General features: G+C 39.4%; 5 protein-coding genes and 1 long non-coding RNA gene across 6 annotated transcripts; 1 reads left to right on the top strand and 5 right to left on the bottom strand.

The window, feature by feature from the left end:
* Positions 1–16,795: 16,795 nt before the first annotated feature.
* Positions 16,796–25,531, top strand: EIF4E2 (eukaryotic translation initiation factor 4E family member 2). Its single transcript, XM_053459649.1, has 7 exons — positions 16,796–16,914; positions 17,663–17,777; positions 18,655–18,786; positions 19,272–19,376; positions 20,667–20,819; positions 21,102–21,238; positions 24,893–25,531. Exons 1-7 carry the CDS (start codon positions 16,895–16,897, stop codon positions 24,930–24,932), a joined length of 702 nt encoding a protein of 233 aa, XP_053315624.1. The 5' UTR covers positions 16,796–16,894; the 3' UTR covers positions 24,933–25,531.
* Positions 25,532–26,217: 686 nt separating this feature from the next.
* Positions 26,218–29,440, bottom strand: LOC128484341 (uncharacterized). Its single transcript, XR_008351145.1, has 3 exons — positions 29,289–29,440; positions 27,666–27,724; positions 26,218–26,727 (listed from the first exon to the last, which is right to left on the bottom strand). It is a non-coding gene; the product is annotated as an uncharacterized LOC128484341 (long non-coding RNA).
* A 7,923-nt stretch (positions 29,441–37,363) lies between these two features.
* Positions 37,364–49,197, bottom strand: CHRNG (cholinergic receptor nicotinic gamma subunit). Its single transcript, XM_053459561.1, has 12 exons — positions 49,060–49,197; positions 47,395–47,534; positions 46,670–46,714; positions 44,547–44,656; positions 44,314–44,469; positions 42,198–42,295; positions 40,895–41,095; positions 40,203–40,317; positions 39,707–39,821; positions 39,340–39,550; positions 38,784–38,917; positions 37,364–37,941 (listed from the first exon to the last, which is right to left on the bottom strand). The coding sequence occupies exons 1-12, from the start codon at positions 49,097–49,099 to the stop codon at positions 37,759–37,761; spliced, it is 1,548 nt and encodes a 515-aa protein (XP_053315536.1). The 5' UTR covers positions 49,100–49,197; the 3' UTR covers positions 37,364–37,758.
* Positions 49,198–53,173: 3,976 nt separating this feature from the next.
* LOC128483215 (acetylcholine receptor subunit delta-like) lies at positions 53,174–65,985 on the bottom strand. Its single transcript, XM_053459323.1, has 12 exons — positions 65,874–65,985; positions 64,234–64,379; positions 62,542–62,586; positions 62,010–62,119; positions 61,340–61,495; positions 60,793–60,908; positions 60,190–60,390; positions 59,694–59,805; positions 59,142–59,256; positions 58,234–58,444; positions 57,642–57,760; positions 53,174–54,077 (listed from the first exon to the last, which is right to left on the bottom strand). The coding sequence occupies exons 1-12, from the start codon at positions 65,923–65,925 to the stop codon at positions 53,895–53,897; spliced, it is 1,566 nt and encodes a 521-aa protein (XP_053315298.1). The 5' UTR covers positions 65,926–65,985; the 3' UTR covers positions 53,174–53,894.
* Positions 65,986–72,362: 6,377 nt separating this feature from the next.
* On the bottom strand, positions 72,363–86,282 carry LOC128484049 (acetylcholine receptor subunit delta-like). The gene is made up of 12 exons (XM_053460366.1): positions 86,237–86,282; positions 84,433–84,578; positions 79,846–79,890; positions 79,289–79,398; positions 78,524–78,679; positions 77,549–77,664; positions 76,697–76,897; positions 76,191–76,302; positions 75,697–75,811; positions 74,854–75,064; positions 74,262–74,380; positions 72,363–72,758 (listed from the first exon to the last, which is right to left on the bottom strand). Exons 1-12 carry the CDS (start codon positions 86,280–86,282, stop codon positions 72,576–72,578), a joined length of 1,560 nt encoding a protein of 519 aa, XP_053316341.1. The 3' UTR covers positions 72,363–72,575.
* A 3,164-nt stretch (positions 86,283–89,446) lies between these two features.
* On the bottom strand, positions 89,447–112,201 carry PRSS56 (serine protease 56). The gene is made up of 17 exons (XM_053459796.1): positions 111,682–112,201; positions 99,630–99,791; positions 97,761–97,961; positions 97,402–97,455; positions 96,667–96,856; positions 95,490–95,598; positions 94,863–95,022; positions 94,387–94,529; positions 94,050–94,209; positions 93,241–93,420; positions 92,674–92,835; positions 92,102–92,192; positions 91,808–91,961; positions 91,435–91,552; positions 90,958–91,029; positions 90,373–90,479; positions 89,447–89,751 (listed from the first exon to the last, which is right to left on the bottom strand). Exons 1-17 carry the CDS (start codon positions 111,779–111,781, stop codon positions 89,578–89,580), a joined length of 2,337 nt encoding a protein of 778 aa, XP_053315771.1. The 5' UTR covers positions 111,782–112,201; the 3' UTR covers positions 89,447–89,577.
* Positions 112,202–123,938: the final 11,737 nt, after the last annotated feature.

Below are 123,938 nucleotides of genomic sequence, written 5' to 3'. Positions count from 1 at the left end.
TGCTAGAGAATTAGTTCTAAAACACTTTTCTAGTGCTTTGCTCACACAGCCCCCTCTCCATGGCCCGCATCTTACCTTGCTTCATTTGCGCTGTCAATGCAACCTGCTGCAGGGTAACGTAATGAGTGTTATGTGGCCACGCTGGGAACCTTGGTTACCGGAGGCAATACAAGCAGCCAGATTACTATGTTGGAGCAACCTTCGGCTGTTATGGCTGCTGGAATCTGATCCGCCAATGCCAGAATACTATGATGGAGCATATCTGGTCGATGTGGCTGGCGGGAACAGCGGGAGGATGTGCCAGGATTCTGTTCTAGCCTTCAGAATTGCTGCATCAGGTTCCAGCATAGTGTTTCCAGCTATCAGAGTTGCCAGAATATGCTCCGTCATAGTATTCCGGCAGCAATAACAGCCAGAGGATGTTTTGGCGTAGTATTCCCGCAGCACTAACAGCCAGAGGATGCTCCAGCACAGCATTCCGACAGCAATAACAGCCAGAGGATGTTCCAGCATAGTATTCAGGCAGCAATAACAGCCAGAGGATGCTCCAGCATAGTATTCAGGCAGCAATAACAGCCAGAGGATGCCCCGACATAGTATTCCGGTAGCAATAACAGCCAGAGGATGCCCCAAAATTGTATTCAGGCAGCAATAACATCCAGAGGATGCTCCAGCATGTAATCTGGCAGCAATAACAGCCAGAGGATGCTCCAGTATAGTATGCTGGCAGCAATAACAGCCAGAAGATGCTCCCTATTTAAAGTATATTTTGTGTTAATTTATCTATTATCTATACCTAATTATACAGGTGCTGTATATTTTTGTGAGATGTTGTTTGTATATATGCCCTCACCTCTTTACACTTGGCAGCTTAAACTAGACTTGTGCATTCGTCTTCGGGCGAACATGGAAACGAACACGAAGAGTGCGTTTTCGTGTTCGTTCCGAAGACACGCCGAAGAGAAGACGGCGGCGGTAAAACGTAGGCGAAGACGAAGACACACCACGAAGATCTGGCTCATCCCTGTGTAGTATTCAACCGTTTCAACGTGGAGACGCCTGGATTCTGCTTTGGGTTTCATTAGAAACTTTTCATGAAACTCTCTCTGGAGTAGACTGGTGGTAAATATATCAGACGACCAAACACATCTCCTGCACAGAAAATAAATGGGGAAAGGGGCACGCGTATTTGGGAGTTTTTTTGCAGAATCCCCACATTCATTTGAAAAGGGGACACATGATAACCTCTCAGCTATCATATGCATTAATGTACATATCATGGCTGGAGTGTCCTTTTATATATCTCCAACTCACAATACCGAGATTAGTAATGGTGCAGTTCCACATATAAAAGGCCCTGATCTCTCTCGTGTTGTGCAAATAAACATTAGCAGATGTAATTTTATCATTACCTCTGAAGCTTAAATCAGAAGAAAGCAACACAACGTTTTCAGCTTCATATGCAACAACTTATAAGTTGCTTTTTTGTCACAAACATTAAACATTTCCTAAAAAAGAAAAAATGACGCTAGTAAAGAATTATTTCCGGAATGATTTGGATAGTCAGTAGTACTAGAAATTTGCATTTAGTTATGCATCAGATTTAATATAGACTGGAGTCAAGCTATCAGACAGTTTCAAATCAGTGGTCATGCCATCAGACGCTTTTTCTTTAGATTAGCAAAAGGTGCCTTAGACCTGGAAATGTGATAATAATCATATAATGTTACAATTTTAGTGGATTTTGCAGAGTTCTCACACAAATATATCTCCCTGCAAAATTAGATACGTTTATTAAACAAATTAAAGGTAAATATCCGCTCATATCTAGCAAATTACCTTTTATAACATTTCTGCATATATTACAAAATTCCACCGTTGGACCAACACATTTACACTGCACATATCTCACACACACACCCCTATATAATATCTTACAATATGGTGCATTTTTACTGTGGAATTTTAAAGATATAGCACCCCAAATAGCAGTGCAGTACTTGATAAATGTCACATTTCAACATTCTACATGGGGTTAAAAAAAAAATCCCCCCATTGGACCAATACAGTTACACTGCACATATCTCAAACACAACCCCCTCTATTATTTCTGAGAATATGGTGCATTTTTACTGTGGAAATTTAAAGCTATAGTGCCCCAAGTATCAGCCCGGTAGAAAGCAACCGTAATTTTTCAACATTCTACATGGGGTTGAAAAAAATTCCCCCATTGGACCAATACAGTTACACTGCAGATATCTCAAACACATGCCCCTCTATTGTTTCTGAGAATATGGTGCATTTTTACTGTGGAAATTTAAAGCTATAGCGCCCCAAATATTAGCCCAATACATAGCAAATGGGATTTTTCTAAAATCTACAGAGGGTTAAAAAAAATTCCTCCATTGGACCAATTCAGTTACAGTGCAAGTATCTCAAACACACCATTCTCTATTATTTCTGAGAATATGGTGCATTTTTACTGTGGAAATTTAAAGTTATAGCGCCCCAAATATTAGCCCAATACATAGCAAATGGGATTTTTCAAAAATCTACAGGGGTTAAAAAAAATTCCCCCATTGGACCAATACAGTTACACTGCAGATATCTCAAACACATGCCCCTCTATTATTTCTGAGAATATGGTGCATTTTTACTGTGGAAATTTAAAGCTATAGGGCCCCAAATATCATCCCAGTAGACAGCAACTGGCATTTTTCAGCATTCTACAGAGGGTTAAAAAAAAATTCCCCATTGGACCAATACAGTTACACTGCAGATATCTCAAACACATGCCCCTCTATTATTTCTGAGAAAATGGTGCATTTTTACTGTGGAAATTTAAAGCTATAGCGCCCCAAATATTAGCCCAATTCATAGCAAACGGGATTTTTCAAAAATCTACAGTGGGTTAAAAAAAATTCCTCTATTGGACCAATTCAGTTACACTGCAGATTTCTCAAAGACATGTCCCTCTATTATTTCTGAGAATATGGTGCATTTTTACTGTGGAAATTTAAAGCTATAGCACCCCAAATATCAGCCCAGTAGACAGCAACTGCCATTTTTCAACATTCTACAGAGGGTTAAAAAAAATTTCCCCATTGGACCAATATATTTACACTGCACATATCTCAAGCGCACCCCCTTCTATTATTTCTGAGAATATGGTGCATTTTTACTGTGAAAATTTAAAGCTATGGCGCCCCAAATATCATCCCAGTGGACAGCAACCGTCATTTTTCAACATTCTACAGGGGTTTGAAAAAAATTCCCCCATTGAACCAATACAGTTACACTGCAGATATCTCAAACAAGTGCCCCTCTATTATTTCTGAGAATATGGTGCATTTTTACTGTGGAAATTTAAAGCTATAGGGCCCCAAATATCATCCCAGTAGACAGCAACTGGCATTTTTCAGCATTCTACAGAGGGTTAAAAAAAAATTCCCCATTGGACCAATACAGTTACACTGCAGATATCTCAAACACATGCCCCTCTATTATTTCTGAGAAAATGGTGCATTTTTACAGTGGAAATTTAAAGCTATAGCGCCCCAAATATTAGCCCAATTCATAGCAAATGGGATTTTTCAAAAATCTACAGAGGGTTAAAAAAAATTCCTCTATTGGACCAATTCAGTTACAGTGCAAGTATCTCAAACACACCATCCTCTATTATTTCTGAGGATATGGTGCATTTTTACTGTGGAAATTTAAAGCTATAGTGCCCCAAATATTAGCCCAATACATAGCAAATGGGATTTTTTAAAAATCTACAGGGGTTAAAAAAAATTCCCCCATTGGACCAATACACTTACACTGCAGATTTCTCAAAGACATGTCCCTCTATTATTTCTGAGAATATGGTGCATTTTTACTGTGGAAATTTAAAGCTATAGCACCCCAAATATCAGCCCAGTAGACAGCAACTGGCATTTTTCAACACTCTACAGAGGGTTAAAACAAATTCCCCCATTGGACCAATATATTTACACTGCACATATCTCAAGCACACCCCCTTCTATAATTTCTGAGAATATGGTGCATTTTTACTTTGAAAATGTAAAGCTATAGCGCCCCAAATATCTGCCCAGTATACAGCAACCGTCATTTTTCAACATTCTACAGGGGTTTGAAAAAAATTCCCCCATTGAACCAATACAGTTACACTGCAGATATCTCAAACAAGTGCCCCTCTATTATTTCTGAGAATATGGTGCATTTTTACTGTGAAAATTTAAAGCTATAGCGCCCCAAATATTAGCCCAATACATAGCAAATGGGATTTTTCAAAAATCTACAGGGGTTAAAAAAAATTCCCCCATTGGACCAATATATTTACACTGCACATATCTCAAGCACACCCCCTTCTATTATTTCTGAGAATATGGTGCATTTTTACTGTGGAAATTTAAAGCTATAGCGCCCCAAATATCATCCCAGTAGACAGCAACTGGCATTTTTCAGCATTCTACAGAGGGTTAAAAAAAATTCCCCATTGGACCAATACAGTTACACTGCAGATATCTCAAACACATGCCCCTCTATTATTTCTGAGAATTTGGTGCATTTTTACTGTGGAAATTGAAAGCTATAGCGCCCCAAATATTAGCCCAATTCATAGCAAATGAGATTTTTCAAAAATCTACAGAGGGTTAAAGAAAATTCCTCTATTGGACCAATTCAGTTACAGTGCAAGTATCTCAAACACACCATTCTCTATTATTTCTGAGGATATGGTGCATTTTTACTGTGGAAATTTAAAGCTATAGCGACCCAAATATTAGCCCAATACATAGCAAATGGGATTTTTTAAAAATCTACAGGGGTTAAAAAAAATTCCCCCATTGGACCAATATATTTACACTGCACATATCTCAAGCACACCCCGTTCTCTTATTTCTGAGAATATGGTGCATTTTTACTTTGAAAATTTCAAGCTATAGCACCCCAAATATCAGCCCAGTAGACAGCAACTGCCATTTTTCAACATTCTACAGGGGTTTGAAAAAAATTCCCCCATTGGACCAATACAGTTACACTGCAGATATCTCAAACAAATGCCCCTCTATTATTTCTGAGTATATGGTGCATTTTTACTGTGGAAATTTAAAGCTATAGTGCCCCAAATATTAGCCCAATACATAGCAACCGTCATTTTTCAACATTCTACAGGGGTTAAAAAAAATTCCCCCATTGGACCAATATATTTACACTGCACATATCTCAAGCACACCCCCTTCTATTATTTCTGAGAATATGGTGCATTTTTACTGTGGAAATTTAAAGCTATAGCGCCCCAAATATCATCCCAGTAGACAGCAACTGGCATTTTTCAGCATTCTACAGAGGGTTAAAAAAAATTCCCCCATTGGACCAATACAGTTACACTGCAGACATCTCAAACACATGTCCCTCTATTATTTCTGAGAATATGGTGCATTTTTACTGTGGAAATTTAAAGCTATAGCTCCCCAAATATCAGCCCAGTAGACAGTAACTGACATTTTTCAACATTCTACAGGGGGTTAAAAAAAATTCCCTATTGGACCAATACAGTTACACTGCAGATATCTCAAACACATGCCCTTCTATTATTTCTGAGAATATGGTGCATTTTTACTGTGGACATTTAAAGCTATAGCGCCCCAAATATCAGCCCAGTAGACAGCAATTGCCATTTTTCAACATTCTACAGGGGGTTAAAAAAAAAATTCCCCATTGGCCCAATACAGTTACACTGCAGATATCTCAAACACATGCCCCTCTATTATTTCTGAGAATATGGTGCATTTTTACTGTGGAAATTTAAAGCTATAGCACCCCAAATATCAGCCCAGTAGACAGCAATTGCCATTTTTCAACATTCTACAGGGGGTTAAAAAAAAAATTCCCCATTGGCCCAATACAGTTACACTGCAGATATCTCAAACACATGCCCCTCTATTATTTCTGAGAATATGGTGCATTTTTACTGTGGAAATTTAAAGCTATAGGGCCCCAAATATCAGCCCAGCAGACAGCAACTGACATTTTTCAACATTCTACAGGGGTAGAAAAAAATTCTCCCATTGAACCAAAACAGTTACACTGCAGATATCTCAAACACATGCCCTTCTATTATTTCCGAGAATATGGTGCATTTTTACTGTGGAAATTTAAAGCTACAGTGCCCCAAATATCAGCCCAATACATAGCAAAAGGGATTTTTCAACATTCTACAGAGGGTTAAAAAAAATTCCTCCATTGGACCAATTCAGTTACAGTGCAAGTATCTCAAACACACCATTCTCTATTATTTCTGAGAGTATGGTGCATTTTTACTGTGGAAATATAAAGCTATAGCGCCCCAAATATCAGCCCAGTAGACAGTAACTGCCATTTTTCAACATTCTACAGGGGTTTAAAAAAAAATTCCCCATTGGACCAATACAGTTACACTGCAGATATCTCAAACTCATGCCCCTCTACTATTTCTGAGAATATGGTGCATTTTTACTGTGGAAATTTAAAGCTATAGCTCCCCAAATATCAGCCCAGTCGACAGCAACTGCCATTTTTCAACATTCTACAGGGGGTTAAAAAAAAATTCCCCATTGGACCAATACAGTTACACTGCAGATATCTCAAACACATGCCCCTCTATTATTTCTGAGAATATGGTGCATTTTTACTGTGGAAATTTAAAGCTATAGCGCCCCAAATATTAGCCCAATTCATAGCAAATGGGATTTTTCGAAAATCTACAGAGGGTTGAAAAAAATTCCTCCATTGGACCAATTCAGTTACAGTGCAAGTATCTCAAACACACCATTCTCTATTATTTCTGAGAATATGGTGCATTTTTACTGTGGAAATTTAAAGCTATAGAGCCCCAAATATCATCCCAGTAGACAGCAACTGGCATTTTTCAGCATTCTACGGAGGGTTAAAAAAAATTCCCCCATTGGACCAATACAGTTACACTGCAGATATCTCAAACACATGCCCCTCTATTATTTCTGAGAATATGGTGCATTTTTACTGTGGAAATTTAAAGCTATAGCACCCCAAATATCGGCCCAGTAGACAGTAACTGCCATTTTTCAACATACTACAGAGGGTTAAAAAAATTCCTCCATTGGACCAATTCAGTTACAGTGCAAATATCTCAAACACACCATCCTCTATTATTTCTGAGAATATGGTGCATTTTTACTGTGGAAATTTAAAGCTATAGCGCCCCAAATATCATCCCAATACATAGCAAATGGGATTTTTCAGCATTCTACAGAGGGTTAAAAAAAATTCCTCCATTGGACCAATTCAGTTACAGTGCAAGTATCTCAAACACACCATTCTCTATTATTTCTGAGAATATGGTGCATTTTTACTGTGGAAATTTAAAGCTACAGTGCCCCAAATATCAGCCCAATACATAGCAAATGGGATTTTTCAACATTCTACAGAGGGTAAAAAAAAATCCTCCATTGGACCAATTCAGTTACAGTGCAAGTATCTCAAACACACCATCCTCTATGATTTCTGAGAATATGGTGCATTTTTACTGTGAAAATTTAAAGCTATGGCGCCCCAAATATCATCCTAGTGGACAGCTAATGGGATTTTTCAACATTCTACAGAGGGTTAAAAAAAATTCCCCCATTGTACCAATACAGTTACACTGCAGATATCTCAAACACATGCCCTTCTATTATTTCTGAGAATATGGTGCATTTTTATTGTGGAAATATAAAGCTATAGTGTAATTTAGTTATAAATATAAAGGTCCTGGTATATGTCACTGTCAAACAACCACCCAATATGTGTTCAGCAACATCTCCTGAGTATGGTGATACCCCACATGTATAGGTTTGTCAGATTGTTTGGCTGGCAAAAGGCTACTTTTGGGACATGCGTAATTCAGGTAGTCATTTGGTCATTCTGCCTCTATATCCTCTTTGGATCATCTTTGAAGCAGACTACTTCAATTTACCCCATCAAACCATATATTTTTGAAAACTAGACACCACAAAGTATTTCAAATGCTGGTATTTTAACCCTTTTATGCATGAGATTCTACCACCTAAATCGGCTTATACTGGGAAATTATGTATACGCCACACGCATGATGGCCGCAGAGGAAGTAACGTAACGACAATTTGAATATTTGGCGGGACATCTCTAATTGGCGCAAAACTCCTGTGCCTATTTAAGAGACTCTCAAACATACAGCCATTGCCTTCTGATGGTCGTGCCTATCTTGGTAGTGCCTATCTCAGTACGCGTTCCAGTTGTTTTCCTGTTATTGATCCGGCTTATCCCACGACGTTCCTGTTCTCCGGTATCCTGACCTCGGCTTATCCCACGAGGTTCCTGTTCTCCGGTATCCTGACCTCGGCTCTCTGGACCATCCCTTACCAGTCCTACCTGACTTCGATGTCTCCTTTCTACGCTGTGTTGTGACAGAGGGAATGCCATATTTATATGTGCCATATATTTCAATATTCACTTGTGTTTAAATAAATGTCACTAGTTTTGCATAAAAGAATATAAAAATATTTATATTATTTAACCCATTAACGACCTTTGCCGGTTCAGGACCGTCACGGAAAGACGGTCACTTAACGACCTTTGACGGTCCACCTCCTAAACTTCAATGGTGTCGCCAGAATGCCTCGATCAGGAGGCATTCAGGTTCACCAAACACTTACCCTGGGATGGACCGCCGCTGCCGGTGATCTTCACCATCAGCAAGATGGCGACCGTCCTGAAAAAAAAACAAATAAAGACGAAAAGTTCGCTAGATGGTCTCCAGACCCTCTAGAGAACTCTGGCTCCACTTGCAGGTTGAATACAGGTACTGCACTCAACCATGCAAGTCAATGGAGCCCAGCTTTCTAATCACAATGTGATAAGTAAAATATTTTTTTTTAAAAAAAGGAAAATAAAAGCTTAAAAAAAATGTGCTAACATTTAAAAATAATTATGCAGTGATGTCACCAGAGGAACCATCCAGTACCAGCAAAATGTGTAAAAAAAATAAATAAAAAAAATAAAAAAAAATAAAAAGTTTATTATTTTGAGCAAGTCCTAAAATCTCAACATACAAAGAGTTAAAATAAAAGCACTTCAAATAACCAAGGGGTGTCTAATTTAATAAAAAATGGCTTGATGGGGTAAATTGGAGTGGCCTGTCTCAAAGATAGGGCGTAGGTACAGACTGACCAAAATAGAGAAAAAAAGCGCACTTCCCAAATGTGGGATTTTAAATCTCAAACAACCCGACAAACCCATGCATGTGGGGTATCACTGCACTCGGGAGATGTTGCTGAACACACATTGGGGGGTTGTTCGATAGTGACGCATACCAGGAGCTATGAATTCATTCCTGAAGTACAATTTGTGTGGAAAAAAATACAAAATTATATTTTGGGAAAGACAGGTGGTAGAATCTCATGCATAAAAGGATTAAAATACCAGCATTTGAAATACTTTGTGGTGTCTAGTTTTCAAAAATATATGGTTTGATGGGGTAAATTGAAGTAGTCTGCTTCAAAGATGATCCAAAGAGGATATAGAGGCAGAATGACCAAATGACTACCTGAATTACGCATGTCCCAAAAGTAGCCTTTTGCCAGCCAAACAATCTGACAAACCTATACATGTGGGGTATCACCATACTCAGGAGATGTTGCTGAACACATATTGGGGGGTTGTTTGACAGTGACATATACCAGGACCTTTATATTTATAACTAAATTACACTATAGCTTTATATTTTCACAGTAAAAATGCACCATATTCTCAGAAATAATAGAAGGGCATGTGTTTGAGATATCTGCAGTGTAACTGTATTGGTACAATGGGGGAATTTTTTTTAACCCTCTGTAGAATGTTGAAAAATCCCATTAGCTGTCCACTGGGATGATATTTGGGGCGCCATAGCTTTAAATTTTCACAGTAAAAATGCACCATATTCTCAGAAATCATAGAGGATGGTGTGTTTGAGATACTTGCACTGTAACTGAATTGGTCCAATGGAGGATTTTTTTTTTACCCTCTGTAGAATGTTGAAAAATCCCATTTGCTATGTATTGGGATGATATTTGGGGCACTGTAGCTTTAAATTTCCACAGTAAAAATGCACCATATTATCAGAAATAATAGAGGGGCATGTGTTTGAGATATCTGCAGTGTAACTGTATTGCTCCAATGGGGGAATTTTTTTAACCCTCTGTAGACTGCTGAAAAATGCCAGTTGCTGTCTACTGGGATGATATTTGGGGCGCTATAGCTTTAAATTTCCACAGTAAAAATGCACCATATTCTCAGAAATAATAGAGAATGGTGTGTTTGAGATACTTGCACTGTAACTGAATTGGTCCAATGGAGGAATTTTTTTTAACCCTCTGTAGAATGTTGAAAAATCCCTTTTGCTATGTATTGGGCTGATATTTGTGGCACTGTAGCTTTAAATTTCCACAGTAAAAATGCACCATATTCTCGGAAATAATAGAAGGGCATGTGTTTGAGATATCTGCAGTGTAACTGTTTTGGTCCAATGGGAGAATTTTTTTCTACCCCTGTAGAATGTTGAAAAATGTCAGTTGCTGTCTGCTGGGCTGATATTTGGGGCCCTATAGCTTTAAATTTCCACAGTAAAAATGCACCATACTCTCAGAAATAATAGAGGGGCATGTGTTTGAGATATCTGCAGTGTAACTGTATTGGTCCAATGGGGGAATTTTTTTTAACCCTCCGTAGAATGCTGAAAAATTCCAGTGGCTGTCTACTGGGATGATATTTGGGGCGCTATAGCTTTAAATTTCCACAGTAAAAATGCACCATATTCTCAGAAATAATAGAGGATGGTGTGTTTGAGATATTTGCACTGTAACTGAATTGGTCCAATGGAGGAATTTTTTTAACCCTCTGTAGTATGTTGAAAAATGGCAGTTACTGTCTACTGGGCTGATATTTGGGGCACTATAGCTTTAAATTTCCACAGTAAAAATGCACCATATTCTCAGAAATAATAGAGGGGCATGTGTTTGAGATATCTGCAGTGTAACTGTATTGGTCCAATGGGGAATTTTTTTTTAACCCCTTGTAGAATGTTGAAAAATGGCAGTTACTGTCTACTGGTCCGATATTTGGGGTGCTATAGCTTTAAATTTCCACAGTAAAAATGCACCATATTCTCAGAAATAATAGAGGGGCATGTGTTTGAGATATCTGCAGTGTAACTGTATTGGTCCAATGGGGATTTTTTTTAACCCCCTGTAGAATTTTGAAAAATGGCAGTTGCTGTCTACTGGGCTGATATTTGGGGCGCTATAGCTTTAAATTTCTACAGTAAAAATGCACCATATTCACAGAAATAATAGAGGGGTATGTGTTTGAGATATCTGCAGTGTAACTGTATTGGTCCAATGGGGGAATTTTTTTTAACCCTCCGTACAATGCTGAAAAATGCCAGTTGCTGTCTACTGGGATGATATTTGGGGCGCTATAGCTTTAAATTTCCAAAGTAAAAATGCACCATATTCTCAGAAATAATAGAGGATGGTGTGTTTGAGATATTTGCACTGTAACTGAATTGGTCCAATGGAGGAATTTTTTTTTAACCCTCTGTAGAATGTTGAAAAATGGCAGTTACTGTCTACTGGGCTGAAATTTGGGGTGCTATAGCTTTAAATTTCCACAGTAAAAATGCACCATATTCTCAGAAATAATAGAGGGGCATGTGTTTGAGATATCTGCAGTGTAACTGTATTGGTCCAATGGGGGAATTTTTTTTAACCCTCTGTAGAATGCTGAAAAATGCCAGTTGCTGTCTACTGGGATGATATTTGGGGTGCTATAGCTTTAAATTTCCACAGTAAAAATGCACCATATTCTCGGAAATAATAGAGAATGATGTGTTTGAGATACTTGCACTGTAACACTGCAGATATCTCCAATGGAGGAATTTTTTTTAACCCTCTGTAGATTTTTGAACAATCCCATTTGCTATGAATTGGGCTAATATTTGGGGCGCTATAGCTTTAAATTTCCAAAGTAAAAATGCACCATATTCTCAATGGGGAATTTTTTTTTAACCCCCTGTAGAATGTTGAAAAATGGCAATTGCTGGCTACTGGGCTGATATTTGGGGCGCTATAGCTTTAAATTTCCACAGTGAAAATGCACCATATTCTCAGAAATAATAGAGGGGCATGTGTTTGAGATATCTGCAGTGTAACTGTATTGGTCCAATGGGGAATTTTTTTTTAACCCCCTGTAGAATGTTGAAAAATGTCAGTAACTGTCTACTGGGCTGATATTTGGGGAGCTATAGCTTTAAATTTCCACAGTAAAAATGCACCATATTCTCAGAAATAATAGAGGGGCATGTGTTTGAGATATCTGCAGTGTAACTGTATTGGTCCAATGGGGAATTTGATTTTAACCCTCTGTAGAATGCTGAAAAATGCCAGTTGCTGTCTACTGGGATGATATTTGGGGCGCTATAGCTTTAAATTTCCACAGTAAAAATGCACCATATTCTCAGAAATAATAGAGGGGCATGTGTTTGAGATATCTGCAGTGTAACTGTATTGGTCCAATGGGGAATTTTTTTAACCCCCCTGTAGAATGTTGAAATATGTCAGTTACTGTCTACTGGGCTGATATTTGGGGAGCTATAGCTTTAAATTTCCACAGTAAAAATGCACCATATTCTCAGAAATAATAGAGGGGCATGTGTTTGAGATGTCTGCAGTGTAACTGTATTGGTCCAATGGGGGAATTTTTTTTAACCCTCTGTAGAATGCTGAAAAATGCCAGTTGCTGTCTACTGGGATGATATTTGGGGCGCTATAGCTTTAAATTTCCACAGTAAAAATGCACCATATCCTCAGAAATAATAGAGGATGGTGTGTTTGAGATACTTGCACTGTAACTGAATTGGTCCAATGGAGGAATTTTTTTTAACCCTCTGTAGATTTTTGAAAAATCTAATTTGCTATGAATTGGGCTAATATTTGGGGCGCTATAGCTTTCAATTTCCACAGTAAAAATGCACCATATTCTCAGAAATAATATAGGGGCATGTGTTTGAGATATCTGCAGTGTAACTGTATTGGTCCAATGGGGACATTTTTTTTAACCCTCTGTAGAATGCTGAAAAATGCCAGTTGCTGTCTACTGGGATGATATTTGGGGCGCTATAGCTTAAAATTTCCACAGTAAAAATGCACCATATTCTCAGAAATAATAGAAGGGGGTGTGCTTGAGATATGTGCAGTGTAAATATATTGGTCCAATGGGGGAATTTTTTTTTAACCCCTGTAGATTTTTGAAAAATCCCATTTGCTGTGTATTGGGCTAATATTTGGGGCGCTATAGCTTTAAATTTCCACAGTAAAAAGGCACCATATTCTCAGAAATAATAGAGGGGCACTTGTTTGAGATATCTGCAGTGTAACTGTATTGGTCCAATGGGGGAATTTTTTTCAAACCCCTGTAGAATGTTGAAAAATGACGGTTGCTGTCTACTGGGCAGATATTTGGGGTGCTATAGCTTTAAATTTTCACAGTAAAAATGCACCATATTCTCAGAAATAATAAAAGGGGATGTGCTTGAGATATGTGCAGTGTAAATATATTGGTCCAATGGGGGAATTTTTTTTAACCCTCTGTAGAGTGTTGAAAAATGCCAGTTGCTGTCTACTGGGCTGATATTTGGGGTGCTATAGCTTTAAATTTCCACAGTAAAAATGCACCATATTCTCAGAAATAATAGAGGGACATGTCTTTGAGAAATCTGCAGTGTAACTGTATTGGTCCAATGGGGGAATTTGTTTTAACCCCTGCAGATTTTTAAAAAATCCCATTTGCTATGTATTGGGCTAATATTTGGGGCGCTATAGCTTTAAATTTCCACAGTAAAAATGCACCATATCCTCAGAAATAATAGAGGATGGTGTGTTTGAGATACTTTCACTGTAACTGAATTGGTCCAATGGAGGAATTTTTTTTAACCCTCTGTAGATTTTTGAAAAATCCCATTTGCTATGAATTGGGCTAATATTTGGGGCGCTATAGCTTTAAATTTCCACAGTAAAAATGCACCATATTCTCAAAAATAATAGAGGGGCATGTGTTTGAGATATCTGCAGTGTAACTGTATTGGGCCAATGGGGAATTTTTTTTTAACCCCCTGTAGAATGTTGAAAAATGGCAATTGCTGGCTACTGGGCTGATATTTGGGGCGCTATAGCTTTAAATTTCCACAGTAAAAATGCACCATATTCTCAGAAATAGTAGAGGGGCATGTGTTTGAGATATCTGCAGTGTAACTGTATTGGTCCAATGGGGAATTTTTTTTTAACCCCCTGTAGAATGTTGAAAAATGTCAGTAACTGTCTACTGGGCTGATATTTGGGGAGCTATAGCTTTAAATTTCCACAGTAAAAATGCACCATATTCTCAGAAATAATAGAGGGGAATGTGTTTGAGATGTCTGCAGTGTAACTGTATTGGTCCAATGGGGGAATTTTTTTTAACCCTCTGTAGAATGCTGAAAAATGCCAGTTGCTGTCTACTGGGATGATATTTGTGGCGCTATAGCTTTAAATTTCCACAGTAAAAATGCACCATATTCTCAGAAATAATAGAAGGGGGTGTGCTTGAGATATGTGCAGTGTAAATATTTTGGTCCAATGGGGGAATTTTTTTTAACCCTATGTAGAATGTTGAAAAATGGCAGTTGCTGTCTACTGGGCTGATATTTGGGGTGCTATAGCTTTAAATTTCCAAAGTAAAAATGCACCATATTCTCAGAAATAATAGAGGGGCATGTCTTTGAGAAATCTGCAGTGTAACTGTATTGGTCCAATGGGGGAATTTTTTTTAACCCCTGTAAATTTTTAAAAAATCCCACTTGCTATGTATTGGGCTAATATTTGGGGCGCTATAGCTTTAAATTTCCAAAGTAAAAATGCACCATATCCTCAGAAATAATAGAGGATGGTGTGTTTGAGATACTTGCACTGTAACTGAATTGGTCCAATGGAGGAATTTTTTTTAACCCTCTGTAGATTTTTGAAAAATCCCATTTGCTATGAATTGGGCTAATATTTGGGGCGCTATAGCTTTAAATTTCCACAGTAAAAATGCACCATATTCTCAGAAATAATAGAGGGGCATGTGTTTGAGATATCTGCAGTGTAACTGTATTGGTCCAATGGGGAATTTTTTTTAACCCTCTGTAGAATGTTGAAAAATGGCAGTTGATGTCTACTGGGCTGATATTTGGGGCGCTATAGCTTTAAATTTCCACAGTAAAAATGCACCATATTCTCAAAAATAATAGAGGGGCATGTGTTTGAGATATCTGCAGTGTAACTGTATTGGTCCAATGGGGGAATTTTTTTTAACCCTCTGTAGAATGCTGAGAAATGCCAGTTGCTGTCTACTGGGATGATATTTGGGGTGCTATAGCTTTAAATTTCCACAGTAAAAATGCACCATATTCTCAGAAATAATAGAGAATGGTGTGTTTGAGATACTTGCACTGTAACTGAATTGGTCCAATGGAGGAATTTTTTTTAACCCTCTGTAGATTTTAGAAAAATCCCATTTGCTATGTATTGGGCTAATATTTAGGGCGCTATAGCTTTAAATTTCCACAGTAAAAATGCACCATATTCTCAAAAATAATAGAGGGGCATGTGTTTGAGATATCTGCAGTGTAACTGTATTGGTCCAATGGGGGAATTTTTTTCAACCCCATGTAGAATGTTGAAAAATTACGGTTGCTGTCTACCGGGCTGATACTTGGGGCACTATAGCTTTAAATTTCCACAGTAAAAATGCACCATATTCTCAGAAATAATAGAGGGGGTTGTGTTTGAGATATGTGCAGTGTAACTGTATTGGTCCAATGGGGGGATTTTTTTTTTAACCCCATGTAGAATGTTGAAATATGACATTTATCAAGTACTGCACTGCTATTTGGGGTGCTATATCTTTAAATTTCCACAGTAAAAATGCACAATATTGTAAGATATTATATAGGGGTGTGTGTGTGAGATATGTGCAGTGTAAATGTGTTGGTCCAACGGTGGAATTTTGTAATATATGCAGAAATGTTATAAAAGGTAATTTGCTAGATATGAGCGGATATTTACCTTTAATTTGTTTAATAAACGTATCTAATTTTGCAGGGAGATATATTTGTGTGAGAACTCTGCAAAATCCACTAAAAAATGTAACATTATATGATTATTATCACATTTCCAGGTCTAAGGCACCTTTTGCTAATCTAAAGAAAAAGCGTCTGATGGCATGACCACTGATTTGAAACTGTCTGATAGCTTGACTCCAGTTAATATAGGAGGTTGGACAGCACTTTCAACATGTTATTAAAAGGCTAAGCAACGGCAGAAGGCGTTTGAAAGTAATGTTGATAAGTTCAATGCTTACGATTAATTTAAATTACTACATATTTCCCAAGTGTCCTTCTCTGATGCCTCCTCTTTCTTGGGGCTGATGATTTTTGCTGTAAGTGATATAGATAGATAGATTATACATTATAATTATTGGACCATAGGAAGTGCTGAGAAGTGCATTACTAGACCGTAACAAATGTATTGGCGCATTTAAGCATTCGTTTAGTTCTTCTGATCCTATTATTATGATCCTATTTGAAACTGCATACGCCCGCTCATCGCAGCTGGGAACAAACACCACCATTTTCACACTTTCAATTGCAGGAAATATCGGGCGCGCAACACAGTAATCGGTCCGGCTAGGAACTTGTTCTTCGTACAAATGGTTCCGCCCTCTAACAGGAAGAGGCCGCTGAGATACGTGATAATGTTGTAGCGGGATCGGAAGTGGACAGAAGTAGAGCGGAGCGACGATGAACAACAAATTCGATGCGTGAGTTGTCCGAGTGTTGGCGTCTGGTGGCTTTGGCAATGATAACAGGAAAAATGACAGACCTTGTTATAACTGGGACGCGGCCATATATTGAGAGCGAAAAACATGGGGCTGTTACCAGCATGATAATGACCTTTACTGAAATGTTCCCAATTAATAGGAATTTTGCAGGACGTGGCTCTGTGTAGTGTAACCATTAACATCACCCTATAATAATGGGCCTTCCAGGGCAGAACATAGAAAGTAAGTTTATGACAACAGGTTGACAGACTGGTATGACTGGCACACGGTGGGTTAGAACCACCCTTACGGTTATCAGAATGATTAATATTTGTTAGTGCGACACACAGATTGATAGATGGAAATCATCACTGTCAAGGAAATGTTATCAAGAATAATGAATGCTTTTGCACTGGAGAACATCCTATCGTTGCATTATACAGCCTGGGCGGTTTTCCTTGAAATTAGGCTTTAAAAAAAATAAATAAGAATAGAGATTGTGATGCATTTTTAATGAAATTCATGTTTCTAAATAATTCCAAATATTTTCATTTCTCTGCATGTTGATTGCCTGCCTGTTGCATCCTGTTTTTTTTTTTTTTTACATTATATATATTTGGGTGTGTAATAGAAATTAAATAAGCGGGTATTAATTATATTGGGGGCATCAAAGATTGACATACAGGTTTGATAGTTTGTAGCCAACGTTTAACCAGTAATTGTTGTTACTGTTTTTCTTCTTCCGCAGTTTGAAAGATGATGATAGTGGAGATCATGATCAAAATGAGGAGAATGGCACACAGAAAGACGGTGAGAAGGAAAAGAATGACAAGGACAAGACCCAGGCATCCTCAAGGAAAAAGGTGCGACCGACATACTGCTATCTTTTTTTTTTTTTTTTTTTTTTTTTTATAACAACACTAATTATTATTATTTGTTTTATATAGCGCCATCAAATTCCATAGTGCTGTACAATGGGTAGGCAGGACATAACAAGTAGTGTGTAACATAACAAATTGATTTACAGAGACAACAGGTGAGGACAAATAAAACTTGTTAACCTTTTTGTGAATTATATGAGATCGGAATCCTTTTGACGGATGTATATGTTGAGAAATTTTTGAAGGCACAAGAAGAGTTTGTAAATCCTGTTTAGGTGAAAAACCTCCATACAAGATTCTTGAAATTGTGTCTGTTACTCTAAGCAGGGTGAATTTGAAAATCATTTGATTAGTGGGATCCTGAAGTCCTCAGTAGTAGATTTGCCTGTTAAATTCCAGAATCCGTTTTACCACTGCTGCCTAATTGTATGGAATACTTTTCTGCATTTTCTAGACGCACCCATTTTACTTTTAAATAAAATACTGTAGAGATTGTAACGAATGTAGCAGGAATTATGTGTTTTGCTTACTTCTGTTTTTAATGTTTGTTTATTCAAATAGTTGTTGCATTTGTCATTATTATGGTTTGGTGTGGACAAAGTAGTCACATATTGTGTGTTTCCTCTTTTCTAATATCATAAGAACATTTAGTAACATATCCTTTAATCAGAAGAAAAACGATACGCTGATTTGCAGCCCAGTGGAAAAAGTCTGGGATCTCAGACAGCCTGTGCTCTTCATGTTTTACTAAAGATATTTTTTTCATATACTTAACAGTGGCTGGGAAAACACTCTGCTGTATGAAAATGTACTGCCCGGCTAGAGGTCTTTTATACCATTTATGTTTTCTTCTTCTCAGACTGTTCCAGGTCCAGCTGAGCACCCATTGCAGTACAACTACACATTCTGGTACTCCCGTAGAACGCCCGGCAGGCCAACCAGCTCCCAAAGTTATGAACAGAACATTAAACAGATTGGTACCTTTGCCTCAGTGAGTTATATGATCTTTTATTTCTCTTTATGCATGGTATTACATAGACACTGTTTTTGACAGTCGTGCCAAACTACACCGTGGACTAGAATCATATTCACATAGCTTTTTTTTTGTTGCTTTCTATACATTACTAGGGGATAATGGATGAATCAAATGCATTGTCTAACCCCCCCCTTAACAGGAAGGGCTGCTACTATGTTCGCTGTCTTCAATTAGACTTGGTACACACGTGCTAGGTCACATCAGTACATTTAAGTAAAGACATTTTTTATAATAGTGTTTTTATTACATGTGCGTTTCTAACTTTTGTCCCTTTAAATGGAATATTTAATAATCACACCTTTTAATAAATATCAATTCTATTAAGGTTATTTTATCTATTTTGAGGAATAGAGAACTCAGTGGTACATATGGCTTTCCTAAGTGTGCTTGTAACAGAATTATGTTAGGTAACCAGTCAATGCTTGTAAATTCTGTCATAGGTGGAACAATTTTGGCGGTTCTACAGCCACATGGTACGTCCTGGGGACCTAACCGGGCACAGCGACTTTCACCTCTTCAAGGAAGGGATCAAACCGATGTGGGAGGTGAGGAGCGCCTCAGGGCAGGACAAGGAAGAATGGGCTTTCGTGGCAATACTGCGCAGTATGAAATAGCATCTGCTTAAGCAGGTTGTTTAAGGAAATGCATCAGAAGATATTATTAAGAACCTGTATTATTAAAACCATACGTCCATTTTAAACCAGTTCATTAAGAGTAAATATTCCTAATAAGAAGTTTGCACATACAATATGCCTGTAAACTATATATTACACATTAATGAGAATATCATGTATATTTGTAATCCTTTAGCGGTGTTTGGCAGAAACATATTTGTCATTGAAGTTCTTATCAGTGCTGGGTATTGTTATGCCAGGGGTTTATCTATTAATCATGAACAGGGTGTCTACAATCTGAAGAGTGTTAGGAATAACTATGTCTTGTTTTATTCTTCTTGCTTGTGGTCCCCTGAGCTGAGCTAATTATGAGAGCTGTCCATTTATTAGCTGTGTGACCCTACTGAGTTTTGCCCAGGTTTTAAATCTACATGACAGCTGGGTTGGCGCTTCTCCATCCCTTAATTATCAATTTGACCAACTTGTGGTTTGGTGAATACACTTCATACTAAGTCCAGAGGTTACTTTCTGGTGCCCATTCCTGCAGGCCGATCGACAGGCAATATAATTAGAAAACAAATTGTGCTATGTCCTACCACAGATATATGCTGTCTACTGGCTCTGTAGACATTGGGCAGCCGATTATAAAGCTACCTCTTAAATATTGTTTTGTACAATACTGCTTTTTTACTTTTGCCTGCGTAGAATACAGTGGCATATGGGGCAACAGCTACATAACCTTTTTCCCTATGTTGAACACACCTTCCTTCTTATCACCCCTCATAAGGCTGCTGGAACCATACCAATAGGAGGCATTATGCTGATGCAGGTATACTGATAGCATTTATCACCAGATTTGTTGGATGTTTTTATAATCGCCAAACAAAACCGTGTAATGTATTCAAATTATGAAGCAAAATGGCAAACGTAGGGGCAACCAGCAGAAGCACTCCATTGGTACACCACTTTGCAGTGTAATTATTACATATATGACTCAGTTTGTTATAAAATGTAGGTTTGGGAAACTACTTAGCCCCACTTCATCCACTTGTCATATTGATCTTGTTATCCCCTTTTAAACCATCTATTTTTGAAACCAGTTGTATCAAATATTACAGGATGTCACCATGATCTGTGCCATCCTTCACATTTGCTTTTCCTTCCCTCTGTCACATTGATCTGTGTCTTCATTTGTATTTGCTTTTGCTTCCCTATGCATAGGATGATGCAAATAAGAATGGGGGAAAGTGGATAATCCGGCTGCGTAAAGGCTTGGCATCCCGGTGCTGGGAAAACCTGATCTTGGCCATGTTAGGAGAGCAGTTCATGGTTGGGGAAGAGATTTGTGGGGCAGTTGTCTCTGTACGTTTCCAGGTGAGAACGGACACACAACAGAACAAATCCATTCACAAAGATTAAGTCCATTCCAGTGGAACATTTAAGCAAAATATTTTTCTTTTCTATGTTCAACTACTAGGTATTTTTACTTAACCTTGCTTAGAGTTAGATTATCCTAGACTAGCAAATGTAAATTAACATCCGGTACATACTTTGGTCTCACATTAAACCTGTATACGTATTCAGCCATGGTAATACTGCATTCTGGCGAGTGTATTAAAGGGTGATGCTCGTAACATTGATTTATTCAATTTGTAGGAGGACATCATTTCTATCTGGAACAAAACTGCAAGCGACCAAGCAACTACAGCCAGGATCCGTGATACCCTGCGCAGGGTCCTGAACTTGCCTCCAAACACTGTCATGGAGTATAAAACACACACTGACAGTATCAAGTACGTACAGCAAAGCTCGCATTTCTGAGTATACCGAATAAAATGAAGTCCTATACTAGAAGAAAACTGAATAAAGGGTTTGTTTCCTGGGCGTAGTCCAAAGGAACAGACACCACAGTGGTCAATTTCCATTGAATGAGAAATAACACACTAGAGGTCTCTAGGTATGGCTTGTAAAACTGGATGCATTTTAAGAGGTAAATTACAATTTCATTTTTTTCTGATCCAAATAGTTGCCCCGAGTATTATTATCTTAAATGTAAGTAATATACTGCCTCGACTTAAAGAGCAGTATTGTCCTATTAACAAATTTTAGCAAATTCTGGTTTAGTGATTTCTCTCTGTGTGAGGAAGTATACATTCTGTTATTGGGTCATAGCATTGATTACTATGAAGATACGTTTCACAGTTTGCATCAGAGTAACATTTTATATGTAATCCGCATTGTCCCCTTTACTTACATTAGCATTCTGGGTCACTTCATAAAACATAAGGATGACATTAAAATAGGTTCCATTCTTTCTAAATATCCATATTTGTTTTTCCTTTCAGTATGTTATTATGCAAAGGTGCCTAGTCATATGTAAAGTATTGCTATATTCCAAAAAAGGGTGTTGCCGTCCACTTTCGCAGAAATAAAGGTCACCAATTTACTTTGCTTTTGTAACTATTAAAATATTGTCTCTTTTTAAGTATTTTCTGAAAGCACATATCTTGTCAATGTATATGGCTGTGGCAGTGGATATCAGATTACTGTTATTATGGATATAAGAGTGAAATTAACAAGTTTATTTTTGGCATTTAAATTTATGGGGTCTGCATTCCCCTCTGGTATTTAACAAGTTAAACCAATTAAAGATTATTTTTACTTCAGTGAACAGGTAACAAAATAAGGCTGCTTCAGCTAAATAAATTCTCTGTCAATCAGAGAAAGACATAAGACATGTCCACCACAGTTGTTGCTTGGGAGGCCAACCACATCATCTGCTTAAATTTCACATAACAAAAGAGCAAGGTCAAAGCTTCTATTAAACACTACCTGCAAATGACTAGACTGGTTTAGGATGACTATGGATTAAAGGGACATTGAGCTGCTAATTCCCAAATATATATAGTAAAACAGGATAAGTTTGGTGAACCAGTTGTCCGTATTCCACAACTTATATTTAACATTGCCTCTAATGCATGTGAATTGCAAACAAGATTTTCCCTTTTTCAAAGAATGTCAGACCAGTATTAAAATTGTGGAATATGGACAACTGGTTCACCAGCAAACTTATCCGGTTTTACCATATATATTTGAGAATTTGTAGCTCAATGTCCTTTTAATCCATGACACCTTAGTCATTTGCAGGAAAACTAAGCACACTACAGTGGGAAACGCACATTAAATGGAACATCATCCCATCAGAATTTGTAGAGGCTAATACTGTGATGGAATTTAACCCCTTCATTCCTCTATAGATGTACATCCACAAAAGTTGCAACAAGATTACCCTTAGGATGTCTGCTACACGGGAGATCAGGCTATGTCTATTGACAGCCTAGACTCCCCCCCCCTTTCCACAGAAGACAGCATCGTGTGTAACAGCATGAGCACCCGTGCACTGTTACTTAAGGGCATTCCCTTCCGGTAGGAGCTCTTTGGAGGAGAGGCGAGATCCAGCAGGGTCTAAAATAGATGGAGATACCCTAAAAGGATTGCTGTCCATGTTGCACTAACAATAAAAGAAAGTGCTGACATCCAATTACCTAGCACCCTTTTCACTAACCCCCTTAACCCTATAGGTTACTATGTAAGGGATATATGTGGCCCTCTAGAACATATGTGTGAGGTCTGTAACCAGAGGATGTTGCCGAACATAAATTGATTTATTGTACATCAGTAGCACTTCCTTTTTTTATTTTAGAATAGGCTTTTTAACATAGCAGCAGTGACAATTATTATGTTTTGTGTGTTTCTATGGTTTCAAATAAAAGCCCTATTTTTCCTGAAAAAGCATGTATAATTTGTGTGGGTACATCAAACATGGAAAAGGGGAATCTTGACTAAACCAAAATATCGGGGCAAATCGGGCAGAAAGAGTAGCTGTTGGGCAGAAAAATGGCACAGACACACTGTTTGGGGTACAAAGATGGCACTGGTAAGTTGTCTGAGGGACAAAGATGGCACTGGTATTTTCGGGGCCAGATATGGTACTGACAAGCTGTTTGATGGCAAAGCTTGCACGGTGGGAAGTGGGTGTCATGTTACTTGGGGGGGCATGCATACATACATACATACATGCATACATACATACATACTTGTATTTACCTGTTAAAAACTGGTGGAGAAATTTTTCATTTTAGTGATAAGCAGGCCATAAGTAAAGATACCAATTTCTATTTTATTTTTTTTGCTATTAGAACCTGACATTTTATTTGAGCGTGTGAAATTTCAAATCTGTGTACTGTGGAAAGTTTTAGTCTTAAGATGAATATAAGAGCCAGACAAAAAACTACTTTAGGGCCCCTATCATCAGTGCGGTGGGCAGAATCAACATCCACGTGAAGTCTTTTGAGAAGACCTTCTCATTTGGACAGGTTTACAAACAACTAGATTGTCAAATCCATTGCTTTATCTGCAGGTCTTCAAGGACCATTAAGGTTGCAGAACTATTCTGCACTCCGCTCGCATCTGGTAAACCACACAAAACTCTTCAGGTTTCCCCACTGAATCACACACTGAAATCCATGCTGACGCAGCATGTGGCTCAAAAGTTGCCCAGAGTTTAAGCCCCTTTTCATTCTTAAAGGAGTGTAACATTGACAGAATGCATGCTGCCGTAGGTAGATAAGTGTGCAAAGGGATCGCATCCAGTGCTCAAAGCACATCAGAATATTTTGTGAACCTTTAACATGACAAAGTGAGGAATACAAGTTAGTACAGCAGAGGGCATGTTTCAAGAGCTAATCGTAAAGTAAAACCTGAAGTTTGGCTACCTAATTACCAACTTGCAACAGGCTTGACAATGTGAATGAATGTATCTGTTGGCAAGTAGTACAGTAAACGTTTAAATCAATCCTAAATTCACACACAATTCTGTAGCAAAGGTTTTTCAATCATAGCTTTGAAGTGATTAAGTTTACACCACCATATTGAAATTTCATATACAGAATGGTCATGTTACTTTTGCGCTGGCTCAGTTCTTAGTACATACCTAATCAGGACACCCACCCCAAGATTTACATTCTTTTTTATCACAAAATCCAAATAATATGAGTTTGGTTTTTTGTGTTTTTGTTTGTCTTTTTGGCTGCGCAGGGCCTGGGAAGAATTTCATGGCCTGGTGAACAACAGCGGCCGCTAATTGAATTCTCCCTGCACCCAGCGGTAGGGCCTTATTTTAATTCTTACTTATAGACCAATATGTTGTTTTTTGGCATTATGGCAGAGATAAAGTACTGCTATCTATATCCGTAGAGTAGCAACACAATACAAGAATTTTTTTTTTCCTTCTGTCAGCGAAACAATCAGTTCCGACCACTTCCTCTAGTGTATGTTCCCCTGGTATACAGATTCCATCAGTTTAAACCTTTGCTTGATGCATCGTTGCGGCCATGACATATAATATTAAAGGCTTAACCTGTTCAATATTCTTCTTTTGTTTACAGGGACAAAACAAGTTTCCGAAACACAAAAATTACATTGTGAAAACGCGGAGCCGTTGCCGATACCATTGCCCCTTCTTACACCAGACATTGTTTTGTGTGTGCTGAATTTAGACCACTAACCCCCTTCCCTGTCAGAGGGCCCAGCAATCCGGGGTGAAGGCTTTAAGTTAACAGGCATCTATTCATTTTTCTTATTCTGCAACGTCAGTCTTTGCTCCAAGAACTGTCCTCCTAAAGCTGCTGCCATGGTGATGAAATTAAGTACCAAATCTTTACTTTTGGTAAACCATTTTATTTGCGTTTTATTTTGTTTAGGGATGGAAAGGTATTAGCATTCATTTTTTTCCCCCCACTCCGGCACTAATGGAGGTAAGTGCTTATTTTTCCAAACAAGCTAACCTTTCCTCCCAAAACTTGCCTTGTCATTTTTCTTCAGCACTTTGTTAGTTTCCTTTCATGTTTTACGTAAAGGATTTTGTGTATAATGAATATACTCTCGTTACCTGACCCATTACTGAGGCATATCAGTATTATTCTAAAGGTTGATGTATAAAGCAAAAAAAAAAGTGGCTGCTGACGCGTGGAACTGTCAATTTCTACCTAAGCTTCATTATTAAATTATTGGGTCTCTCTTTTTTTTATTGTTGTGATATCTTTATCTGAGGAAGACAACAAACTGGACTCAGATTTACTAAACTCACAATCTATCATAGATATTTATTGTATGTACCCATATATTTGTTTTTTTCACCCAAATTATATTCACCCTTCTTATATAGCACACTGAAATTAAATTGGTCATATTTTGACATCCCTTAAAGGGACACTGGAGGGAGTTATCCCACAAATTTTGTATTACTAGTATCAGATTAAGAATAAATTATCATTATTATTATCTTTTATTTATATAGTGCCAACAATTTACGCAGCGCTTCTTACAGTACATATGTTCAAGGGGTATGACAAGACGGGAATTGACAGACTAAGACAAACCGATACATTAGATGGAGAGAGCCCTGCTCGCAAGTTTACAATCTTGAGGGAATACATATTTTAAAACCATTTTAGTTTTTCAGCCAGCATTCTTATTAGCCATTTGTATGTGTTCTGGCTGTGTTATCAAGTAGACCAAACACCCTGACTCTTTATTATTCTGCCTGTGGTAAAGAACCCAGCCAGTCACTTTGACTAAAGAAAGTCGACGGACGACTAGCATTGCCATAAAGAATAAGCTCACCGTAGTGCCTGAGCAGGAAAAGTCACCCAAAATGTCACATGACGACAATGGTACACTCCAGGTCTGCAGATAAAGGAAGTTTATTACTAACGAAAATTTATATCAAATCAGGTTTTTGTCAATGCAAACTTGCATTACTGTTTATAACACTATAAGGAGAACCTCCCCATATGATGTCCTGTCAACTTCTACTACATTGTTATACTACTAAATGGTTCTTATATAATTTCAGTTTGGAAATATAAGTAAGCGTTAAATGGAATGCTTTCGTCATTATCAGCGACATTACTAGTTAATGCACAATTTTTATGTTCTAGTTAGCTTAATAGGATCGGCAAAGTTCATCTCTTGTAATGTGTTTGTAGAAAATAATGGGGGGGGGTTTCTTCCCCTCCTCAAACAGTTATTTTTGGGGTCCGAATACCACCACTTTATGGCTTGTTATATACATGTACAAAGTAACACTAAGTTGTCTCACTAAGGTCAGAGACTTCCATCATATAAGGAAATACTGTAGATGAACTCTTTTGCAAGCAGTTAACACAAGTCTTTCTTCTCAGGCACATATTTCTCAGCTCATCTCAAAGAACATGTAGTTCTGTAATGGAAAGATGCAAAAATGTTCATTTTTGTTTATGCAAATTTTTCCATCTGCTTTGTAGTTCCCACCTGCAGATTAGCACATTTTTCTATTTAAAGGACTTGGATCTGGTGTTTTCTTATTATAGAACACAAGATTGTGTACATCATATAAATGTATTTGTTATCTCTCACAATACTAAGGTATTTATGAAATTAGTTTTGTGGCGTTATTAATGGTGTTGAAGCACAGATTTTTTTAGGGAAAGGCTCAAGATCAGTTAATTAGAGGGAATTTTATAACTCAGCTTGACTGACAGGAACAAACCTGTGTCAGCAAGAGCAATCTTTGCAAACTGTGTAATGTTCATGAGATGTTTAAAATGGTTGTGAGGTAAAAGTCAAAGGGGTGTATTTATTAATCCATAAATTTACCAGAACGTAGCTCTAGGGATTTACTAAAACAAAATAATGTATGTCAAGGGGTGGAGTTTAATTCCCCAAATATTTCTTGTTACAAGACTGAACTCTGTGCAACACATGGGAAGCACACGATGCCTGTGTTGCTATGAGATTTTGACAACTTGCCTTTCTATTGTGCTCTCTTGGGTCAGAGGGAGACTGGGATCCTGGTGGTTTTTCCCTATAAGAAGGGCCTAGATATGCTTTTAGATCTGCCACTGAGTATCCAGATATGGAGACAATCATATTATGGTTATTGTCTTTGCAACTTAGCTCTTACTACATAGACCTCATTAAGTGTGGTTGAAACTGGCTGTGGATTTGTGTTCCGGACCTTTTAGGGGTTTAGCAAGCACAAATAGTGCCCAAATAAAGATCAGTATTAAAGAACAGCACCAAAACAGCTTGAAAGCCCTGATATTTTTTTTTCTTTTTTTTTTTTTCCCAAGCCCTGATATTTAAGGGTTACTTACCAAAAGATTAAAGGTTACTTACCAGTAAAAATGTAGCAGCCAAAAGAAGAGCCTTTTCTGGTGGAGTGAGTGAGACCAAGACTGAAAACAAGAGAACACAGCTAATTTCAGCTGAGTATTATGACAAAAAGACCACCTGTTTCACCCTTCAGGATATTTCTCTATTTTATATCCTAGATGTTAACTGTGATCATGTGTGGCGCTGTAGATGCCTCCAAACACAAATTCTTTCTGTTAGATGACTATTTTGGGATATGTGTTTCTTGTCACACCAAACCAGTGCTCTTCCCGCAAATATAGTAAAAATGCAAATAAGGCAGACAAGAAGTTATGAAGCAAATTATGAAAGTGGATGCAGTTTAATTAAGATACTTAATTAATTTGTGTTGTAAAACATGTGCAATCTGACTCTTCAAAAGTGTCCTTCAATAAGAAAACTAACCTAAAGGTTACTGTTGCAAAACGTTATCTTGCCTTAAGTGCATTGGACCCAATCCCCAATTTACTAAAAACAATACACTGACCAATAAAAACATATGACATTGGTATAAAGTAAGCATGGTGTAATCTGCAATAAGTGGGACCTCCCTAGAGGTAGCGCAGACATAAATAATGTATTAATGATGCAAGTAATTGCAAATACAAAATATTACCAAAGCACATGTAAACATGTACTTTTTGTCTATTCTCCCTTCCTTCGTAAACATATTTCTTCTCACTTTCCTCTTGGAATCCCTCTGCAGTCCGCATCTCTCCTTTCCTTCTACTATCAATTCTCACACCTTTCTCTACTTTCATCAGACCTTCTCCGCTTGTAACCAAATTAGGGTAAAGGGAACTTATCCCCACAAATATCAATGCCATATTTCATTGGTGTGTATCCTCCTATTATGCTCAGGCATACAATCCAACCCTAGCTGCTATATGCCAACCTGCTTCTGTCCCCACACTTTTCATACAAACACAAACAGCAATGGTTCTGACTTCAGACAAGTCTACTGTAACCCCAATACTTCCCAATGTTTTGATCATTTTGGGTAACTTAAACGTGCCTATTGATGATCCATCCTCCTCTGCTGCTGCTAAATTATCCCCCACCTCTTCATTTACCTACCTGGTGTGCCTCCCGCCTTTGCACATTCTCTCAGTTCTCTTTTTTTGTTAACCTTCAACTTTGCCATACTTTCCACCCCACCCCCCCTTGTAATATCATGTCTGGATTATTGCTCCTACTAACTGGTCTCACTCCACTGGCTCCCTATACACTGCAGAATTAAGTTTAAACTCCCAACCCTGGCCTATAGAGCCCTTAATAACTCTATACCCCCTATATATCTATATTCGTATGTGCGACTAAACTCCCCACCACTCTCATCGTTCCTCCAATGGCTTGCATCTCTACCATTATTGCCTTTTCCCACTTTCTTATTCAGAATTTTACACCTGCTATATCGTGTTAGTAATAATCCATCACTAGGCTAAAGTGTTTTTAGACTACTGCTTTTACATTGGCTAAATGTACTTAATTTTGACATAAGCTTTTCACTTGCATTATTGCATATAACCTTCATGTACATATATTGAAGCAAGGGAAATTGAGAGAGAGAGAGAGAGTGAAGCAAAGAATACTTGAATAAAGACTTACAGTCTAGGCCAAAAAACTCATGGTCCATGTTATAATCTTCGTTAAACCCTGGCCAACGTTTCCAAATGATTGCAATATTTTGTCCATCTAGTGATGTTACCTGCAAAAGCTAGGACATTTGAGAAACCTGCAATATAAGTCAAGGTGCTGTATAAAATGCATGAAATTGGGAAGAAATATTGACACTTCTATTGTATTTTTTCTTCTCTGAATTCAACACAGAACATACAACATACCAACTAAAGTGAAAATTAAAAATGATTTCTTAAAACTAGTATGGAGACCCGTTAAATATGCCAAGATTATTTCTTTTTAATGTTCTGCATGATATGTTACGATTTATGAAAACTGGGCCCTTCTATTAGTGCAACATGCATTTCTGTTGGAACTCAGGACCTGTTTCTTGCCTACTACCTGGAACTCTTGATCAGAGTGACAGCGAGTTGCACTCCATGACCCTTGTATCTTCATCAACCTTCTTCCTTCTGAGCTGTGCACTGTAAGATATGGACTGAACAAGCTCCACCTGGAGAAGCAGGATGGAGAAAGAGAGATCACAATATCAAATGCCATAACCCCATGCAACAAGCTTTTTTTTAACAGCTTAATAAATTATTTTTCTCTTATATGCACTGTTCATAATGAAGAAAAATATAACGTAATCCACAGTGTTACAATAAGTACATAGGCACCTGTATAGGATGATGTATCTTCATCCTATTTAACATAAGTGATTATGGATCATATATATAATAAAGACCTAAATTTGAGCAATGGCTGTAATCTTATCACCATAGCAACCAATGAAATGTTTCTTCTCATTGAATGATTCCATTGGTTGTTATGGTGATAAGACCACTGCAGCACAATCGCTTTTTATACAAATCCTCTATGTATCTTGTCTGTTAACTAGCATTACGCAGTGACTTGTTATTACCTCTGTTGCACTGACCCAATGAGACTGTTGTGATGGGAGAAGACTTTGATGGACATTAGGCAACAACCCATGCAGCACACATCCATTCTATATGGTCTGCAAAACCTCAGTACTTCTGCTCTGCTCTGGTCACATAGGTGAAGACAGCAGGAGCGAGCTGGTCCACACAGGTGAAGGCACAAACAACTGGTATCTAATTTAAAGGAGGGGAATACAGGCCATCAAAAACTGACCCAGTCAATATCCATCAACATACTCATGAAATGGGCTGTATTAAATAGCTGGAAAGAAAGCCATTGTAAATAATTAAATGGAAATAGAGATAATAAAAGTGATGCATTTTATCACATTAAAGAATCAAGGCCAATAGTTATCTGCTTTTATATGGGTGAGGAATGGGCGCTATTGTGTGTACAATGCACACAAAGTGGTGAAAAGTATAAAATGGTTATATAATATAAACTTCAGCGGAGAGATTAAGAAGACAAAATCCCGGGTCTAAACAGAGGTACATTTGTTTTTCACATTGTAATTAAATTGCTTTACAGAATGGCCTTTTCACATTATAAAAGGCTCAAGATTTAATAATTTAACTACAGATAAAGGCTCATTTACCTTCGGTAGCCACAAGTAGTTGCTTGGCTGCATGAGTGGATATGATGTAGAATCTCTCTGGGTGGCAGCTCAGACCTAAAATAGAAACAGATTCCTCATAGACTCAGAAGATGTTAGTTAAATCCAACTCACTCAGAAATGAAGAGATATATAACACTGATTTCTATATGGAGCATATACATCAAATACATTTCAAATTTGTATATGTGTATTTCAAGACTGTAGAATGAAACAAGATATAAACTGACGGCTAAAGTCAGAATCACGATTCTTCCGTCCCAACAGCCTTGTTTACTGTTAATACAGAACCATTCTATCGAGTCCCCCGTAACCTCTGCAGGGATGCAATTATTTTCATTTAGTTTAATTGTTGATGAATTTTTGAAGGATTATTGGGTTTGTGGATTTAGCTGAAGGCTGGATTAACAATAAAAAATACTATGTAGTCCTAGTGAGTTTTCCAAATATATTCTGAAACGTTACCATAGTAGGCAAGCGGGTTTTGCTTAAAGTAAGCCAGATCTGTTCATAATTTGTTCAGGGTCTAGTATGAGTTTTCATTCGAGTTTATATCGAGTATTTGATTTTGAAGGCAACTGAGAACCAAGTGAGTTTTTCCAATAAAGATAATGTCACCTACCAGAATGAGTAACATTAACATAGCTATTTTATCAAAGCAATAAACACAACTCTGGAAAAAAGGTGGCAAATTGGTAAGAGGGAAATACGCAAGAAAAAACTAAAGAAGAAGCAGAAATTAGAGGATTATATTGAGGCTGCTGTTGGGGGCCTTTGTGAATCATCATCATTTTAGATGTTCAGTGTATTTGGGGTGAAATTAGCCGACTGTATTCTCATGTGGCCTCTAGTGGTATAGTTGCTATTGATACTGGTGTTTGGAGATAACAGAGATGATGTTTGTAAAGCAATTTAAACCAGCTTCTTTTCACTGAAACAGATGATTAACTCAATGGTAGTGTTGCCACCGATCAAAGACATCACATGACAGCTAATCCCTTTAATTTTTTATGGTGGCCCACTTGCTATCGTATATATTCGAACATTTACCCCCTCAAGTTAACTGCTGTTCTTGCCATTTAACATACTTAATGCTGACTCAGCGAGTGTTTTGGGAGGGACTAAAGAGTGAAAAAACTTGGGACTACTAAGGACCTGTTCAACTGCAGCTCTGAAGCTGCAGTTTTTCATGAAAGTGAGAGATTTTTTGTAGGCTTAAAGAATGCATATTAAAGTACTTACAAGGTGCATATTTATTCTGCACTGACCACAAAGGGCTAAGTGTTATAAGTGGATATTGAGCTAATAATACTCTACAAAGAAATACAATACAGTAGATCAAAACACACTCATCACTTAGTTATAGCCTCTAACATAACTAAATATATTCTAATTAATCGCTTTCATGTATATTTTGTTTTGGAGATTTAGTTAAAAGGCAAAGAACCATACTCCCTCATGGGTTATGAGTTTCTCATTGTGGCATGACCAATATTATTTAACCATTTTCCTGTACTAAGGTTCTTTTACTGCTTCTTACCCACTCCTTGGAAGGCTAGGCAATCAGCAATATCAGTTAAGATATCTTTTATCTATTAATTATTTTAATCTGTAAATATAGTTACATGGCCTTATAGTGTGTATGTAACTGTAAAATGTAGAATTAAGGGATGGTGACAGTCCTACTCCCACAGAAATATTTAATATGTGGTCAAAGAATTGCAGTATTTGTCCACTAGGGTGCAGTCATGAGCCACATATTTTTGGTAGGGACTGTTCTCTTATGTATGTATTGTTGAAATTATGACAATGTTCTTGGTTTCATTGTATGCACCTTGGGCCCTGGTTTTACAACCCAGTAAATTGATCTAGTATTCACACATGAATTACTGGGCTGGAAAGACATGCATAAGTTACATGAAGTGGATTTTCATAATTTCCCCTAATACTTTTCGGTGCATACAAATGGCTGTATAAATTATCCTGCTCAGCAAGATTACTACATGGAATGAAATCCAAGGAACGTAACAATGTAAGTAGTAATGAGTAGTAATCTAAAGGGTACTTCACACTTTATATAAGGGCTAACCTAGTAAGGAGCATTAAAAAAAACAGCCCAACATGTGTTTCGCCAATGGCTTCTTAAGGGTCTGAACCAGAGGGAGAAAAGGTCTGCAGTATTTAGGGCTTGAAGAACCTTAATCAGGTTGTCTGATTGATTGTTAATTGTGAAACAAGGGTGTGTATGTTGCAGCCAATGGAATCTGCATGGATACCATTGTAAGCTCATTTCAGATGCCATCCTTACCTCTTGTTTCAGTAAGTCGAAATTGTTATTTACTTCTTGATATGCCCTTACCTTGGAACTCTATGGCTCCAGCGGGCTGCGAGCAGGAAGTCCCACTGACGTTGCGGAGGGTCCCGCTGATGTAGCAGGTGTTCCTGCTGATATAATTGGGTGTTTCCGCTGATGTCACGGGACACGCCGCTGTTTAAGGGGGAAGTGGATCATGTTTGAACGCCCGGAGTTTTCCGGTGGAGAAGCTGAGAATCTGTGCTTCTCCCAGAGTCTCCGGGCAAAATCTGGAGAGTTCCCAGGAATGGTTATGTCCTGTTTACTCATTGTACAGTGCTGTGGAATATGATGGTGCTATATAAAACAATAAATAATAATAATTCCGAAACAAAGAGACCTGCTCGACCATGATATAGTTTATCCAAGCCTTATAAACTGCAAACCTTTTAACTCACACAATTTAAATACAGATATACATAGCCCCCCTCACATGTCTACACACATTATCTCTCGTATAAAAGCAAGCCCACTCACATTCACTCACATTCACCCTCACACATTTGATTTTAAACGGTCACATAGACAGAATCCATGGAAAAATTAGTAGTGTGGTGATCAGTGTGTGACTGACCTAATATACTCAGTAAATACTTCTTACCAGTCCACACATTTCACAAACTGCTCACTGCTTCCAGCTTAACTCTCATGCACTATTCAGAACACTTATTGCATCTTGAACACTTTTTTATTCCTGGACATAACATTGACCTGAATAAATCCAGGAGAGGGCTTTGCTTACACAGGGACAAGTGAGAGGATGCACAGTGAGAGCTGCAATGGTAATGCACATCCATGGACCGGTCAGAGGAAATCAGATGACAAAAGTGGGGCAGTGGGCCAATTATTAAAGATAGTGCCCCAAAATCCGAACTGTGACGCAAAAACATGCTAAAAAAAGAAGTGTTCCCTACTGATTTTAAGAAGAGTGCTTACTCGTCACTGACTGACTTTTTTCAGGAGAAAGAATGCGTATTAAAATACTTAAAAAGTATCCTAATATACATTGTTTGAAGATCCTGTCTGGGACAGTGGAGTGTCCTTTGAAGCCACATCACATCATATCATATGATGATAAAATGCAAAAACAAAACCCATATTTTTTCTAATTTTACTTTCCAATTTCTCTATATGACATTCTGCACTAGTTATAGATTCATTTAGAAAGTGTGTCCCCTTGTTCTAAAAGCCACCTGACAAGATCAATGTTTTTGTTTGAAGAGGCTTGGACAAATGAGTTGACTGACTAAAAAGACATACAATACATTCCACTTTTTATTCTTAGGTAATCATATGCATCCAAGTTTTAGATTTAGTCTTTACCAATTAGCAATCCCAATGTTAAGACCACTTTGCACCAGAATCACTTCTTATACACAACCCCCAACTGTTATACAACTTGTCTTACCTTGTGGATTGGCTTTGGAGGTTATGCAGAACTGCTGAGCACCATCCAAGATCTGTAAACTGGAAAAGATTGGTTCATCTAACTCTTCGACGGCTGTTAACATTCTAGATAACTTAAATTCAGGCTCTTTAAGTCTTCCATGAAAACCTTTACCAGAGGAGGAGGTTGCAGCCATAACATGATCACATACTTTTCTCACATTACTTGTTGTGTTACTGGGTGTTTGATCCTTGGGGTTTTCATTTGTTTCTTCTGTATTTTGTTGAATAATATAATTGTTGTCTTCTTGAGATATCTGTACAGGCAGAACCTCCAGACACCTGCAGACCGTCTTCTTTTCTGTAGGAACTCTAGAGAGACTTTCAATATGTTTCTCTCTCCTAAGGTATCCGAATGGAGATGGTTGTGAACTAGTCACTGACATCTTAAAAGTCAAATGGCTTAAAGTAATGTTTTTAAGAATAATCTAAATATACCAAAGTTACTACACTCTGGTCTAATGCTAAAGTGCTTGCCTTCCTCGCTTCTCGTCTTCTTCTTGTCTACCCCACCTGCTGCTGTTGCCATCGAAACCAACCGGATACTCTTTATAATGCATCTCTGCAAGGACAATTTTGCCCTGTCATGACAAGAGATGAAGTCAACATGAAAGTAGAGACAACAACATTCTTGGAGGGATTACAGGAAATAAAATGGGAAGGCCATGGACATTCTTAACTCACAGCAACTATCTGCCAGACACACTATTTCAACAGCAGATTATCCCACGACACAATGCAGTCAATTTCATTGTGTTAGTATGGCCCAATTATACATAAGAGTATGTGTTTTTATAAGCAGTGGCCTCACTCTCCAGTATCTTTAATTCAGATTATTAAGTGTCCAGTTCTGCTCTATAAAAACCACCCTGTGTCCCCACTTAGCCTCAGTTCAGATGAGGGGAATGGTATGTTTAAGTGTTAAATAGGAAGATAGCAAGAGTGGGTAGAAGTGATCACTAGAGCCAGTTGTGGTTGACACGGTGATGAATTGAACCAAATTACATCAGTCAGCTCATTTCATCTGATGCTATCCTCTGAAACCAAGGACAATGGCCTTATTGAGTTCATGTCAGAAGCAGTTCTGGGAAATGGGCTGTTTATTTGATGCCACAATTTCTACTCTGAACTCCAATAGCATAAAATAAAAAGGAGCCCAATGCAGTATTTACTTTGACTAAGACACGGGACAGAGCAAGGCTGTGTTTACCAGATGACAACATGACAGGTTGAAAAGTTTACTCAAGGATCAGTGTCTTACTGGAAATGGGGAAGAATACAATTTCTTGTAGTTTGTTTGTGTGTGATGTAAAAAAAGTGTAACTATGACAACAGTAATGCAATTGCAGCATAATAAGCATCTGCACATATGTATAAATAATTTAATTACCAGCTCTACCAAAACAAACAAAGTTACCCAATTATTCTTCATAGTTTTTAGATTATTATATGGGTTTAATCCAGTTGTATGGTAATTCTGAAGTGGTTTTCACTGTGGGAATAATAAAGTAAATGGTATACCTCTTTTTTATCCTGATATATAAATCCTAGTTAGATGCTGCTATGCATATAACATGAGCACTGAAGCAACACTTAGGGGATTATTCACCAAAAACACAGTTATTTATACACCCCCTCTTTTGTGTCTCATATATGTAACAAACCCTTTTAGCTGAGGGCGCAGCTCCTAAGCAATGTTCAGGAACACCAATTTGCAGCAAACTGTGTTCTTTATTTGTAAGTATGCAAATGATAAAAACCAAATGATAAAATAAAATCCTTGCTCCTAATTGAAGCCCTCTCTGGCTATACTTTGCTGGCCCAGACTGAGCAGCCTAACTACTGACTTCACTTCCCTGCCAGACCCAGCTAAGACAGACTATGGAACACTCCCCACCCCAGACAGATCCAAGCAGGTTTGCCATACTTGGCTCAGGGATCTTCTTCAGGGCCTCTCCTTAACCTGAGAGCATGTGGGAACTTCCTCTTCACACAACAGTTCTCTGATTGTCAGTACCTGTCAGTGCCTGATGCAGGGTTCATTAAGGTTCTGCACTAGATCCTGTAAACCCAGCTTGGGCATCTAGTCTGCTACAATACTGGAATTGGAGCATGGGCCCACCCTGCTCTCCAAACGCTCCACTCCAGGGACCAATACATATAATTTGAACATGATCTGTGCATAAAAACACAACAAGACACCTCCCTAGGACAGCACCACAGTGGTAATCTGGAAGGGATTTTAGGCAAGGTTTGCTGCATGTTCAACCAAGTTTCAAATAGACCTGTTCCAATTATTGTACCCCTTTTAATAAATCAATAATTGGCTGGATCACTGTGGCTCTCAAAGAAGAAACTTTGTTTTTGTTCGATACAGTTGAACAGTTTAGTTAGTAGACAGTATAGTGACACTGGAAGTAAGGTGTGTGCGGTGGAGTCTAGGTAAACCACCCTGAAAAATGCACATGAGAGTGTGGTGTTTTTTCCATTTCCCCTTGATTGATTATTGTTTTGAAGTTGTATGAAATTACTATACAAAGGGCTATTAAATGTCTGCATGTAATACCCAACCTGGTTTGAGACAACATACTATACAGTAAAAGCATACAGTGAGTTTCAAGTCTTCATAAATACATTTCAGGTGGTGCCAATGTACATTAAATACAAAATGTATTTAACAAAATGAGGCATTTTAGTGCATATCAATATTTATGTATCTGTGTTTATTAGACAATTACCACTTAAGAGTACACAGAACCAAATATATCCAAGTCTCTCTACATTTCTTCTGTCAACCACAGAGCCATTAAAAGTGTCACACAAACTGTAGTGTTACTCCAGTGTTGACTAATCAGTTGTAAGTATAAATTGGATTACTGATCATAATCTCAATCACCATCAATGTACATGAAGCTCACATCTTCTCTAACAAGCTCATTGGTACACTTATTTTGGACTCCATGCAGCTTGCTGAACTGTAGAATTTATGGGAACCAGCCCGAAGGACTTAAAATCTTGAGCAACTGCCAGTTAACCATAAGTAGAGGTAGAAATATTCTCATTATGCATGTCCAGCGGCCCAACAGCATGTGTCATGCCTTTCAAGTAGATTCTGGTGTCTGTGGCAGGTACAATTTGGGGTCTCCAGGAAAAGGATGTGCAGGAGCTTGGTTAAAATGACCAGCCAGGAAAGTTCCAACAGATACCAAGATGAACAGGAAGAACATTATCAAGAAGCAGACACGGTCAATGACTCGACCTACTAGTATCCACTCTTCATTTTCCTTAAAGATAGAAACATATATTATCAGCCTTTCTGCTTATTAATCATGTAGAAGTCAAACTTTTTCAAATTCTTGATTTTGAAGATTGTGTTTTTCGGCATTGGCATTTATGTCAACTAGCCACATTAATCAACAAGAAGGCAAATAAATAACATGTGGGGTGTGGTGAATTAGGATGCTCCATGTCATGTGGAAAGATGCCAAACCATTTTTTTTAAAATAGAAATATAACTGATTTTATAACCCTTGTAAGAGTTTTATGTAAACATAAACATGTCCACAAAGACCCCAACTATTTTTACTTTACAGCATTTTTTCACACCTGCCTTAAACTCTGCACAGTACTGTATGATAGTCTCTTTGCATTAGCTGTGTGCTATTTTTATATTTAACATGTTTAAAGATACACTTTTCAACCCCTTTTTTGTTCCATATGAAGTAACACTTTTGACATATGTATTTAGGTATGACTGGAAAAGAAAACCCTTTCTCATAAAAAGGCAACATATTATTTATGTGGTTACACCAAATGAGACATCATGGATAAGGTGAAACGGTTTGTATCTTCATGTGTAAAATAGCCAGCATCCTTAGGAGGTTGAGGCCTGCTCTACCACCATCACAACTTTGCCGACTAATAATTTAGAGCTGCCCACAAATTTAAATTAGCTTCTCCTCAGTAGCTTTCAGAGAATTTTGCAAAAATAAATAAAAATTTGAGATGTATTTTCATTTAGGACGAGGCCAGAGAAAGGGTAGGATTTTTCCATTCATGAATACTTAACTGACATGGTAACATTACTGATATAAGGCGTTTAAAGCAGAAATATTAATACACTTACACTCTTAAATGTATTTTTGTCCTTCATATTCCTTGCAATATGGTTGCAAGCCTCCACAGTGGCTTGAATCTCTGGAGCAGCATGTCTTAGGTTATGAACGAGGTCATTCACTGTGCCATTTTCCATCCCTCTGCCTTAATAGAAACAAACTATTTTAGAATGTATAGGGAACTAGATAAGTGAATATGGTGTTCTGTATAATCAAATTATCCCTCTTCAAAATTGTTTTATGCCGGGTAATGTTTCATAGACCACTGTGACAAATGTTGGGAGATATTGTACCACCAATAATGACATCCAGAACATGCACTTTTACAAAGTAATGTATAGTCTTAAAGATCATTGTTGTAAAGGCAACTCTTTTGGGCTAGTTTGTATGGTTTGATGTGCTAAGTTCTAAACTGTAATACTACCAATTAAGAAGAAATGTTAAGGCTGTCTACCACTGCCTGCACACCATTCAGACTAATCTTGCTCTGTGTAACTTTCTTTATACCCACACATACTCATAGCCTTTCCCCCGCCAGGATCTTGATCTAGCATTTATAATGTATACCTATTTTTTCTAGTACAACTTTCATGAGACCATCTCGTTCTTTTTGTTTTTCGAACATTAGTTCAGTACGTGGCTTCCTCATCATATATTCATCGGCCTTCAATATGAGCCCTATAGAGCTGCTGCGACGTGTAAGTGGGGCCAAAGGTGGGACGTCATCACTTGCTCGGAGGTGCATTCTCAGAAGGCGTGGTACCTTTTTCAAGAAAAGCTACAAAAGCAGAAATGTTTCAGAAATATACAAGGCTTAAAATAAATGGGTGCAAAATCATATTATTAAAGATACAGTACATTCAGTTAAAATAAGAAAATATTTGTTCATGTAATCATCTGTTAGATTCATGATTTTGGTTCAGAGCTTTCTTACCTCTCGGACTGTGCTTGACATACTGTGAGTGTTTGGAGTCCGAAGAGAAATATTTAAAACAATAACTGCATTAACCACAATAGCTATAGTCACCACCATCAAAAATGTCAGATACCTGAAAAAAGCACTCAAAATTAGAGGGTCATTTCACAAATTTTTTGTACAGTTTGACCAAAATAAGTCTTTAAGTCTTTGTATAATATCATCATGTGGGATGTGAATGTTGTAGAGTTGCTTGGATGACCCTGATGGAACAGTGCCACACCAAAATGTATGGTCATTGTGCTTGGTACAATGAAAACTATAATTTGTAGTATTGGTATAGGGGTAAAACTATCTATTTCTTTGGCTTCCTGGTCAATCGAGTTTCTATTAGGTATTATAGGACACAATTTTGGTAACACCATTGCTATACATATTTTGGTATGTATTTAGTACTAAAATTGTAAATGTCAATATATGAATATCACATTTAACCTAGTATCCTGTAACTCACTTTATAATAAGAGGCACTGAAGTGGAGGTCTCTGGAATCTTCTGGGCGATCAGAAAGAGAAAGACAGTTTGGGCCAGAAGGATGTTAATGGATACTGTACATTTCTGCCCTCCAGCTGAAAAACGGCAAATGGAATAAAGCCAAGTTCTGAGATTAAAACCAAGCACTGCATAGAGGTGTTGCTACCCATACTTTGATGAGTCCTATAATGCTGACATTTCACCAAACAACAACTCTTGTAACTCAGCTCTTGTAATTTGTATACAAATGAATTAAGTATTATACGCAGTTAATATGCTTTCCTGGGATGCTGCATGCATAGCATGCACTGCTCCTCAGTCAATGCAATTTGAGTCCAGTAAAGCAGCAGTAAATATGTCATGCAATCTCGTTATCACATGGTGCATTTATGTCACCAAGATTTTTATTTTACAAAATATACATGGCACAAACATTTCAGAGCAAAAGCCTCTTTCTCAGCGTGTCTACCCAACACCTGTTGTAAAACATATTCACTACAAAAAGATAATACTGTGAGCACAGAAAGTTGAATGTGCTTAAAATGCTAGCAGCATTTATCATCAGCCTTACATTAAGACTACTGACACCCAACTGCAAAAATGCACCTTTTCCTATTACATGCAACGCATATGCCTATAACATTGAAAATCATGCCGGTGTGGAGATTGTACCTTTGGCTGGTAAGAAGTAAACCAGGACACTGACAAATGAGATGAGCACACAAGGAACGATTATGTTGATTACATAGAAGAGAGGCTTTCTTTGAATGATCAGGAAGAAGACAATTTCCTGATAACTTGCATCATCTGGAGTGAGGCGATGGTTTATGACTTTCTTGGCTGGGATATGCTTTATTGCCCATTCTCCATTCTCTGTGAAAGTACAGAATTGTAAGTTCGGGAAAAACACCATATCAAAAATAAGCAGAACAGGATGTTATAATCTGATGTGTAAACTGTACTGTAATGTTAATTGTAATGTATGCCCCGAGGTGGGCACCTGAATATAGAGATCCTAAAATTATTTCTAACAAAGGACTTTAAACCTCAAATAATGTACATTAGGATAATGTGGTAAAGGTAGTAGGAATGGACAGGACGTGGGAAGAGGGAAATAGCAGAACTTCACAGTAGAACTTCAGCATGTTTTTCTCAAAATGTATAATGTGGGGGATGCTTTTAATTTCAATTTCAGTTTGAATTATGCACAGTAAAGTCAAATATGTAATACAATATTTTTAAAGTAAGCTGACAGAGTAATACTCCTGAGTTTACTCAACATGGAAAACCAGTAGCAACACCACCAATATCAAGCTCTGAAAGGTTCCTACAAAATACTTGGCTTCTCCTATAGCAAGCTTCAAATACTTTATCATCCCACTCTCCAGTACGCCCAGTAAACATTATGTCTGCAGACATTATATTTCTAAACACAAAGTGTAAGCTTGTGAGCAGGGCCTCCTTTGTCTAATGTATCAGGCTGTCCCTAAGTTTGTTCAGGTCTCTCAGTGTTTCTACTCCTAGCTCTGCTTGTCTCAGGGACTTTCTAATTGATGTGGCATGTCAACCTTTATACTAAGCTACTACTCTACTGAGAAAAATTTAGATCACTGAAAAACTTATATCATATGAAAAACATCTACCTAGAAACTGTAGATAGTACATATGTATGCATTTATAATACACATAGCACAGATGGCTATTTTTGTGTAATTCTGTTCTATAAATCAACAAAACCATTTCATTTATTTCAAAGTGCCATCAAAAATATTGGATCTACGGAAAGGTGTCTGATAATATTTTTTATTATTAATATTGATGAATTTATATACTGTAGGTCTATCATATTCCACAATACTGTGTACTGAGTAAATAGCACAAGACAAGTAGTACATTACATAAAAAATTCTAATTACGAAACAAACAGTGACAAAGGCCCTGCCCAAGCATTCTAAAAGAAGCCTTACATCCTTACCTGTGAAAGCTTCAGGGTCAATGACAATCCACTCCACAGTTTCGCCATCCTGCTCTGTTAGAAGAAGTTCAATCTCATTGGCGTTATAGGTCTGTGACCTGGTAAAATATGTCAATAAATAACCAGTCAAAAGTATCGAAGGAATCGTATCATAAGGTGTACTGCAGGGCTAAAACCTGTATAGAATAAATTAACCAAGAGTCTTTAATCTTGCCCGACTATTAACGACACAAAACACAACTTTATGAAGGAAACACAATCCCTAGACTAGTCTAAGAGCAGGAAGTCTGATTTTAGAAAAACAGTTTCTAATTTGTTTATTTCGTTATGGTTTTGTGTATAGGGTACCATCGGCATAGGACATGCTTTGACAGACAACAGTCAAAGAGAATTAATAATATCTGACAATAAAGTTTAACTATTAGTGAAGTATTATTTAATTATTATTTTTATTATCTTAATGGTTCATGGCATGTATAAGAGTGTAGGGGATTCTTTAGTGGCAGATGTAGTGTATGCATTCCAAGAAGATTTTTCACTAACAATGAGCCAAATGGCTTCTAAATGGATTAACCAAAAGGGAAATTGGGCACCAGTTTGAAGCACTGCATTCCCATACTCTTTATACCTTCTTTTAACCTACATAAATAGAAACATAAATAGAAACATGGCAAATAAGAAGCCTTCTTTCCATCTAGTCTGCCCATTTTTCCCGAAACAATCAGACGATGGTCTTAGATTCAGGATAGTTCAATGCCTGTCCCATGAATGTTTACATTCCCTCACTGTATTATTAGCCTTGATCACTTCCCATAGGAGGTTGTTCCATTTACCTACCATCCTATGGGTAAAGTAAAGCTTTTACATCTATGTCGCTGACCCTCTAGTTTTAGACTAAAATTTTGCATCCTTTGAAATAAACTTTGCATCTATACCTAAAAAAATATTCAAATATTTTTATCACATCTAGCCTCTCTTTTCTATCCTCCAAGGTATGCATATTGAGATCTTTTCTGATATACCCTTTTAATAAATGAGAGCATCAGAAGAAGCAAAAATCAATCTTTTGTGTCTATAAAATGAAAAGGTTTATGAAATTATAAGAATTTTAAGAAGAGCTTAATTCTTAAAAAGACTTATTTGAGGACCAGTCTGCATTTCTAATACTTGTTTGCAATCTTATATAGCTTCCTGTTAGTCTATAAAGAAGACATTATAAAGGTCTAATCCTGTTGAGCTTGTGTTGCAGGAATGAATAATGGATAGTAAAATCAGCAGGCCCATTTACGTAGGAGAAGCTTACCAATGTTGGCCTCCTTGAAACTCTCCTGTCATGTATTTTTTGGTAAATAAATGCCAATGTATCTGCCCCTATCCTCTGGAATGCTCTCCCCTGGCTTATCCGCCTTTTTCTGTGCCTTTATTCCTTCAACAATCCCTCAAGACCCACTTCTTTAAGGATGCTTACAACATAGCACACTAACGCCCTCCCATATTCCTTTAGCTCACCTTTCCTACTCCCTCTTCTGCAAAACTTTTACTAGTGTGGCTGGTCTTTGGGCAGGGCCCTCAATGTATGTTAGATACTACTTGTTGTGTCCTGTCTACCCATTGTACAGTGCTATGGAATTTGATGGAGCTATATAAAACAATAAATAATAATAATACCTAACATCACATCTGCAGGTCAGTGGAATGTTGCACGCCAGTTCCAGTTATCGGCAAAATAACAATCAGTATTAAGAATGTTTGTTTATTTAATTTTAGGAAAGTTTCAAGACATGTATTAAAAATTCTTATCAGTTTAACATTAAATCGAATGCGTTTAAAAGGGTATTACATTCAAGACTAGAGTAGGGTATCCTGTAACTCTCCTTCTCAACCCTACCATCTGTAGGCTAACAGTAATAAAAGCTGTAGTTTAACAACAATGTTGCCAGTATTATTGCATTTTAGCTCCCTAGGAAAACAATGTCTTCTGTGCCATCCTCTGTGTGCTGTTGGCACCATATTAAGAAAGCCATGGTGGTGCCAAGGCCTGTTTTGTATATATATGATATGGCTAAGCCTGGTTCTAAACATTTTTCTGTAGTGCTGTGTGGGGAAAATAACTCACTGAAAGACCATGGAACAGTTCTGCCAGTCAAATGGGAAATAGGTGACCACAATCGGACAATAGCTTCTGTAGATAGCGGGAGGTAGCCAATACATGGAGCCATCAGGAGATACCAGGGTATTTGCGTATAGTGCAATGTCGAAGATGCCGTCCACACTACAAAAAGGACACACATGCTTAGTGCGCAACTACTTCTGAAAAGAATATGCTTGTATGATAAAAACATAACTCACTTATTTTCCAAGCCAACATCTGGAAGCCACACCATGGTTGATGGGATACGCATCATGTCAATACCGTGATAGTCTGCTGGATTCCAACTAAGACGATAATCTCTCCATTGCTAATAAAGAAATGCAAACACATCAGTCAGGACATTTCCCAATATAATCCCCAATAATATAATAGAAATTTTCACTGCAATTTCATTTATAAGCTAAAACAACTAACAAAAGAAGATAGGCCCCATGTTCATCACAGTCCTTTGAAGCTCAATAACATGGATTGTCCATGGAGTAGTTTAGAAGCTGCCATTTGTAACTGAGTGCCTGAGTGTTTATGCCACTTTACAGACCCTTCTGGTCAGTGATGATCACAAAGGGAGTCTACTCCTGCATAAGTGATCTGGTTGAAAAAACTGTGTGAGTTGACATAACCTTTTATTGCCAACACATTTTTGTAGCCCTGATTGTATTACATGCACACAAAGGATTGTTCAGGGATGTACGAGACTGGAACTTGCATTAAAAAGTGCTTTTGCGCACAACTGGCCAGGAAAGTCAGTTTTTGGCCGGCTGCATTGCTGGGCCTTTTGGTTAGGTTTGGATCCTCTGAGAACTTTATTAATGTACCTTTAGTACCACTGTTAGTGATGAATATGGCAATTTGCATTTCTGGCAACTTCCCCTTAACATACAGAGTTATTTACTGGTCTATTCTAAATAATTCAAGCTGAGACAATAAGTATGAGGATGGAAAAACACAGAAAGCTTTAGGCAAGCTAATAAATCCTTGTGTCTGGGAATCCCTTCTCAATTCTGAATAAGCTCAAAGCCCATACTCATTTCACAATTCCTATTTTTCATATTCACTAGCATCAGCACAGAGCCGGCCTTAGGTGTTCCGGCGCCCTGTGCGAACTACTCCTCTGGCGCCCCCCCTCACTACCCCCCCGTGCCTTCAAACTACCCCCCCTGCCCCTTCAAACTACCCCCCCTGCCCCTTCAAACTACCCCCCGCCCCTTCAAACTACCCCCTATGCCCCTTCAAACTACTCCCCTCTGCCCCTTCAAACTACCCCCCCTCTGCCCCTTCAAACTACCCCCCCTCTGCCCCTTCAAACTACCCCCCCCTTCTGCCCCTTCAAACTACTCCCCTCTCTGCCCCTTCAAACTACTCCCCTCTCTGCCCCTTCAAACTACCCCCCCTCTGCCCCTTCAAACTACCCCCCTCTGCCCCTTCAAACTATCCTAACCCTTCTCCTTATCCTAACTCACCTTGAGGAGTCCTGCCGGCATTTCATGTTGAGCGCCGGCACCGCGACGGAGTCACGGAGAGTAAGGGGCGTCGAGCGGTTGCTGAGAACTTCACGAGCAACCGCTCGGCGCCCCTGCCCGGGACATAAATGAAAACATTGTTGGTTTTTTTTGTTGTTGGTTTTTTTAACTTTATTTAGCATCCTCCATGTTAAATAAAGTTAAAAAAAACTTTATTTAACATGGAGGTTGTTAAATAAAGTTAAAAAAACCAACAACAAAAAAAAACAACAATGTTTTCATTTAGGTGCAGAGGGGGAGAGGGGGGGCGGCAGCAGCAGCGGCGGAGGACCCCGCGGCGGCAGCGGCGGAGGACCCCGCGGCGGCGGTGGCAGCGGCAGCGGCAGCAGCGGCGGCGGGGGAGGACCCGGCGGCGGCGGCGCCCCCTGGAGTGTGGCGCCCTGTGCGGTCGCACAGGTCGCACACCCCAAAGGCCGGCCCTGCATCAGCACCTCAGTAAGATATTACGATAAACAAAGCTAATGATGTGCTTGTACGGGTGATACTGAGCGAACATAGATTATGTTAATCCGCATGGTAGTTTAGTTATATTTTTTGCTAACCTTGAAGCAGTTTAGTAACATCTGGTAAACCCCCTTAGATTAGCCAGCAATGTAGTTTTATTTGGGGGTATCGACTGAGCTGTTAAATGGCTGTGAATACACAACTCGAAAATCCAGTCAAGATGTGAAAAAAACTAAAAAGTTCAGTGGAACAAAATTGTTTAAACTGACTGTACTGATCACAAAGCCATAATCTGACATCATTTGCAAATTTACTGCTTGCTGCCTGTTCATCTGTATTTTTAAATATATACATACCATTTCAACCCAGACATTAGTGGTCAGGGCTTCTTCTTTCTCATTCTGCAAGAGACAAAAACAGTTTACGCCACAAGATGACATTGCCTTGAGTTATCCTTAAAAAAAGCATGTAAATACGTAAAGGGATTTAACAAAGTACAGGGTGCAAGTGTATTTCAAAGGAGGAGAAACAATAGGTCATACTCTAAAGCTAGAGGGTCAGAGGCTTGTACGTAATGTAAATAAGATCTACTTTATTTACAGGCTGTTATCAGAAGTGGTGGGAAATTTAAACATTCATGGGATAGGCATAAAGCTATCCTGAATCTAAGACAATGCCATGGACTAATTAAGGTCTGTGTCTTTACAACAGGAGAAATGGGCAGAATGTTTTTATCTGCCGTTAAATTCTATGTTTCTGTGTTACGTGTAGCTTCCATGAGCTTTCCAATATTGTAATTTTCTTCACGCTGTATTTTTAATAATGGGAACCTAAGGAAATCAGTGGGAGTCAGTGTGATTCTTTAGTACCTGGTACTCCACTGAGTTAACTGCAGTGGCTAGTGTGAGCTGCTGAGTGTAGTTGCAAACATTTGTAACTATATTGTGAGTTCACAGTCAATTTAAGTTCAGAACTCAAGCCAAAACCATGGCTTACCAGCTAGTCTAAGAAGGTTAATTGTCTAAGTTTTATAGTCTAGGAAGAATTACTAAAAGTTCTTACAACATAGACAACTGCATACCAAGGAGATGAGGTTAGTGAGTGTCAGTTTCAGGCTGACACTTATAATGTCGCCATCTTGTTCTGCTGGACGTAGGTTCTTATTATAAGTCTTCATCAAATCATTTAACAGCCTTTCTTCCTCATTATGACACAAAACGGCTGAAAGGAGAATTAGAATAAAGATGAATTGGCAAACAAGATGCACCTTAGCACACCAATCAAAGTCTACTTGCCCGTACACCGTAGGAAAACATATCTGGGTTTGCTCCGGTTCTACCTACTCTTCTCAATGTAACACTTTTTTAACTAAATGCAGCATTAGCCACATCATGCTTAATTCTGATGAATGTATAGGTCATCCTAGAAATAACTTCTTAATGAAGAACAATTCTGTCTCATAGGTTTTGTCATTGTACCGCTGATCAAGTTACAATGGAGAGTCTCTTATCTAGCCAACAACTCCATTTATATCATGGAGGACTGTTCATGGCACATGTCTTCTTAAGAGGCAGAGCACTGGGGTACCAGTGGTTAAGGTGCCAGCAGGAGAGGGGGTGGCTGGGGCAATTTCAAAAGTTAGAATCAATGCTCCTCCAGCACACAACTCTATAGTTTGCTCAGAATGGTGCAGAATGCAATGTAGCATCCCACAGATTTGCACTCAACTGTTGACTATACCCATTCAGGAACCCCTTTCTGTATTAAAATGCTAGGTAAGCAAAGGGGAAAGGAAGGGACAATCGTGGACTGTTTTTAAAGGGCAACAGGACTGGCTTATTGAATAAAAATCTTTTCTGCAACCGAGGCAATATTTCAATATTGCATTGCCAATAACTTGCAGTGGAACTCTTGCTGAGCTTAGCACTCTTGTAATTACATCATAAGCATTAGCAGCAGACACCTAACATGCCAATGTCCTGTATATTTAAACAGAGCCAAACCTAGGCTTAATTACACCCTTGGTGAGAATACTCTTTAGCGCACTTAGAACTAAAGGTATCAGGTGTGGAAGGATGGCGACAAACAAAAGGATTCTTTATTAGGAAGTCTTTTGATACAGCTATAACATTAATTAAATGTGCCTTATACAGTATATGCAGTTAGCATTCTGGGATACAGTTCATGGAAGTTCAATTGTATCATTAAACGTGTTCAAAATATAGTAAACTACTTAACACATAACGTGTCTGTCAACTGAGAAATATTGTGGAATTCAACACTTTTGAGCTGCATACCAGAGTTACAACACACAGGGTATAAGGACCGTCCAAACACCAACTAATTGTCTAACCTTTGCGATAACAATAATTACCTCATGCATTTATTTAAATCTTGCCCTAATTAATTACACATTTACAATAGCTTGATGCCATTTCCCTAAAACATCTTTTTATGTCTGTATTTATTTATTACTAACCCAAATGCACAGCTGTTAGGAGAATTAACAGTAATGAATTGTTCGGCTATCTTACCTGGTTCCAGTTTTATTGATGTAGTAGCTGTGTGTTATTCTGTACAATGTATTTAATATACAAAACCAGATAAACGGAAAGCCATCCCTACTCATCATAAGTCAGTATCCAAAGCAAAAATGAAGATTGAAAAATCACCTTAATTCCCCTTACAATTTACCCGTTTCTCAAGATATTTAAATGGGGGCCAGATGTCAGTTAAGTTTACTTACCTGTGAAGCATAGAGAGACCAGCAAAGCCACTGTGCCCATGCTTCCTGCTCATGTCTTCCATGCAGAATGGTGTAAACCTTCATGTGATGCCTGGAATGGTTATTTTTGGGAACGACTAGGCCTTTGGGACACTGTCATCAGCTGTCACTGACATAGTCAGCTGTTGATACCAAAGAGGACAATGGGAAATAACAATGTCCCATATTACTTAGAAGTGGGGAATGTTTGATGAGACAAGAATGGTTGCCACTAGAGGGCTACATAGCATTGCTCATGCAGATGAGTATTAGCAATTGCTTTGCTTTTCTTTAAAAGAAAATGAAAAAGCTATATAATCTGACATAATTTAACATTTTAAAAGGGACTGTAGGAGCCCCATAAAACTAAACATAAATTCTCCAATTGTAACAATTCTAGTATAAATTGGTGATTTGTGCGCTTTCCCCCAACAAAAATTAAAATGTAGAAAATCTTACATATTGATAAATGATACAGTCATGCTTCAAAAGTTTGAATAAATATAAAAAAGAAAAGTACATAGTGTAGTAATGCAAGGCTTTAAAAACGGGTACTATTTAGTAGTGCACTAGGCAAGGTTCAGAGTTACAGTATCAGGATTCCCCGAGAAAATGAAGCTGCATCTACAGGAAAAGTGCCATAAGAGAGCCATAAAGCTAGATCTTTGGGTGTAAATATATATTTGTTAATCACTCCACCCTTAAACTGTACAGTGCTGTGAAATACGGTATGTTGGCGCTTAATACAAAAAGAATAAAAATAATAATTTTTATAAGAAGCTTGGATCTGTATTTATGACAGTGTTTATGCAGGTGTGTATCAATGTATGAGGAAATATCTCTGTATGAATGTATGTGATGTGCTTATTAACAATATCTATAAATGTGCGTGTACCCATGTACATTCATTATGCCTTTGTGCATCTATATATATCGGTATAGGCATTCAAGGACAGAAGCAGCTTCCATTGCATTGTCTAAAATGTCTTGGCATGCTGAAGGGGACATAGCAAGATCATTTTGGACAATACCATGCTTCCAACTTTGTGGGAACAGTTTGGGGAAGGCTCTTTTCTATTCCAGCATGACCGTGTCCCAGTGCACAAAGCAAGGTCCATAAAGACATGGTTGGATGAGTTTGGCATGGAAGAACTTGACTGGCCTGAATAGAGCCCTGACCTCAACCCCATCAAACACCTTTCAGATGGACTGGAACGGAGAATGCAAGCCAGGCCTTCATGTCCAACATCAGTGCCTGACTTCACTGGATGAATGGGCAAAAAAATCACACGGAAACACTGCAAAATCTTGTGGAAAGCCTTTCCAGAAGTGTGGAAGTTGTTATAGCTGCAAAGGGGGACCAATTACATATTAATGTCTATGTATTTAGAATGTCATAAAAGTCCCTGATGGTGTAATGGTGTCCATATAGTCTATATTATTTTTATAGACATAGGTATTTTAATAAGTTAACCTGTTTGGGTTCTAATGAGTCTCTTAGCTGAATTTAGATGACCCCATCCACTTAACATGCACTCTAGTGGGTTGTCTTGCTACATCACCACATGGGTTAAACTGTTGGCACATGCTATATCTTAGCAGACAGCTGAGGTCTGAAGTGTTTATCTTCACCAGCCATCTGTTGGGTGCAGACTATTACGTGTCACTCATCCATGCCGAAATTAGATTTTCTCATACTCTTGGTAAAAGCTTCCCGTTATCGGCCAGATTCCTTTATCTCTCTCACTCCTGGGTGGGGCTAGAGAGATAATTTGAGCTTTGGTGGTATTTGCCTTATAACTTTTCTATATGTCATTGTAGGTCTGGTGAATATTAATTTAAAATGTATGGTTATTATTATTATTTAAGATCAGCGTTAATAGTCCAAATTGTTTTACAATCATGTGTTGCATATTATAGATTTTTATTAAGTGTAGCTAAATAAAGTGATGTGGAACACATTGTATTTTAAACAGTGAGAAAAATGTCAATATTATACAGACTCAAATACAGATGATCATATAATTAGTTTTTTTCCTGTACCATAGCTGTTTTAGTACTGACTGAAAGTGGTTCATGGGAATCGATATCTGTACAGACCAGTTATTCACCCAAAGCATCTCTTTGTTAGAGGCAAAGGTATTTGTTATCTGGTAACACCTTAGCAGATTGCACTAATTATCCTGGCTTTTCTTTTGCTTAGTGTTGTCTGTGGTGGTTGCAATAGTAATTTCACTTTCATTGAAAGAAACTAACAAAAATACACCACATGCATAACACATGGTTGTAAGAAAACTAGATTCAATTTATTTTATAAATTACTAGCACTGGTCAAGCTGGTGAAGGTTCTAGCATGGTCATTCTTGGAGCAATAATAGGCCCGGAGATTGAATGTATACCAGCTCACAGGTTAAATGATTACACGTCTTATCAAAGTGAAAATAGGCCCACTTGCTCACTGATCATTTGTGACTTCACATAAACCATTGAGAATGGACGCTTTTAGACTATGTTTGTGGGTACCTATCACCATTCAACATTTTCCTCTTCTCACCTTTCATAACTTATGGCAGGTAGTCTATTTGGGGAAGTAGGATATCTCTATTTGCCCTTTTGTTTCTCAGGCTAATAAGTAAATACAATGCCCTGCTCCTCCATTAGACCACAAGCCTAATAATTAGTAGTATTCCATACCATTTTCTCTGAAGTAAAGTGAAACAAAATGGTCATTAGCATTGGATGTGTAATTACTGCATTATATTGTGGCAGACATTGGAAAAGCAGCCTATGAGTTCTCCAAGTGGAAGGGCTAGCATTTAACTTTCTCTGTGCCATTTCTGCACCTATTTTCCAAAAAACAAATAAAGTGATGCTCTAGTATAAAAGAAACCAATAATAAACAATAAACAATAATAAACAATAATAAATGTGCCGGTGCTGCATGTTATAAAACCAGACCTCACCGCTGATTTAGTCATACCTCCCAACATTTCAAAATGTAAAAGAGGGACCTTTTTTTTATTGCTCTAGCGGAACTCACCAATACAAGCAATTGCACTTTACAATGCCGCGCTTGCATCGCTACTTAAAACACGCTTCATTTTTGTCAGCACAGTCATGCCTACGAAAAATAATCAAGGGGGTAGTAGAAGCATTATTAAACACTCATCTACAGACACCAGACAAGCCAGAAGGCGTGTTTTTTCCTCAGAAATCTCATGGTGCTACCACAACAACAAGGGATCACATTTTGCCTCTATATCCACTTTATACATGGAACCCTTGAAAGTAATTACACACACCTGCCCATAAGTACACATATACACATACACTGCCTTTACACATACAAATTTACACGTACACTGCCCTTACACACTCACATATACACGTACACTGCCCTTACACACACCTGCCTTTACACTCACATAAACACATACACTGTCCTTATACACACCTGCCTTCCGGCTTTCTGTCTTCTACGTACAGTGTACTGTCTTGAGGGAGTCCTTATCCGAGAAGAACGTAGATCCTTCTTAAAAGGGCTATTCTATGCCCTATATCATGTAAGGGGGTGTCTTTGTATTTATATCCTCCACATTTATCTACTTACTACTATGTAGTGTTTATGTTCTGTTCTTTTTTTTATATATTTGGATCCATTTAAGTTTCTTCCAGCACGTCAAAGATTTGTTTTGTATGTATCTCACACACGTGGATTAGCCACCACACAGAGTGCGCAGTTATTTATTGTTTCTTTTCAATTACCTATTTTCCACTTATTGTGATACCTACAAACGAATGAGCAATAACCCAGAGATACACGCAAGTGACTCTTTGAACGGGCACTTCAGTCCTCGGTCCCGCATAACACTTATCAACTCAGCTCCTGGTTTGCTTCTTCTGACCAAGGTCTGTCTTTTTCCTGGCCTGTAAGAAGAGGAGGGATAAAAATGTACAATTTCACCACAGAAAAGGACCATTGGGTCCATCTAGTCTATCTGTTATCTTGATGTAAAGACTCAAACCTTAATTATTACTGGATCTCATCTTAGACTGAGCCTCTGTTAGAGACCAGGAACCAGACGGACACAAAATGTAGAATGAAAAACACCTTTATTGTAACAACAATAGCAAACAAAGCCAAATCGCGATCCAAGAGCGTATACCAGAAGACAAGCCAGGGTCAGGAACCAAACTGCCAGGTTATGCACAGGAACTCAGGAACACAGATATTGCACTTGCAGCCAGAAACAACACAAGGGCAAGGAGGAAGTGAACTTAGCTGCTTAGGTAGCCAGAAGGGGCTGGCTGTGGACAATGGGCTGAGTCACAGGAGTGTAGCCATGGCAACTCAGATAGGCTATGATTAGCATTAGCAGTGCAGCCCTGGCTGTGAGCAGGAAAGCAGCCAGACAATAACATCCTCTTCTATTCTACTTAGCTACCATCCTCTGAGTAGGATACCTTACACTAAATGGGGAATCTCAATCACTTACACCGACATTTACTTGGTTGTGCTTACTCGTAGTTTTTCTGCATAATATACTGTTTAAATGTAGTGTTACCACTCAGACACAACACATTGATCATTATGATGGTGTTTAATGGTTAAATTAAGTTGATTGTTAGAAATAATTTGACAAACATCATGTTTTTCAAGAAATATTATCTGACAACAAAGTAAAAAGAAAAAAGTTTAATGCCAAGGCCATCCCACTTTCAGGGTATGTTACTTTCCATACTGCCCAGATTCCTCTGTCCAACACCCAAACCAGAACAGACCCCAAAGTGTGTATCAGAATGACAACTAGCTGATCCTACATAAGTCTCTTGTTCTCTTCTCTGTAGTCAAACGGGTCTCCAGGAAATGGAAGTTGAGGGGCTGTATTATAAGCGCCTTCCAAAAGTATCCAAAAGGTTCCAATAATCATAACAGGGGTCACAAGGAAGAGGCACAGACGATCAACTGTTCGAGCGATACGGTACCAGTTATCCTTCTCCTAAGGGACACGGGACAGATGTGAAAGAAAAAAAAAGTCAGGGAATGTCACAAAAGAAACAGATACAATTATGACCAGTGTACATTATTAATTTCGCATAAAGCTCACTAAAATGTTGAATATGTAAACATCATACATAAATAGCGAGTCAGTAGTGTTTTGTAGCAGATTAGTCCCACAAAATAAGGAAAAATTATATACATGTAAGATTGTAAGTCGTGTCCAGAAGAGATCTCTGAGGTCTTTTTCTGTGTTGGCACAATAATACATATCAACTTCCACTAAAAACCCCATTTTAGTTTAGTTAGTTACTTTAAGCAGCTTCCCAACCTAATAATTGAAAGCAGATATATAGGTAGGTGGGTAGATATTTACGATGCCTTAACTGCTATAACAATTTATCTTCATTACTTCAAGTAAGCACAAAGATTACAAGAAATCAAAAAATCCACAAATATAATATTTGTAACTATACACAAATTCCCTCCTCGGCTTTGTAGGAGGTAATATAGGCAAAAATGTAAATAGCAAAAATGTAGTGAGCTCAAAATAAACATATAATCAAACATGCAAAGCACAAAAGATATCCAAACTGATAGATATTCAGATTCCTTGCTTGCTGAATTCTTGTTTTATTTAAATAATGAAACATACAAAACAAATTTAAGACAGTTAACCAAGAACAGCGAGGTGCTTATAGCCAGTCCTTTGGTCGCTTGGTAGCATCTCAAGTTTAAGCTCTCTTGTGCTATTACAGATAAAAAAAATCTCCATCAACATATCAGTCTGATCCTGCCCCAGTCCAGAACTGAAATGTGAAACAGATTTCACCTGCATTGGGGAACCAAAGTGGATGCCAAGAGATCCCCAATGGGTAAAATATCATACAAAACAAATTTTAGATGCTCAACCAAGAACAGACAGGATGAGACTAATATGTTGGTGGAGGTTGTTCCTCTGTAATGGCACAAGAGAGCTAAAACATGAGATGATCCCAAACGAGGATGCACCACAGGCTATGAAGTGGCTCACCGTTGTTGGTTGAGCGCCTCAAATTAGTTTTATGACATACAAAAGATTTTTCCTAAAAATACATAGCATCCAAAAATAAAACATTACATGTAAAACACTAGAAACAATGGTCTCAAAGTAAGATATTCCTGTTCCAAAGTACCCTTTTCCTGACCCTACACTGAACGTCTACTACACATATTCTAGATTTGGCTCAGCCTCACATTAAGAGTCATTTGCTGTGGCCATACACACACCTGTGTTTCCTGCACAAGTGTTCAGTTTGTCATTCTTAGGATTATCTGCGGTGACAAGAATGTCACTGCTCAGACTTGTACTAAGTGCTCTATAATTAGCTAGGGAGTGTGTTTGTGTTTGATGCACTTGTGCAATGTTCATAATAAGCTCCAGTATGAAAAGAAAGGTGTTAAAAAAGAATGTATTTCCATTTTGTCATCGCACTTTTTTTTCAGATCCGCATATATTTTGGAAAACTCTAGCTTTAGCTAGAATGTGTATCTTCCACATATCACACAGTCAGGGCCGGCCCTATAATGGGGCAGACTGGGGCAATTGCCCCAGGCGGCACTTTAGAAGGGGCGGCACTTTGCCGCCCCAAGCGCTTTTTTTTTTTTTTTTTTGAAGCGGAGGAGAGAGAGAGGGGCGCCGAGTGGTTTTCGCTTACCCGCTCGGCGCCCCTCTCTCTCTCTCTCCTCTGCGGCGAGTCTCCCTGTTCGGTCCCGGTGCCGGCTTGTAATGCAGAGCGCCGGAAGTGACGTCAATTTCCGGCGCTCAGCATTACAAGCCGGCACCGTGGCAGAGCGGGGAGACTCGCCGCAGGACTCTTTAAAGGTAAGCACCGGGGCGTCGGTGAAGTTTAAAATGCCGCCCCGCCCCCCCCGGCGTCGGCGGGGGGGGTGGCATTTTAAACTTCGCCCCAGGCGGCGTTAAGTCTTCGGCCGACCCTGTACACAGTGGTATTTCAGAATTCAGATGCATGTCAGTCACAGAGAAGGGTTGGCAAGTGGGGGGGGCACAAGAAAACTTTTCTTTGTACATTTAACTTGCAAGTCCACATATAGTCACATAGATCATTTATATTTTTTTTTATTTTAGTTGGGGCTCACTAAGCACATTGTCAGATTTTGGGCTACTAATTACCAGGTAGGATGAGTACTGCCAGATCATCTCTGTATCATTACCACCAGCACTCCACAACCCTTCTGGCGAGCAAATGTTAGAAAGGCTGGACATGCTGGGCAAAAGCAGTCAATCATCTCCTGGCACATTTAGCTTATACAAGCTACACCAACCTTAATGCACATTAGCCAGCCTTTAGCCAGCCTATTTTAACACTAACTAATCAAAACTTCTGTTGGTTGTGAATGAGTTTTAATAGTAAAAAATTACCGTATTGGCTCGAATATAGGCCGCACTTTTCCCCCCCACTTTAAGTCTTTAAAGTGGGGGTTCAGCCTATATTCGGGGTCTAGCGCCCGACGCCCGGGACATGCAGTCCCAGGCGCCGGGCAGGCAGCGGGGTTAGGATACAGATCCCCCGCAGCGGTGCAGGGGAACCCTATCCTACTCTCGGATGTGCTCAGACAGCCTCCCCTGCCAGCACTTTCCACGGGGGGGGTGCCGGCACGGGAGGTTGTCTAAGCGCATCGTGCGGACGGTCACCGGCTGACCGTCCGCACGATGCGTTTTACCTCTGCCCCCAAGACTTACCAGAGAAGACTCTCGGGTATCTTGCGGGCCGGCGGGGGACATCTACGCAATGCGCGTATACAACTTCCGGTGCCGGCACATCCGCTGAGTTCCGGCACCGGAAGTTGTATTGCGTAGATGGGCCCCGCAAGACACCCGGGAGTCTGCTCTGGTAAGTCGGGGGGGCCATAGTGGCAGCATATCTCGGGGGGGGGGACAGTGGCAGCATATCTCGGGGGGGACAGTGGCAGCATATCTCGGGGTGGGGGGAGGAGGACAGTGGCAGCATATCTCGGGGGGTGGGGGGAGGAGGACAGTGGCAGCATATCTCGGGGGGGAGACAGAGTGGCAGCATGTTTTTTTGGTGCTTTTTTAAAGAAAAAAACTTTTTCTTTAAAAAAACACCAAACTTTTAGGGTGCGGCCTATATACGGGGGCGGCCTATATCCGAGCCAATACGGTATATATTTTATAGTTACACTTTTATGGGAAAAATGTTACTGTCACAGCTCTTGGTATTACTAAATTCATTTGTCAAAACTACATATGGCTTATACTATACTGTAGTTCTTACATTCAGTGTAATTGTTTCGAGGATATTTAGTTTCAAGGTTTATGTAAAGCATGCTGAGAATTGTGACATAACATGCCAAACTAGCATTATTTAATCAATTTGATGTCCTGAAGTTCTCTACCAAATAGTTAAGATGGCTGCTTTCACTGATATTTCACTTATTTTAATATATAATCATCTTTAAATGGGACATTTACTTAGTATGATGAACTGCTTTAACAGTGGTATTTAACATACCAGTTTTTGGCAATCTGTAAGTCTATACCCACCTCATTGTAGTCATTCTTGTCTTTTATATGTTTGACAATAAAGTTAGCCCCATCAATAGCCGGTTTTATCTCTCCATAAAGTTGGTCCTGGGCATTATCTGGGCTCGTGGGATTAATTCCTGAGAAAATAAAGAGAAAATGAATTGCAAGCAGGGCCACCATCAAGGGGGTGCGCTCAGTACTGCTGACCCAGGCAAGTAAAAGAGCTCTGCTTCCCTGCTCTCTTATTGCATTGGCCCCTAACTGGCTGAAAACATCATCTAAGACAGGACGATAGGAGAAGCATGAGGTGTGCTTAAGGGAGGATTACAAGATAAGGCAATGGATGGAGCATAAGTGAAACGGTAGGATGGACATGGGGCTGGCTGATGGGAGGGACATAGAGGCCCAGGCTTTAAGTCTGTACTGGGTACTAAGATTTGTGATTGGAGCCCGGATTGCAAGGATAAGACCTAATCTGTGATAATGACTGATGATGTACTTTAGTTGGAGAAAATATATTAACATAAATACAATTTTGGTTTTACTAACACTAATGAAGATAATTGGCAATTTATTTTCCTGTATTTTGAAAGGAAGGTTTTGAACCTACGTGCAGGAGTTGTTCGGCTGGTCAGTCCATGTCTCTCTGACTGCTTCTCAAACATAAGTTCACTTCTTGATTTAACACAGAAGTATTCCTCGGCTTTCACAATGTACCCCACGGAACTGCTGCGACGCTGAAGGACCCCATTCCATGGCTCAGATTCGGGCTCCGCTGGCATAGACATGTGCAAGATCCGTGGTAGTTTGTTCAGGAAGAGCTACAGGAACATTATTACATTACAATTAAATGTATGCTAAATGTATCAAAATAGTCTCTGGAATAAAATTAAACAGCATTAAGAATGTGAAAGACATTTTCATTTGGGTTAATGTGAATAAGAATGTGCAGTCTTTATAGTTTTATATATATAAGAAAAAATGTTCCGGGAAAAGGGCCAGGAAAAAGGAGACAATTTCCATATTGACTACTCTTATTTGAAGAAACCAAGTCACCAGCTTCTTTTTTAATGTGCCATTCAACATACTGACATTTGGTTCTTTTAGTATAATATAGAGTGTAACATTTATGGAGCATTCCACCCTTGTCACCTTTTCTCTGTGTGTTTTATACTTTTATTTAGCTCACCAATTTGTATTAATAGTTTGCAAATTCTGAGAACACAAATTTCAAGATGCAATATTGCAGAACCATAAGCATGAGCCTTACCAGATACTGTCCACCTCAAGATTTTTTGGGTCATATCACACTATATTACATCATGTATATCACTGTAGATTAAATGGTATTCCATTTTAAAGGTTGAAGGTATGATAGATAAATTGCCGCCTATGAGTACAAATGTTGGACTTCACTGATTTGGTCTGCATGTGGACCCCCCTTACCAATAAAATAATATAAAATTACCGTAAACATAACATGTGTGAAATAGTAATTAGCACACTGTGTGAACTTACCTCTTTCATCTTCTCAGACATGATGTGTGTGCTTGGGGTTCTAAAGTGTATGTTCAACACAATGACACAGCTTACAACAACAATTGTCACCAACACCATGATAAACGTAAGGTACCTGAAGAGCACAAAAATACTCTGTTTATTTTACACAAAGCAGAATATATGTGTATCTAAGAGAAGTAAAGAAACTTAGGGTCGATATTAGAAAATAAGTAATGCCACTATTTTCCACCATGCCAATGGGAAGATAGTATCAAGTTCAACTATGTTATTATGAACAATTATTCAAAGTTATTATTCAAATGTCTACGTCCATCCCTGATAAAATACCATAATACTTATAGATACAGAAGTTTGGATATCTTGATTGAAATTAATTTTCAGATACATTAACATGTATATTGAAGTTGCCTTTTTTAAAGCATATATGTTAAAAAGGTGTTGAGAAAACCACAGTTAAAGTTGACACACAGAGTGTTACACAGTGTAAGGATTTTCTGGAAATGTTGATTCTTTTTGGTTTGCTCTGATGGTAAGGAACATGCGACTTACTTGCTAATTAGTGGAATGGCCAAAGACGTCTCAGGAAGACGCTGTGATATCAGCAACAGAAATACAGACTGGGCCAGCAGAACAGATATGGACAACGTCATCTTCTCCCCACCTGAACAAAATATATAATTAAATATATAATTCAATACAGTACGAAGCTCCCACAAAGCCACAAGGCCCTAGGTCAAAGTCCATTGTGGACGGGACTACTAAAAACAGGTACCAGTCAGTAGGAAACATTTGGTCTAACTAATCTCCTCAACCTTTACATGGTCCACTATCTATGGGTTAGGCATTCAAAACTGTTTGGTCCCAGTTTTGTGATTTACAATTTATTAAATTCATTAGTAAACGCCACATCCTCTTACACAAATATAAATGTTGTTTTCAGTTGCTGTGGTTCACATACCCAACAAATTCAGAGGAAAACATGTAGTTTGGTTTGATCTGGGTAATATTCGCATATATTTACATGAAGTTCCGCTTGGATACTCACTGTCGGCTGGCAGGTAGAAGACCAGGTTTGCCATAAGTGCAATAAGTACACATGGAGCTAGTATGTTTATGATGTAGAAAAGTGGTTTCCGTGCAATGATAAGGTAAAAAGTGACATCTTGGTATTTGTTGCTGTCAGGGGACACGCTCTTGTCAATATTTTTCTTGGCTGGTATGTGGACAATTTCCCACTCTCCATTCTCTGTAACGTAGAATTTAAAAATTTAATACCATCATATTGTGATACTGAGCTTATAATGACATTGATACACAATATATATATATATCTTATGGAATTAGAACCACTTTAAACAAAATACCAGGTTATATTTGAAATGTCATTTACCAGTAGGCTTTTGTTTTAGGAAAAAAAATAATAATAATGACAGAATTATCAAAAGGAGTTAGGTTTAGGGTTAGATAAGGGTCAAAAATAAAATAAAAAAATAAAAAACCTAAAAAAATTAAGAAAAAAATATAGAAAACTATATATATATATATATATAGTGGATTCTAAATCATGGCTAAAATAGCCCTTAAAGGGTTAATAACACTCGATTCAGTGCTATTTTTCCGGTACGCTCTGGCTAAACAGCTTCTTTACCTGTAAACCCAGCAGGATCGATGATGATCCATTCCACAGGAAAGGTTTTGCCTGTGGCATCGTCAGAATCTGCTCTTAGTTGAAGGTTAATCTCTTTAGCATTGTACGTCAAAGACCTGAACAGAAAATGATGTCAAACAAGTACTGTACACCCAATCACTATACACAGGGGCTATGTAGCTTAATATTATTGCACACCCTTAAAAGGGTCGACTCGTTTTTATCATCTTTCTTTAGTTAAGCATTCCCCACTAGTTCAAACCAAGTAGTTTTGCCAAGAAGTAGCCAATAGGACAATAACTTTTACAGAATAAACCAGCAAGGATTTTTGTTTGTTATCTTTTGAAAATTATTATCACTATTTTGAAACCCACAAAACAAAATACACAAAAGAAAAGGATCACATAATGATGGTAACAATATTAACTAGACAGTTATATCATGCCAATGGGTGTAGTAAAGTAAGAAGAAGCAATAGGTAGTAAAGTAAGAAGAAGCAATAGGTAGTAAAGTAAGTAGAAGTAGGGAGATAAAGTAAGGTACATACACAAACTTAAGAGAGCAGTTCTGCCAGTCAAATGGAAAGGAATTAACATTGATTGAACAAGTGCTTTGAAATATGGCCGGAGGAAGCCAATAGACAAAACCAGTGCTGTCTATCAGAACGTTACAGTAATAAGCCACCTCGAAGACTCCGTTGTTACTACATAGAAAAAGAAAAACATGTAGTATCAAAATGGTAACATACAAGATACATTATGTGTTGCTACAGAATAATTCACCATTTCTGTATTTAAAAGTATAATGTAATTAAAACAACAGCAATCTGGGGCAATAGCTACATCCCATTTATTCTCATCTGGCGCTCAAACTGAATAATGCTCACTAGCTATTTTTTCCTGCACTACATAAACAGGTGTCTAAATATGTTCTTTCAACTTTTATGTTTGTTAAATAAGATTTGGGAGCTCACTAAATGAGTAGATTTGAGTAGATTCAAGAAGTCAGCTATACTAGAGCTCACACCATAGTATTCACATAAAGCACCTAATCATACACATTACACTGCAGCTGGGCCTTTAATACGAGTAAAGGCCCTGTACAAGAACAAAGTGGTTTGGATGGGGTCCCATAAGAAGCCTGGCTATAACACATGCTAAAAAGGAGCCAACAATTTAGAATGGTGTTACAATTGCTCAATTGCTTCTTTAGCTCACTTGTTTTCCAGGACAAGCTGTGGATGCCACACCATGTCTGGAGGAACCCGAAGGATATCAATGTCATAGAACTCCGACTGATTCCACGACAGTCTGCGATCGTACCATCCCTGGAAGAACAATATTATTGGAGAAGTTATTTGATAGAAATCATAACATGATTACTGAAGAATATGCTATTACCTAAACCTAAATCTATACATTTAACAGGAGAAAGTTTTAGTGAATTGCTAAAGTTTATATTTGTACTACTTATTCATGGTATCAGGATAGGTAGGTAGATGTTTGTTCTGCCCCCTGCTATTGCTATGTAAGGATTCTGGAGAGGTATCTATATGTGAGTATTAGCATCCAATATATTCCAGACATCCAACAGACTCATTTTCCAAAAGCAGACTAAAATATGTATAATATGTGTAGAATATGTATGTATAATAGATTTCAACTTCACCAATGTTCTTATTATGTTCTTATTAAATTCAAATGTTGAACCATGTCATGTGAGCAACATTCAGAATAAATGTTCATTTACCTGCTCAACCCAGACATTAGTAGTAAGCGTTTCATCTGCTTCTTTCTACAACAAAAGAAAACATTTTAACATTAGTGCTAAGAGTTGCATCTGCCTCTTTCTACGACAAAACATTTCAAATTTGTTATGTGTATCATATCAAAAAAATATCACCGTATATGTAGTAAAGTCACAGACCTAAATGTAAAATTTACCAAAAATGAGTCTAAACGTTAAATGTGGTGTCTCCATTCCTATATTTCAAACCTATTATATAAACAAGAGTGTTTATAACTCTATCACAAGCACAAATTGACACAGTATTTGAAATCACCCTTGTGTCATAACAATATGTGTGAACAGATTTACTAGTCTTTATATGTGTCTGTTGCAGATGTGATACCATCAGTTTGTGTGAGGAAGTCCTTTTTGTTGAAGAATATTATACAAGACGTGCCCATTTTTACTGTGCAGTTGTGTGCCTTTTTGTTCATAGATCACATTTTGGTGTAACTGATGTATTCTTTCATAACCATTTATATGGGGTGCTATTAAAACATATTTTACACCTAAAACAGATCACTATAACAGCAAATATCTGTCATACTTATATATTATAACCAGTTCTTTAGTAAACAGGCCCAGTAATTAGAAAATATGTTTTTGGGGGCTGTTATTTTGTTATTTGGAAATAGCTGAGGTAATGATAATTGTAAACATGCAGACACCGTAAATTGTGCTTTCTAGCTTTTTAAGCCAATGTACCTTAACAGATCTGTCAGTCTATTCTTTACTATGACCACCGAAACCTTTTTTCGCTTTAAAGGGTTTTAAAGCCTACCTGTTTTTGTGTCATGTGACAATTAACCATTACCTGCAAATTTATGAGGCATGGAAAATGTTCAAGAGTACTATGAAAGATGTCTCTAATGCTGCATTTTGTTGAATTCGGTGAGTGGATCAGCACATTTTATTTTAAAGCATCCACTAGAGGTCACTATAGCTTCATAAGAATGAAAGATTGTAAGTACAGGTTTGTCCAAGAGAGTGTTGTATCCTTACTTGTTTGTTTTTATTTTGCTGTGTATTGTTCAGCAATGGCTGTTGACCATAAAATATCAGAAATATTTCTTTGTAAATGTGAAGGTTGTTGTTCCTGTGACTGGAAATTAGGACATGGTGTAATAAGTAGATTAGTATTAGTTAGTATTATTTTATATTGTAGTATTTGTGAACATAGCTACCTGACTAAAATGAATTCCAATTCCGCCATGCTCACCATATTATTCCTCCATACAGTATTATAACACCCCCCCATAAATGGACATTAAATAATATCTGCCCTTTCCATCTAAATTTCATTAAAGTGAAACAGTCATCAAAAAATAAAGTTAACATTAATCACCAAAGCATTGTAAATACTTATGTGTTGTACTCAAATAGTAAATGCGCCACTTTAGCGCATGCAAGTGACCATCCCCTTCACAGTCCTTGATACAGAAAAAAGAAGGTGCCAGAAATAAATTTGGCATCAACTAGAATAAAATATTTTAGTAACAACATTTCTTAAATTTCAATATGCTATGTTAAAAAAATGTTTGCACAAGAAAATTTTAACATTTGCGTGTGTATAAAAACAATATATGTGCATCGATGTCTGTGCGTGCATGGTTATACAAAAGTATTAAAATATTTTAGCAAAGATAGACATACGAGTGAAATCAGGTTGGAAAGCATCAACGCCAAATATACGTCCACAGTCTCATCTATGTTTTCTACTGGGCGTACATCTTTCCTGTATCCTTTTTTCACAAAAAGATAATTCAATAACTCTTCTTCTTCACTCATGGAAAAAGAACCTGCGGAGGTCAGAAAATGACAAGAAAACATGGTTTCATATTTAATAGGCTACATATTGTTGCATGTAGATTTAGCTTAACAAGCAGTTATACAAAGGCATTTTATACATATAATGCTTGTGATATAAAGATTACGCATGTTATATAAATGTTTTTATTGTATCACAATTTTTACAAAGCAGTGTTACTGCATGCTATTTGTATAATGAATGAATAATTTACCAACTACACATAGACAAAGTTAAATGCAATAGGTACTAAGCAAAAGGAAATAAAAGATAATGGCCTTTTTACTTCCTAAAAGACACTGAAATTCTGCCACTTATATTTAGTTACTGAATGACAACACTGAAGAAGTGTTCATTGATATTACTAACACCCGAGATACCCCCTTTTTTATTTATTTTTTTACTTTTAACATTTATTCATCAACAAAGTGAATACAGCACACAGATATCCGAGATCCCATATTGATTTTAGAGTTTTGTCCTTCTGATTACTAGTTTTAAAGGTAACTGTAACCAAAGCAATGTTTTAGGTAATATTTTTGTAGGTTATACATGAAAATGTAGGGGTTATCCCCTAAATTACATGTCTATTCCTATTTCTGGTCAGTTTTCGCTCATCTTTGGATGTTCTTCTTGCAGTTGTGTATTCCAATAGTTTTGAAATAATCTTTCTACATTGGCCCTAAAAGTCTTATAGGGAAAGGATGTTACAATAATTGCATAAGTGTTGCCATAAAGTAACAAGTATAGTTACGAGACATACATATATCACTGTAAAACACAGGTCTAGGCTTAAAAGAAGGAAAAATGTGAGTGGTAGATATAAGTGAAATAGTTTTACGACAATACATTAATGTGTTCACAGTTTGATCTCACACATATTTAAATGTCTACTAGTGTTACAGGCCTTATTGTTTTGTATCTTCAGCCTATGCTGGCTCATATTTCTCTGTAACCGGAAGTGGAGCCACATAGCTATGTGCTTCTGAAGTGCTTCACATGCTTTAACGGAACAGCTGAAGAATTATCTTTCATGTTGGCAGAGATTCTGTGATCTCGACTCAGCTAATAATGCAAGCTGAAACACGCAATGAGGCTCCATATGAAATTATGGTGAAGATTTAAAAATGAAAGAGTAAAAATGGTATGTAAGTAAAAAATTCTGAATAAAAAGGTTTAAAATGACGGACAATATTATAAGTGCAAATTATAGGTTAACTTAGTCCATTTGGTGCTCTCATGGTGCTATAGAGTTCAACACAGACTGTACCAGAAAGTTGTCCCAACTAAGTCTGCCCCGGAACTCTTACTTGGCCCTTGGTTTTGTCTTACGTGGAGGATAACCTTATGGCTGTCATATGTATTAACCATCACTTCATACTAAAGAAACACTTTCTAATAATACATCTAACAAGATCATGATAAAGAAAGTACAATACACGGAACATATTTATTGAAATGTTTGTTAATAATGTCAAGCTCTTACCTGGAAAGCAAATGAAAGAGAGCAGTGCGAGATAGAGCCATATGTGTGCCATACTTCCGCTGTCAGTGCTGTCCTACAGTTTGTATATTAAGCTCTTCACTCCTGCTACCCTTCCCCCTATAGCTTCTCATAAAGGACAAGACCATGCTATAGAAATGTGACCCAGCAAATTGAACAGACAGCAGCAGGTGCCAGCCACAAGGAAATCAAAGAAACACAAGCTCTTGTGATAGACAAGATCACAAGTCACAACCTAGCTTGGGATCACTCATTTTGCACAGTATGCGTTTTCCATCTGGTAATAACATTAGCTTTTAAGAAGGAAACAATCTAGGAATAATAGATTCACTAGGTGGGTTTCTAAAACGTAATCAAATACACTTAATAGTACACTTTGTAGCTTCTGCTACAGAATTATTTCATTCTTGGTGGTGGCAGAGTGATAGCTGTTTGGTGGGGTCTAGATTCCCTTTAAACTCCACGTAGAGAGATCAGAAGATAGGAAACAGCGATATCTATTGACACAAATACCATCTCCGCTGCTGCATTGCGGCCTTGATTCTTCAAAGTATCAGCGACCAAGAAACACATAAATAAAAATACATTTTCCTGTAAATTAGACATTCTGACATCAAAACTGGAAAAAGAGGAAAAGTATATTTTTATATATTGTTTTAAATAGGGCCATCATGTTCCGTAACGCTGTACAATGGGTAGACAGGGCATTATAAGTGATCGCTGTTGCAAATGTGAAACAGAAATATTTCTTAGGTTTTTAGAGCATCCAGTGACAGAGCAATGATGCCTGACATGCTGGGATAGGAAGAGCTATTCTCCATCCCCACAAGGTCCACCAGGATCTGGAAAGCAAAGGAAATAATATACATATTATCCCTAATACCACCCCTCACATTTAAGTTATGTTTAATATATTTTTTCTCCAAATTGGCCATTGGTACCATGAAAGCCAAGCCCCCCTAGTCACACTTGAACACAAATATTCCATACCCCCATTGATGGGCAAATATGAAATACAGTGTTTCTAGGTGTGGTGTAAGTGGGGCTAGTCAAACGGTTACCCTTGAATGGTGTAATATGATATTTTTACACCATGCCTTGCTCCAAAGTCACACATAGCAGATTAGTTTGGTAAAGTTTTATCAAGTGGTATTCCGTCACACTCAGTCACACTGCTTTCTTGGCAGCAGGCTTTCTCATCTTTAACACGATGCAGTAATGCAGTAATATGACTTGTTGGTGTTATCTAGAATATGGATAAGATGATAATCTTATAGAGAATGCTAATGTGAAACATTCATAAGCAATATGTTTCATGAAAATGTGCAATGTTTAAATACAAATATACTATACATACCACTGTTACAGGAAGTGTAATATAAAAATATAATAAAAAATAATAATAATTTAATGCAAACTACCTATTAAGTCAACTGTGTGTACTACATATTTTTTGTAACATACCTCCTGAAAGTCCATAGACAGATCTTTCTCTTGCACTTGTAGGATCCATTTGTATCTTTCATTAATGGACTGGACTTCTCTGATAGCTTCCTCTAGACATCCTATACTTTACACATACATTTGCTTTAAATTATGTTCTGTTATTTTCTAGCAATCGAACTGTTGGTTTTAAGGTTTTAACGGTATTGTCTGTGAGGCCTCCTTACAAGGAAAGGATGTTTGTCCATTCTATTGGATCATAATAGCAATCATTAGGTACTGTTCATGAAAACCCATTTAAAAGAAGGATAGTATTAATATAATGGTATCACAAAACAGATAGTACATTCTTTGCTGTGCATTGTACTTTTATTCTACCCGGTTTATAACAGTCTGTGAGTTACGATCAGTGATACTGTGCAAACTTATAAACAGAAAACTAGGATACTTGGTTGCATAAATAAAGGTAGAACTGAATTACTAGTGATACCTTCAGAATAATGAAAACACACACAATCTGTGGTAACTGGTCCTTTGCCATTCTGATTATATATTCCATAACATACATGATTCCCCTGTAGACCTAGTATACCCACGGGCGTAGGAACCGGGGGGGACGGATCCCCCCCAGGAAATCATGCAGGGGGACCGATAATATAGAAATCCCCCCCAGGGTGAGTGCACTCGGGTGCAGCTGTGAGGGTGCTCACAGCTGCCCAATCGGCAGCTGCAGCCTGCAGGACTGGTTAGGGAAATCCGTGATCTCCCCAACCAGTCCTGCAGCTGCATTAAGGTCACACTCACCAGCTGTCTGTAACTGAGCGCCGGGCGACGGGATATGACGATTATATCCAGCCCCTGCGCTCAGCAGAAACAGCTGTGCGCAGCCGCACTGCACAGACTGCGAGCGGCAAACAGAAGGAAAGTTAGAACAGAAATCAGAAAGGAGGAAGCAGAAAGCAGGAAGAGAAAGCAGAAAGCAGGAAGAGAAAGCAGAAAGGAGGAAGAAGGAAGAAAAGGTAAGATTTGTGGAGAACCAAGGTGGGTGGGTGGTTGATTATTGGGGGGTCTGATGTGGAGAACAAAGGTTGTGGGGGGGTCTGATGTAGAAAACGAAGGTTGTGGGGGGGTCTGATGTGGAAAACAAAGGTGGGTTAGGGGGGTCTGATGTGGAGAATGAAGGTGGGTGGGAGGGGGTCTGATGTGGAGAACAAAGGTTGTGGGGGGGGTCTGATGTGGAGAACAAAGGTTGTGGGGGGGTCTGATGAGGAGAACAAAGGTGGGTTGGGGGGGTCTGATGTGGAGAATGAAGGTGGGTGGGAGGGGGTCTGATGTGGAGAACAAAGGTTGTGGGGGGGGTCTGATGTGGAGAACAAAGGTTGTGGGGGGGTCTGATGTGGAGAACAAAGGTGGGTTGGGGGGGTCTGATGTGGAGAATGAAGGTGGGTGGGAGGGAGTCTGATGTGGAGAACGAAGGTGGGGGGGTCTGATGTGGAGAACGAAGGTGGGGGGGTCTGATGGTAGATTTGTGTGTGCATATACATATGGTAAGGCATGTGTATGGGCACTTGGGCAGGCATATGTGTATAGGGCAGCTGTGTATATGTGCGTGTATGTGCATACGTCTGTATGGGCAGTGTATATGTGTATGTCTGTATGGGCAGTGTATATGTGTACGTCTGTATGGGCAGTGTATATGTGTATGTCTGTATGGGCAGTGTATATGTGTACGTCTGTATGGGCAGTGTATATGTGTATGTCTGTATGGGCAGTGTATATGTGTATGTCTGTATAGACAGTGTATATGTGTATGTGTGTATGGGCAGTGTATATGTGTACGTCTGTATAGACAGTGTATATGTGTATGTCTGTATGGGCAGTGTATATGTGTACGTCTGTATGGGCAGTGTATATGTGTGTGTATGGGCAGTGTATATGTATATGTGTACGTGTGTATAGGCAGTGTATATGTGTATGTCTGTATAGGCAGTGTAAATGTGTATGTCTGTATGGGCAGTGTATATGTGTATGTGTGTATGGGCAGTGTATGTGTGTATGGGCAGTGTATATGTGTATTTGTGTATGGGCAGTGTATATGTGTATTTGTGTATGGGCAGTGTATATGTGTATTTGTGTATGGGCAGTGTATATGTGTATGTGTGTATGGGCAGTGTATATGTGTACGTCTGTATGGGCAGTGTATATGTGTACGTCTGTATGGGCAGTGTATATGTGTACGTCTGTATGGGCAGTGTGTATGTGTACGTCTGTATGGGCAGTGTATATGTGTACGTCTGTATGGGCAGTGTATATGTGTACGTCTGTATGGGCAGTGTATATGTGTACGTCCGTATGGGCAGTGTATATGTGTACGTCTGTATAGGCAGTGTAAATGTGTATGTCTGTATGGGCAGTGTATATGTGTATGTGTGTATGGGCAGTGTATATGTGTACGTGTGTATAGGCATTGTATATGTGTATGTGTGTATGGGCAGTGTATATGTGTACGTGTGTATAGGCAGTGTATATGTGTACGTCTGTATGGGCAGTGTATATGTGAGTATATAAGGAGTGTATTTGTCTTATAGTGTATACGTCTTTGTAAGTATGTGCAAGGGCAGTGTATATTTATGGGGAGGCGTGTGTGTGTGAGCAGATTATGTATGTTTGGGCAGGTGTGTATAAGGGTAGTGCATATGTGTGAGTACTGGCAAGTGTGTATGTGCAGGCAATTGCAGCGTATACGTGTGTTTTTGTGGGCAGGCATGCGTAAGAGCAGTGCATATGTGTGTGTATGAGCAGGCATGTCGTACTTAAAGGGAAGATTATGATTCCCTGTAACACATGTTTAACCCATTGTGTGTGTGTATGTAAGTGTGTGCATGCGTGTGTATGTTATTCAAGTGTTTAAGTGTGTGGATATGTTCTTGTGTGTATGGCGTGTTAGGAGTCTTAGATGGTTCCTTCAATACATCATAGTAGTCTCTGTGGCCGTGTCTAGTGGGGTCCATCTGTGATTGTAAGATTGGTCTTTTTTTGTGAGTTTCCGTGGGAATTTTCTCCCATTCATCCAGTAGAACGTTTTATGAGCTGAAGGTGATAAACCAAGACATTTTGGACAACACTATGCTTCTAACTTTGTGGGAACAGTTTTGGGGATCATGACTGTGCCCCAGTGTGCAAAACAGCTACTTTGCACCATAACCACTACAGTGCGTTGGTTGTAGGGTCTTACTCTGCCTGCAGTTAATAAAATATTTCTATAAGAGTATTTAAGTGTTGTCTGCTCCCAGACCACAAATGCGGAAAGGGTTAATTGCATCATTGTATTTCTGTAGGATCTTTTGTTAAAACTTTGGCAATTGTGCATTACTTAAAGTATTATTACCAGTTGTTCTAAGTGAAATATAGGCCAAACTTTTGGTTAATTTTCTTTGACCTGTTTGTTTAATAAAGAGCTTCTCTGTGAAAACTGAACATGATACTTTTTTTGTGAGGAAATTGTACATACACACACACATGCATTTATATAAAATTTGCCATGAACAATTCCTAGTTTACTGAACAAGAATATACCCTACCAGTAAAAATGCTATCCCCCCCAGATTTTTAGGGGTTCCTACGCCCATGAGTATACCGCCAGTCTACTCAGACATAAAGTATGTTCTAGTCAATGTATATGCATAATTTTTATCCACTAGTGTAAAATTCCACACCAATGTACAAATAATACATTTTATGGTGCTTGAATGTAGTAATAGCAATACTGAATGGGACATATCTAAATATAATTAGTTACTTGTACAACAGCCACTTTTATAAAACAGCCAAGCTGAATGGTGCCAAGATCTTGATACAGCAGGACTAAGGTACATTATTTACAATATACTTGTTGTTATGTACTCGGAGTGGGAAAATGGACCAGTAATAACAAGTACCAAGATGTACAGAACCTTACTGTGCCAAAGTGCTAATGCTAAGTCTTGTTGAGACATTAGGTTTGCATCCAGATTTACCTTTTCCATCCCGTGTGTCACATTTGATTTCTCTCTTCTGTAACTGGGAATGAGCAGGATTTCTGTTGTCACGTAATTATATATAACATATAATAGTTGGTCTTCCAACTCATAAACTGATAAGCACGCCATTAGGCCAAACAAATACACAAAAAAATAAATCACATGGATTAAGATGCATTCACTGGTAGCAAGTAGAGGCAAAAAAAGCAAAAGCTATCGGCCATATTGCAAAAATATTACTTTCTGTCTTGCATAAGTTTTTACAGAAAAAATGGCCAGTACATCAAAACATTTGCTTAAAATTAAGATATGCATATCATAATTTAAGAGGCAAATATGGTTGTTAGTGTATTTCCATACTACCTCCACAGGTGAATACTCCCACTGCAAGAAAACTTTACATTTTGTATACCGGCAGCTGATTTTTCTGAATAAATTGTGATAATCCTTTCATGTCTAAAATGTGATTTCAGGGTCTGAATGTTTCTGTCCTTCTGATTCTAGTTCCATCACTTAATTATATTTCCCTTAAAATTACTACAAACCACAGTTGATGTCAGTAAAAGTTGGTTTTATGGCTTGTACAGGTGGAAGGGCTAGAAGTTAACTTTCTCTGTGCCATTTCTGCACCAACTTCACCTATTTTCTACTTATCAACTCAGCCCCTGGTTTGCTTCTTCTGACCAAGGTCTGTTTTTTCCTTGCCTATAAGAAGAGGAGGGATAGAAACATACAATTTCACCACAGATAAGAACCATTGAATCCAATTAGTATATCTGTTTTCTTGATGATAAAGACTCAAACCTAAATTATTACTGGATCTTATCTTAGATTGAGCCACTTCTACTGGGAGGTTATTCCACTTAGCTACCATCCTTTGAGTAGGATACCTTACACTAAATGGGGAATCTCAATCACTTACACCGACATTTCCTCGGCTGAGCTTACCCTTAGTTTCTCTGCATAATATACTGTTTAAATGTAGTGTTACCACTCAGACACAGCGCAATGATCATTACGATGGTGTTTAATGGTTAAATTAAGTTGACATGTTTTTTTTCAAGAAATCTGACAACAAAGTAGCAAGAAAAAGGTTTAACACCAAGGCAATCCCACTTTCAGGGTATGTTACTTTCCATACTGCCCAGATTCCTCTGTCCAACATCCAAACCGGAACAGACCCCAAAGTGTGTATTCAAAATGACTACTAGCCGATAAGTCTCTACATAAGTCTCTTGTTCTCTTCTCTGTAGTCAAACGGGTCTCCAGGAAATGGAAGTTGAGGAGGTGTATTATAAGCGCCTCCCAAAAGTATCCAAAAGGTTCCAATAATCATAACAGGGGTCACAAGGAAGAGGCACAGACGATCAACTGTTCGAGCGATACGGTACCAGTTATCCTTCTCCTAAGGGACAAGGGACAGATGTGAAAGAAAAATAAAGTCAGGGAATGTCACAAAGAAAGACATACAGTTATGGTCAGTGTACATTATTAATTTCGCATAAAGGTAACTAAAATGTTGAATATGTAAACATCATACATAAATAGTGAGTCAATAGAGTTTGTGTAGCAGACAAGTCTGTCTGTGTGTTTTCCCACAAAATGAGGAAAAATGATATACATGTAATATGTAAGTCGTGTGCAGAAGAGATCTCTGAGGTATTATTTCTATGTTGGTACAATAAAACATATAAACATCCACTAAAACCCCTACAACATAACTAAACCTAGTTTGCTATCCTCCAATTTTGGTTTAGTTACTTTAAGCAGTTTCCCAACCTAATAATTTAAAGCAGATGTATAGGTAGGTGGGTACAGTAGGTAGATAGATAGATAGATAGATAGATAGATAGATAGATAGATAGATAGATAGATAGATAGATAGATAGATGAATCACATCAATGTCACAAAATGATCTCAAGCTGGCATTTTTTTATTTCTTCATTGTATATTTTGCTTATATTAAATAGTGACGGAAGAACAATGTTTTCAAAGTAAGATATTCCTGTTCCAAAGTCCCTTTTCCTGACCCTACACCGAACGTCTACTACACATAATTTAGATTTGGCTCAGCCTCACATTAAGAGTCATTTGCTGTGGCTTCCTGCACAAGTGTTCAGTTTGTCGTCCTTAGGATTCTCTGTGGTGACAAGAATGTCACTGCTCAGACTTGTACTAAGTGCTCTATAATTAGTTAGGGAGTGTGTTTGTGTTTGATGCGCTTGTGCAATGTTCATAATAAGCTCCAGTATGAAAAGAAAGGGGTTAAAAAAGAATGTATTTCCATTTTGTCATCACACTTTTTTTTCAGATCCGCATATATTTTGGAAAACTTTGTGCTTTTCTTTGTACATTTAACTTGTAGGTCCACATATAGTCCCCAGCGTGTAAAGAAGACTTTAGGTAGCATTTAAATGATCACTGGATCAGTTCTGTTTTTTTTATTTTAGTTGGGGCTCACTGAGCACATTGTCAGATTTTGGGCTACTAATTACCAGGTAGGATGAGTACTGCCAGATCATCTCTGTATCATTACCACCAGCACTCCACAACCCTTCTGGCGAGCAAATGTTAGAAAGGCTGGACATGCTGGGAAAAAGCAGTCAATCATCTCCTGGCACATTTAGCTTATACAAGCTACACCAACCTTAATGCACATTAGCCAGCCTTTAGCCAGCCTATTTTAACACTAACTAACACAGATCCCTGATCAAATAATTCAAAACTTCTGTTGGTTGTAAATGAGTTTTAATAGTAAAGAATTACCGTATATATTTTATATTTACACTTTTATGGGAAAAACGTTACTGTCGCAGCTCTTGGTATTACTAAATTCATTTGTCAAAACTACATATGGCTTGTACTAGCATTATCTATTCAATTTCCTGTCTGTAAGTCTATACCCACCTCATTGTAGTCATTCTTGTCTTTCATATGCTTGACAATAAAGTTAGCCCCATCAATAGCCGGTTTTATCTCTCCATAAAGTTGGTCCTGGGCATTATCCGGGCTCGTGGGATTAATTCCTTAGAAAATAAAGAGAAAATGAATTGCAAGCAGGGCCACCATCAAGGGGGTGCGCTCAGTACTGCTGACCCAGCCAAGTAAAGGAGCTCTGCCTCCCTGCTCTCTTATTGCATTGGCCCCTAACTGGCTGAAAACATCATCTAAGACAGGACGATGGGAGAAGCATGAGGTGTGCTTAAGGGAGGATTACAAGGTAAGGCAATGGATGGAGCATAAGTGAAACGGTAGGATGGACATGGGGCTGGCTGATGGGAGGGACATAGAGGCCCAGGCTTTAAGTCTGTACTGGGTACTAAGATTTGTGATTGGAGGCCGGATTGCAAGGATAAGACCTAATCTGTGATAATGACTGATGATGTACTTTAGTTGGAGAAAATATGTTAACATAAATACAATTTTGGTTTTACTAACACTAATGAAGATAATTGGCAATTTATTTTCCTGTATTTTGAAAGGAAGGTTTTGACCCTACGTGCAGGAGTTGTTCGGCTGGTCAGTCCATGTCTCTCTGACTGCTTCTCAAACATAAGTTCACTTCTTGATTTAACACAGAAGTATTCCTCGGCTTTCACAATGTACCCCACGGAACTGCTGCGACGCTGAAGGACCCCATTCCATGGCTCAGATTCGGGCTCCGCTGGCATAGACATGTGCAAGATCCGTGGTAGTTTGTTCAGGAAGAGCTACAGGAACATCATTACATTACAATTAAATGTATGCTAAATGTATCAAAATAGTCTCTGGAATAAAATTAAATAGCATTAAGAATGTGAAGGACATTTTCATTTGGGTTAATGTGAATAAGAATGTGCAGGCTTTATAGTTATATATATAAGAAAAAATGTTCCGGGAAAAGGGCCAGGAAAAAGGAGACAATTTCCACATTGACTACTCTTATTTGAAGAAACCAAGTCACCAGCTTCATTTTTAAGGTGCCATTCAACATATTGACATATGGTTCTTTTAGTATAATATAGAGTGTAACATTTATGGAGCATTCCACCCTTGTCACCTTTTCTCTGTGTGTTTTATACTTTTCTTTTATTTAGCTCACCAATTTGTATTAATAGTTTGCAAATTCTGAGAACACAAATTTCAAGATGCAATGTTGCCGAACCATAAGCATGAAACTTTCCAGATACTGTCTACTTAAAAGTTGAACGTATGATAGATAAATTGCCGCCTACGAGTACAAATGCTGGACTTCACTGATTTCGTCTGCATGTGGACCCCCCCTTACTAATAAAATAACAATATAAAATTACCGTAAACATAACATGTGTGAAATAGTAATTAGCACACTGTGTGAACTTACCTCTTTCATCTTCTCAGACAGGATGTGTGTGCTTGGGGTTCTAAAGTGTATGTTCAACACAATGACACAGCTTACAAGAACAATTGTCACCAACACCATGATAAACGTAAGGTACCTGAAGAGCACAAAAATACTCTCAGTTTATTTTACACAAAGCAGAATATATGTGTATCTAAGAGAAGTAAATGAACACAGGGTAGATATTAGAAAATAAGTAATGCCACAATTTTCCACCATGTCAATGGGAAGATGGTATCAAGTTCAACTATGTTTGCATATCTTGATTGAAATTAATTTTCAGATACATTAACATGTATATTGAAGTTGCCTTTATTAAAGCACAACTTTATTATTGCTTTTGCGACATTTATGTTAAAAAGGTGTTGAGAAAACCACAGTTGAAGTTGACACACAGAGTGTTACACAGTGTAAGGATTTTCTGGAAATGTTGATTCTTTTTGGTTTGCTCTGATGGTAAGGAACATGCGACTTACTTGCTAATTAGTGGAATGGCCAAAGACGTCTCAGGAAGACGCTGTGATATCAGCAACAGAAATACAGACTGGGCCAGCAGAACAGATATGGACAACGTCATCTTCTCCCCACCTGAACAAAATATATAATTAAATATATAATTCAATACAGTATGAAGCTCCCACAAAGCCACAAGGCCCCAGCTCAAAGTCCATTGTAAACGGGACTACTAAAAACAGGTACCAGTCAGTAAGAAACATTTGGTCTAACTAATCACCTCAACCTTTACATGGTCCACTATCTATGGGTTAGGCATTCAAAACTGTTTGGTCCCAGTTTGGATAGATTTTGCGATTTACAATTTATTAAATTCATTAGTAAACGCCACATCCTCTTACACAAATATAAACGTTGTTTTGAGTTGCTGTGGTTCACATACCCAACAAATTCAGAGGAAAACATGTAGTTTGGTTTGATCTGTGTAATATTCACATATATTTACATGAAGTTCCGCTTGGATACTCACTGTCGGCTGGCAGGTAGAAGACCAGGTTTGCCATAAGTGCAATAAGTACACATGGAGCTAGTATGTTTATAATGTAGAAAAGTGGTTTCCGTGCAATGATAAGGTAAAAGGTGACATCTTGGTATTTGTTGCTGTCAGGGGACACAGTCTTGTCGATATTTTTCTTGGCTGGTATGTGGACAATTTCCCACTCTCCATTCTCTGTAACGTAGAATTTAAAAATTTATCATAACAGCTCTGGGCTTGGTATCTCTGAAAAACGATGCTGCAACAGCATCATTCAACAAATATTTTTTTGTTGTGTCATTTCAATTGCACACCATAACATAATATACTATTGTAATAATGCAAGCTGTTGCAGGTTAAGCTGACCGGATTTTTTTTTAACAAACAGAGATGTATTTGGTAAATCAGAATGTGGGTAAGTAGATGCAGCTTATTTCTTTATCTCTGCCATGAATTAAGCAGAAGAGTCTATGTTATTTACCTGTAGGCTTTTGTTTTAGGGAAAATAATAACCATCAGCAGAATTATCAAAAGGAGTTAGGTTTAAGGTTAGGTAAGGGTCAAAAATAAAATAAAAATTAAGAAAACAAATGAAAATTATATATAAATATAGGGTGGATTCTAAATCAAGGTAAGTTAAGGAATACACATAGATATATATATATATATATATATATATTTTTGTGTGTACACATAAAGAGAAAGAGGGAAATAACGGTTGAAGAAAGACAGCAAAAACAACAAAAAGTTGCTCTGGCACTGTGGCCTAAAATAGCCCTTAAAGGGTTAATAACACTAGATTCAGTGCTATTCTTCTGGTACGCTCTGGCTAAGCAGTTTCTTTACCTGTAAACCCAGCAGGATCGATGATGATCCATTCCACAAGAAAGGTTTTGCCTGTGGCATCGTCAGAATCTGCTCTCAGTTGAAGGTTAATCTCTTTAGCATTGTACGTCAAAGACCTGAACAGAAAATGATGTCAAACAAGTACTGTACACCCAATCACTATACACAGGGACTATGTAGCTTAATATTATTGCACATTCCTTTGCAGATTAGAGAATAAACGTTATATAATTAAAAGGGTTGACTCATTTTTATCATCCTTTAATTAAGTATTCCCAACTAGTTCACAACAAGAAGCATGTTATAATTTCTATGCACTGTATGAGATGTACAACATTACAGAGGGCTATTCTAAGACTTTTTTTTATCTAATTCACAGTGTAATTGGACAAAGTCAGTATGTGTCCCCTTTAAAGTAGACGTAAGGAAGGAACAGAAGACAACATTCTATATAGGCCCTGGGGCATGTAGTTACATTAGCCAAATCTGTGTTATAGACATTATGTTAAGATAAATTACAATCAATAAAAAAAGATTTACCCACATGCAATCTGGTTGGTTATACATGTCTATTTATGCGAAAAACCAATATGGATGTTTTATATTATCTATGACTATTATACTTACACTATTATAATATTTTCTTAATGGATCTTATTCCCTGTTACTGAGTAATGGAGTTTTGGGAGCATTGTTTTTTCTTTTTTTAAATAATGGGCTCAGTAAATATGATTTGCCATGTAAAATAGTACAATAGTTTTTACACAATAAACCAGCAAGGATCTTTTTACAATTACGGTACTATCACTATTTTGAAACCCAAAACATACAAAAGAAAAGAAGGACCACATAATGATGATAACAATATTAACTAAAAAGTTATATTATGCCAATGGGTGTAGTAAAGTAAGAAGAAGTAGTAGGTAGTAAAGTAAGTAGAAGTAGGGTAAAGCGGAGATAAAGTAAGGTACATACACAAACTTAAGAGAGCAGTTCTGCCAGTCAAATGGAAAGTAATTAACATTGATTGAACAAGTGCTTTGAAATATGGCCGGAGGAAGCCAATAGACAAAACCATTGCTGTCTATCAGAACGTTGCAGTAATAAGCCACCTCGAAGACTCCGTTGTTACTACATAGAAAAAGAAAAACATGTAGTATCAAAATGGTAACATACAGAAACACTATTTCTGTGTTTACACTTAAAAGTATACTGTAATTAAAACAGCAGCAATTTGAGGCAGTGTCTACATCCCATTAATTCTCATCTGGCACTCAAAGGGATATTAGTCCCTCTACTAAATGTTTATACAGAGTGTACAGAGATGAGTTAAAATACTAACCACAAAAGTTGATTAAGGGCAATATACTCAAAGGCAAAACCATAGAGTAGTCAAGTAAGTGACCTTTCTATCACACTGAGGTTCCATGCTCACTAGCTATCTTTTTCCTGCCCTGCATAAACAGGTGTCTAAATATGTTCTTTCAACTTTTATGTTTGTTAAATAAGATTTGGGAGATGATTAAATTTGGAGTAGATTCAAGAAGTCAGCTATACTAGAGCTCATGCCATAGTATTCACATAAAGCACCTAATCATACACATTACACTGCAGCTGGGCCTTTACAAGTACAAAGTGGTTTGGATGGGGTCCCATGAGAATCCTGGCAATAACAAATACTAAAAAGGAGCCAACAATTTAGAATGGTGTTACAATTGCTCAACTGCTTCTTTAGCTCACTTGTTTTCCAGGACAAGCTGTGGATGCCACACCATGTCTGGAGGAACCCGAAGGATATCAATGTCATAGAACTCCGACTGATTCCACGACAGTCTGCGATCGTACCATCCCTGGAAGAACAATATTATTGGATAGGTTATTTGATAGAAATCATAACATAATTACTGAAGAATATGCTATTACCTAAACTTAAATCTATACATTTAACAGGAGAAAGTTTTAGTGAATTGCTGAAGTTTATATTCGTACTACTTATTCATGGTATCAGGATAGGTAGGTAGATGTTTGTTCTGCCCCTTGCCTATTGCTATGTAAGGATTCTGGAGAGGTATCTAGATGTGAGTATTAGCATCCAATATATTCCAGACATCCAACAGACTGATTTTCCAAAAGCAAACTAGAATATGTATAATATGTATAGAATATGTATGTATCATAGAACCTCCAACCAAGTTTTAAACAGATTTCAACCTCACCAATGTTCTTATTATGTTCTTATTAAATTCACATGTTGAACGATGTCATGTGAGCAACATTCCGAATAAATGTTCATTTACCTGCTCAACCCAGACATTAGTAGTAAGCGTTTCATCTGCTTCTTTCTACAACAAAGCAAAATATTTTAACATTAGTGCTAAAAGTTGCATCTGCCTCTTTCTACAAGAAAACTAAATATTTCAAATTTGTTATGTGTATGGTATCAAAAGAATATTATATGTAGTAAAGTCACAGACCTAAATGTAAAATTTACCAAAAATTAGTTTAAGCGTTAATTGTGGTTTCTCTATTCCCATATTTCAAACCTATTATATAAACAAGAGTGTTCATACACGTGTGAACAGATTTACTGGCTTTTATATGTGTCTGTTGCAGATGTGATGCCATCAGTTTGTGTGAGGAAGTCCTTTTTGTTGAGGCATATTATTCAAGACGTGCCTCTTTTTATTGTGCAATTGTGAGTCTTTTTGTTCATAGACCACATTTTGCATTCTTTCAAAACCATTTATAAGTGGTGTTTTTAAAACATATTGTTCACTCAAAACAGATCATTATAACAGCAAATATCTGTCATACTTACAGGTATTTTTTATTTGGAAATAGTTGAAATAATACATACTGATATGACTATTAAAATGTACTTATGTATGACTTTTAAAACAAGCATCCTCTTTTTTACAGGTTCTAAGTTTGTAGTAAAAAACATACTTGTAGTATGTAGTTAACAGCATATAAAGCTGCAGATGTTAGCTGTGAATTACAATTCCCATGATGCTCAGCCAGCCAGGTGTCCACCATGACTAGGCATTGTGGGAGTTGTAATTCACAACTAACACCTGTCACATCATCTGCTGTTAACTACAGTTCACATGAGGCTCAGCCACAGGGGAGGGCTGGCTGCCTACGGCCTGTGGAGCAAGTCTAGTAAAGTGGTCCATTGCGCCACCGAATCAGCCCACCGTCCATGCCCATCTTTTCCTGATTTTCTAACACATGTTGATGTAATGTGATGGGATTGGGAGTGTACGTTAGTACACTAAAAAACAGTCATCATACACGGGATTTCTGAAGCCACAATTTAACACAACTAATCCTTTTTAATAAAATATGCAGATTGAAATAGATTAAATAACACAAAACCTTCACTTTTCTATTCACTGATTTCTGGGCCTAGAAAATTGTGTCCTTTATAGTGACTATAGTTCAATTTATTCCTACACAAAGTAAAGTGTCAGGAAACAGATGATGAAATACACACCAGGACAGGCTCTGCCACACCGACACACCAAACACACACACTAGGGCATGCTCTGCCATACCGACACCCAAACACACACACACCAGGACAGGCTCTGCCACACCAACAGCAAAACACACACACCAGGACAGGCTCTCCCACACCAACACCCAAACACACACACACCAGGACAAGCTCTGCCACACCGACACCCAAACACACACACCAGGACAGGCTCTGCCACACTGACACCCAAACACACACACAAGGACAGGCTCTGCCACACCAACAACCAAACACACACCAGGACAGGCTCTGCCACACCGACACCCAAACACACATGCCAGGACAGGCTCTGCCACACCGACACCCAAACACACACACACCAGGACAGGCTCTGCTACACCGACACACATACACACACACACCAGGACAGGCTCTCACACACTGACAGACTCACTGGGACAGGCCCTGTCACCCAGATACACACACCAGGACAAGCTCTGACACCCACCAGATGGGCTAAACTACAACAATAATAAAAAAAAAAGTATTTTTCACACTGCTTTGTCGTTGACCGCCCTTTTAGTGTTTTTGACCCCTTTTGTGTAATGGCCCCAGTTGCTACCCTTGTGTATTGATGCCGCCAGCATATAAAATGCTTCCTTGCAGTATGGAGGATGTATATCTGACTAGTTTGTTCCTTCCATGAGTCTATAAATCCCCCATACTGCAGGGCAGCATTTTATCTGGGCTGGTCAAAAGTTATATGTGTCCTGGAAAACATGGACAATGCAGTCACCCTAATGCTCCCACAACCTTGTTTATTGCGCCCAGCTAGCCCCACATTGTATATTTATCCCACCGCCCAGCCCCCCATTAATATTGATTTATGTGATGCCCCAAGCCAGCACCCTCTCGTGAATTAATGCTCCCCCCCTAGCACCCAGATTTCACTCACAGGATCTGCCCAACACCCAGAATGGAAGCATAGTATTTCCCACCTTTGCCCCAAACAACCTGCCTGTGATATCCTCAAACAGCCTCCCTGTGCAATGCTTCCCCCCACACTTACACACCCATGCAATCACACACGTATTCATTCATTCATTTATTATTCACAAACATTCATTCACTCATTCATATATTCATTTCATCATTTACAGATACTAATAATTTACAGATACTCATTGCCACTCGCAGACTTCTGCAGGAGCCGCTGCATTCTTCTCTTGTACCGCTAATTAAGCTACTTCCCTATTAAGGTCACTTCAGACCTCTCTTTACTGCTCCCTCATAACTATGTGCCGGCTATTGATGCAGAGCGCATGAATAATGTCATATCCCAGCGCTCTGCATCATTTGCCAGCGCGTAGTGATTAGGGAGCAGTAAAGTGACAGACCTCGTGCTCCCTAATGCTGGGAGGGAGCTTGTGATCTCCCAACTAGTCCTGCAGGCTGCAGCTGCTAGTCGGGCGGCTGTGCTCCCCCTCGCAGCTGCACCCGAGGTGGCAAAGCAGACCAGAGGTAGGGATGGTGGGGACAGCAGGACAGAGTCCCAAAATCGGGACTGTCCCGCCCAAATCGGGACAGTTGGGGGCATGCTTATGTGTTGTACTTAAATTGTAAGCATGCCACTTTAGCTTTCATGATACTGCATCTGCGCTAAAAAGGTGCATGATGGTTGTGTCCGAGCATGCAAGTGACCACCCCTTTCCTGATTATTTTGAAACCTTACACAGTCCTTGATACAGAAAACAGAAGGTGCCAAAAATACATTTTACATCAAGTAGGATAAAATGTATTAGTAACAAAATTTCTTAAATTTCAATATGCTAAGTTAACCCCTTAAGGACCAGGCTGTTTTTTTTTGGGGGGGGTTGTACCTTTTGGGGCCAAGGCTGTTTTAACACTTTTGCGGGGCTCAAGACAAGAAGGCTTTCTTCAGATACTATCATCTAATTTCCTTTATATGATGAAAAATATTTTACTCATCCAAAAAAGCTAATAAAAAAACTGCTAAATTTATTGTACTATTTGTCCTGAGTTTAGAATTTGTTTAGAAGTTATTAGGCAATAAATACAAGTATCGTTTTGCTATTTCAAAACCATTTTTTCCCAAATCTGTTCATTCTGCCCTATGTGCAATTTGGGGTTTGTTTGAAGCTGGCCGATGTAATTTACTCCATCAAGCCATATAATTTTCTAAAACTAGAAGTTATTTCAAATGCTGGTATTTTAACCCTTCCCATGCACTAATTCTACTACCAACCTTTGTCAAACTTGGTGGTAGTAATTTATCTCGTGGGTACTTCAGGTATGGATGCTCCTGGTATATGCCACTGTCAAACCACATCCCAATACGTGTTCAGCAACATATCCCGAGTAGTGAAACCAACCATGCATGGGTTTGTCAGGTTGTTTGGGAGGTAAAATGCCACATTTGGAAAGTGTACATTTTTTAACTTGGAGCTTTGACATGTGGTCCTTCTGACAATGTGTCATATTTGGGACATCTTTGAAGCTGGTCAGTTAAATTTACCCCAACAAATAATACCGTATTCGCTCGATTATAGGCCGCACCCGATTATAGGCTGCACCCTAAAAGTTAGGTGCCTTTTTAAAGAAAATTTTAGATTTTTAGAAAAAATACACATTAGTGGAATAGTAAAACAGTATTCTAACTAACACTGTAGTTTAACATTTTTGGTATCTATTATGCAGTTAGTCAACATATGTTACATACAAACAGAAAACCAATAGCCATTTTAATGCACCTTACTTATAGATATGCCACTCTGCCTCCAGATATGTCACTCTGCTCCCCCAGATATGCTGCCACTCTGCCCCCCCAGATATGCTGCCAGTCTGCCCTGGGTATTTAAAATGCTGAAAACCCCTTTTTAACCCTTCACATGCACTAATTTTACCACCAGACTTTGTCAAAATTTGTAGTGTTATTTTTTGTGTGTGTGTTTTTTTAACTCTTTCCATGTCAGGATTTTTGGGAAGATACAGTGCTAATTATAGCACTTGCTCATAATAATAAACATTATTTTTTAATTTTATTTATTTTATTTTTGGACTCTTTTTTACACTTTGCTGGAACTGGATGGTTCCCCTGATGGTGATATCACTGCTTAATATTTTTAAATGTTACCACATTTTTATGTTTTTGTAGCTATTTTTATTTAAAAAAAAATTAAATGAAGAAAGTAATTGTAAATCGCTTTCTACACTTGTTTAATGCCATGACGTGTCTGGTTAAAAGCTGTGTACACGAGACAAGTTTTGTGACAGGTTCACAATTAAACATTTGCGTATGTATATAAACGATACATGTACATCGATGTCTGTGCGTGCATGGTTATACACAAGTATCAAAATATTTTAGCAAAGATAGACATACAAGTGAAATCAGGTTGGAAAGCATCAACGCCAAATATACATCCACAGTCTCATCTATGTTTTCTACTGGGCGTACATCTTTCCTGTATCCTTTTTTCACAAAAAGATAATTCAGCAATTCTTCTTCTTCACTCATGGAAAAAGAACCTGAGGAGGTCAGAAAAAAATAAACTACATATTGTTGCATGTAGATCAAGCAGTTATACATATGCACTTTATATATATAATGGGGGTCGACCATTATGCTTTTGTGTATTTGTAGTCTGGATTGTATGTGTCATCTTGCTTACTTCTTGAAAGACACTGAAATTCTACCACTTATATTTAGTTACTGAATGACAACACTGAAGGGGTGTTCATTGACATTACTAACACCCGAGATCCCATATTGATTTTAGAGTTTTGTCCTTCTGATTACTAGTTTTAAAGATAACTGTAACCAAAGTAGTATTTTAGGGTCACATCATTTTTGTTGGTTATACATGGAATGTAAGGTGTTATCCCCTAAATTACATGTCTACTCCTATTTATATTTTGCCCGAAAGGATGTTACAATGATTGCATAAGTGTTGTCATAAAGTATAGTTTTTGAGACATACAGATATCACTGTAAAACACAGGTCTAGGCCAGTAAAGGCATTAAGATTAATCTAACCTACCTATTTTTAAAGAAGGAAAATGTGAGTGGTAGAGTGATATAAGTAAAATAGTCTTACGGCAGAACTGGTAGATGTTAATACAGTGCGGTAATTTACTCATGTATTAGACAAGATGAAGGACTAGATGAAGGACTAAAAATATACTACTGACAGATCCACTATTGTCTTTAGAAAAGAGGACATGTGTGGGGTATGTGGTTCTAAAGCTAGTATTACCAGGTATGGGCTCTCCATTGTAAGTAGCCAAATGGCAAACAGCATTTCACCATAGAATCTCTGTATAATATGAAGCAACGCACATTTTTTACGAACACATGCCTTAACACAACACAGCATTTAATAATTTAAAGCCATTTTATGCAATACTTTTTTCAAGTAATATTTCCCTTTAAACATATACAACTGTTTAAATATGTTATCACATTAACCCCTTAAGGACAATGGGCGGTCCCAAAACCCATTGAAAACAATGCATTTTGAGCCCGTACATGTACGGGCTTTGTCATTAAGGGGTTAATGTGTTCGCAGTTTGATCTCACACATTTTTAAATGTCTACTAGTGTTACAGGCCTTATGGTTTTGGATCTTCAGCCTATGCTGGCTCATATTTCTCTGTAACCGGAAGTGGAGCCACATAGCTATGTGCTTCTGAAGTGCTTCACATGCTTTAACGGAACAGCTGTAGAATTATCTTTCATGTTGGCAGAGATTCTGCCATCCCAATTCAACTAAATAATGCAAGCTGAAACACGCAATGAGGCTACATATGAAATTAAAGCATAAAAATTGTATGTAAGTGTAAATTCTGAATTAAAAAGGTTTAAAATGACGAACAATAATATAAGTGCCAGAACTGCAAATTATAGGTTAACTTACTTCATTTGGTGCTCTCATTGTGCTATAGAGTAAAACACACAATGTGACATTACGTACCAGAAAGTGGTCCCACCTAAATCTGCCCAGGAACTCTTACTGGTTTTGTCTTATGTGCAGGATAACCTTATGGCTATCCCATACGCTGTATTAACCATCATTTCATACTAAAGAAACACTTTCTAATACAACATCTAACAAGATTATGATAAAGAAAGTACAATACACCGAACATGTTTATTGAAATATTTCTTAATAATGTCAAGCTCTTACCTGGAAAGCAAATAACAGAGAGCAGTGCGAGCCATATGTGTGCCATACTTCCACTGTCAATACACAATTCGGAGACGGTTAGACAGCACCTTAATTGCACAAGCAGGGTTCAACCCAACAACCTCAAATGTAGCAAAGAATCACGAGGTGAGTAAATCAGTGCTGTTTCGATTCCACTGTCGGTTATGTCCCGCAGTTTGTATATTAATCTTTTCACTCCTGATACCCTTCCCCCTGATAGCCTCTCATAAAAGGCAAGACCATGCCATGGAAATGTGACCCTGCAAATTGAACAGAGAGCAGCAGGTGCCAGCCTCTAGGAAATACATGCCAGGCCTCGGGATAAACAGGATAAATAAAGGAACCACTAGCTCTTTTGACAAGATCACAAGTCACAACCTAGCTTGGGATCACTCATTCTGCACAGTATGCGTGTTTCATCTGGTAATAACATTAGATTTATAGAAGGAAACAATCTATGAATAACACATTCACTATGTGGGTTTCTAAACTTTTATCAAATACACTTAATAGTTCAAAAACTAACAGCTTCTGCTACAGAATTATTTCATTCTTGGTGGCGGCAGAGTGATAGCTGTTTGGTGGGATCTAGTTGCCCATTAAACCCTACATAGAGAGATCAGAAGACAGGAAACAGCGATATCTATTGACACAAATACCATCTCCGCTGCTGCATTGCGGCCTTGATTTTTCAAAGTATCAGTGACCAAGAAATGAGAACACATAAATAAAAATACATGTTCCTCTAAAGTATACATTCTGACATCAAAACTGTGAAAAAAGGAAGTAGCGAAAAGAAGGGACAATATTATTATTTTTATTTATTGTTTTAAATAGTGCCATCATGTTCCGTAATACTGTACAATGGGTAGACAGGACATTACAAGTAGCATATAACATAAAAAGTGTTTGAAGGACAGAAGGCAGGAGGAAATAGAGATAGGCCGTGGGGGGTGGGCATTCCAGAGGGTAGGGGCAGCCCTGGAGAAAGCTTGCAAGTGTGCATGAGAGCTAGAAATCAGAGGAAAGAGGAGAGGAAGATAATTGGATGAGCGGAGAGACCGCTTAGGAGTGTATTTAGAGATGAGTGAGGAGATGTAAGTAGGGGAAGTGCTGTGACATGCTTTGAAAGTAAGAGTGAGGATTTTGAAATGAATCCTGATGCATACAGGTGGCCAGTGAAGAGACTGACAATTTGGAGCGGTGTTAGTAAAGCAATGGGAGGGGAAGGGAATCCATGGTGGATTGTAGAGGGGTTAGACGAGTAAGAAGGAGTTCAGCTAAGACAGGGTTACAATAGTCAAGGGAGGAGATAATAACATTAAGGGAAAATAATGAGGAAATGTTAGCACTGGAGGCAGGGAATACGAAGAGTCCGGTTTTGGAGAGATTGAGTTTTAGGTAACATGCAGACATCCAGGTAGAGACAGAGGCAGGTAGAGACAGTTAGTTACACAATCGAAGACAGAGGGAGAGATTGGGAGAGGATAGGTAGATCTGGGTGTCATCAGCATACCAGTGGTATTAAAAGTTTGCCAAGTGAAGTAGTGTTAAGGGAGAACAGAAGGGGTCCTTGAACTGAGCCTTGGGGTAACCTGACTAAGAGGGGGAAGTGTTACTGGAGACGGAGACGCTGATGGTACGATCGGAAAGGGACGTTGTAAACCAGGAGACAGCAGTGTCACAGAGACCGAGATCATGAAGAGAAGAGGGTGGTCCACAGTGCCTAAAGCAGCAGAAAGGCCCAGTAGGACTAGCAGAGAGTAGTGGCCCTTGGATTTAGCAATATAGAGAGAATGTTGTGAAAAGAGAGAGCTAAGAGAAAAAGGAGGAGGCAGAAGAGTAATATAAAGAAAATAATTGAGAAAGGAGAAAAAGTAACGATAAATGGAGCATGGAAAATGTGTCAGGCGCGTTTTTTCGCCCCTTAAACAGCGTGTTCTGACTGGCAATACTATATACCTAGGATGTATTTTGTGTCATTTTAATCCATGGAACAACGGACCTGAATAAAGGAAGAATTGTTTTTCTTTTTAAATAGTAATTCATCCTCATGTTTGCAAGGAATGCCAGCATCTTTGTGTTTTGTCAGTAGATATGAGGTGACCCATATTAGACGCCTGAGTAACTGTTAGAGGTTCCCAGCTGCCACCTATACACATTATATGCCAAAGCTGGCATACTTTGCCTCACCTACAGATTATGTAGGCGATGCAAAGTACCTATGATTATTTTAAGTCATGCATGCTTAACCACAGAATGAGCCCGAAATAAATAGTAAAATAAATCTTTATTGCATCAAAAACATACAAAATCACCTAACATCTCATGTCAAATAAATATTTCACATGGGGAAATGACAATACGATATTGATTGCTTAGAAGGACCCATACTTGCTTTTGGAAATAATATAGCACTAGAACTGACCTCAGAAGAGTTATTCATATGGAAATGTTTGACCTGTGATCACCAACGCCTGAGATTATGAACTTCTGTTGATCACAATTGTGTGTGCGGGTATATATAAGAAAGTATAGATCCCCAAACTGTTCTCAGTTGAGACCAGCATGTCTGCTAATGTAGCTAAAGATGTCAGAGACTTTTGACAAAAGCACAGATAAAATAATTAACAACTTGCTCTGTTGGTAGGTTGTATGAGCTAATTAAATATCTCCCTGTATTCAGGAAATATCTGAATTAAAATATTGTTCATGTGATGAGGACCATGCTTAAAGCAAGTTAAGATGCCTGGAACCCAAAAACTTCACAGGGGCCCACCACAGCTGTCCCTTGTGCATAGTTGAGAATACAACATAGGAAAGCAAAGGCCACTAAGAGTGGGAGGAAAACTTATTTTGTGACTGGTATTTCATGCATGTATGGGCTCTGGTGTCTAAATATTTTGTCATTTGTTTCTGAAGAACAGGCGTATCTGACCCTGAAAGGCTAATAACTTTACATCTTTTTCTATGCTGGCCCAATAAATGCATTATTTTCTACTAAAGACTCCATCTCTGTAACTCCCAACAAAGAAATCACTAATATGTTGCAGTGCAATTCAGTAACTATGTTTCCCTTTAAGATTTTGTATATTTGACTCATAGACCTCATAATTTCATATGCTTTCAAATTAGAAGATTTTATAAAGTAAGCTTTTTTTCCAATTCTCTGCAGTACTTTTTTATGTCTCTTGCTTTACACTATGGTAGCAAAGTTGGACTACCTATTTAATTCTTTAAAACTATGAGCCATTGTGGTTGTTTTCTTTGGCCATAGGTAACCTCTGATCACTGTTGCAAATGTAAAAGAGAAATGTTTCTTAGGTTTTCAGAGCATCCAGTGACAGAGCAATGATGCCTGGCATGCTGCGATAGAAAGAGCTATTCTCCATTCCCACAAGACCGATAAATGTTGTGGACTTCCCAGCAACCAGCACTCGAACACGGGCTTTGTACAGGCCTTTGCTATTCTTGGAACCTAGGTCCACCAGGATCTGGAAACCAAAGGAAATAATTTATAAATCATCCCTAATACCACCTTTCACATTTAAACTATGTTTAATATATTTTTTGAACGTTTCCCCAAATTAGCCACTGGTACCATGAAAGCCAAGCCCCCCCTAGGCCCACTTGAACACAAATCTTCCATACCCCCATTGATGGGCAAATATAAAATACAGTGTTTTTAGGTGTGGTGTATGTACGGCTAGTCAAACGGTGTTCTTTTTTAATAACCAGTTACCCTTGTACGGTGTAATTTTTTACACCATATCTTGCTCCAAGGTCACACATAGCAGATTAGTTTGGTAAGGTTTTATCAAGTGGTATTCCATCACACTCAGTCACACTGCTTTCTTGGCAGCAGGCTTTCTAATCTTTAACACGATGCAGTAATGCAGTAATATGACTTGTTGTTCTTATCTAGAATATGGATAAGATGATAATCTTATAGAAAATGCTAATATGTTTCATGAAAATGTGCAATTTTTAAATGCAAATGTACTGTACATACCACTGTCACAGGAAGTGTAATATAAAATATAATAAATAATAATAATTTAATGCAAACTACCTATTAAGCCAACTGTGTGTACTACATATTTTTTGTAACATACCTCCTGAAAGTCCATAGACAGATCTTTCTCTTGCACTTGTAGGATCCATTTGTATCTTTCATTAATGGACTGGACTTCTCTGATAGCTTCCTCTAGACGTTGGCATCCTATACAGTACACACATTTTACAGTCTTTGCTGTGCAGTGTACTTTTATTCAACCCGGTTTATAAAAGTCTGTGAGTTACGTTCAGAGATACTGTGCAAACCTACAAACAACCTATAAACAAAAAACTAGGATACTTGGTTGCATAAATAAAGGTAGAACTGAATTACTAGTGGTACCTTCAGAATAATGAAAACACACACAATCTGTAGTAACTGGTCCTTTGCCATTCTGATTATACATTTTGTTTAATATGATTAAATTATTCCCCTGTAGACCTAGTATACTGCCAGTCTACTCAGACATAGAGTATGTTCTAGTCAATGTATATGCGTAATTATTTACAATGTACTTGTTGCTATGTACCCGGAGTGGGAAAAATGGACCAGTCATAACAAGTACCAAGATGTACAGAACCTTACTGTGCCAAAGCGCTAATGCTAAGTCGTGTTGGGGCATTAGGTTTGCATCCAGATTTACCTTTTCCAACCCGTGTATCACTTTTTATTTCTCTCTTCTGTAATTGGGAATGAGCAGGATTTCTGTTAGGTCCTATAAAAAAAGCTACATAATTATATATAACATATAATAGTTGGTCCTCCAACTCATAAACTGATAAGCACGCCATTAGGCCAAACAAACAAGCAAACAAATACACACAAAAATGAAAGCCACAATCAAATAGATTAAGATGCATTCAATGGCAGCAAGTAGAGGCAAAAAAGCAAAAGCTATCGGCCATATTCTACAAATATCACTTTCTGTCTTGCATAAGCTTTCACAGAAAAAAAATGGCCAGTACATCAAGACATTCCCTTTGCATTAAGATATGCATGTAATAATTTAAGAGCCAAATATGGTTGTTGTATGCCTTCTGATGTCAGCAAGTGGATATATTTCCATGCTACTTTCACAGGCGAATACTCCCACTGCAAGAAAAGTTTACAATTTGTATACCTGCAGCTGATTTTTCGGAATAAATTGTGATAATCCCTTCACGTCTAAGTTGTGATTTCAGGGTCTGAATGTCCTTCCATCCTTCTGATTCTAGTTCCATCACTTCATTATCTTTCCCCTAAAATTATTACAAACCACAGTTTCTGTCAGTAAAGGGTTGGTTTTATGAATAATTATGAAAACTTAACACCCCTTGCATTTCTTGTGTGTGCTTTTCCCCCAGTAATATGTAACGGAGAACTATTATGAATAATATTGTGCTCCTTAAAGAACAGTCTTCATTGCTCTTAAACGAGAAAGGCTGTTATTTGGCAGGAAATCAATAACAATGTGATAAAATACTTCAAAATACAGTGTATAAAATGCATTGTACCTGCAGAAAAAGCTCCTCTATCACACTTTTGGCCTTTTGTGACCCAAGAGCCTCATGCCCCGTCATCCCATGAAGGAGAGAGATCCAATCTTCCAGGCCTGGTCCAATGTTCTTGAACACAGATTCAAATGTTGTGTTTTGCAGCTCGCTGGTACTTTAGTCAAGATGGAAACAGAAAAATCCAGTCACAAAGCTCAGTAATTGATGGAAACCATGTCATTATGTAAGTTTATTCAATTAACTTTCCAAAACAACACACTGTGACTTGTATTCTGACCTTTTATGTATAATTACCTTTGTGTCTCATTTTCAGTCTGTTTGTCTGGTTCTGTTAGTGTTGTTAGAAGTGTTTCATTGTCCATTTTCTCTGTCTCTGGAATCTGTTCTTTTTCAAATAATAGAAGGATAAATCACAAAGACACAGGAAACTTTAAATCCTGCTATGCTTATGCAGTTCAAACACCTAGACTCAGCTTTAGGTTTTTAAATATTTTATTGAACTGAAATGTCATCTGTTTGGGCTTATGTCATTATTTTATTTCTATACTAGGCATGGAAAAAAATAACTGTGTCTTGTTTACCATAAGAAAAAGTTTGCCCAGCGTGTATGAAAAAGAACATGCTTATGACACTATAATTCATGTGAGTAGTGAAAATTTACAGCCAAATATCTACATAAGATATCAATGACAGAGGCTCAACAAATTGGATAGGCTACACACAAGACAAGGTGATATAACACCAAGTGGGTGACAAAGATCAAGGGTCTAACAACTACTCCATAGTCAAAGTATAGAAATAATCTAGAATAATCATATTTTTGCTACACACAGTCAAGTCTTGACCTTCATCATACACATGATTACCTGCAACATCTCTACGAATTCTAGTGGGGAATATATTGCTGTACATATCTTCCATGAACTGTGGAATAGTATGGGTAAAGAATGAGAAATTTATGTTGTGGCGCAAGAAATCTTCTGCCCTGCGCAGCAAGTCTAGAAGACTCTTCAGATAAGAACGTAGTTCTGGAATGGAGATATAAAGAATGAGATCAGCCATTACTTAAGTCTCTTTTGAAATAAGTCATAGACTTTTTTGGATGAATATGGATTTCCCCCTCTAACTCGATTATGATCAAATTGTGTTTCTACACAACTTTTTAGACAACACTTAATAGTACAACCTTATCTAACCTAATCTGGCATTACTTAAAATCTATCTGATTTTATCTAAGGTTATTTTATTCCTAACTGTATTTCCAATCAGGCGCTTTGTTAAATTTTTGAGTCAGGACAATTCCTGTTTTTAATTTAAAGTTAAGGATTGCAGATTGACGTTATGTCATTGGTCAAATGTATCACCTTTTATTTTCCCTCATCCTTTCCCCCCAAGCAAAGAGCAAAATATGTCACATCTCCAATTGGACTTACCACATCTCCTCTGTTTCTGTCTACACTTTTCCTCTGCAAAACGTGTACATGCCTCCTGGCTGAGAGGACCTGGGCATGACTGTCTATAGAAGTAGCAGAGGTTCCCAACTTCTGATTTCTCATCCTTTTCCTGCTGTTCTGTCAATTCAAAGCATGTTGGCTCTCGAGTTGGAGATGATTCTGTCAAGGCATGAAAGTTAAAGTTCAAGTTTTTATTTTGTATTATAACATAACACCTATTTATGATGGGAACAGTATGGTGTCTTAAATGTTGAAATGGCCCTTCATGACATGTTAATGTTGTAAGAGGAAATCCCTCATTTCTCCATAACTCAAAAATAACTATTTATCAGTGAGAAAACAAGACTGTTTAAATAATTAAATAATGTCTTGGAAAAAGCTACTACGGGCACCCAGTTTGCCTCCTAGATAAACATCCGAGGAAAAGCACAAAGACACTTATGAGATTGATGTGGTTTCTCATTATCAGCAAATCATGTGATTCTGTGTGGACTGAAATGATGAAACTAGGGTGTTAAGTTCAAGTTGCAATACCAATTAAATATTAAAGAGGACATCATTAAATTCCTCACTGGGTGTTAAAACAGAGTTCATCAGAAAACTTGACAATGAGTTAGGTTTGGAATTAGAATTGTCTGAATACTCATTTAATTGTCCATTCTGTTCAAGTATGGAGAGATCACAAAAACCTGTCCTGTAGGTATAGTGACAAATTACTTAGTTAATGTTACATTTAACAGGTCCTACAATTTATGAAATAGTAATAACAGTTCCTGCAAGACCATTACTTTTCATCTGTATTCTGATCCATTCAGTGAAGGCTGTGACTTTGGTGTATACTCCTGGCTTCCCACGCTCTCCACATCCATCTCCCCAAGATGTGATCCCATACAGAGCATATAATTTGGAGACAGGATCTTGGCATGTCAGAGGCCCTCCAGAGTCACCCTTTAACAGAAAACAATTACCTTAGTTACTATGGTGTTTCATTATTTGTAGCACACTTTCATTTATTGCACATTCCACACAATGATGGCACACTCCTAACAGAAAGGATAATGCATTTGTAAAAACAATACATAGGGATAATTAACACAGGCCACAGACAAAAAGTAGTGGCATCACCTGGCAAGAGTCTATGCCACCGGTCAGATATCCTGCACAGAACATGGTACTGGTCAGCATATCTTTTCCAAGAGTTCCCTTGCACTCCTCCTGACTCAGCACTGGCACCTGGGCTTCCATGACCACATCTGACAAAGGACCATCTATTTGTGAACAGTAAGCAAAAGAGAGTGAAAGTGTTAAAGTCACGTGTCCCATGTACACACATCCCAATACATACATGTAATTTGATGTCTTATTAGTAAGCATATGTCAGTCCTCTTTATAAATGAACATAAGCAACACAATTAAAATTATTATCAAAATACATTCATATTCACATTTGCTTCAAGACAGAACACCATACTAATTTGCATTCAAGTTAGAAGGGGAACACAAAACATATGTACATTTTAGAAAAACCTTATATATATGGGCATCCGCAGCCCTGACAAATTGTGATAGTTGCTCTAACCAACATTTCTTCTACTACCAACCTTCATAGAGGGAGCCCCATCCAGCAATGTAGCAGTTAGTGGCAGGAGTTGGATTCTCAGATACTTCAGGCAGACACACAGGTCTGGCTTTCTGGAGGTCTGTGACTGGGGTGGTCAGTTCCAGGAGGGCAAGGTCATTATTAAAAGTTTTCTGGTTAAACTGTAAATATAAATACTTGAAGGTGAAACAAACATTGTGCTTGTGTCTGGAGAATCATATTTTCATTATGGTTTGTGATGTCTGCTGTTCTATTAACCTCTGTGGTTTTATAGCTATAATGTTCATTCTGATTAAGGTAATCATTACCATCAATCTATTGAATACCTTTTAAGCATTTTTTGCTTCTGTAATGTACAAAGCGTTAAGCAAGGACTGTAATACTAAATATTTTTACTCATTATTTTAACTAAATGTTAAGTATAAGAACATATATATGTAAATATATACATATGTGAACTCATAAGAAAGCCCTGATTGTTCTTAAAAACAATTACATATAATTTATGTGGGTACACTAAAATGAGAATGGGGAACACTGTGGTTAATCCAGCAAATGACAAAGATGCCTGGGTATATCATGCCTGTGAAGAAACCAATCCAGCAGGATGCACCTGTTATGCTCATACCTTGGGGTGGCTCACAATCCTGTTCACATGAAAGATCTTTGCACCATCATCCTGTTTTCTGAGATCATACTGTCCAACTACAACTGTCCAATGTAGCTCGTTAATATCCCTGCAGAATTAAACACACGGAAATTAGAGAGGAAACACTGCAAAGGTATGAGCTCATAAATATACCTTTAAAGAAATAAAATTAAAAAAACATAAAGACCCATCACATATCTTTTCACAATAGGGAAGCATTTAATCCATAGCCATTGAACGGGTGTTCTGTGGATTTCCACAGCAGATTATTCATCACACAATGAACAGCCAATCAATAGTGAAGTAGACAGATTAAACTATATTAACACGATAAAAGGTATGTACTGTTAGAAGCTTACACTTGGATAAATTGAGAACTATGTTAGAGTCAATGTTTATTACTATGGCATGTTTAGTGCCTTTTTAGCTAGTATTAAAACAAATTGAGATGGTTACCCACAAAGGTTATCAATTTTGAATATATACCACCATGAGCAAATATGCAAAATTTTTATAGGTTTACGAATTCCTCAAATTCTTCGGTCTGCTGGTGCATAAAAGTTGTGATCTCTATACTTCCAGAAACACGGGGAAACATATAGCGATTTCATGTCTGCGACCAATGTTGTCGTCTAACAATTAGTACCACGGTTCATGACAAAATAAGGCTGATGACAAAACTAGGGCAGTGTGAAATGTACATCACATTTTGTATATCTTTGTATAAGAGATTATAGACACAAAACTCCTGAATGTTTGTCTTTGTTTTTTAAATAAATTAACTGGTTATATTTGATTTCTTTAAAATGGGACAAGAAGAGAAGGATCATGCCTCTCCCATCAAAGTAAATGACTGGTGGCTGCGTGCTAAATCAGCAACTGCCTCCTGGCAAGCCCAAACTCTCTGTGCTTTTGATACACAAGAGTGATTGGGGAGGATTCATGGACAGGGTTCATACTATCACGTGTTGGCAGCTGTAGCAAATGTTTACTCATTAATGTAGTCTGCTAGCTGTGTTCCTAAAGTAAGCGGCTTAATCTTCTGATGTACAGATAGACCTCATGTTACAAATAGTCTTTCATACTTGAGAGATCACCAAAGAAGCTAATGTAGACTGTGTATACAAGCTAATTGTGACAATCTTTGGTTCCATACCCGGTAAAGCAGTGAGCAGCTGTCAGGACCCAAAAATCACCCAACAACACGCCTCCACACATAAGATCCCCATTAAGTCGAATGTTCACCAGCCAAGGCCAGGAACCAGGAGGTGTAATGCTTCCACCCACTATTCTTCCTTTGATCCCTGTGTTGTTACTGGTTGATAATAATGTCTGTCCACAGGTGTCTGGGGAAATAACAAAGAAATCTGTGATTAACTTTTTTGTGAACAGTGTCACAAAAACAAACCCTGACAATATTAAGCAAAACTTGAAAGTATAAATGTGTATGTGAAATATGTCTGTATGTTTAATATGTCCTTCTCAATACAGTTAAAGAACTGCTCTTAGATGATAATTTTCATCTTTGGGGACTTACTTAACATTTTAAGGGCTAACTCAACCTTTCTTACAGGGGAATCTCACCTTTGAAGTCAATTGGGATTTAACATGGAGCAACATGCAGGCAATGCTCAACAGATTGATAATGCTTTTGCATGGCACATATCACTATTATTACCTTTTGGTGAGTATTCCAAAAACAAATGTTATGCCAACTGACATTATTAAACATAATAAATACATAATGATGTGTTTTAGTTAATATCTGCATATACACATTTTGTGTATTCAGTTTGATAAAAAAAAGAGAAGAATGGACACTGTTCATAATTTTCATTACACTGCAAACAGACTGTATATTATTTGGCACTTCACTTGACTCACTGCTCACCTCTGTCTCCTTCCTCCGGAGAGATGTTCAAATAATCCATGTCACTCTCTAGTTCTGACAAGAAAAACAGAAATTAGAATATATGTTAAAATTTACATAATGAGGTAAAAGTCACCCATTTGGAATATATACTCTTTACATTGACTATATCCCTCTGTTTATAATATGTAAATGATTTGCCAAAATAAGGAAGATGCCACTTTAATTTTTGTACATAAAAATATTTTTTTTCATGAGCTGTCCAGATGAAACAATTCTCTTCAACTAATCCAACGATATATTTTAGATAGAAGTTTTTTTCTACTACTTATATTCCTGTCCATGAACATACAATAAAGACAAACATAGGCCAGTCTTACTACACTCCTGCAGCTTCAGGTGACAGTGACCAGCCATAGCTTGAACGCAGATGTCTGATGTTTGATTCTCCTTCTGACACGAGCTCTGGTAGAAGCTGCATGCCTTGCTCAGGGCCCAGCTTCTCTCCACTGGATCAGGCACAGACTGAGCTGCCAAGATAACTTCACACGTTGGCTCGGACACCGCAGCCATGTCCATTTCTGCAGGAATCAGAATTATATTAAAGAGAGTTTTAAGGTGGTATTTGCCAGGAGTAACTTATTTCCCCTATGCTGTGTGTAACAATAAAAGTAGTATATCAGGTAGAATTTACAAGACTAGGGTTACAGGTTTTGATATATGCTACCTGTTTTTTATAACCTGTAAACACATTAAGGTTATTGCCCACATTAGACCCTTCTTTAATATTTATTTGTTTTCATTTATTTAGTTTAATGTGTTTACAGTTTCGACTGCAATATAATTTTTTCTCCGTGTAATTATAGTGTATAATATTTTGGCAAATAAATTAAACCTGGCCCCATCCCTGACTCAAGATCGGTTTGTCTTAGTCTGTCAATTCTCGTCTTGTCATACCCCTTGGATATATGTATTGTATTAAACGCTGCGTAAATTGTTGGCGCTATATAAATAAAAGATAATAATAATAATAATAATAATAATGTGTTTTCTTTAGCGTTGTTGCACAACGCTGTGAACATCTGCAAACAACATACCATCGTACACCATATATGATCTATATATCATCTATTAATCCATGACCATCAATTACGCAATTCAAAACGTTTTAAACCTCAGATAAACTTCAAATAAAAACAAGAGTCATGTTAAGTCACAGTCGTTTTGTTTCATAAAAAGTCTTGCATCCTCGAAGGAATTTCAAGTCAGCCACAATTAGTAACCATATAGTAACTCATACTATATATTTTACAAGTAAAATGTTTTGTTGGGCAAGGAATTACTATTATATGTTGTGCTAGTCACTTTGCTATCAAATATAACAATTATTAATTATAACATGCAGAAGTATTTCACAGTTGTAGTATTACTTGCGATTTGTATTTGAGAGATTCACTTTAACACTTAGTAAGAGAAAAGTTTACCAACTAAGCATTTATCAACTGAATTGTTTACATGTATCAGTATTCTCTCCCCATTTTCTTTTTGTATTGCCTGGTTTTTATTAGCACTCGTGTGAATCCTGCATCAATGAACCCTATTGGGAAAAGTTAGGATTTCGGAGATTTACTTGACATGCTTCAAATGTCCTTAAATTTACAAACTTTAAAATCTTACATATAATATGATGCTTCTATTCTTTAGGACATCTGAAGAGAGCTTAGTACAGAGTAATAAAATAAAGTACAAAATAACATGACCTCTTCCTAAAAGTTTACTGAAACGTTAGCATTAAATGAGCTATTTTATCTGAGATTTTGAGGCATTTGTAACTGTCTACAAATTGATAGGACTTTAAAATCAAATATACTTTTTGTGAGTATATTCTGTGCTGATTCCTCAGCATCTTGGAGAAGTACTACAGTGCAACAGCAGAATGTGAATAAACATATTACTACAATGTCAAAAATACATATGTTTGGGGGCACAAATGCAACTGTCTAGTCCATGAATCCTACATATACATTTCCATCATCTATTGAATTTGATGTTTGACAATGCTGGAGTCACTGGGCTGGATTCGATGCCAGAGAGAAATATATCACAAGAAAATGAATAGCATTTTTATCTGATTTTGTCCATTGCAGTCTTTGGGAAAATCTCTATTCAAATGATTGCGATAGATTTACCTCCAGCAATTATATCTAACCCGTTATGACGTGGACAGTTAAAATTGACGGTGAACTCACCTCTGCACTGTATGGTTTGGTTGGCACATTCCTGAAAAAGGCAGGGAGTGCATCCTCCGCAGTTTTGTTTTTGTCTATTCTGTTCTTTTACAGCCTCCTCAAGGACCTGCAGAGCTGTTTTCAGGGCAGCCTCCAGAATTAGTGTCCCCCTGCTGGACAGGGCTGTGGAAAAAGATGTCTTTATTCACATAACCAGTAGACTTGTGCATTCGTCTTCGGGCGAACATGAAAACGAGCACGAAGAGGCCGTTTTTTTGTTCGTTCCGAAGGAACGTAGAACAGAATACAGTGCCGGCAAACCGTAGGCGAAGACGAAGACTCACAATCACGAAGAATCGAAGATTCTTCGTGATCGTCTTCGTTTTTGCCGCGCAACCGCCAAAATTTCAAACAGGAGTGAGCTGATCCTCGTCTGTCCAATCAGCTCACTCTTGTGACGTAACGCTAAGGGTCTCGTCCAATGCCTGTGCTGCTGTTTTTTGAATTCTGAAGGCGCCTTTATAAGACCAGAGCTTGCCTGAGAGATCCATTCATTTTTCGCTGTGACTGCTTTGGCAACACTGCTGTGCTGCATCCGAGCGTTACAGAGAGAGATTGTTCTGTTCTGTGTGAGACTGGTAAGCCTTTCTCACAGTGTACTTCATCCTCACTTCAGTGCTACTTAATATAATTAATTTAATAATAATAATTTGATTAATTTAATTTTTTTAAAATTAATTTGTCATCAACTTTAGTGTAAGTGCTGTTGAGTTGACAGTGCACCCAGTGCCTCAGTGGCACTGGGGTGCCCTTGCCCTGGGCTGGCACTAGTGCCTATTGCCTGTCCTGCTTAAATAAATTAAATAGAATTTATAAATTACAATTTAATAGAATCTATAATTTAATAGTTCATTATAATATTATATATATATATATATTTGTCAGTCATATATATATATATACTATAGTATACTAGTGTAGAGTGTACTGTAGACATTCATCTACTAGTGTCTAATTTAAAATCAGTAATATTAATTAATATAATTAATAATTGAATTCATTATAAAATATATATATTTGTCAGTTATAGTTAGTAATAGTATACTAGTGTAGAGTGTACTGTAGACATTCAGAACATCTACTAGTGTCTAATCTAAAATCAGTAATATCAATAATTCTCTAATTCTTTCTTATCTTAATAGTTAATTAAATTAGCTATAAATAAAAGTAATAATATTAATTAATTACTACTAGCGTATAGTTCAGCTAATCTTATTAGTACTGGTGCTGCAGCTCTATAGTTTGTGCTTTGTTTTAGCAACAGTAAGAGACCAAGTCAATTTTTCTTAATTAATCTTTCATTTTATTTCATTTGTTTTGCTCACCTCAGTCCATCAGTGAAGTGAACTTGTTGGGCTAGTGAGTGCAGCCGCATAAGTGCTGTGTTTTTTTTTGATCAGCAAGCAGTGACGTTAACTGTTTTGCAAAGATTTTCTCATTTATTTTACATTTTATTTCAATTTTATTAAAAGTACCCTTAGTGTTTTGCTCACCTCAGTCCATCAGTGAAGTGAACTTGTTGGGCTAGTGAGTGCAGCAAGCAGTGAAGATAACTGTTTTGCTGTGACATTTTATTTTATTTCTAATTCTTTTCAAGAAAAATTGACTGTGACGAGCTGTACTAAGCAAAGCTTCAAGCTACTAGCTGTAGTACTAAAATAATTCTAATCTTCTTTAATCTTAATCTATAATATATTATAAATAATAATATTCTAATTCATAATCTATAATATAAGTAATTCTAATTCTAAATTCTAATTCATAATCTATATTCTTCTATCTATAATACATAATATATAAGTAAATTAGTTCTAATCTATTAATATTATATAACTTAATATTAATTAATAAATCATATACTGAATCTGATTTAACCTCACTTTAGCTTAGTGGGTTTGAGAGCGTCTGCCTAGAGGTAGACTTATAGTAAGGAAATATAGCTTTAGGCTAGCATAGTAGTAGGCTAAGCTCTTAGGCCCGTGTAAATTCAAATTAAAAATAAAATACTGCTAGTTATTAAATAGTTAATCTTGAGTTAATAATTTAAATAACTTTAGGATTTTGGCAGATTGCACACAGCACAGTGCAGTAGTGCATAGTTTTACTTTTTAAGCAGTAGCACTGAAGAGAACTTCCTCTAATTTTTTTGTCTTTAATTCGTTTTTCCTTTTTTTTATTTTTATTTTTTTATTTTTTTTTTATAGTTTTTTAAACACTACACTACACTACACTACACTACACTACACACACAACACAAAATTTGAAATGGATCCTCCTTTTGGGACTAAGGAGGGACAAGCTCCATCTACCACCACCACCACCACCACCACCACCACCAGCACCACCACCAGCACCACCACCAGCTCTAAGATGCAGCCTTTGCGTCAGTCTAGTCGGCCAAGTAGGCCAAGCTCTCGCTTATCATTTGGGGAAGCATTGCTTGAAGGATCATCAAGTAAAGGAAAGGCACCAAAAGCAGGCAGTAGTAGTGCGGCTAGGCCCACAAGCTCTATGGTTTTTTACGGAAAGCCTAAAGCACCAGAAGCACGTTCAAAGTTAAAGGGTAGCACAAGTAGTACCAGCCCAGTGACTAAAAAGAAGTGCCTTTTGCCCCAAGCAGCATCTTCCCCATCCACCAGCAGCATGCAAGGTACCAAGCAGAGCCAAATTAGCAGCAAGACTCAGAGGGGTCCCAAACCAAAGCGATCTCATTCCTTTGTAGGGAAAACCACCACCACCACCACCCCCGCCTCTACCACCACTAGTGCTGCGCCTACTGTTCCCACTGGTACCGCCACGCCATGTCCTCCTAGTACCTCTAGCAAGCCACCAAGTCCTTACAAAATTTTTGTAAAGACAGTTAGAGAGAGGGCTACACATAGTGGAACTCCACCTAGCGAGGTAGCAGAGGAGCCTGAGACTGAGAGGCCAAGTGCAGAGTCTATTCTTCCTGCTCGCACTACTACTAGTCACGAGTCTCACGACGATATCAGTCTTAGCTCCAGCCTAGCAGGAATTCCATTCGATCTGGCTAATGAAGAGCTAGACTATGAGCCAGAGGAAGTAGAGGAGATGAGTGGTCAGGAATCAGATTCCTCAGGGAGCAGTGTCCAAATGACTAGTGCACAATTTTCCCCTGAGCCTCCACCTTCTCCGCTACGATCATCACCATCACCACCACCAGCAGCAGCAGCAAAACCTAGCAAATCTAAAGCAATTAGCAGTCCCACTATGGCCAGTACTGTTACCACCAGTCCCACCACCACTAGTTCTGCCTCTGTTGATCCACCCCGAGCAGTAAGAGCAGCACCCAAGGCACACTCCAAGGCTATGCGCGCCCCAATTTGGGAGCACTTTGAAAATGTTGAAGAAGGGCGCTATGGAAAGTGCAAACATTGTGGGAAGCTAATAAGCAGAGGGAAAGTGTCTGGCCATTTTACCAGTGCTAGCATGAAGCATCACCTCAGCACTCAACACAACGCTGTGCTATTGGGGAAAGATGCAGAGGTAAAACTTAGTGCAGGCAGCATAGCTGGTGGCCGTGGAAAAACCCCAACAGCTTCTTCTTCTGAGCCAATAGCAGCAGCAGCAGCAGCAACTAGTGCTGGCAGCCAGAGACCAAGGCAGGTTGGAGCACTGCATGTCCAGCCCACCCTGGAACAATTTGTGGCATTCCAATCCAAAAGGTCAATGCCCAAACAGCAGGCCAATAAAGTAACGCGACTGATTGGTCAGTTCATTGCTGTTGGAGGGGCATCCTTCTCTATGATCGAAGGGGAGCCTTTCAAACAATTGATGGCGGCTGTGGCTCCACAATATACAGTTCCGTCACGTTCCACTTTCAGCAGGAACATTGTCCCCTCATTGTATCGGTCCTGTGTTGCAGCAGTGAAAGAGGAGCTTTCCAAGGCTGCTGGTCAGTCTGTTCATTTCACTACAGATTTGTGGAGTGCACCTAGCGGCCAGCATGCCTTTCTTTCTTTGACAGCACACTGGTGGCAGCCCGGTGTGTCTAAGGAAGCTGCTGCAGCAGGCTACCGATCTTTCCTTCTCCATGCAGAAGTGATGGATGAAAAGCACACTTCCCAAAACATTCTGCATGCGATGAGGAAAATGTTTAGCCTTTGGGTGGGAGCAGAGGCGGGCACCAATGTTGAAGTTGGTTTTGTGGTAACTGACGGAGGTGCCAATATGGTGAAAGCGCTGCGAGATGGTCATATTGTTGGTGTGCGCTGTGCAGCCCACATCATCCATCTTGTAGTGAAGGCAGCAATGTCAGAAGGAACTAATGTGGCAGCAGTAGTTCTGTCCCGCTGCAGAAAGATCGCTGGGCACTTTCACCATAGTGTTAAGGCTAGCCAACTTTTGAGGGAAGAGCAAGAGAGGTCAGGTCTTCCCGTACACTGCCTACGTCAGGATGTCAGTACACGGTGGAACTCCACGTTAGACATGCTAGAGAGGATTTTGGAGCAGCAGAGGGCAATCCATAATCTTGCCTCAGAGCACAATATTGGGATTACCTCTCCATTGAATAGGGAGGATTGGACAGTGATCGCCCAGCTAGTGGCAGTCCTTAAACCATTCAGGGATGCCACAGAAAATTTAAGCTCAAACACTGCCAGTCTGGCCCAGGTAATCCCAGTGTTCTCCCATCTAGGCAGCAAGATGGATGTGTTCCTTGGAAACCGTGAGGCTGTTCAAGGTGGCACTCTACATCCTGACGTAGCAGCCATAGTCAGGAAGCTGAAGGATCTGCTAAAAGTACACCTTCGCAAGCGAATGGAAGAGAGTCCCGAAATGATGCTAGCGTGCCTTTGTGATCCAAGAATTAAGGGAAAGCTAGCTTTGAAATTCAATGTTCTCAGTAGCTACCGGGAGCAATTGGTCAACAAGGTGCGTGACTGGCAGCGTAAAATGGGAATGCTGTCCGAGGAGGGTGAGGTGCAGGAGGAGGAAGAGATGATGTGGTCTGCTACCCCTAGCAGCAGCATCAGCAGCAGTGCCACAAGCAGCACAACACAGCTGAGTGGAGCAGCTGCGTTTTGGGAAGAGGCACTTGGCAGTATAGTTGGACCATCTGACAGAGCTAGCAGCAGAAAGGAGAGTAGTGCTGCTGAAATGGTCAAACTTTACCTCTGTGAAGTTCCTTCTGCTCCTAATGTTGATCCTCTTAGCTACTGGGATGAAAAGAAGAGTGTGTGGCCTGCACTCTCATGGGTTGCGCAGCAGCTTCTATCATGTCCGCCAACCACTGTTCAAAGTGAGCGCGTGTTTTCTATGACTGGAAACATACTGAGTCCACAGCGCTCACGCATGGCACCTCATCTGATGGAGCAGATTGCCTTTCTTAAATTCAATCTGCCCAAATTGGGTTACCCAGCTCTTAGCTTGGAAAGTTAAATTTTTTCTCTCTAATGTTTAAGGTAGTTTCTCCCCCTGGTTGCACTTGCTGCGGTGTGGCAATGCCTGCTACCTCCGCTGGTGTAGCCAATTTACGCTAGGGCCTAGTGTCTGAGCTCTGTAAGTCCGCTCCCAAACGCCTAGGACTGACAGTCTTTGGATGCTTTGCCCTGGGGTGAAACAGGTGAGTGGGTCGTCAATTGCCCACTCATTCACCTTTTTCCGTTTCCAACGCTGCTGCTGGTGGTGGTGCCAGTATCTTTTGCCAGTTCGCTTCCTGGCTGAAATCATGCCTCAGATGTCCCTAATGGAAAGGGTAGTTTCTCCCCCCTGGTTGCACTTGCTGCGGTGTGGCAACGCCTGCTACCTCCGCCGGTGTAGCTAGCTTATGCTAGGGCCTTGTGTCTGAGTTCTGTAGGTCTGCTCCCAAACGCCAAGGACTGACAGTGCTTGGATGCTTTGCCCTGGGGTGAAACAGGTGAGCGGGTCGTCAATTGCCCACTCATTCGCCTTTCCCAATTCTGCTGCTGCTGGTGGTGGTGCCAGTGTCTCTCTTCAATGCCAGTTCGCTTCCTGGCTAGTGTCATGCCTCGAATGTCCCTGATGGTAAGGGTAGTTTCTCCCCCCTGGTTGCACTTGCTGCGGTGTGGCAACGCCTGCTACCTCCGCCGGTGTAGCCAGCTTACGCTAGGGCCTTGTGTCTGAGTTCTGTAGGTCTGCTCCCAAACGCCAAGGACTGACAGTGCTTGGATGCTTTGCCCTGGGGTGAAACAGGTGAGCGGGTCGTCAATTGCCCACTCATTTGCCTTTCCCAATTCTGCTGCTGCTGGTGGTGGTGCCAGTGTCTCTCTTCAATGCCAGTTCGCTTCCTGGCTAGTGTCATGCCTCGAATGTCCCTGATGGTGAGGGTAGTTTCTCCCCCCTGGTTGCACTTGCTGCGGTGTGGCAACGCCTGCTACCTCCGCCGGTGTAGCCAGCTTACGCTAGGGCCTTGTGTCTGAGTTCTGGAAGTCCGCTCCCAAACGCCAAGGACTGACAGTTTTTGGATGCTTTGCCCTGGGGTGAAACAGGTGAGCGGGTCGTCAATTGCCCACTCATTCGCCTTTCCCAATTCTGCTGCTGCTGGTGGTGGTGCCAGTGTCTCTCTTCAATGCCAGTTCGCTTCCTGGCTAGTGTCATGCCTCGAATGTCCCTGATGGTGAGGGTAGTTTCTCCCCCCTGGTTGCACTTGCTGCGGTGTGGCAACGCCTGCTACCTCCGCCGGTGTAGCCAGCTTACGCTAGGGCCTTGTGTCTGAGTTCTGGAAGTCCGCTCCCAAACGCCAAGGACTGACAGTTTTTGGATGCTTTGCCCTGGGGTGAAACAGGTGAGCGGGTCGTCAATTGCCCACTCATTCGCCTTTCCCAATTCTGCTGCTGCTGGTGGTGGTGCCAGTGTCTCTCTTCAATGCCAGTTCGCTTCCTGGCTAGTGTCATGCCTCGAATGTCCCTGATGGTGAGGGTAGTTTCTCCCCCCTGGTTGCACTTGCTGCGGTGTGGCAACGCCTGCTACCTCCGCCAATGTAGCCAGCTTACGCTAGGGCCTTGTGTCTGAGCTCTGGAAGTCCGCTCCCAAACGCCAAGGACTGACAGTGTTTGGATGCTTTGCCCTGGGGTGAAACAGGTGAGCGGGTCGTCAATTGCCCACTCATTTGCCTTTTCCAATGCTGCTGCTGCTGCTGCTGCTGCTGGTGGTGCCAGCATCTCTTCTCTGCCAGTTCGCTTCCTGGCTAGTGTCATGCCTTAATTGTCCCTTATGGTAAGGGCAGTTTCTCCCCCCTGGTTGCACTTGCTGCGGTGTGGCAACGCCTGCTACCTCCGCCAATGTAGCCAGCTTACGCTAGGGCCTTGTGTCTGAGCTCTGGAAGTCCGCTCCCAAACGCCAAGGACTGACAGTGTTTGGATGCTTTGCCCTGGGGTGAAACAGGTGAGTGGGTCGCCAATTGCCCACTCATTCGCCTTTTCAATGCTGCTGCTGGTGGTGGTGCCAGCATCTCTTCTCTGCCAGTTCGCTTCCTGGCTAGAGTCATGCCCAAAATGTCCCTAATTGTAAGGGCAGTTTCTCCCCCCTGGCTGCCTCTGTCTGCGGTGTGGCAACGCCTGCTACCTCCGCCGGAGTGGCCAGCTTACGCTAGGGCCTTGTGTCTGAGCTCTGGAAGTCTGCTGCCAAACGTCTAAGACTGACAGTGTTTGGGTGCTTTGCCCTGGGGTGAAACAGGTGAGTGGGTCGCCAATTGCCCACTCATTCGCCTTTCCCATTTTTCAATGCTGCTGCTGGTGGTGGTGGTGGTGCCAGCATCTCTTCTCTGCCAGTTCGCTTCCTGGCTAGAGTCATGCCCAAAATGTCCCTAGTGGTAAGGGCAGTTTCTCCCCTCTGGCTGCGTCTGTTTGCGGTGTGGCAACGCCTGCTACCTCCGCCGGAGTGGCCAGCTTACGCTAGGGCCTTGTGTCTGAGCTCTGGAAGTCTGCTGCCAAACGTCTAAGACTGACAGTGTTTGGGTGCTTTGCCCTGGGGTGAAACAGGTGAGTGGGTCGCCAATTGCCCACTCATTCGCCTTTCCCAATTCTGCTGCTGCTGCTGCTGCTGGTGGTGCCAGTGTCTCTTCGATGCCAGTTCGCTTCCTGGCTAGTGTCATGAATCAAATGTCCCTAATGGTAAGGGCAGTTTCTCCCCCCTGGCTGCCTCTGTCTGCGGTGTGGCAACGCCTGCTACCTCCGCCGGAGTGGCCAGCTTACGCTAGGGCCTAGTGTCTGAGCTCTGGAAGTCTGCTGCCAAACGTCTAAGACTGACAGTGTTTGGGTGCTTTGCCCTGGGGTGAAACAGGTGAGTGGGTCGCCAATTGCCCACTCATTCGCCTTTCCCAATTCTGCTGCTGCTGCTGCTGCTGGTGGTGCCAGTGTCTCTTCGATGCCAGTTCGCTTCCTGGCTAGTGTCATGAATCAAATGTCCCTAATGGTAAGGGCAGTTTCTCCCCCCTGGCTGCCTCTGTCTGCGGTGTGGCAACGCCTGCTACCTCCGCCGGAGTGGCCAGCTTACGCTAGGGCCTAGTGTCTGAGCTCTGGAAGTCTGCTGCCAAACGTCTAAGACTGACAGTGTTTGGGTGCTTTGCCCTGGGGTGAAACAGGTGAGTGGGTCGCCAATTGCCCACTCATTCGCCTTTCCAATTTTTCAATGCTGCTGGTGGTGGTGGTGGTGGTGGTGGTGGTGCCAGCATCTCTTCTCTGCCAGTTCGCTTCCTGGCTAGAGTCATGCCCAAAATGTCCCTAATTGTAAGGGCAGTTTCTCCCCCCTGGCTGCCTCTGTCTGCGGTGTGGCAACGCCTGCTACCTCCGCCGGAGTGGCCAGCTTACGCTAGGGCCTAGTGTCTGAGCTCTGGAAGTCTGCTGCCAAACGTCTAAGACTGACAGTGTTTGGGTGCTTTGCCCTGGGGTGAAACAGGTGAGTGGGTCGCCAATTGCCCACTCATTCGCCTTTCCAATTTTTCAATGCTGCTGGTGGTGGTGGTGGTGGTGGTGGTGGTGCCAGCATCTCTTCTCTGCCAGTTCGCTTCCTGGCTAGAGTCATGCCCAAAATGTCCCTAATTGTAAGGGCAGTTTCTCCCCCCTGGCTGCCTCTGTCTGCGGTGTGGCAACGCCTGCTACCTCCGCCGGAGTGGCCAGCTTACGCTAGGGCCTTGTGTCTGAGCTCTGGAAGTCTGCTGCCAAACGTCTAAGACTGACAGTGTTTGGGTGCTTTGCCCTGGGGTGAAACAGGTGAGTGGGTCGCCAATTGCCCACTCATTCGCCTTTCCAATTTTTCAATGCTGCTGGTGGTGGTGGTGGTGGTGGTGGTGGTGCCAGCATCTCTTCTCTGCCAGTTCGCTTCCTGGCTAGAGTCATGCCCAAAATGTCCCTAATTGTAAGGGCAGTTTCTCCCCCCTGGCTGCCTCTGTCTGCGGTGTGGCAACGCCTGCTACCTCCGCCGGAGTGGCCAGCTTACGCTAGGGCCTTGTGTCTGAGCTCTGGAAGTCTGCTGCCAAACGTCTAAGACTGACAGTGTTTGGGTGCTTTGCCCTGGGGTGAAACAGGTGAGTGGGTCGCCAATTGCCCACTCATTCGCCTTTCCAATTTTTCAATGCTGCTGGTGGTGGTGGTGGTGGTGGTGGTGGTGCCAGCATCTCTTCTCTGCCAGTTCGCTTCCTGGCTAGAGTCATGCCCAAAATGTCCCTAATTGTAAGGGCAGTTTCTCCCCCCTGGCTGCCTCTGTCTGCGGTGTGGCAACGCCTGCTACCTCCGCCGGAGTGGCCAGCTTACGCTAGGGCCTTGTGTCTGAGCTCTGGAAGTCTGCTGCCAAACGTCTAAGACTGACAGTGTTTGGGTGCTTTGCCCTGGGGTGAAACAGGTGAGTGGGTCGCCAATTGCCCACTCATTCGCCTTTCCCAATTCTGCTGCTGGTGGTGGTGCCAGTGTCTCTTCTCTGCCAGTTCGCTTCCTGGCTAGTGTCATGAATCAAATGTCCCTAATGGTAAGGGCAGTTTCTCCCCCCTGGCTGCCTCTGTCTGCGGTGTGGCAACGCCTGCTACCTCCGCCGGAGTGGCCAGCTTACGCTAGGGCCTTGTGTCTGAGCTCTGGAAGTCTGCTGCCAAACGTCTAAGACTGACAGTGTTTGGGTGCTTTGCCCTGGGGTGAAACAGGTGAGTGGGTCGCCAATTGCCCACTCATTCGCCTTTTCAATGCTGCTGCTGGTGGTGGTGCCAGCATCTCTTCTCTGCCAGTTCGCTTCCTGGCTAGAGTCATGCCCAAAATGTCCCTAATGGTAAGGGCAGTTTCTCCCCCCTGGCTGCCTCTGTTTGCGGTGTGGCAACGCCTGCTACCTCCGCCGGAGTGGCCAGCTTACGCTAGGGCCTTGTGTCTGAGCTCTGGAAGTCTGCTGCCAAACGTCTAAGACTGACAGTGTTTGGGTGCTTTGCCCTGGGGTGAAACAGGTGAGCGGGTCGCCAATTGCCCACTCATTTGCCTTTCCCATTTCCTTTTCCATTTCATTATTTTCCTTCTGATACACAACCAACCAAACATAACACACACAATAACACATATAACACATATAACACACAGTGACATCACACATAACACACATACACACACACTTACAATGCACAAAACACAAGGACCTTTTCCTTGTTATTTGCCCTGGCCTTCACTCACTAATAGCATTACATTAACACTATAACTCACACTTCACCCTATAACATTTTTCCATCCACATACCTGCCAACAGACCCAACTTTTTCAGGGACAGTCCTGCTTTTTTCCAGTCCTGTCCCATCTAATTTAGCTAAACTAGGTATGCAAAATGCAAATACACATAGGTAGGTATAGCTCGGTAGGTAACGCTACTATAAACATTTAATAAATATAATCAAGTACTAAATAATAAATCTAACTTTAAAATACATTTAAATAAACCCCTATTTTTTTTAAAAAAAAAACATTAAAATTAAATTATTATTATTTAGACATAATCCATCTTTAACCAAACCAGTGCACTGCTACTAATCTTAAACATAACCGTACATTAACCCTAAGCTATTTTTTAGTTCTTGTCCAACATTTTTCCATCAGCATACCTGCCAACACACCCAAGATTTTGGTGGACAGTCCTGCTATTTTCCAGTCCTGTCCAATAAGTAAGTTGGGTTGTTGCAAAGTATGCCATTGTAAATAGGTAGCAAATGTTAGGCATGTAAAGTGGTCCAAAATCAATTTAAAAATGTAAAATATTCCCTATTCTTTTATTAAACATCTATGGACAGTACACCTCGGTATGTGTGTGCAACTCTATTGGTCGTTTCGGCAGGGGGCTCGCCTGCCATCAACGAATGAAGTGCATTCTGCAGTTCTGCAATTCACTCGTTGATGCCAGACCAGCCCCCTGCCGAAACGACCAATAGAGCTGCACACACGTACCTTCACGGCAGCTGCTGCTGCTGTGATGTGTTATTAACCCCGTATTAACCCCTGCTAGGCAACCAGGAGGAAAACGAAGATTAAACGAGCACGAAGAATGTCCGCGAATATTCGCCCGAAGAGAAGACAGGAACGGGCGAATATTCGCGGAATACGAAGATTTTTTTTCCCCCGAAGACGAGCACGAAGACGAACACGAAGAGCCCCCTGGTGCCCAAGTCTAATAACCAGCATCTAAGAACAAAGTCGCCCATAACAACAATACTACCTGTGACACTATAACTTATAAAAATATAAATAATAATAAATAAATACACAGTAATAATAATAGTAAAAATAATAGGCTGGCTTTTAAAGTATGCTCAATAAGACATGACATTATGGAGTTTACAGTAAAAGATAATTATGTGTCTAAATAGAAATTATGTATACTTATGTATAACCAGCGAACACATTTAGATCACTGGACTACCATATATATTTGTAGACCGGCTTAGCAGTCTTGGTTGCAGTTGCCCCCCCTTATTGTACTGACATAGTCCCAACAGCTTGATTACCTCCAGAGCAAGCATTGTAACATCAATCATCCCTTATGCCCAATATCCAGGCTGGAAGAGGGCAGCACTCACCTTGCAGGACACTAGCTGGCATCCGGTGCTGTTCTCGAGTCACTGGGGCAGAGTGGGAATGCTGGAGGGAAAGTACTGAGAGTAGGAGCAGGAACTGCATATTTACTTCTCCTTACCTGGAGAATCAAGAGACCTTCTCCTAAACCTACTTCTCAAATGTTATTTTTGCAATACACTCTTTTGAGTTGACTTATTTTAATTCTATTTTTTGTTATCCACTAGCCCTGCCACGTACCTATAGGTATTAATCTATTTTCTACTCAATAGTCTAGATTAATTTCTGATCCTTTAATTTTTCTCATGGAGTTTCCTTGTTATGTCTTCTCGCTCTTCGTGTGTGCGTTTCGTTGTCTTCAGCCTATTGTTTTATATTTTCTTTGTGATTTCTCCCTCTGTCTGCATCCACTCTCTGTCTCCCCCTTGTCGCTGTCTCTGTCTGCCTGTATAGCTCCACTTTGAGCGTTCTGTGTATGTTTTGACTCTCCTCTCTGCTTTTGTCTCAGTCTGAACCTCCTCTGAAGATGACAGTTAAACAATACACAGCATGGTTATTGGAGCTGTATATGTCCTGGACCACAGGAGGGGGTGTGGAGTTGAAGGGACAGTTCCCAAGCTTTTGGATAAACTGCTCAATTCATTACTGCTTTGACACAGATGCCAGTACAGGCGAAGGAGGTGGGAAGGGGGCATCCTGGCTGGGTGGGTCAAGCGGAGAATAATGTTCATTAGCACTAGTGATGTTCTTAAAATTAATAACAGCACCCCTTAATATCTGCTTTATTTGTACAATTAAAGTTTTCACTCATGTAGTCTAAAAAGCCAAGCTAGCACCAAAAAAGATTATTTTTTCTAAAGAATGCACACCTTTTAACGAAAAGCAACAATTACATGGTTTCGAAATGTTTGTCTATAAGTCTATTGAACAAATATTTAAAAATATAGAAATTAAACATCATGGATCCCAGTTCTGCACAATTAGCAAATGAATAACTACATTACTCTGGAAATTTCAATTACTATTTTTTTCCCAAAACAATAGAATTTAGAATATTAAATACAATTAAATTCAGTATGTACAGTAATACAAACGTCTTTTCCAGGAGTGTTGTTAGTGCAAGAGGTTTCAAGGCAATTACATACAAAGCACATATTTATTTATCCTCATTTAGAAAAGCACAGCAGCAATAAATAGTAATTAACAGGTTAATTATGTTTGGTTTGGGAACACAAATGAAATCATCATAAACACAGTCAGAAGAGGGTCTTGCTGTCACTGAGTCAGCTTGTCAAAGGAAAGAGGAAGAGCGAGGAGTAAAATCAGGAAAGGGGTCATGGGTGTTCATCACTGCCTGAATGGGGGTATTGTATCTGGACCAGAGCAGGCGGCTGTATCAAAGCTGTGCCCTACTGATCAGAGAAATGCCGCTACTCTTGATCATTTTCACGCTTTCATCCTTGCCAGTGAAATGTTGTTGGTTCAGATCACTTTGGTTCCAAAGCGGGAGCTTCTGAAGCAGATTTAGAACTAGCTATAGTAAGGGGATCTTTATTAATGCAAGACTACAGAAAACCAGGACAGGGGATAGCAGGGGAAGGTTGGTACAAAATTAAAGCCTTATTGGCAGCTTATGAAAGAAACTTTTAACACAATCAGAATTCTGAGATTAATTTGACGAAAACTAGATATATATCATAATTGCTCACATCATTTTGGAAGCCATTACTACAACGTTCCCCACAGACATGTCCTCAGACCAAATTTTTGCATAAATGTTTGTAAATAGAGAGCTTACATAGATCAGGATGACTTTGTAAAAACTCCTCTGCCACAACTCTAGCTCTGCTGCAGAGAAGACCTTAGGCTTTGTTCTATAATATCAGCACTGGCCTGTGGGTGTCAAAGTGGCTCTGGAACTCTAAGGCTAGAGGGCATCAAGTGACGTCTACACATTCGCATGTTATGATTTTATATTCTCTTGGTGTGTGGCTAAGCATATGCAGCCAGCTCCTGAACACTGCTGAGTAGGTTTGGCTTCTTAAGCAGCAGTATGGCTCATGCAATATAAGTATGCACAGGAGTGCAGGAGTGGATCAAAGTCAGGTGGGGCCCTGGGGCAACACTGTTACAAGGGGCCCCCTCTAGAATAATGTTACATATACATATATATATATATATATATTTTATATGTGTAGTCTGTATATGTTAGATACATACACAATGCATTAGAAAGTAGACTTGTGCATTCGTCTTCGGGTGAACATGAAAACGAACACGAAGAGTGCGTTTTCGTGTTCGTTCCGAAGACACGCCGAAGAGAAGACAGCGGCGGTAAAATGAGCCTATTGGTCGCCTACAGGGACCTCCTCTGGCATCCTCTGGCATCAACCAATTGGTTGATGCCAGAGGAAGACCCTGCAGGTGACCAATAGGCTCACTCGCACGGCCTTTGTAACCCCTGACAGCGAACCTATGGATTTCCGCTCCCGTTAACCCCCTCGATGCTGCGTTAGATAACGGGAGCGGAAATCCATAGGTTAAACGGCAGTGCAAGGGACCAATAGGCTCACTCGCACGGCCCCTTAACCCCTTAAGGTGCAACAAGCGCTCGTACAGACTTTAAAAAGTTAACCCCTAATGAAGCAACTTGTCCGGCAGATCCCACTGGTCTCCCTGTTCTATCATTTATTAATAGAGGGAGACCAGTGGGATCTGCCGGGTAAGTTGCAGCATTGGGGTTTTAAAAGGTTTTAAAACCCTAATGCTGCAACTTACCCGGCACATCCCACTGGTTTCCCTGTTCTCTCAGTTAAATGTCCGTACGAACGACCAATAAAGTCGCTCGTACGGACATTTAACTGATAGAACAGGGAGACCAGTGGGATGTGCCGGGTAAGTTGCAGCGTTGCGGTTTTTACCAACAGAGTCGCTCGTACAGACTTTTAAAACCCCAATGCTGCAACTTGTCCGGCAGATAGAACAGGGAGACCAATGGTATCTGCCGGACAAGTTACGGCACCAGGAGTTTAACAGTCTGTACGAGCAACCCTATTGGTCGCCAGCAGGGGGCTCGTCTGCCATCAACCATTGGCAGACGAGCCCCCTGCTGACGACCAATAGAGTTGCTCACACGAACATTTAAACTGCTGGCGCCAGAGCTGCTGCGGTACGTATTAATCCCATAACCGGAAAAAACGAAGAAAAACTGGACACGAAGAATGTCCACGAATATTCGCCCGAAAAGAAGACAGGAACAGGCGAATATTCGCGGAATACGAAGATGTTTTTTTTCCCGAAGACGAGCACGAAGACGAACACGAAGAGCCCCCTGGTGCCCAAGTCTATTAGAAAGCCATTGGCTGCTCTATAGGGTTACTGCTTTCCCTTCTAGTCTACAAATGTGGGTACTTTTTTATCCACCAATAGGCAGTCACAGCACAATTCACCTTGGATCTGGATAGCTCCAGACAGTACATACTCATGAATCATATTCAAGGGGGCGGGTAGGGAGTCTCAGACAAAGTTGAGGGGGCATCATGCAGAACATCTACTGAATGCTCACACATAACCAAGTACTCATCAGATAAAACCGTATAAAATAAAACTTTTTTATTTGTCACGGATGCTTGTTGTGTACAAACACAAAGACATAATGATCACTCATGCACTCACACACATACACAGATCCACTTAATAGGCATTACCATATGCATTCATACAGAGTATGATGCAGAGTATCTTCTGCTGGCTGGGGGGGTCCTCACATAGTAACTTGCATTTTTCTTGCAAGCCGAGAGCCACGCGGTCTCCACGCTTACTGACTACTAAAGGAGCTTCTTACTAGCTGTTCCTGTCACATGACAGGAAGCTGACTCAAACGATGCCCACAATGGAGTCTGTCTATGTCTCTGCAAATACCCCTAATGCAGGAGAAGGGCCTCAGGCAAAAACTGGCTCACTCGTCAGACCCCACATCTCCTAGAACAACATGTACTATATGCATGCGGTGCAGACAAATTCAAAAATGACAGCAAGATAACAGCAAATGGGCGGGGCGGCAGTTGGTTAATCTGTCACTGAATGTGCAGCCCTACCAGTCACTGGCCCACTGGCATTTTCCTTTCTTTTAAAAGGAGTCTGGTACATCCAATTGACATTTGAGGCACAAATCTGTTAAAATGATAACAAAACACAAAAAGAAAAATAACTTTGTATCTTTAGTCTCTAATACGTTATGTGTTTCCATCTAGTGCCAACTGCATCTATATAAAAGTTCTACATTTCACAGCTAATGTCAGATTTGACAGAAAGCAAAATAACGGAATATTTTGTAGAATTAAAAAAAGATAGTGTAAAAAACATATTTTATAACTGTCTATATATTATACACACACACACACACACACACATATATATATATATATATATATATATATACACATATATAAACACTATATGAACAAGAGTATTGGGGCACCACTCTTCAGGGAAGGCTTTCTGCAAGTCTTTCCAACGAAGTTGGGTACATAGCATTGTCCAAACAACTTGGTAGTTCCCTTTCAGCATACCCAGACATTTTGGACAATGCTATGCTTCCAACTTTGTGGGAACAGCTTGAGGAAGGCACTTTCCTAATCCAGCATGACTGTGCTCTAGTGCTTAAACCATGGTCCATGACGACATCAGCGTGTCCATGACGACAAATACTGGATGAACATTCCAAAATGTTGTTTACAGTTATAGCTGGAGGGAGAGACCGAGGGCGAGGGTGACACCGAGGGCGCGGCTGACACCGAGGGCGAGGGAGAGGCCGAGGGCGAGGGTGAGGGAGAGGGTGAGGGAGAGGGTGAAGGTGAGGGCGAGGGTGAGGGAGAGGGTGAGGGAGAGGGTGAGGGTGAGGGAGAGGGTGAGGGAGAGGGTGAGGGAGAGGGTGAGGGTGAGGGAGAGGGTGAGGGAGATGGTGAGGGAGAGGGTGAGGGTGAGGGAGAGGGTGAGGGTGAGGGAGAGGGAGAGGGCGTGTTGGATTCGCACAGAAATGTTCTTGTTTTTGAAAGAAATAAAATCAAATGGATCAAACATACCTTGTAGACATTGTTAATGTAGTAAATAACAGCTGATTTGGAATGGACTGTAACAGTTGTAACAGTTATCAGGGGACTTGTGTTTGTATATATATATATATATATATATATATATACACATACACACAGGAAGATAAACAGAGCTCAATGTATGGACACAAAGAAAAGCGAAAAGATAAACCTGCCTCTAGTGCTGTATAGTACATATACGTTAAAAAAAGCAAATAATCTAAAATAGTGCAAATTAGCAATGGTGTATATAAATAACTATAGATGGAGCGTCACAAGAAATAACTGGAAAAATAAACACAGTATTTTCCTCTGCATTCGTTGTTCAAGGGGCTAAAATTGTAATTATAACATAATAAAGCACTGCTTTGAAACATGTGACTTGTTACAAACGATAAGTGACTGCAAAATGTGGTTCACAAAAAAAACCTTGTGAGTGACACGATACGTAAACACAAAAGGGAAATGACAGTACAAAATCTCACAACACCATGAGTCCAATAACTTGTCCAAAAACCTTGAACTGTGACAGCGGAAAAACGCTCCATCACTGCTGGACTCCCACGAGGAAGACGACAGAGAAGAGGCAGCCCTCAATACTGGTGCAGAAGTCCTAGCCTTCCAAGAAGTGTTACAGGAGGATGCTCCGTTAACGTACTGCTCCTTCAGACAGCTCTGGCAATACGAAGTCCGGTCACTTGAAAGAGGCAGAGAGAGGCACAACTTATAATAGTAAACATAAATGTTTCTCCTAACACCTCACAGCTTTAGAATGCGCTTTAATGTGACGCCACCACTTACTATGTGGTGCCCTTTACCTGGGTAGATGTAGCATGTGCCAAACCCAATGGCTCACACCGATGTTAAGCATTAGAGTCTGGCCTTCCTTATATGCATTCATTTTAGAATAAAATACATTAAACATACACTAACGAAGCATTATACATACATATGTGTGCAATATATGGATTTTTATATCCCAGTGCTCTATTCATACTCTAAAGCCCTGGAAGATTACATTGTAGCAGAGTGCCATTTCTTCAGTGTTGTCCCATGAAAATAGATAATAAAATATTTATAAAAATGTGAGGGGTGTACTCACTTTTGTGAGATACTGTATGTTGGGATTTAACTAACTGAGAGACATGCCAGCAACCTTATACTTCACCATGTATTTCCTAGAAATATTGTCTGCCATCACGGTGGAAGAAAACAAATGTGGCATTAGTTGGCATATGCTTAAATATCACTCCCCGCTAGCCAGTATTTTTAACATTAAAAGTGTTCAATGTTAACTCTGTGGAAGCCACACCTGCGATAATAAAGGGAAATTAGACTGAAGCTTAAAATCATGGCACAACAAGGAAACTACAGGATGGGCAGTTCCTCACACACACATAAGGTTTTGACTTTTGCATTACTGGCTTAAAATAAGAAAGGAAAATAAGCTAACTCTTATAATTTGTTGCACTGTATTTTAAGAGCTACAAAATAATACCATATTTGCTCGATTATAAGACGAGGTTTTCTCCAGAGCAAATGCTCTGTAAAATACTCCTCGTCTTATAATCGGGGTCGTCTTATAATCAGACCTCAACTAGGTCTGACTATGAGACTAAGATCCAGATCCCCCGCAGCGATGCAGGGGACCTGGATCCTCCTGTGTTATGCTCAAGCGGAAGTTGTCTACGAGAATCGCGTAGAGCTCTACGCGCTGCCCGGACTAAGCACCGGGGACTCAGAAGCACCGGTAAGTTTGGAGGAAGGAGGGGGAGGGAGTTTTAAATGAGGGGGCATAAGGCATTTCTGGAGGCAGACTGCTCTGTGAAATGCCTTTTAACCCCCTTAATGCCACTCTGCCTCCAGAAATGCCTTTTAATCCTCTATATGCCACTCTGTCTCCTGAAATACCTTATACCTCCCTATATGCCACTCTGCCCCATAATATGCCTTTCAACCCCCTAAATGCCAGAGTGGCATATAGGGGTATAAGGCAATTCTGGAGGCAGAGTGACACATAGGGGGTCAAAAGGCATATCATGGGGCACAGTGGCATATAGAGGGTTAAACGGCGTATCATGGGGCACAGTGGCATTTCTGGGGCAGAGTGGCAAGCCTGGGGGCAGAGGTGCATAACTTGGGGGGGCAGGTTGAAAAAAAAGGAAATAAAAACAAAATATTTTTCTCAATCACTAGAGTCCTCACTCCTACCTGAGTCGTCCCTGTGAGCCAATTTAACTTCTGCCACTCTACATTTTTTGAAACATTACACTACGTGGTGAGCCCCGCCACAGTGGAAAGATTCATGCTGCATGAAGAACACCATCTGCAGTTGCTCTCATTAAAGAGCCAGCAGACACCTCTTCAACTACCAACCACCGCCCCAGCTGTAGCAGCGGCGGCTCCCCCCTAAAAGGGGTGCGATGGTGTCATCAATAAAAGCCAGAGATTACCACCTTGCATGTCAAAAACCAGCATTCCCCGCCATAAACCTTATATGCACCCCATATTAAAACCAAATATGCAAATAATGCCGTACTCTTTTCGGGGAATTTCTCGCACATAATTCCCGTGAAAGCAGCAAAACCCTGCAGCCAATTTCCAAAAGTACGCGGCAACTGGCGAGCCTTGTCGCCCTCCTGCACCTCCACCCTACGCGTCCTCTCCACTGATTCTGTCTGCTTGTACCAAAGACAGAACATCAACATAATCACCTTTCCATATGTGCTCACATAGTTCATCAGAGACATGCATACCTACTGGGGACAACTCACAAGCGGTCGCCAGAGACCCTATCAAACTGACCTGGAAAACAAGACTCCGACAAACCTAAACCAACTACTGGCAGACAACTACCTGATGTATGACTCCAATCCTGTGGAGCTGACAATCTATCCACTTCCGCCTTTAGAATGTCTACAACATCAGTCCCATTGCTCCCTACTGCTGCATGCCTTGTCTCAACTATTCTTCCAGGTCCACTGTTCTCCCAGTCCCCAGCTGCCAAGAACTCACCAGTTGATCAGAGCGCAGTCTAGGTGTTTCGGGCAAAAGAAGGTGCAGATGGAGCAGCTGCAGGATCATCCTCGTCACAAGACTGCTGAGAGGAATTTTTTTTTTTTCCACACTGCTTAAGTCTTTTGTGTTGTTGCCCCTTGTGTTTTGACCCCAGTCAGACACACAAAGGTTACAGTATCTTTCACACCACATAATTGCACCATTTGTTGCTTCCAGTACATAGAGAGGTGGATACAGTGCAGAACAATACTATGGGGAAAAAAAATAGATATATAGATCGATACATACATACATACAACCAAAAAGATCCTTTTAGTAAAACAGCACTAGCACCTACTGTGATAATCACAATTGGCAATTAACCCCTTCATGACAGGTCCTGGTATATGACACTGCTACCCAACACCCCAATATGTGTTCAGCAACATCTCTTGAGTACAATGATACCCCACATGGGCTTGCCGGGTTGTTTGGGGGCTAAAAGGCCACATTTGGGACGTGTGCATTTTTCAAATTGGAAATTTGACATGTGGTCATCCTTTCCCCTGTGTTAAATGGGACATTGTTGAACCCGGCCAATTCAGTTTGAATTCAAGTAGACACCCCATAGACATGCCAGTATTTTATCTCTTTCCATGCAAGAATTGTTTCAAGATATAGTGCTAATTTTAGGACTTGCTCATAAAAAAACTAATATATATAATTTTATTATTAATTTATTTTTTACATATTTTGGAACTGGAAGGTTCCCCTGATGGTGACATCAGTGGAAAATCATGTACATATTATCATTCTTTTTATTTCCTTTTCAAGTCTTTTTTTTTCCTATAGGCATATAGATCGATACATACATACATACATACATATCATGAATACATACACAAACCAAACTAAAAGATCCTTTCAGTAAAATAGCACTAACACCTACTGTGATAATCGCAATAAGAGATTAACCTCTTCATGACCATGCCTGATCTTATTTTTTGGACCCTTCGTGACAATGACTGTTTTAACATTTCTGCAGTGCCCGTGTTTAGCTTCTTTCCCATTTACTGAACCCACAAAAGTTATATATTGGGTTTTTTCGGGACAAGAAGGTATTTCAAATTCAAATATTTTAACTCTTTCCATGCACTAATTCTATCACCAGTCTTTGTCAAACTTTGTGGTAGTCATTTTTTTCCACACACGTTTTAATTCAGGTATATACCGTATTTGCTCGATTATAAGACGAGGTTTTTTTCAGAGCAAATGCTCTGAAAAATACCCCTCGTCTTCTAATCGGGGTCGTCTTCTAATCAGACCTCTGATTAGGAGACTAAGATCCAGATCCCTGCACCGCTGCAGGGGACCTGGATCCTCTTGTCTCACCCCCCCCCATCATACACACACTTACCGGTGCTTCCTGCTGTATTGCCGGGGCAGCGGGTTGACGTCTACGCGATACGCGTAGACAACGTCCGCTGCAGCCGGATGGAGGTGTGGCTAGCAGCGGGGGTTGTCTGCGTCCGTCGCGTAGACCTTCCCCGACTGTCAGAGATCAGAGCTCCCCGCACCGGTGCGGGGAACTCTGATCTCTGACAGCCGGGGAAAGTATACGCGACGGACGCATACAAACCCCCGCTGCCAACTCCACCTCCTTCCGGCTGCAGCGGAAGGCGACGTCAACCCGCTGCCCCGGCTGGAAGCACCGGTAAGAGAGGGCTGAGAGGGGTGAGAGAGAGAGAGAGTGTGTGTGTTAGTTAAATGGGGGTATAGGGTGTGTGTGTGTTAAATGGGGGCATAGGGCATTTCTGGAGTGGCGTTAAGGGGGCATTTAATAGAGCACTCTGCCTCCTGAAATGCCTTATACCTCCCTATATGGCACTCTGCCCCATAATATGCCTTTTAACCCCCTAAATGCCAGAGTGGCAAATAGGGGTATAAGGCATTTCTGGAGGCAGAGTGCTCTATACAATGCCTTTTAACTCCCTTAATGCCACTCTGCCTCCTGAAATGCCTTATACCTCCCTATATGCCACTCTGCCCCATAATATGCATTTTAACCCCCTAAATGCCCGAATGGGATATAGGGGTATAAGGCATTTCTGGAGGCAGAGTGGCACATAGGGGGTCAAAAGGCATACCATGGGGCACAGTGGCATATAGAGGGTTAAAAGGCATATCATGGGCCACAGTGCCATATTGGAGTGGCAAGCCTGGGGGCAGATGTGCGTAACTGGGGGGCAGGTTGGAAAATACAAGGAAATAAAAACAAAAAAAATATTTTTCTCAATCATAGCTTTTATTAAAAAAAATAGTTTACATGAATTAACATTTACTGGTAAAACTTTTTTCCTTTGGGGTCGTCTTATATTCAGGCTTTTTCTTTTTTTCCTAAGTTAATATTCAGATTTTGGGGGGTCGTCTTATAATCGAGCAAATATGGTATTTACAGGTCCTGGTATATGACACTGTCACCCAACACATGGGCTCGTTGGGTTGTTTGGGGGCTAAAAGGCCACATTTGGGACGTGTGCATTTTTGAAATTGGAAATTTGACATGTGGTCATCCTTCCCCATTGTTGAACCCTGCCAATTCAATTTACCCCATCAAATCATACATTCTTTAAAAGTAGACACCTCATTGACATGCCAGTATTCTAACTCTTTCCATGCAAGAATTGCTCATATATATATATATATATATATATATATATATATATATATTCCTTTTTTTGGAACTGGAAGGTTCCCCTGATGGTGCCATCAGTGGAAAATTATTTGTACATGTTATCATTCTTTTTATTTTATTTATTAAGTATTTTTTTTCCTTATTATTCTTTTTTTTACATTTATTTTATTAATCATAGTGTGATTAGAAAACTAGGCTCCATTGACTTGCATGGTTGAACAACCTGTTTTCAACCTGCAAGGGGAGCCAGAGATCTCAGGAGGGTCTGGCTCTTGGAAACTTTGCCAGACAAGGCCTCAGATGTCGATCTCGGTGTTGCTGAATGCATCAACATCAAGGCATTACAGCAACACAGTTTGAATGCAGAAAGCGAACATAGATGTGCCCGGACTGTCAATTGTCATCAAGGGGTTAAACTAATCCATTTTAACACACATCTCTGCATAAAATCACTTGTACTCTTTACCCCCTGGCTCACAGTTAGACTTGTATTACTAACATTAAATTGAAATAACCCTGAGTAAAACTATGCTACTGTATTCTCCACATTATGTTTATATGGATTCCAAAAACTGAACGCACAGCAGCAGGGGTCGGGATGAGGGATTGCATGCATTTCTTCTTTTTCAATTACTGAGAGGGTGGTGCAACCTCCAAAAGGAGTTTCTTAGCATTCCTGGCATAGGCATAAAGCCTCATCATAAAGACGAGACCAATGACTGATTAACGTCAGAGTCTTTACATCAGGAAAGATGGGCAGATTAGCTGGGCTGAATTCTTCCTTCAAATTCTATTTTTCCCCATGTAAAAAACATTAAACTTGCGGTCTATCTAGCCTACCTAGGTATTTTGCTCAAATGCTTGACATTTGAGGCACAAACTATTAAAATGATAACAAAACACAAAAAGAAAAATAACTTTGTATCTTTAGTCTCTAATACGTTATGTGTTTCCATCTAGTGCCAACTGCATCTATATAAAAGTTCTACATTTCACAGCTAATGTCAGATTTGACAGAAAGCAAAATAACTGAATATTTTGTAGAATTAAAAAAAGATAGTGTAAAAAACATATTTTATAACTGTCTATATATTATACACACACACATATATATATATTTATATATATATATATATATATATATATATATATATATATATACACATATATAAACACTATATGAACAAGAGTATTGGGGCACCACTCTTCAGGGAAGGCTTTCTGCAAGTCTTTCCAACGAAGTTGGGTACATAGCATTGTCCAAACAACTTGGTAGTTCCCTTTCAGCATACCCAGACATTTTGGACAATGCTATGCTTCCAACTTTGTGGGAACAGCTTGAGGAAGGCACTTTTCTATTCCAGCATGACTGTGCTCTAGTGCTTAAACCATGGTCCATGACGACATCAGCGTGTCCATGACGACAAATACTGGATGAACATTCCAAAATGTTGTTTACAGTTATAGCTGGAGGGAG

This window comes from Spea bombifrons, chromosome 3 (assembly GCF_027358695.1).
Source record: "Spea bombifrons isolate aSpeBom1 chromosome 3, aSpeBom1.2.pri, whole genome shotgun sequence".
In the NCBI taxonomy this organism is placed as follows: domain Eukaryota; kingdom Metazoa; phylum Chordata; class Amphibia; order Anura; family Pelobatidae; genus Spea; species Spea bombifrons.
The sequence above is the reverse complement of the archived record's forward strand: the minus strand, read 5'-3'. Positions and strand labels throughout refer to the sequence as shown.

Coding starts and splice junctions, on each gene's coding strand:
- LOC128483215 (XM_053459323.1), bottom strand. CDS start 65,925: ATGGCACACATATGGCTCTATCTCGCACTGCTCTCTTTCATTTGCTTT. Junction 60,391..60,792: donor CGATCCTGCTGGGTTTACAG/GTAAAGAAGCTG, acceptor TCTACGTTACAG/AGAATGGAGAGTGGGAAATT. Junction 57,761..58,233: donor CAGCCGAACAACTCCTGCAC/GTAGGTTCAAAA, acceptor TTATTTTCTCAG/GAATTAATCCCACGAGCCCA.
- PRSS56 (XM_053459796.1), bottom strand. CDS start 111,781: ATGCAGTTCCTGCTCCTACTCTCAGTACTTTCCCTCCAGCATTCCCAC. Junction 92,836..93,240: donor ACAGAAACAGAGGAGATGTG/GTAAGTCCAATT, acceptor TCTCCATTCCAG/AACTACGTTCTTATCTGAAG. Junction 89,752..90,372: donor TGTCTATGGACTTTCAGGAG/GTATGTTACAAA, acceptor TTTGGTTTCCAG/ATCCTGGTGGACCTAGGTTC.
- CHRNG (XM_053459561.1), bottom strand. CDS start 49,099: ATGGGCACAGTGGCTTTGCTGGTCTCTCTATGCTTCACAG. Junction 39,551..39,706: donor TGTCAAGCACAGTCCGAGAG/GTAAGAAAGCTC, acceptor CTGCTTTTGTAG/CTTTTCTTGAAAAAGGTACC. Junction 38,918..39,339: donor AGTTGTACTAGAAAAAATAG/GTATACATTATA, acceptor GTTTCTATTAAG/GCAGAGGGATGGAAAATGGC.
- LOC128484049 (XM_053460366.1), bottom strand. CDS start 86,282: ATGGCACACATATGGCTCGCACTGCTCTCTGTTATTTGCTTTCCAG. Junction 74,381..74,853: donor CAGCCGAACAACTCCTGCAC/GTAGGGTCAAAA, acceptor TTATTTTCTAAG/GAATTAATCCCACGAGCCCG. Junction 72,759..74,261: donor ACAAGAATGACTACAATGAG/GTGGGTATAGAC, acceptor CTTGTCCCTTAG/GAGAAGGATAACTGGTACCG.
- EIF4E2 (XM_053459649.1), top strand. CDS start 16,895: ATGAACAACAAATTCGATGC. Junction 16,915..17,662: donor ATGAACAACAAATTCGATGC/GTGAGTTGTCCG, acceptor CTTCTTCCGCAG/TTTGAAAGATGATGATAGTG. Junction 20,820..21,101: donor TTGTCTCTGTACGTTTCCAG/GTGAGAACGGAC, acceptor TTCAATTTGTAG/GAGGACATCATTTCTATCTG.